General features: G+C 43.7%; 7 protein-coding genes, 1 long non-coding RNA gene and 3 other non-coding genes across 19 annotated transcripts in view; 3 read left to right on the top strand and 8 right to left on the bottom strand.

Annotated features, from left to right (window-relative positions):
- Window positions 1–8,094: 8,094 nt before the first annotated feature.
- Window positions 8,095–48,254, bottom strand: myo1g (myosin IG). The gene is made up of 22 exons (XM_031874822.1): window positions 47,814–48,254; window positions 43,678–43,886; window positions 42,484–42,577; window positions 42,080–42,245; window positions 40,989–41,042; window positions 40,731–40,826; window positions 40,414–40,530; window positions 40,054–40,260; window positions 39,734–39,879; window positions 39,528–39,642; window positions 38,319–38,489; window positions 37,802–37,872; window positions 32,397–32,471; window positions 32,125–32,257; window positions 29,924–30,090; window positions 28,998–29,205; window positions 28,236–28,459; window positions 26,596–26,740; window positions 23,825–23,929; window positions 22,998–23,111; window positions 19,768–19,925; window positions 8,095–8,758 (listed from the first exon to the last, which is right to left on the bottom strand). Exons 1-22 carry the CDS (start codon window positions 47,906–47,908, stop codon window positions 8,596–8,598), a joined length of 3,033 nt encoding a protein of 1,010 aa, XP_031730682.1. The 5' UTR covers window positions 47,909–48,254; the 3' UTR covers window positions 8,095–8,595.
- A 528-nt stretch (window positions 48,255–48,782) lies between these two features.
- Window positions 48,783–53,435, bottom strand: rbm43 (RNA binding motif protein 43). Its single transcript, XM_031874846.1, has 3 exons — window positions 53,359–53,435; window positions 52,877–52,951; window positions 48,783–52,398 (listed from the first exon to the last, which is right to left on the bottom strand). Exon 3 carries the CDS (start codon window positions 52,396–52,398, stop codon window positions 51,313–51,315), a length of 1,086 nt encoding a protein of 361 aa, XP_031730706.1. The 5' UTR covers window positions 52,877–52,951; window positions 53,359–53,435; the 3' UTR covers window positions 48,783–51,312.
- A 553-nt stretch (window positions 53,436–53,988) lies between these two features.
- Window positions 53,989–57,361, bottom strand: LOC116398509 (uncharacterized). 4 transcript variants are annotated; one of them, XR_004213760.1, is made up of 5 exons: window positions 56,564–57,361; window positions 55,954–56,029; window positions 55,536–55,632; window positions 55,078–55,396; window positions 53,989–54,995 (listed from the first exon to the last, which is right to left on the bottom strand). It is a non-coding gene; the product is annotated as an uncharacterized LOC116398509 (long non-coding RNA). The 4 variants fall into 4 exon arrangements; XR_004213758.1 differs by having other exon boundaries at window positions 53,990–54,995; window positions 55,078–55,221; window positions 55,333–55,632; XR_004213759.1 differs by having other exon boundaries at window positions 53,992–54,995; window positions 55,078–55,221.
- Window positions 55,316–55,451, bottom strand: LOC116398529 (small nucleolar RNA SNORA9). Its single transcript, XR_004213764.1, has one exon. It is a non-coding gene; the product is annotated as a small nucleolar RNA SNORA9 (small nucleolar RNA).
- LOC116398527 (small nucleolar RNA SNORA9) lies at window positions 55,713–55,848 on the bottom strand. The gene has a single exon (XR_004213762.1). It is a non-coding gene; the product is annotated as a small nucleolar RNA SNORA9 (small nucleolar RNA).
- LOC116398528 (small nucleolar RNA SNORA9) lies at window positions 56,745–56,880 on the bottom strand. The gene has a single exon (XR_004213763.1). It is a non-coding gene; the product is annotated as a small nucleolar RNA SNORA9 (small nucleolar RNA).
- A 32,076-nt stretch (window positions 57,362–89,437) lies between the features above and the next one.
- On the top strand, window positions 89,438–101,873 carry LOC116398495 (serine/threonine-protein kinase Sgk1). 2 transcript variants are annotated; one of them, XM_031874841.1, is made up of 13 exons: window positions 89,438–89,768; window positions 96,809–96,884; window positions 97,621–97,699; window positions 97,791–97,831; window positions 97,936–97,993; window positions 98,099–98,182; window positions 98,308–98,439; window positions 98,536–98,648; window positions 98,792–98,915; window positions 99,029–99,124; window positions 99,218–99,373; window positions 99,487–99,576; window positions 99,941–101,873. In XM_031874841.1, the coding sequence occupies exons 1-13, from the start codon at window positions 89,645–89,647 to the stop codon at window positions 100,103–100,105; spliced, it is 1,338 nt and encodes a 445-aa protein (XP_031730701.1). In that variant the 5' UTR covers window positions 89,438–89,644; the 3' UTR covers window positions 100,106–101,873. The 2 variants fall into 2 exon arrangements, with proteins under 2 accessions (XP_031730701.1, XP_031730702.1); XM_031874842.1 differs by lacking the exon at window positions 89,438–89,768 and adding an exon at window positions 96,070–96,316.
- Window positions 101,874–102,256: 383 nt separating this feature from the next.
- eya3 (EYA transcriptional coactivator and phosphatase 3) lies at window positions 102,257–115,515 on the top strand. 3 transcript variants are annotated; one of them, XM_031874834.1, is made up of 19 exons: window positions 102,257–102,393; window positions 104,087–104,191; window positions 104,664–104,713; window positions 104,881–104,975; window positions 106,394–106,474; window positions 106,594–106,648; window positions 107,066–107,175; window positions 107,469–107,600; window positions 107,807–107,892; window positions 108,040–108,211; window positions 108,385–108,554; window positions 108,771–108,854; window positions 108,949–109,038; window positions 109,796–109,854; window positions 109,987–110,147; window positions 110,659–110,773; window positions 111,159–111,280; window positions 111,381–111,481; window positions 112,205–115,515. In XM_031874834.1, the coding sequence occupies exons 2-19, from the start codon at window positions 104,135–104,137 to the stop codon at window positions 112,283–112,285; spliced, it is 1,821 nt and encodes a 606-aa protein (XP_031730694.1). In that variant the 5' UTR covers window positions 102,257–102,393; window positions 104,087–104,134; the 3' UTR covers window positions 112,286–115,515. The 3 variants fall into 3 exon arrangements, with proteins under 3 accessions (XP_031730694.1, XP_031730693.1, XP_031730695.1); XM_031874833.1 differs by having other exon boundaries at window positions 104,048–104,191; XM_031874835.1 differs by lacking the exon at window positions 107,469–107,600 and having other exon boundaries at window positions 102,257–104,191.
- A 50-nt stretch (window positions 115,516–115,565) lies between these two features.
- Window positions 115,566–119,682, bottom strand: LOC116398496 (XK-related protein 8-like). Its single transcript, XM_031874843.1, has 3 exons — window positions 119,303–119,682; window positions 118,826–119,016; window positions 115,566–117,883 (listed from the first exon to the last, which is right to left on the bottom strand). The coding sequence occupies exons 1-3, from the start codon at window positions 119,599–119,601 to the stop codon at window positions 117,075–117,077; spliced, it is 1,299 nt and encodes a 432-aa protein (XP_031730703.1). The 5' UTR covers window positions 119,602–119,682; the 3' UTR covers window positions 115,566–117,074.
- A 264-nt stretch (window positions 119,683–119,946) lies between these two features.
- Window positions 119,947–123,975, bottom strand: xkr8.3 (XK related 8, tandem duplicate 3). Of its 3 annotated transcripts, XM_031874838.1 has the most exons (3): window positions 123,370–123,975; window positions 122,274–122,461; window positions 119,947–122,066 (listed from the first exon to the last, which is right to left on the bottom strand). In XM_031874838.1, the coding sequence occupies exons 1-3, from the start codon at window positions 123,693–123,695 to the stop codon at window positions 121,315–121,317; spliced, it is 1,266 nt and encodes a 421-aa protein (XP_031730698.1). In that variant the 5' UTR covers window positions 123,696–123,975; the 3' UTR covers window positions 119,947–121,314. The 3 variants fall into 3 exon arrangements, with proteins under 3 accessions (XP_031730698.1, XP_031730697.1, XP_031730699.1); XM_031874837.1 differs by having other exon boundaries at window positions 119,947–122,461; XM_031874839.1 differs by having other exon boundaries at window positions 119,947–122,461; window positions 123,354–123,496.
- Window positions 123,976–124,998: 1,023 nt separating this feature from the next.
- LOC116398494 (serine/arginine-rich splicing factor 6-like) overlaps window positions 124,999–129,376 on the top strand; it is a 5,938-nt gene continuing 1,560 nt past the window's right edge. The window contains exons 1-5 of the mRNA XM_031874840.1: window positions 124,999–125,208; window positions 126,493–126,785; window positions 128,420–128,526; window positions 128,968–129,182; window positions 129,349–129,376. The exon at window positions 129,349–129,376 is cut by the window's right edge and continues 50 nt beyond it. Coding sequence (XP_031730700.1) covers window positions 125,102–125,208; window positions 126,493–126,785; window positions 128,420–128,526; window positions 128,968–129,182; window positions 129,349–129,376 — 750 coding nt within the window. The 5' untranslated portion in view covers window positions 124,999–125,101. The remainder of the gene's footprint in view (window positions 125,209–126,492; window positions 126,786–128,419; window positions 128,527–128,967; window positions 129,183–129,348) is intronic.

Raw genomic sequence — 129,376 nt, 5'->3', positions numbered from 1 at the left:
CCCCCCCCCCCCCCCCCCCCCCCGCCCACGTTTCCATAGTTACCTTTCTCAGCCATCATTGTAACTGTCACACCAAAATGAGGCGGCACATCACCTCGAGTGACTTTTGTAAAGCCACTAAAATGTGTGTGTGCGTGTGTGAGTAGCTAGTGAAATGGGGAAAACTTGAAGAAAAACAAATGTGACTGTTTCATTTATTTTGTTTTTGTTTGTTTTCCTTTTTCATCATGATGATGTTTACTATGTTGATTATTTAATAAAGTATTGAGTTGAAATTGAGTTGTTTCTCTCTTTTCCTGCACGCGCAGCTTTTACATCTGCGAGGCTCACACGCTTAACTAAAAACTGCCTTTGTTCTCCACACAGTGCACATGAAATACACTCCGCCTGCTATCCCGCTAACTTAAGACTGGCAGTAAATCCATGTGGGACATAAAATAGCTTAATGCACAGTCACACAATAGACCGGGCGCTGCAGATGGCCTTTTGGCTTTCTGTCAGAGGGGGGGGGGGGTTGCGCTCCATCTGAGCATGTCTCTGCAGTCAATCACCACCCTCTCTGCCCCGACCAGAGGTGTAAATATACTATGATGCTGCCTTCTGCTCAGCAACAGTCCCTTCTGAGGGGAAAGCAGGTTTTATGTGCACATTTAGTGCCGTCTGCCTCAGGCTGCCCACCACTGTCACTGAGTGTTATCGTATTTATATGCATAAACAGTTGTGTATCTCAACTGTGCTCTTGGTTTTTCTCACAGCTCTTTTCCTCACAACGGTTTGTTCACTGCCAGTGGTGGAATGCAACAAAATACATTTGCTCAAGTACTGTACTTGTACACTGTACAAATTCAAGGTAGGCCTACTTGTAGTTTTGCTACTTCATACTACGACTACATCACTACATTTTGGATGCCAATATTGTGCTTTTTATACACTCCATTGATTTGACAACATTAGTTACTTTGCAGATTCAGAATATTAATAGAAAATATGAATCAACTAATAAATCACAATGTAATATTATGTATTAAGCTACCCAGTTGTATATAAAGTAATTGCAACACATTGATGCATCACTAATTCTAATCCAGTAATGTTATATGTAGTCATTCTGAAAGGGGCCATTCCGCATAGTGAGTACTTTTACTTACTTAAGCAAATTTTACTTAAAGTACTTATGTACTTTCAGCAACAACTATGTCTTTAAACACAGATTGATGCATTTATTTAGTATTTTGCTGCTCTGAATGAAATGGTGTTTGGGAAAATGTGCTAAAGCAAATGAAAAAAGCTGTAGGCAACTATCTGGGTTCACACAAACAGCTGCACATCGTCTAATGCACATGTCACAAGCCTATAAAATACCACAAACGCCCCAGAATGAAATCACGGGGGTTTTCAGTTTCAACAGACTTTTATCATGTAACAGATGCCTGCCAGAAAACTAAGACTCAAAAAGGACTTTTCAGTCAAAGCAGCTTATTTGGCGAGTCTGTCTCTCTGACGGATGGCATTGGAAAATGATTATTTAAATGCCATTTATAATCTGTTCACAATGCCGGAATGAGAGGACAGCCGGGTAAAAACCATATGCTGCTGGTCGGAGCCGGGGTCAGTGGCGGAGGCTGGGGACTCCTCAGAGGGCCGAGAGGTGAGGGAGGTGAGGCCTCGGGACGCTTTGATTAAATGCGATGAAGAGGCATCGCTGCAGATGGCTGCCACAGCCTGACTGAGTCCTCTCCAGCTTTCTCCTGTCTTCTGAGGACACAAATCACCCAGCTCTCCGCCTCCCAGTGTCACACTTTTATACTGGTTCAGTGTGTTCCCAGTGGCTTTCTGAACGCCTCGGCTGCTGTTCGCTGCCTTTTATCAGCCCTCTGGGAGCATAAAAAAAAAAACTGTCAACGCTTCCTGGCATCCAGAGACATCAATTCAAGCTAGCACTTTTCTAGTTCAATCTCAAAGTGAAATTCTGGGTATATCTATTGCCTCCATAAGGCTCTCAACATGGCGGCGGCTCGCAGCTCACAGTGCTAACGGTGCAAAAAATGGCAACAGTGCTGTCAGAACTAACAGTGTATACCTGAGGAGGCACCAGACAAGCGAGCCGGCTATGTCAACAAGGCACAAAGAAGCTCGGATAACAACATACACACAGTGCGAGAATGACTTCCTTCTCTGCTCACGTAGATACTTTGCAAATAGTTGTTTGATGCTATATTAATGCTCGGAGAGTCGAGAACTTTTATATAAAAACGCAAATGTAAGAGTGCAAGTGTAAGAAAATGGCTTAAACACTGCGTTTATCTGCTCCAACTTATACAGGAATCGTTAGCATGTACAGCTAACTAGCCTACTACCCACATTCATCGGCGAGCAACCAAGGTCAACGAGCCATTCCTTGAATACCTACATTGGTTTACGGGGTTACAAGTGTATGTTTAGAAAGTTTTGTTTCTTTTAAACAAATAACATCATTTGATATCGGGGTCAGTCTGCACTGTGTTACATGGTACAGTTTTAGGACCTTGGAGAGCAGTAGCCTGCTGTCACATCCTGGTTGAGTGGACAGATGGTTCACTCAGCCATGCACCCATAAGTACTGGGCGAAGGACACCGCCAGAGGGGACTCCAGAAGACTCTACAGGGATGACGAATTCTGTGAAGAGCAATCAGAGGTCCCATTAAAGCATCATAAAGTGCTAAAACTAATAGTCAATCTTATTACCGCAGTACTTTAGTCCTTTACTCCTTTTCCACTCTAAAACTTCTTCTACTTTCCAGAGTAGACTAGAAGACAGCGACAGCATCAAAGTACGGATAACTAAAATTTAGTACATTTTGTTGCCAGTGCTTTTACAGAACAATGTTATATCAGCTTTAATATGTATTTTTACATTGCCATTACTGTAAGGCCTTTACTATAAAAAGCAGTAGACACCTACAACACTCACACAGAGAAACCTTTGCAGACTTTTTTGTTGCGACTGACTTTTAGTCTTAAATACAGACAAATGTCAGTGATCTATGTGATGCGGTTCCTTGGCTTAAAGGAATAGGTATACATTTTGGGTTATGTTTCATTTCTTTCTAGCGCAGAGTTAGATAAGAAGTTCGACACCTGAAAATAAAGCTACAGCTAGGAGACGTTAGCTTAGCACAAACACTGGAAACAGTGGGAAACCGCTAGCCATAAAACCACAACATTCTTACACTTCAGTTCTTGTAGAAATTAAAAACAAATATATGTTAATCAGTGAGGTGTTACAATTCTTATGCTAAGCTAAGCTAACCAGCTGCTAGCTGTGGCTTCATATGTAGCATACAGACAAGAGAGTGGTATCAATCTTCTCATCTAACTCAGTAAGAAAGTGAAGAAATGTACTTCCCAAAAATATTGAATTGTTGATGTTGTTACATTTTGAGTGCAGGACATTTACTTGTAATTTTACTTGGAGTACTTTTAGAGTGTGGTACTGCTACGTTTACTCAATTAAATGCCTGCTAACAACCCATCATTTAAAATGCCTAAAAGTGGTTTTACATGCTAAAAAAAAGTCAAGTGAGTGCGCTCTGGTTTCTCAGATATTTCCCGATTAGTAAGCATTCAGGGCTGAAGGCATGTTGATTCAGAGCGAGCCAAAGTAAAAACCAATCTCCCCCCTCATGTTACTGTAATCTCCAGCATGTGACCTCCCCACGGCCTGATGACGGAGGGATGCTGGGAAAACCTGCGGCGCTCACCAAACCAGTGGCCGGGTCTGCCCTGAGAGGATTTAGAGGGGGAAAAACAACACAGCAGCTCTGGGACAGATATTATATTCCCACTGGTAAATCCTCTCCAACTCATTACCAAATCCTCGCTGCAGGGCTGCTAATCTCTAAAGAGAGGCCGACCAGGTGCCAGTCCTTTTTGTAATGGAATTGCATGCCGCTTTAAGTGATTGCATCAACAATTGCCGGTCCTGACGAATTAGATTAGAAGTACAGGAACCCTGCTTGTACAGCGCTGCGAGAAGAAACTGAGAAAAACTTCATCGCAATCTAAAACAGACGTCAGATGAAAAGACTTGATTCACGTGCGTCTACGTTTTGACTACTCGACTGATTGCAATATTTACATCTGCAAGTCAGCCGTAAGTCTTTTTCACTCGCAGGCCTCTCGCAGCGAGGAGGGGATGTGATGGGAGCTGTCAGAGAAGAAAATGATTGGGAAACATTATGTGGGAGAAAAAGCCTGGCAGCGGGGAAGCGGATGTGGATGTGACGAGGAAACAATTGGGGGAATAATTGTTGCACAAGCTGCCATCAAACTAAACCCATCAAAGAATATTTTTAAAAAACACAGAATGATGAATACATCTTGCGGGTCTTTGAAAAAGTGTCTGCTTTGGTGAATCCAGATGTCCTCGTTTGATCCGATGATCAGCGTGTGTGTGTGTGTGTGTGTGTGTGTGTGTGTGTGTGTGTGTATCAAATGATCAGTGGTGGGAAGGATATGCTTGAATTTGCATCGATCTCGCACTTCATTTATAAATCACATCTTTTTACGTCAGTGATTAAAGGATTACAGACAAACTCTGCATTTCTGATTGATATGTGTTGGGCCAACACACCATAACTGGTGGAGCTGTAAGTGGGAGAAGAGCCGTGGCGTCCGGTTTATCATAGAGCAGCTGAAGGTGTCTGCAGAGCCTCCGCAGAGGAAGGACGAGAGGATGACACGCTGTCCGTGGTATTTAAATAAACATATCCCGGTCATTTGCTTGAGCACGAGTTCCCTCTGCAGCCGTGGTGAGCACTCAAGACTTCTGACTCGATCAGGGCCACAAAGCGATGCCAGCCCACCCCCTGACTTTAAATTAGATGCGCAATCCACTTTGTTTTGCCACTAAACACGACTTGTTGTCAAAATGGGGCACGAGAGCGAAAGGGGCTGAGGGCGGTTATTTCTGCTGGATGTTTACTCGCACTTCCCTCTCTGACTAATGAGAGCTCAGAATAAGTGAGAAAACCAAAAAGAAAAGTCGCTGCAGAATGAATGTGTTGCTGCACAGCTCCTGACTTCGGTCACCTAGTTACTAGGACATGAAGACAAAGGGCATTGTGGGTAATGCAGGGACATTTTCATAGATCAAAAACACACTAGTGTCCTGGTTATGATCAGGTTTTTGAAGTCTCCAGTGCTGAATGGAGTCCTCTGATATATAAGAGGATATTTTGGCATGGAAACACTGTATGTATTTGGATTTCCGATCCTTCTTTGCCATGTGCACAGGTGTGTCTTTAGCTCCAACCATGTAGTTAACCGAAATCAGACCTGGATTAAAACAACACCACGGGGCTGCAACGGTGTTCCAGTGAGACATAAAATACAATCCAGGACATCCGGCTCTGGGAATTCAAAGGCTTCTCGGGTGCACTTCAATTTCACACCAGAAACCAGCACTTCCTCTTCTCGACTACAGTATGTTATTTCTATGAACCTTTGTTTCTAGTTTCCCCCAGTATTGTCACTCATTGATGAAAATGCAATCGAGGTTTGAGGGGTTGGGATTACATTTTGCTTCCAAATGGGACAGCTGCCTCAAAGTATCGACAAGTACTATGTCTAACATCAACTGGATTAGAAGACAGGATCTGTTCTCTGTTCACACAACCTGGCCCTTTGACTTCCTCCAGGTTGTTCACACGTCCATGTCACCTGTTTTTCCGTTCACGGTCACATTGCAGCCATGTGAGAGTTGCTAAGAGTTAGAGGAATAAAAAGGTGTCAATTGGTGTCAAACCTCGTTCGGGGCCCCCAATCTGGGTGACGCTCGCACGCTAAATGGGGTGCATCATTGTGCTTAGACAGTCCCACTGCCACTTCAAAGGAGAAAAGGGAAGCTGTGTTTAAATTTGCATATGAATGGCTTTAGCTGGTTTTAAACTGTTCTTAATGTCGTATTCTTCAATTCTTTGCAAAATCAAATGTTTTAAGTTCCTACATTGAGCACAGATTTAAAACAGATACACCTGAGCCAGTGTCCATTGTCCCGAAACATGATTTTAACACATGGAAGCACATGACGAAGACATAATATTCGCATTTACTATACAGACAGAGAACCGGACTGCAGCAAATACAGAGACGAATTTCGACATTTTCACAGATCCATATTTGCTATCCATGAAAAACATGATGCACATTTATTTTTTTCTTTTGCAGTTAGTTATTTTGAGTTGCAGGGTGTTGATTGAAGAGGTGCAGGGCTGTTACGAAGTGTTAAATTGACGCTCATAGGTGTGAATGCACTGTGCTTAAACACAGCACAGTGTCTCAGTTACATTAACACCGTTATGGTCTCTTTCCCTGTTATGCAGGTAGCACACATCAAAAATAAATACACACATCTGCACACGCACACTCACACACACTCACAGAGGTTTGGTGAATCACAGTGTGTCAGAGAGCCAAGTCACAGTGAGGGCCGGCTGTCAATAAGTCGCACTAACAGGTCACTGCGGAGAGAGATGGGAGGAAAACTAATCCAGTGGCTGACGACAGAATTAAGCTCTCAGGCTGAACGATCGAAGATACCAAGAGTTTCAGTCCTAACTGGAATATCAAGCATTTGACAAAAACATGTTGCTGGCGTCCAGTAACTATACTTAAAGTTGAATCGATACATAATAGTGGATATCGTCTGTATTTAAAATCAAGCGTTTGCCGTGAAACAGGGGAACTCCACTGACTGTACACATCAAAGTGTGTTTGCTGGTGTTGGGGAGAACTAGTCCTACTGCATATGACGTGCAGAGGGATCTGTGTGAAGTCTGGTGAATTGCCTCAAGTGATGTCACTTGAGTCAGCATCAGTTAAAGACTACAAGTTTGAAAGTTAAATTACAAATCTGGGGTCGTGGAGTTGGAAAGAATCAATTTTACCAGACCTCTGTAGCCCGCTAGCGGCTCGAGGCTCCATTAGGTGCTACTAGCATAGCACACCTGTCTTGAAAGTGACCCTCAATTTGCACAATTTTTCGCAGTATGGCTGAGGTTAGGGATTGACCTCAATGGCATAAGGTTACGATAGGTCATTGGGCAGCGAGTCTCACAAATCAAAGAAAGGGAAAGTTTTCACAAATCTAGGGTTGCCATCTTGTTTTTTGTTATTATTCCCACTCAAAGTTTAAGCACTTTGTGCGAACCATGTGAACAGTGGACAAATATGGGATAGTGTAATTGCTAGGCTGTTTAGCATTTTTGCTAATGTAAAAAGAGCAACAAGTGGAAAAAAGTAATTAAGTCGGGGACTGACAAAACCATTACACGACAGTATTCACCTTTTAGTTTGCTAACATTAGCCTCCACACACTGTTGAAATAGCTCTCCAAGCTAACAGTCAGTGAGCATGCTAGCTAACGCTAGCTCAGTTTCTAACAAAACAAATTCACACATCTTATTCAGGGAAGCATTTCTATTTGTGTTTATGCCACACCAGACGTATGAAACTATATGTGAGTCAGGTCTTAACATCATGAATGCAACCGATATTGTATTCCACCTCCACTGTGTTGAGGCTAAAATCTCACCGGCAGATAGCAACACTTCAACATTTCTTTGACTTTCTGTTCGATCGAAACCACATTGGACATCACCCACTCCTAATCGCAGCGACTTAAGCCCCGTAAATCCTGTGAAATGATGTCTGTTGCGTGTGTGTGTGTTTATCAACCCAGCTGATCTGATCCAGAGGACACCAAAGGGACAAGAGAGGAAACAGCTTTTACGTCACAGAGTCCAGTTGCTGCTGCTCAGAGGCCGGTTAGGATTGGACGTCACCTCCTGCAGGCTGGAGAAGCGTAACATACAAAACACAACAGCTTTAGCTGATGGAAAACTGACCGTATTTGCAGGAAATCCTCTCGCTCACAGAACACCACAAGGCTCCTGACCTGTTCCATTTATATTTTCATGTCTTCCTTCAAAGGCCCAAAGCACATTTGAGAAATACATTTTAATCGCTGTATAATGTAGACTGGTCTACAGTGTTCTGTATTTTTGCGAGGCAAAGCATTAGGCAGAAATCAACACACAGAGAGCTCGCTTAAGTAAATCTTGAATAATTTATTTTCTTCTCGTTTCCCTTTTTACTACTTCTGACATAGAATAATTGTCACAGTCTGACTTTTGACAGCATGAGACAAGGCACACAAAAGACTTTTCTCATTTCATAAAAAATCAACTCAATGTACAAAAATATATCTGGAAGGTTTTCTCTTGATTTCTTTTATGCATTTCGACGTACAATTTGTCTGTTTTTGTTCCACCTTGTCTTGGAAAAATACCTTCAAATATCTTATGCAACATTAAAAGCAAAGACAGCTTTGTGTCTCTCTCTCTCTACAGCAACATAATTTCTCTCTTCAACACTTTTGTATTTGTCCGGTGAACATTGTCCTCCTGCAGCTCAGGATTAAGAAAACGGACTCTGCTCTCTGGGTCGACATTTCAAATATTCAAACAATCTTTGCTGCATAACAGTTGCTTTTCAAGGCCAGGTCCCCAAATGCAGAACTGCAGCGGTCTAGTCGTGGTCCTGAGTTCAAGCTGTTAGTTAGCAGGGACGAGCAGGACGAAACCGTCTCGGCTCTTCTTGAAGTCCGCGCTGGTCTGGCCCGGTTTGGTTTCTACGGTGACACTCTTTGGTTTGCCCCGCATGTGAAGCTGCAGGGCTGAGTGGCAAACCTTCACAGGAAATTGGACTTTTCTTACACTGAAAGAGAGAAAGACAAAACATACATTTTTGTATTACTATACTTGATTAAAAAAAAAAGAAGTTTATTCCCACAGCCTCTGAACTACATGTGCCTGCCTTTCCTATTAACTTAATCCTCACCTTGTTTCCTAATCCCGAACCATCACTAAAGGCCCCATTCACGGGAGAATTTACCACTAAAATATTTAATGTATGTCAATGAGGTCAGTGCGCTGATGCATGACGAGTGAAAATAGTGACCTTGTTTCAACTTTTGCTGCAATTTTAGATATTTAAGTAGGTTTAAGTAAGAGCATTTTATTGGGAAATTCACCAACTTAGAAATAAGAGATAAAACTGTGTCAAAAAAACATATACTCTGTGGGTCTAATAAAAATAAAATATGCGTTTTATTTCACCAATGCCGTTGTTCACAGAGAAGTTAAACAATGAACCAAAGCACTGCCAAACTGGAGCAGTTGTGTTGTCTTCAGGCAACCAAATTCCCCAACATTGATATCACAACATGAAACTGATTCACTGCGTCACGTATCCACAGCATCCAGGTTCAAAGCATATTATGCGTTAAACCTGACAGGTGTGTGTTTGAAAGCCTTATCCCATCGTTAACCCTGAAACTTCTCCACATGGAGCATGTTATTGATCACTTCACACTTCCCCCGTGCCTAGCGGTGATTTTGACTGATCACTGTCACGTCCAGAGTGCAGGTGCTTGTGGCGTCACACACACACACACACACACACACACACCTTCCACCACCAACCCAATCCCTCTGCTGACAGCTGGGATAAGGAAGCGTGGCTCTGCTTGCTCGACAGGCCGGTCGCTGCACAGTCAGCTGAAGATGATCCACAGTGAAGTCGCTGCTTCCTCTCGGCCCCTCTGGGATCCTGCAGCCTCAGCCTCAGCCTCGGCGACCCCGCAAACACAAGCCGGCTCTGCAGTGTGCATACAAAGAGCTTTACACCGGATCCACCTACGTCACGGCCCGAGGCCCAGGCGACCATGAGTGCATGGTTTGATATTCCCGGTTCTCTTGTGGGTGAATTCAGATTGCCATTTGTCTCTCCGTGGACGCACTTTGTATTAACTCAATTTGCCAGCGTTACAAAAGCAGACGCAGAACAATATTTGCCAAGCGGCTATTTGTGGAGGCCTCTGAATGTCGATAATGTGACTGATAAGCAGAGCTGGCTCATGCATACAGGGCCACCTTTGGCAATAGCCCCCCCCCCTCCTTTGGCAAGAACAGACCAAGTGCACTGCCTCAAACTGCTAGTGTCCTCTTCTCCCCAGACAGACTGGTACCCTTCGAAAAACAATGACTGGAAATGAGACGATGTCCCGTTTTTGAAAAGGTGAACTTCATTCAAGCAGATTACATATTGTTTTCGCCGTTATGCAATAGTGCTGGCAATATGATTATGAAGTAGAGAGCTACACCAGGTGAGAGCATCATACGGACAACACTTCAAATGTATTGAATATACTCTGAATGATGAAACTGTTGCTTAAGAAACTGTAAATACACTTTTATGTTCTAGCTAGCGAGGTAACGAAAACAAGCAAATCCAACAACACGGTGCAGGTGCACTTATCCCCCCCCGTCTGTCTTGTTTGCCATACCGGTAAATCTGAACGAATTATACTTTGCAGGAAAGTTTGTCAGGACCCGGCTTGTTTAGAACAAGATACAGTAGGTCTAAGAGACAAAACATCAGTGGGGATTAATAACAATTTTCTTGTCAAATTAAACATCAGTTTGTGTACAGGAAGCTGATGCCTTCCAGCTTGAACTTCAAAACAACAGGTGTCTCTTTAAGGTGTCACATTATTTGCTTTCCTGGTGTAAAAAGAACTTGAACTCAAGTCACGGCCCGTTTCCAAATCTGTGTCGCTGTTCATCATCGCCATCCGACAGGTGTGGCCTCGCTCTCCATTTTCCGCTTGACCCCTCGTCAGCCTCAACCGTCGCCTCGCTGAACCCCCCTAAACCAGCTGTCCTGCCCTCCTGCAGCAGGGACAAGCCCCGACACAGAAACCCAGTGACCTCCGCTGCGTTTGGATCTTGTGTGCGATCCTGATATCATCACACTGGCTACCACAAGAGGAACCCGACACCGGCAGAGTGTGTCGAGGAAGGCCTCTCGCTGCACCCCGAGGAGAGTGGACGATCAGCTGTGAAGGCCTGTGGTTGAGCAATGTGCAGCGGAAGACTGTGGAGGCCGAGATCATCCAAGGCTACGATTTAATACAGCCGACCATCACTCTTTTTTCCGAGACTGTCTTCCCCCCAAAAGAAACAATAGCGTCTGTCATTTCTCCAAATCTTTCTGACATACTAATGGTACGAATCCCACAAAAAATACCTGGCTGGTTAGTAGCTTGATAGCAAGTAAGAAATCTGAGACGAACTCCGAAGCTAAATCCAATTGCCAGTGTATTGTCAGTTTTACACTTCAGCTTTTGTACAGATAAAACAAGAGAGATATAACATGTTAATTAGTGAGCTTTAAAGGTGCTGAAAGGTGGATTTTGTTACAGTTTGACAGAACCAGGCTAGCTAATTACCTGTATCCAGTCTTTATGCTAAGCTAAGCAAATCGGCTGCTGACTGCAGCTTTACATTGAAAAGATAGAAATGAAAAGGGTATCTTCTCATCCAATAAGCATATTTCATAAAATGTAAATAAATTAATACATTTAGCAAAAAGAAAAAAAAATCGTCGCCATCTCACACTCACCTGTGGCTTTCCATCCATCAGAGCCCCTCCCCTCCATCCCACAGTCCCCCTATTCTTCCATCCCACCCGACTCGACACCCACTCCTCAACACAAGCCTGCAATTTCCCCTTCTCAATCTTAATTAGCACTTCCCCCGGCTGCCTGGCAACCATCTCTGGGGCAATGGCAGCATCTGCAGCGCGCCGGCAGTGGAGGGGGGGGGGGGGGGGGCAGGGGCATAACGTGGGCCGAGGCCGCTCAAGTTTTCTGGGCGCGGGGTGACAGCAGGCGGACCATCACAGGGTCTGCTTTTGCGTCACAGCGTTCATCATCCATTAAAATTACCATCACCGTCATCAGAGACCGTGCGCCTATCTCAACCAGCTGCCCCCTGCGTCTTGAGTCTCCTCACGGGGGGCATTCTGGGAAAGAAAATAGTAGTCAACAGCAGAGCTAACGCATGAAGAGTGGCTTCTGTAAAAGGTGCAAATATGCTTTAAGATGCAACACTGTGGTCCTGTGCACGCACATGACTTGAATCAGAGATGTGTGTCATCAAGTGTGATGTACTTTAATAGCACTAACTTCAATCATTTCCTCGGCGCTGATTAATTCTGAGGACCGCCGAGCTCCTCTGTGAGCTCCTTCCTTTACCAGTGAAGGAGCTCACAGAGGGAGAGTCGAGCGTCTCAACAAATTGATTATCAATGAGGGGGGAGACGATCGATCGCTGTCAGGGGGGGGGTTGTGCAGCAGGCTTTTGAACTCATCACCTCGCTCCAAACGTTAGCTGAATGACAACTCAAGAAAGATAAAAGATACAATCCCTTTTACCGACAAATTGCTGTGTGTTGCTCGACACTGCGGTGAGACTGTTGTGACGAATGGAAATGTTGCTGAAGAATCCATTTGTTGCACTCTTGAGGTGGATTTTAAAAAAAAGGCAGTGTCAGCGTGTGTGTGTGTGTGTGTGTGTGTGTGTGTGTGTGTTTGAATCCACAAAGAGGCCTTTTTGATGCCGGTGCAGTTTCGAGGTCAGTCGCCGACTCCGTGAGTGCGCCCAGGAGGCTTTGAGGCGCTCGAACAAGAAAGTCCCCGAGATTTAACAAGCGAGGCACCAGTCAGGACGTCTTTATGAAATCTGTCTTTGATGTAAACGTGTGGGAATGAGCTCATCGGGAAAATAGGATGAGAAGCGTTCACTGTCTGTGCGCTTCATGCCACCCATCCCATCATGTTTTTTTTTTTTTTGCTCGACTACAAAGGGTTGGTTAAACAGGGAAAAGCAGAAAATCATGTTCTGGCATATTTAATGCTTTTTTAATGGATTAACATCATCCGTCCTGTTAGAATTGCATTTTGTGTGTAGATTTAGGTAGTGTGCCGATTGATTTGCTCAAATACGGGTTCAAATCGCAGCAGAGCATTTTGAAGCTTTACATTAATCCCTCAACAGGATCGTGGGAGCAGGCTCTTATTGATATATCTTTAAAACTAACTCACTTGTCCTCCTGTAACTTAAATCCAGTCCACAGAGACACTTTGTATTGAAACATGTTATCATTACATCACTAAACAAAGAGCTGCATTCACCGTTTCTGAGTTTCATCAACTTAAAAAACCCCGACAGATCTCTTGTTAAAGCTGGTGTAGGCAATTTATTGTTGGTGTCATTGGGCAGAAATGTTTGAATGTACGACTAGTATTCATTGATCGTATGAACATTTAATCCACACTCAGAAAGAGTCGTTTTTAGATTTAGTTTGTGTTGCGGATGAAATTACAGCTAAATAGATTACCTAACTATAGTACTAATTATTGAAAACAATGCTAGGTATTGTACTATTACGAAGGTCACATGGTTTTCCCGCACAGCTCCGGTAATTTGCCAGCGGATAAAATGACGTCTTGAAGGACGTCTTATTATTTTACGACCCACTTCCCTCTCTGATATTAATCCTGTATGAATGAGGCTTTTGTAAGTCATAAGGGATAAACGTTTATTTGTGTGTACTAGATATGGTGACATATTTGACTTGACATTATATCGGTCATATGACTATAAAACATCTTTTGTGTCCACTTGAACTACTGCGTTTGAGACGAGAAAAACTTCAGAAACGGGCTGCGGTGGGTCACAAAATCTGCATTTCAGTAATTATCACGGCATTATGTTGATCTTATATATGACAATATTTACTTAATTATTATTTTAAAAAAATACAAAGCTTCTTAAGATATGTCAGAACTTACTATGTGACTGAAACATTATTCACGTAGACATGAAAGACTAATAAGAGCATTTGGTCACGACATGAAAGACGAACACATTAAACCACTGAAACTAAATGTGGTGCCAGCTCTGTTTATAGATACTGAACTCTAATGTACTCATATGTCACAGAAATTCCTGCTAAAGACCGGCTGTAATCAACTGATTCCGGCTACTCTGAGGCTAAAAGCACTGAGCCACATGATCTGCCAGCTGTACAAGACCTGAGAAGGAAATGGGTCGGTGTTAATACACCATTTACGTTCCACCTGGGTTAAAAGCTGTTGCCATAGTTACTCTCAGTGGTGGAGGAAGTATTCAGATCAAAGTACTAATACTGTACAAACACTATGAGAAGCAAAAGTCCTGCCTTTAAAGCGTTACTTCAGGAAAAGTATGAAGAACGATCATGAAAAAGTACTCAAAGCTGACAAATGTCCCCTGTGACTGTTATACTATTATTACTCCTGCATTCATGTAAACGCAGGATTTTCTGTTGTAGTTGGTTGAGATGGAGCTAATTTTGAACTATGTTGTACAGGACTACTACTGATTATTTTCTCCATTCATTGATCCATCGTTTGGGCTCTGGGTAATTGTGACTATTTTCTGATTTCTTTACAAATCAAAGTGACACCTTCACAATGTTTGCATTGACAGTACAAACAGTACAAACCTCAAAACTATTAAAATCATCAGAAGGAAAAGCTGCTTGACATTAGTGATGATGGAGCCGTGAAATGTTTCTACGTGAGAAACAACCAGTCAGTCGTCATTGTTTCAGAAGTGGATTTTCCTGTTTTATGTGAAAAACACTCAATTTTGTAAAGTAACTCGTAACTAAAGCTGTCAGATTACTGCAGTGAAGTAAAAACAAAGTACAGTGTGTCCTTCTTAATTGTAGTGGGGTTGAAGTATAAAGTGGCATCCTGAGAAGCAAATACTCAAGCAACATACCCCAAAGTTGTACTGATGTAGCCTACAGTACCTGAACGTTACATTCCACCACTTGTTAGTCTCCATAAGATCAACACTGCACGAGCGCCGACCCTGAGCCGTGTATGACACCAATGCTAGAACCAATAACAAGCTGTGGAGAGGGGGGGGAAAACTTAAGAAGAAGACAAAACAGGGGACAGGAAGTGAGCGGGCGAGAGGACGAGCTGACCGAGGAGAGCTCGGATCACAAGCTGCCTCTCCTGTTGCTTCGGCCGAGAGACGAACACATTGAGGACAGCCGCTGAGGGAGGGAAAGGAAGAGGGGAGGCAGAGGAACAGAGGAGGCTATTTCGGGCTTCGGATGATGCCTTTCACGACCTACAAAGTGAATTTAGAACAGAGACGGCCTTCCCTAACCGGCAAACTGTTGACGTCCGACGAGGTCAAACGAGAAAGTCAACAAGTCCATCATCAGTAACAGGCCATTAAAGCCACATCACAAGACCACTCGCGTGCGCTTTGAGGTTAATGAAATCATCTTGTTTTCTCGCTACTTCCCTGGGAAAGGGAGGGGGTGACCCAGAAGATCGCTATTAATGCAACACCGTCCCAGGTCTTTCCATATTCATAACAGGAAAGTGCTGATTTAGACGATGCTGGAGATGGAGAGAGAGAGAGAGGAGCTGGGAGAGGACGAGATGAGAGAAAAACAAACAAGAGGCAAGGAGGAGGGGATCATTTGCCCACGAGCTAATCAAGTGTCCTTTCATAAAATGTGAGGCGTTAGCCGGTCACCCCGAATCACATTTGTTTGGATGAGTTCATGTGTGCGCCCTCGAGGGCCGGATGATTCAACCAAAACACTTCAATGTTTTACAGAAAGAGAAAAGAGAAGTTTAGATATATATAATTGGGGCGTCACTTTTAATCTGTTATATGTGCGAACATGGAGAAAACACGGGCGTTTGTGAAATACACCATCTGACCCGCTGCATGCCGCGCAGCCCTGTTAGTAAACTAGGCTGTTGTTGCTGCCTTCAACCACGCCGAACAAACAATCATAAAACACAAACTATCTGAAAAGTGACGTCAGAAAGCTTTTAAAAACCTTATTCAAGCACAACGTTGTTAAATTTGACATCTTTTTTTGGGGTTCAATGTCTCAATCGACGACGCTACGACATGCAGACAGTCACAGCCGGGTAGCGAACCGCCAACCTTGTGATTAAAGATGGATTCGACAGATGGCAGAATTGTAAATAAAGATGAGGCTGTTTGTTGACTTTGTTTGCTTCTCTGATGCAGCGGAGGCAACACAAACAAAACACAACAACTTACTGTACATCCTACAGTAGAAGTCAGGATCGGCTGTGTGCTGCATTCAGGGGAATTACTATGAAACTAAGAAATACTCAAATATGCCTTTTTTTCTTTTTACATATATCTGACTTGGCAAAGAACTTTTCAAACACTGAATGTAGTGACAGCAGAAAAGAGATGTGTTTGTATTGTCAATATAAACTTTGACATGCATTATTCATTTTAGTGCGTCTTTAAAAATGGCACAAACTAGCTGCTACTGGTTTTGGTTCTGCATCACAGCTGATACAGAAACTTCGATCCAGAAAACAGTCTCTGGCCGCGGTCAATAAAAATAATAAAATCCCCAAATTGCCTTTTAAGTAAAGAATCCTCCTCAATCTTTTAAGGCCGGGGCGGATCATACCCTAAATCCTGCCTTTAGCCCACTCATACTCCCCCCCCCAGCTGTCCCAGCAGATGGTCTACGAGTCCAACCCCCTCCAAAACACACACACACAGTACACACAGTAAACAGACACATACCAACACACGCCGCGTTCATGCCGTCATCTCAGACCCAGGTGACAGGAAGGGAAAGCGGGAGAGAGACGGGGAGGAACGGGCCGTGCCGCAGGATGGAGAGACGGATGTGACATGACAGAAAACCAGACAGCTTGTCTCGGCTCGTCCTCGCCGACGACGCAGCGCGGCTTTGAAGTCTGATTTCTACCTTGTGCCTCCAACGCTGCCTTCGCTGACCCACTTTTGTACAACTCACTGTGCCACCAAATACTCACAGGCTCACTCTCTCCTGTTTGATTTCCAGAGATGAGACCAAAAAAATAAATAAACCACACAATCGCTCCATTGACTGTTTGCTCCCCTGACCAATCTCCAAACCTCACAAACTAAAGAATGACATGCGCATGACTCCCAGAAGTCTGGGATCTCATTTCCTGACAGAAGGAAGCACAAGAGGAGTGTGTTTGTGTGTTGTCATGCCCCCCCCCCAACACATGCTCACACACTTACACAGCTCACCCCTGACTTTGTCTCATGAGTAGAGGTCGCGACCCCCTCCATTCACCGCAGATGGTGGCACAAAGGCAGGCGGAGAGCTGAAACTGACTCCCGATGGTCGGCTTTCCTCCGCGACGTCCGGCGTACCCCGAACAGCGACACCCAGCTGCTGTAACCCCCCCACCAATCCCAGACCAAATATCTAAGGCTGCACCAACAAGGGTTAATCTATCAACCAGATGGAATCACGGTTTAACTTGAGATCATGTTGCAAACTCCAAAACTAGCTTAAAATTAAGAAAGAGAACATTTTCTCTTTGTCTTTCACTCTAAACCTAGATTCAATTTAATTGTTGTGTCAAAACTTTGAACTCCAATTTAAGCTGTGACCCAGTATTAAACTTACACTTGAGGAGATAGAACTGTAAACAAAAATGGCTGCCTTTTTAAGATGGATCGAGTGAAATAATCAAGTTCCTCGAAGGAAGTTAAGGGACAGACTCCACCCAGTTGAGTTTATTGATTTATTTGACTTTGGGTAAGCAGGGCTCTCCATACTGATTCAACTCCATTTCATTTTGGTGTAAACTTGGATTTACTAAAGTGAGATTTGTTTTTAATTGTGCAACAGAGCTCTGCTTCATTTGAAACCCGGGTTTTACTCTTGATAAAGCTAGTTTTGCTAAACTCTGATTAGAACTGATCGTAGGTTAGAGGAAATCCTTGTTGGTGCAGCACACAGGAAGACTCATAAAAGTGGAAACACACCAGGTGCATCTGCCGTCTGGCCGGCCTCTGAGCTGGAAGAACATAAGAAACGCCACGCTGGTACGAGTGAGATGACAGCTCATTTGACATTTGATCTCTTATCACTTAGGCTAACCTGGCTGATATAAGTGGGGCGGACAAAATATTACCACAAAAATACAAATGATCGTGTATCAACACGTCACTTCAACAATTTCAACAAAAACTGACCATCATAACTATTATAAAGGTAGGTTTCATTGCAGGACTGTTGTGTATCACACTGCAGTTATTCTACCTACTGTAGTTGTACCTAATAAACCGGCACCTAAGTGTATGTCACCAACACTATATGCTGTTTATTTTCATTATCTGCCAATCATTTTCTTAATCGACTTTTCTGGCATTTTATAGTGAAAACAATAAATCCCTAGATCGAAGGATAATGAAAGTAACTCTTAAACTCTTAAACGATTTCTTAATATGGACTCTTGGGAGACAGGCCTTGAGCTAAAAGAGATCCGAATAAACAAATGAAGATATTTGTTATCATGTGACATTACTATGTCATTCTATGTAACAATAGTACTGATAATACAAGCAATGGCAGCAGAATTCATAGTAAACACCAAGTGCTTGGACCTTGTTTTCTAGGATGAACCTTCAAACTACTTTTTGACCACTACTATCAGTCTGAACTATAAAGAGGTCAAAGTCTTTGGTGGATTTTGGCATCATCTTCATCCCCACAAGAGCTCCACTGTGTGTTTGTTAGTATATGTACGTCACTCACTGCGGTCCTGGCAGGATTAATACTTTGGGAGACCAATCACCGCAGACTGGGTGCTGTCTCAGCAGGCCACACTAATAACAACACACACACACACACACACACACTACAACAAAAACAGTCTGCTCTGTGTGAAAACTTGTGCCATTCAAATGAAGTCTGGCAGAGGTGAATGTGGGTGGATGTGAATCAGGTTTAGAAACAGCGATGACAAATCAGGGTCCGAGTGATCAACGTGATAAATGTCAGCGTGACTGATTCATTTCGCGGCAGTGATTCAGAGCAGGGTGCCGGCGCCGACAACTATGACAGTGATAAATGCCAATAGTATGATTTGCGTAATTGTTGTGCTGCATTAATAGACTTCGTTTCAGCCGGGGGTCTTTGACCAGCAACTCCGTTGGTCTGATGCTGTGCTGTTCGCCTTTTCGTGCGACACCGAGACCCGAAAAGGCTCCATGTTTTCTCCAATTCATTCATCCTCTCTGTTTAAGGCATTTGTTTGGTTCTTTATATTAAAAGTGGGAATGAAAAAGAAAAAGATATTAGAGGGATTCATTTAGTAGTGGTCTTGTAGGTTTTTCATGGGGGGGGGGGGGGGGGGGTTTAGCCCACAAGCTCAAACATTTTTACTCCCGACACAATGCCTCATAAAAACAGGTGGCATTACAGTAAATACACAACTATAAAACGTGAATACACAACTATAAAACGTCCGAACTTAAGAACTTACTCGAACGTAAGATAACTACAGTTATCTTACAGTTTAAACTTGTGTCAATATAGATTTGTGACGAATCAAATATCTCTTGCTAGGATTTGGAAGAATTGTTGTTCGTGGTTGAGCTTGAGTGGGAAATAGAATGAATGAAACTGGATTATTAATATATATATACTTTTCTACCTATTTTTCCATGCTTGTGTCTAAGGGACTAATGAGGACATGAAATTGATGCAGCACTGAGGGAGAACACTGCAGACTGCAGCCGCTAAACAAGCTATAAGTCACCTCACCGTCAATGTACGTCCACTAAAAGTGCTTGTTTTTCAAGCGGACATGCTCAGACTGTTATCATAAATGCGACAACATTATGGAAAGGACCCAACAGAGAAAGAATGCTTCATCTGCACTTTGTTTGTAATTGTGTGTCTCACTCGAGGAGAACTCTTGGGACAGCGTCAGCGAAACGGTTCCGGCCGTGTGAACTGACCGTGTGAAGTGGTCCACCAACGTGCCCACCAGCTCGCCCACTCGATCCTGGTTGGCGCACAGCTCCCCGCGCTGCAGACACAGCAGGACGTCGTCCTGGGAGGACGTGTGGAACACCACCATCTGGTCGACCCCGTCGGTCACGCTCAGCCCCGTCAACTGTAGAGGGACACAAACGCCACAAAGTCAGACTCAGACACGACACCAACCCGCACTAAGTCTAGGGCCACAGCGAAGCATGTGCTCAGGGAGTCACTGTTTACCATCCTCCAGTACAGTTGCAGGTAATACTACATTAAGATTATCTTATATCTCTACCACCTTTATTCATCTACAGCAGTAAAATGCTGCTTACACATTAGAGCATCAGTAACAATATAACATAGATAAAAAATATATCTACTTTTGATACATTATGTACATTCTACTAATGATACCTCTATATTTTTACTTAATGCAGTGAAGAAGAAAGTGTTGTTTAAATGTTGCATTGCTAATTTAAGTTTAGTAGGAACCTGGATGCTTGTTCTACTACTGCTGAGGTGACTGACCATGACGTTCAAGATGACACACTCGAGCACTGGGAATTAATTTGTATAAGATGTCAGGATTATACCGTCATTGTACAATACCTGTAAATTGAATACAGTGCGGCACAGTACATCCAGGATCAGAAATTACGCCATGAACGAAGCCAGCAGATTATTTCTGCTCAGTATGTAGGGTGAGAGAAAATCTGCCCGTGGTGCACGCGTGGTTGAGGTGCAGTGAAGGGAAAGTCATGAGGTGTGACCCAGATGGAATATCGTACAGACTTACTGCGCAAGTATTCAGATACTGGAGGAAAAGTAGCAGTACTACTGAAAAATAAAAGTCCTACATTCAACATGTAACTTGTAATAGTACTCATTATTCAGAATCACATATATTAGATTACTCGATTATAATAATCGATACATTAATTAAGTGTTCATCACATTAATGCTGCAGCTGGTAAAGGTGGAGCGAGTTTACTTTATATACTGCTGGGTAGCATTATCTATAATAACACATCATTTATTCGTTAATTCATATTTTTTGTTTTAATATTCTGAATCTGCAAAGTAACTAAAGCAATCAAATAAATGCAGTGGAGTAAAAACTACAATATTTGCCTTCAAAATGTTGTGGAATAGACATACGTATAAAGTAGCATAACATGGAGATCAGTCAGGTAAAGCATCTCAAAATGTTATCCAAGTACAGTAGTTCAGTAAATGTAACAGAAACAGAAGAACAGTACGTATGAGATATATAAAGACAGAGAGAGATAGAGAAAGTGAGGAGTGTCACAGATTTTAGAGACGGAGTGGATTAAGCCTTTTTACGGCCTCCGGCATACACAGGTTAATCTAGCGGGGACCCGACACCGTCAAGGCCTGGTTCTGGTACAACCTGTCCCCTCAGCATTCAGCCATTTATTGTGATGAAAAAAAACAACAAACAAGAATAGAACAAGTGCAGATTTTGGTCCATTTAGGGAAATATAGACCATAAAGGGGTGTATGCTTTAGGGCGGGGCTACTTTGTGATTGACAGGTCGCTGCCGCTACCAGAGCCGTATACGCCGTCTCTACGTCACTCCTCTGCATTCCAAATGGTAACTTCTGTTCATTGGTTGCGAAAAAAACAACAACACGGCGGCGGCCATAATCCAAGATGGCAATGGTGAAATAGCCGGACTCAAGGCTTAAAACGTCAGTCCACAAAAACTAATAGGTGACGCTGTCTAATCCTACTTCTTATATACAGTATATGGATTTAATTCAATAAACAAACGCATATGGACCCTGGACCTCCAGTGTGATCGACAAGCCCTCGGGACAGCTCTACTTCTTTCTCCTCTCATGTTGGACTGAGGACAGACTGGACGCTACAGCGATTCACTATCACCTCTCAAAGTACATGTGGTATTGCAAGACGTTCCAGATCTTAACACGCTTAAATCAAATCCCAGCTGTCCATAAGGTCCCTGCTCAACATCTCAATTCATTCAGAAATACATCAAACCACAGAAAAAAAATCCTGCTCTCAAAGCTATTTCAAGAACCCCAAGCATCAGATTAAATAAAGCTGTCATCTCCTCTCTCTTCACTTTTAGAGCTAACGGCCCCTGAGAGATCCCTGATCCACTTTCTCAGATTGGGCGGTGAAATGAGCCAGGTTCGCCCCAGACGGGAGGAATCTCTAAAGCTAAGAATATATGTCAAAGCACCACCACGGCCTCACATATCAAACACAACCCCTAACTGACACACCAATGGCAACACATTCTTCTTCTTCTTCTTCTCTTCAATCTTGACAAAACAGGTCAAAAGCTAATTTGAGTCAAAACACACTTTCTTAAAATGAAATGAAGAAATGTACGACCTTCGTCTTTATATCAGTCCAAGAGTCTTTCTATGTTTTGTGAATAAAGTGGTACACAAGTTGCTGTTGCCGAAGGTCAGAATTTGCCCAAACAGCGACTTTCAACAATGCAAACTCTGCCCTTGAAGGTCCTGAACATTTCCCGGAGCAGCCTACATGACGGAAATTCTGTCGCCGGTTCCTCCAATCGAAACGCAGATTTAGTTCTGGAGTTCCTCAAAAGGTTCTTGGTCCCCTGGGAAAGTTCATGAGGTGGAACGTGAGAAGAGTTTGAAAGATGTGGTTGTTTATCAGGCAGGACCACAAACATAAACACAATGAGATGCTAAGAGGGAAATGTAAGAACCAGTGCTTTAGGGCCTGACCTGCATTAGGGATAAAAAGTAAGGATATACCTCTGGTGTTTAGATTATGACCGTTTCTTCTGTTTTTTTTTATCTGCCACTTGCAGTATATGAAATAGCCCTTTGATATTAGTGTAAGGAGTAAGGATTATGCTGGCATTATTTTATCTATATTGAACTTTTTCCCTTTTAAAGCATTTACACACCAGGGCCCTTTTGTCCGTGTGATGAACTCGCACATCAATACGTTTTTTCCGACTGTTGTTTTTGTCTCGAATACTTTCGCGCAGAACGCAAACCTTTCGTGGCGATACATTTTTCTGAGCTTCAACCAGTCACGTTGTGCCTAATACAACAGCATGGGTTGGATACTGTATGTGTTTTCATACCCGGGATGACTGAGGAGCGCTTCGGCTTCAGATGAACGTTGTGTCAATGTGTGTCAAAGCGTGCGTATATCTCCCGTGTGAGTACTTACGGCATCCAAGGGAAACCTCTTCAGAACCTTGTACTGCTTCTTAGGCTCCAATTTGTAGACGCACTTGTCTGTGATGAGCAGGCCTCGGTCGGTGCTTTTGTTGAATCTATTCACCTGAGAGAGCAGAGGAGGGAAAAGAGACAAGGATTAAGCTCCACTTTTGCATTTTTTTTTTTTGCAACTCGAAGGATCTTTTGGGTTATATACTCTCAATTCAAACAGAAGTTTCCCCTGTGGAGCTGCAAGCGAGCAACACTCACGAAACAAAACACAACAAAAGGATAAATAGAAGGATCAGATACAAAGACAAAGGCTCTGGTGGGTTTGTCAGTGTCGGAGGTTGTTTTATTTCTCTTCATCAAAGCCTGCATATCTTCAAATGTACTTTGGCTAAAGCTGCAGAATTTAGCAGAAGCCCTCTCTCTGCAATCCCTGATAAGGAAGACATGGCCATTATTATCCACAGGGAGATGATAAGAGTTAATCACAAGGTGAAATAATAAGCAGGGCCCCGGCAGCATTTGGTGGAGATCCCAACAGACTTTAAAAATGAAAAGGATATCTGAAAGGTTGAGGAAATCTTTCGTGATTAATCCTCTGATTATTTTTTATCTAACTTCTTTATATTACTTTCTGAAATCTTGAAAGACGAGCCGACACAAAAGCCGACAGCGACGGGGTGGAATGGAGAACACAGCAGGTGAGAAAAAGAAAAATCAATCCCAAGGCTAAAAGGAAGCAGCAAAAGACAGAAACTCCTTGTACAAAACAGACATTTACATGTCAGCATGATGTTTCTTTTTCTTCCCCCACTTCACATACTGTACCTTCCTACAGAAGCCAGAGAAGAGGACCTGAGTGTACTCGTCTTTGTTCCTCAGCTCCTTGGAAACTCGGACGAAGCCGGAGCTGGTCTGAGGACAGTCTCTCACCTGCAGAAATGAAAAGACCCCGTGTTATTACACAGAAGCCGGCAGCTACAGTACGGTGGTGTGGGAGTGTATCTCGTCGTTAGTCGTAATGCTCTGGGCGACCTCTTCTCAGCCTCTTTTTTTAAATCACCTTAATTCCATAAGCAGCAGATCAAAGCTCGCGGCATCGGGCTGCCGTTACCAGCCACGATGTTTGACGTGCCGTTGGAGGCGGAGCAGGGCGGCTGATACTGGAGCTAAACTGCCTGATGAGAAATGCAGTCGGGGGGGCCGCTAATCTCAAGCCGTGTCGCCATGTCGCAGTCTCCCTCCTATAGACTGGAGCCGTCACTATAATGTCTTCCCTTTACAGAGCCGTTTCTAATATATTCCAGTCCCTAAATGTTGTTTTCCTGCAAGATTCCATTGAAAATGTTCCCTTGAAATATTTTCTAAAGATGTATTCATACTGAAACAACCAAAGCATGTGACCAGATGTATGGGAACATCCCTTTGTTGTGTTGACATGTTCCTCAGTGCCAGTGAGGCGAAATCCAAATGCTAGAGCATTCGATGATATTTTTGGTATGCCTCCAAAAGAAGAGGAAACAAAAGCCAGCTTCATAAAGAACAATTTGTTTTTCCCGGTTTGAAGTGGAAGAACTCGCTGAGCCCCATCCCACACCAACGGGATGAACCTGAACAGGCCAGGCCTCATCGCCCAACACCAGTGGCCGACCTGAGTTATTATCAATGAATGCTCTTTTGGCTTAACGGGATCAAATCTCTGCAGCCAGTTCTCCAAAATCTTGTGGGGAGTCTTCAGAGGAGAGTGGAAGTTGTTAAAGACAAATGTTAATGTTTTCGGAACTAGATGTTTAACAAATAAACCCAATATCATGGATGTATTTAAGGGCCAGTGTTGCATTTCTGGGAATCTATGAGCAGAAATGAAATAGAATATTCAGAACTACGTTTTCATTAGTTGACAATAACGTGAAACTAAGAATAGTTGTGTTTTCGCTGGCTCTAGCGAGCGCCTTTGGTGCCGTTACGTTGCCTAAAGTTCACCGACACGGTTGTAAAACTGCTGTAACGCGAGACGCCGTCTGACTACCATTGCTGCTAAGGTAGTGTTGTTATGTAACAGATGGCTTCTGAGCGAGGCGAACAACCACACCACGTTTTTTTCCACTCACGGTTCACTTTACAGCATTCTTGAGAAAAGGTAGGAGTGAGCGGAGGGGGTCTCGCATCACCTCCATACTCCGATCTCTTCACTGGCTCCCTGTAGCATTTAGGATCCACTTTAAAATACTCCCTCTCACTTACAGAGCACTACACGGTCAGGCTCCTACATATGTGGCTGAAGTACTTACTTCACCCTTATAAGACCCGTGGTGACCGAGCTTTTGAGGCAGTAGCACCAAGGCTGTGGAATGCTCTGCCTGCACCCCCATTCACAATAATGGGGCAAACTTGCCGATCCTTGTGATCTCGTTGAAGGTTTCTGAGAACACACAACACAAACTAACTGGTCTAACTTTCCCCTTTCATGATCCCAGACAGTCGTTCCAAAGCGACTTCAGCTGCACACAAGCCACGTTTCAGGCCCCCCTGCATACCCCATTACATGCACTCCTCTGTAGGTCTTTGTGGAATTAACAACAAGCTTGTGGAGCCGGAGCCCTGAAGGAGGATGGCGAGTCACGGGCCGCCTGACAAACTAACGAGGGGAGTGACTCAGTCATGCTCTCGGCTCCCTGAAGGCGTCTCTCAAGCCTCCGGCCACCAAACGAGCTCAGATTAGCCGTCAAATGAGCCGACTGTGGGATTCATTAAAGGAGGGCTGTGTTCACAAGCACCATCCTCCTTCGGTCACTCCGCGAGGCTTGTCGTCACATGCGCCATATGCATTGACAACCACGGATGATGTCTGTCCTCCAACACACTGCTGGTTATTCAAGTCTTGTTTTCTGTGATGAATTCAAGTGAAAAAAAGAATCCAATGGATTTTCCCAGTTATTTTTCATGCATTTTGTTGTGTGGAGAGTCACACTGAACTGGTAAGGTCCTCTCGTGGCGAGGAGTGCTTGGCAAATGTTTTCGGCAACAGTGAGTGAAGTGAAAATGAGGAGAAAACGCTACACTTAAGTAAAAGCTATTGAAACTAGAAGTGTCCGCACGGCACAGAGGATTTATTATTTTTCTTGCATGCTCACAATCTGGCAACTGGTCGGCACGGTTTTGTGGGGGTTGACGCCCAGATACGTCCCGGACACAAAAAATACAGGCAGGGGACGGGGTCTCTGCAGATACAGACACCGCCTCACATTATTTGGGGTCAGAGGTGACGATTGAGGGATTACTTTTGTACGAGTCTATACATTATTTTATTTTATTATATTTTATTTTAGGATCATTCTACCTTGAAGGGTATGTTTGTGTTTGGCTCTGTAAGGAGGTACAAGACTCCTTCTGTTGTTCTGTTTATGTATTATCTTTTGTCTTGCAAATAAAAAAAGTCATATTGTGATGGCGATAAAAATACTATTTATGGGTCAGCACTTAATCATAGTTGCTGCCCTAGAATAAATAAATCAATCAAAAAAGCTAGCTTTGTTTTCCCAAGGTCAAGAATGAATCTCCAAGCTTAACTGGAATTAGTTTTATGTAAATCTTCTTACATTGGCGAGGTAGTCCCTCTCCCAGGCTCTGCTGACCCCCCAGTCCTTCCTCTCTCCGCTCAGAGCAGTCAGAGCCACCACTTTGGCCCGAACCTCCGGCATGTCAGACGGGGGGATGTTCTTTACGATCTGCCTCGCCCACCACCTAACAACAAGGGATGGGAACAAGGTAGCATGTCACTTGGGCGGAATAATACATCAAAGGTGCAACCAAAAAAAAAAAAAAAAACAATACAGTAGGAGGAACGGCTTCAAGATTAGGTCTGTGAGGGATAAAAATAAACTTTATCCGCAGTGACAAAACATATCTATGCTGATCCAAAACTCACACACCCAGAGAATCATTCGTTATTCTGCGGTTGCTGAGAATGAATTTAAACTGGAGAGAATCCGCCAAGGAGAAAAAAGAATTAGTTTTCAATGCAAATGAAATGTTTTAGAGCTAAATGAGAGTATCGATGCCACCTTAACGTCTGTGTGTTCAATAAGAAGCTACAGCCAGGAGAGGAAGGAACACTGGTAACCAAATGTTTGTATTGTATTCTATTGTTTGTTTGGCTTGTGCACCATTTTACATTGAAACATATACAGTTATACTGAAGGAAATTAAAGTAAGGACGCAATGAAACGCAATGAAAGTACTGCCATTGCGGGACACAGTGCAAACGTACTTCCAATACTTGGACTGATTCAGTGTTTGTATGATTGAGGCGATATTTTCACATAAAAGTCTTGCTTAATCACCTGCACAAAATTGTGTTTGTCTCAAAATTTTGCCTAAAATTCTGTTTTCATCACTGCTGTGTTCAACACTGTGTGAGTAAATAAACTACACTAGACTAGCTCTGTCCAAATGTAACAAAGTCTGCCTAGCAGCACCTCTCGAGTTCACCAATTGACGTGTTGTATCTTGTTTATTTAATCTGTACTTAAACCAAATGGTACAAACAGCTTGTTGTAATTTTTGAGGGCCATTATGTGCTGGACTATTTCCTGGCCGACCGCAGTAACTGCCCGGAGTCTCAGGTATGAGCTTTGAACACAGCCAGGCTAGCTGTTTCCAACTATTTGCAGTCTTTATGCTAAGCTAAACTAACTGGCTGCTGTCTGTAGTTTCATCAGTCACCATCTTGGTTTTTTGCAACCACTGAATGGAAATTACCATATTTGGACTGCGCAGGAGTGATGTAGTAGTGATCTGTACGACCTGTCAATCACAAGGTAGCCCCGCCCTAAAGCATACTCTGCTTTATGGTCTGTTTGACTCTAAATGGATCATAATTTACTAAATGAACATCATGCTGTATTGAAGAAGACTTGAAACTAGAGATTGAGACCATAAACCCATGTTTACAATGTTTACTGAGGGAATAAATCAAGAGAGAAGTAGAGTCATTTTCTCATAGACTTCTATACAACCAGACTTCTCTATGTAACCAGAGGAGCCAGTAGAGAGAATGCAAGTTTATGGCACTTCTGCGTTGACTTGACTTTTCAGAACCGGAGGTTGTCGCCTGGATTTATCTCACTTTGCTGAGAGTTTGTTAAAAGTAAAATATGGTTCAAGACTCAATATTGAACAAAAATATTTCACATTGTTGTTTTTTATGGTGCATGAGTTTAATTCTTTGGGATCTGACCTGCGATGCAGATTGACTGTGTTGTTGTGAAACTGGGACAGAGCTGCAGGCGGGGTCGGCCACTCCACGCTCTTCCCGTAGTCGGCCATGGTTCTCACATTAGCGAACCTCCTCTCCACCTCCCAGAAGTGGGCCTTCACCTTGTAGCGCTTATAGCAGCCCATGATGGCGTAGATGGCCCTCATTCGCCGGCACCTCTTACGAGCCAAAGCCCCACGCCACACCTTTGGGGGGAAAAGAGGGGACGTTTTGAAGACAGAAAGCGAGAGAAGAGCGAAGAGAGAGTCCCACTGAGCTGCGGACGAAGTCGTGCTCCAGTTAAAGAATCAGACTTCTCTGCAGTCATCAAAGCAGGTCAGGGGAGAGAGAAAGGGGAAGGGTGTTTTTCGTTGAGCGAGTGAAGTAATCGACTGGAATGTAACTGTAGCTTTGGATCTCATTAATTATCCCCATTATTGTTTCAGGAAATTAGGATTCGAGCTGGCAGATGAATTTCAGTCAAACATAACCAGGAGCGATCTCCGCTCTGAAGCCCAGAGGTCCGCGTTGGGAACTGGAGAAGATAACGTGGCAGAGGAATTAACTGAGATCACGTGATCGGAGCTGCTCGTGACATTAAATTAGGTCTCTGTGTCAATTAGTTGTCGGATCAATACATCCTCATCAAAGTGCATGCACGGTCTTTGAAGACATCCGTGGGGATCCGACATTTCAGACGATGAAGACAAATAAAACAGTGATGCTGATACTAATATGGCCGACCTTCTGCAGGAAGAGCACCAGGATGGGGATGAGGGCGGCTCTCTCCTGCTCCAGAGTGAAGAGAGACCGCGGCGTTCGGACAAACAGCTTGGTGTGTCCGTACGCCACATCGTCCTGGAAACCGTGCTGGGTGACGATGGCCTCCACGGCCTCTCTGTCCGAGCCCATCAGGTGGTTCGGCCAGGTGTACTCGCACGTCATTTTGTACCTGCGGACATTCATGTGCAACAAGAGTGCTGTTCGGCATCTACAACATCACTACACTTCACCAATTTCACATCTTAAGGTACATTTACTAGCCATGGGAAGGACTACTCAGCTTGTATTATTATACCATTGCATAATATCTTCTGTGGGTTTGGAGATTTGTCAGGTCTAAGAAGATTAGATGATTATTAAATATGAACAAAAGGAGAAAGAAGCTATCAAGTTGCATTATGGGAAGTGTAGGATCTAGTGGATCGTGATCAACGTAAGGGTAACTTGGCCTCTGCTGCATCACATCATCTAAAATCCCTGGAGTACTTTGAAAATTAAGTATTTTTCCTCAGCAATCTACAAAGAGAGCTTTAGTCTCAATTGGACACAATAAAAAAATAATCTGGTTTTACTTGATTTTGTAAATGTTCTCGTCCTCTGCATTTTAGAGTTAAATGAAAAAGATTGCATGCGTCATGCTTCTTTACTGTTACATGTAATTTGGAGACTTCCATTCATATTAAGTAAGATAACTCTTATGGTATTAGTTTTAATTATCATTGTATCATAGGAGTAAGGGGTACTGCATAGTTTGGTAGATCTTACACAACCCTGGTGGTAAAACGAGCTGCTGTCAGACAAAAAAAGCCAACTTCCTCACGGAGGAGTTGACCGTAGGAGGACGCTGCAGAACTCTTGCTTCACAGAGCGCCACGACGTTATCTTACCGCTGCAGGACACGAGCGTAATGCTGCCTGTAGGCAAAGCCCGCTCGGCGCACCATCACGTTCTCCATCAGGCCGAGGTAGGCCACCTGATGCTCGCAGCGAGCGTCGTCGAACAGCACCGGGGACTTCATCTCGTTGGGCTTTACGCACCGCACGTAGTAAGGCTCCTGAAAGACAAAGACAAAAGGGATGCGGGCAATCCTCTAAAGAAACGAGCAGAGAGAGGTCCTCTTTCAATAGGAAGACACCAAATGCCTTTTTTTCTTTGTTATTTCCCAGCTGGGATCGATGAAATATCCCATAACCACATCGCTGCAACTAACTTCTGTATTCATTTACAGAAACATGTACTACAATACTGAAGGAAATTAAAGTAAGGACGCAATGAACCACAATAAAAGTCCTGCCATAGCAGGACACAGTGTACACAGACTTCCAACGCTTTTCAGTGTTTGTATGATTGAGGCAATATTTTTTCATAACACTCTTGTTTTATCACCTGCACAAACTTGTGCTCGTCTTTGATTTTGATTTTTTTTTGCATGTTTTTCCATCACTGCTGTGTTCATCACTGTGCGTGTCAATAAACTACACTTTCTGAACTGTGACAGCCAAGCCGCAACACCGGCAAACCGAGTCCACTGACCTTATCCACACTTTCAACGGCTGCTACAGTGAGCAGCTGAGCCTCGCGACACACGTACTTATTAACAGTGCGTTTAACTGCGCATCACATCTGCGAAGGTGATAAAGCCTCCAGTGCAGAGCTGACGGCTGGGCGCCTGCACCTTGACAGGGACCTCTGAGGGGACACGCTGTCCTGTCACAGAACAGAGATGTCTCTCACTCGCCGTCCGTGAAAGACGGCAGAACAAAGTTCACTTTCTGCTCCCCAACACTGTCATCCATCATATCGATGATCCATGTGGACTGTGTGCCCCCAGTTCAGTTAATTGGGGGGGGGGACTAGATGGGCAGAATGGGCACAGGTGCTTCTGTTCAGCGGTAGAAGAAAACATTCGCTCATTTGACGTGACCTGAAGGTTGCCAGGGGAGCCGCCTTTCATTTTACCTCAGCCGCACCGAGACGAGATGCTGCGAGCAGCCTGACAGCAGGCCGTCCCAAAATAACAGCAGGAAACGTCAGACTTCAGTCGGTGAGATGAGGCCAGGAGAGGTGAGCTTCACATCTTGTGGTCCAGCACCACCTCCCCCCATCAACGCCACACGCAGCCAGACGGGACGAGGACGAGCGACCTACAAAAACTGTTACTATCTGACACCGAAAACAGCACATTGCCATATATATGTACGTTCCCTGCTGGGCGGCTGTGCGTTGCATCTCATTCCACATTTTTGTCATGCATGTTGACGAGCCGTCCTCCCAAAAGAGACATTGCACACAGACGCACTGGCAGCCTCAGAATAGCCTGTGACTCATTGGGGCTTTACAGGGACCAGAACAGGCACACTGGTGCAGAGCATCTTCCTGATGATGGCAGCAACGTAAACTGGGGGAGAAGATCTCTGTCTGGGCTAAATACTCCAACTCCAACGTGAACATATGATCACAAAATCAAACCTGGCTTTGATTTGATGCAAATTCTGCCCTTCAGACCCAAACACAACTACATATTTGGTCAAAATCGACTGACATTTTGGCATCTGTATTGCCATATGAAAATGATGAAGCCATAGAAAGGCATAAAGTCAAACCACGGTAACTGGCTGAGTAGCTAACTCAAAGCAAGACAGCTGTAGCCGCGGCTAGCCTAAAGCTAAACAACATTTAGATTTTTCTGTAATTGAAAACATGGCCATTTTGATGAATCTTCACTTTCATATTCCACATAACAAAATAAGGCAGACAACTCCATTATTGATAGAGACAAAACAACTGTAATTTGAGAAATTAAAGCAATTAATTTACGGTAGTTATTTCACATAACTAGCTTAGCAGAACTCTTAGGAGCGCTGTCATCTCAGCTAGCCATCTGTCGCGCAGTTTTCCGACCAGCCTGAAAATGTAAGAACCTCAGAGTGTCCATAGTTACTGCACTCTGCCTTTGTTCCTTGTCTTTATTTTATATTTGTCAGAATCACGTATCTTTAATCAGTCTAAAAACTAATGCCAACCTCAGCTTCCCCAAATGGTTAAAGGGAAGGGAACAGGAAGTCCATCGTAAGCCGAAACCACTGACCTTGCAGCCCAGTTTATCCACCAAGGCCACAATGGAGTTTTTGAAGAGGGTGGCCGCAGTCAGAGGTCGCTTGGTGACCTCCGTGATGCTCAGATGACCATCTGGCCACATCTCCTTCAGGACTGGGTTGGCACTACGAGAGAGAGGGAGAGAGAGGGGGGGGGGCAATAAAGGGCGTCATTAACTGGGTTAGCAGAGGAGTGATGGGCACAGACCTCATTATACACTTAACCCAGATTCTGAACTGTCAAGAGCATCATGATATTTGGCACCTGTTGTACATGAGACGCTTGAAATCTTGGAAAAGCAGGTCCTTGTTTTTGTCCAAAAAGCCCTCGACGGAGTATCTGTGATGGATGTAGAGGGAGAAAGGGAGAGTAATTGAAGTGGCTCCAAAGAAGGAGGGATGTCCCACTTAAGAGCACTTGGAGTGAAGAGGTGTGTCAAAAACAAAGTTACAAGGTAGTCACAGTTCTAACAGTCGGCGTCTGTCACTAAAAGGGTCACTATCACTATGTTAAGGGACTCCACTCTATTTCAAATGTTTCACAGTCGTCAGGCTAGACGATTTATAAATTAGGAACGTGCTCAAATTCCCCCTGCGGCTAACGTTTTTGGAGAAGAAGAAAAAAAACTGTCTACAAACTAATCCGTCTGCCTTTTCTTTAAAACGGCTCAGTTGGTTTTGGTGAAGCGTCAGCGGGAGGTCGCGGTCTTACATAAGCCGTACAGCCCGGGGCTAAGAGAGTAGTGTAAGCGTTGCCTCAAATAAACCTCTCCCTCTCCTCTCTTGTTCACAATGTGACAATAAATTACACGGTGTGGATGCTTTCTGAAGAAAATGCATCCTGCATTCAAAATCTTACTTTGTAGTGAAGTATTATAAGCTAAATATGCTTTAAAAAAGTACTTCTTCCACAGAAAAATAGCCAGTTTGAGTGATACTTTTAACTACTGTATACAGTTAGGTGGTTGCATCCAGTGGTTCCCAAACATGGGATCCAGCCCCCACCAGAGTGAAGACACATTTGGGTGAGGTGATGAATGTGAGGGGAAAGAAGAAAAAACTAAGTTCTGCAACGCAGTTTTGTGTACTCTTTTCTAGTCTTTTACATTTTTTGTGAAATCTAAGCTCTTTAGGGCTCAAACTGTTATTTAATGAAATCAGGTCACAAGTTAAAAAGCTTGGAAGACACTGGCTAACAACAAATCAGTGGTGGATGAAGTATTCAGATCCTTTGCTCATGTAAAAGTCTTGCACGACGAATTCTACTGAGGTAAAAGTACAGATGTATAGCAGCGAAATGTACTTCAAGTATTACAGTAGAACTAGTATGTCCTGTGTGTAGCGTAGTTACTGTTGTAGCTGGTCAAGGTGAGGCTAGTTTAAATTGTTTTTTATATATATTTTAGGGGTCGAGACCCCTACAGAGGGTCATGAGATACATTTGGTGAGTCATAAGAGAAGAAAGATGAAAAACAAAGCTTTCTAAACTCATTTGTATTCACTTTTGTACGGATTTTGTGCTTTGTTTTGGGAAACAACAATTTTACCTCTTTAGGCGTTGGTTATTGAAATAAGACCACGTGAGAAGGTTAGAGTGTAAATGGCTTACAATACAGTGTATTTCATATTTTAGCATAGATTTTAATGTAAAAATCAATCTGTAAACTACAAAGCGACTACAGATAAATGTATAAAGTAACACAAAATGGAAATACTCGAGTAAAGTAAAGTACCTCAACACCGGACTTAAGTACAGCACTTGAGTAAAAGTACTTCCACCACTGCAGTAATGTAGTTCACACTCTCTTCCACACACACACATTTCTTCTACACATTCTCTCTGCACCCTTCCCTCTCTAACAAACAAACAAACAAACACACACACACACGAACAAAACCACACACACACACGAACAAAACCACAGACACACTCAGCATGTCACATGTCGCCTGCGTGGCCCTGTCTGCGGCTGTGTCCTACAATGTCACATCTGGAGGCAAAGAAGCAGAGGCTGGCTATGACAGATGTGTCCCCTTGACTCACGGGCGGCGAAACCACCTGACCAAATCCCGGGAAAGCTCACCGGAGAGAGACGAGAGAGTGCGAGAGGAAAAGAGAGAGAAAGAGCAGTCAGCACAACAAAATTACAAGGACAGGACAGGACAGTGCTGGGAGAGGACAGGACAGGAGAAAAAGGCAGCGGTTCCTCCAGAGACGTGAGGATGATTTAGAGGGAAGTATATCAAAGTGTGAATGTCAAGGCTGGTGCGAGGAGAGGTGCCGTGTTGCAGAAGGTTAAAGGGAGCTCACGCCGAGAGTGCCATGGTGACAAAGACGTGAGATTTCTGGCACTGTAAAGTTGTGCAGTGGGGGAATATGATATATCTTACGGCTGCTCAAAGTGCTGCATGTGCAGGCGGAAATACTGCAGGGAATTAAGATGTGGATGGCAAAGAGAGTCAGGTGAGTGTTGCAGTACAGAGGGAGGACAAGATGAAAAGAGGAAACAGGAAAGAGGAGGAGGAGGAAGCAAAGTAGGTCAAAGCTTGTGATAGTGGTGGTGCGCTGAGAGTGGTGGTGCCGGTGGGGGGGGGCAAGGATCAGGGTATATTTAGCCATCGTAGACTCAGATGTGGTGGGGTGGGACAGGGGATGGTGGGGGACCAGTGCCACCAGGGAGCGATATACCAGGGGTGACAGCTCAGAGAGAGCGGCCCTCCGACATGAGGCGGGGTGACGGGGACACGCAGTGACAGGGACGGCCATCTGTCATCAGCGCTGCAGGTCGGTCACGCATGCTATTTAGTCCCCCGCCTTGTTAACGCCAGCAGGAAAGTACATTTACTCCGGTACTGTACTTAAATATATGTGTTTTGTATAACATAAAATGGTCATCACTAAATCAAATGTTTTTACACACGTAAAATGTATTTGCAACTTTACTTAAAGTTACTGTGAGGAACTTTTAACTGGTTATGAAACAGCTTCAGTTTCATCCCGATGCCTCTTTATGATCTACATAAGTAAACGAGACCATCAGAGAAAAGATATTTCTATATAGCGATTGTTAATGCGTGTCATCGGTGTCGGATTCCACAGAAAATCTGATGAAATCATGCAGGTTCACCAGAAACTCCTTCAGCTCAGACTCCAGCGGGGCCTCCAGCAGAGACCGGCCCACGGCGGACAGACCCTGACCCGGCTTTGCTGCCGCCTTTGACCTGTAGTTGGAGCTCCGGCGGGAGGAGGAGAGCTCAGCCGCCGACAGCAGCGTCTCCGCCTCCGGCCAGGAGCAGAGCCTCGCTGCTACACTGGGAGCAAAGGCCGTACTGCTGGGCCCGCTGGGAGACACGGGAGAACCAGAACCGGGTAGACTGTCAGCCCCTGATGCAGTAATATGAGAGGTTTTCCAAAGGGACTCTGGTGCTCTGAAACACTACCGCTTTTGTCCTCAGGGACCGCCAAAATCATCACAGAATAAAAGTTCCTTCTAGTAGCTTTAACTTGACTCATAACTGATTAATCCTTTTATTTATTTTTCATGGAAAAATACATTTCATGGTTTCAAATGTTGTGATTTGCTGATTGTGTCTGTCTTGAATTACAGTGATGTGGATCGTTTGGGGTTTGGGTAATTGTGATGGGCACTCACTAATTTCAGGTTTACAAACCGAACAATGAATGGACAAGAAAACATTTGCGTGAAGTGAACTCAGAAGAGTGCAAGATGGTCAGTAATGTATTCCATTATCGCATCCCTTTGTAGTTGTTCTTTATGGTACTATAATATAGTGTTTTATTTTATTTTTATTGTCCTTACATATTTAAATTGTGCTTTTTTTACCATTTTTATTTGCTCTGATTTTTGAATCTTATTTGTTTATATACGTATTATTTCTCCTTCTTAATCTTCACCTGTTTTATATGATCTTTTTTTCCCCTATCCACATCTTACTCACATGAACGAGTGCACCTCCATCTGGTTAGCTTTGGGCTCAGTGCTGCTTGATGTGCTCTCTTTTTAGTATGACTTGACTAAAAGGGCTTTTTAATTTTCATTCTTTAAATCTTTTAATCTGGAAAGCACTTTGTGCTTAAGCTTGAAAAGTGCTATATAAATAAAAGTAGTATTATTATGATGCCCTGGCGGTAATAATGAACTCTACAACAGTGAAATGCTGCTTACACATCAATGCATCGGTAATAATAATAATAGTATAACGCTCACGCTGGTCGTCCTTATGGTGGTACCTTCACTGAAGTGAAGGATCTGAATGCTGCTGAACGCTGACAGTGCAGTAATTGTCTGTGAGAGCTGTCTTGAGCTCCAGAGACGGATGAAATTGCTCTGTGTTCCGGTGTGTGTTCGACATCGTGTTAGCCCGGATTTCCCCGTGTCAAAGACCTTCAATAAACCCGACTCCACTTCTCCTTGATTACTGCTGCTGCTCCCCCCCCCCCCCCCTCCTTTCGTGCTCCCTTGACATATTAATGTCCTCCCCCTCTCTAGATTGAGGGCAGTACATGTGAGTGGCGGGGATCTTTCTGAAACCAAAGCCCCGTCGGGTGACCACTGTGACGTTTGAATCCAGTGGGCACATTAATAAGTGGAGCAGTGATGGAGAAGGAAACCCAACAAACCCTCTCTAGTCTGTGAATGATAAACTAAATGACCACTAACTTAAACAAAAATGTATTGCGCTTTCGGAATAGGATCAAAACTAAAAAAGGCCTTAATATGCATCTGTGTTAAAGGGTCACATGTGATTCATGATAGAATTAATCATATAGATTCTGTTTTGTGTTTAAATGTGGTGCAGGGCTGTTTTGCAAGTCACCGAATTTTTCCAAAGGCAAAATTATTTACGAAAAGGATCTTTATAAATTAGGACTAAAGGGGGAGGGATGGTTTAAATTACAAAATGAAAGCCCTAACAAGTGACCAAAACACATTGTGGAGAACATCAGATACTCATCTTTCATTTGCATCCTCGATCAGATCTCTCCTATAACAGCGACATGCCGATTCTAATTTGATCCCGTATGGTGCAAAATGTGCTCGTGCAACCCTGGAAAATACTTCAAGGTGTCACCAGCCTTTACAAGTCAAAGCTGCACGTTTTGAACATTGGCGACCACTGATTCTGTGCAGTCAACAGTCACCTCCTCTCCTGTACATGGTTGAATGTGCAGCTTAGTGAATGCACTTTACTGTGCGTGTGTGTGTGTGTGTGCGCGGCTGAGGAGTGTTCTTCATGTGTTTCCACGCGAACAGATTTGTACAGTAGGTCACAACTCACATGTACGCATCAACGTTCGGTGACTACATTTCCCGTTTGTATACTTCAATATGTGGACACACTCGGTCAATATTGCAGTTTAAATTTACTGTATGGTCCGATATTTTTTCAAAATGGTGCGGCCCTAATCAGAAGGGTCGTAGTTGTGGTTTTAAGTCCAGACACAAATCAATTGTTTTCCATAATTGCTGATATGGGAATTTACAATAGCTTCTTCACTTTGAGCGCATCACCACTCACTGGAATGCCTCTATGAATTCACCCACTGCTGACCTCACACTCCTGAACTCTGCACAGTCACTTATTCATGCACGGGCTGGAACGCCTGGGGTGGCGGGGGGGAGGGGGTGTAATGTGTGAGCAACTCACGTGACGTCTCCGGCGTAGTGGCGGATACGGAAGTCTTTCTGAAAGTCCATGGTTTTGTCGGTGGGAATGAGCTGGAAATGAAGAGGAGACGCTGTGAGTGCAAATATTACATACAACATATTATATAAACGTTTGCTGTGTGCAGATGAATGACGGCTGCATTCTCATGATGTCTCTTAAGGCAAAATCCCCTACTGACTGTAATGCAGAACCGCACCTGCGTTATCGTCAATATTACAGTCGCACTGCAGTGTGGACCCCCTTTGTTCTTGCTTGTTAATTTCAAGTCAAAAGTCGAAACAAAAAACACACAAGAAATACTAAAATACTTTATTTCTATCCTGCAACTCAACAGAAATTAAGATCTCGTCATTTTTATTTTTCAGAGTAAAGTCTGAGGAGAACATGCCGACAACACTTCCTACTAACTAAGTGAAGTTACCGCCACGCTTTCAGAGATCCCTTTTCAAACAGCGTCTCGGTTTCATGTTGTTTCACATTTCTGATCTGTTCTCACCTTGCGGGAGGTGTAGTGGGGGTGCTGGGCCAGTTTGGTGTCCATGCTCTCCAGGCAGACCGTGTCGGTGACTTTGCCCACAGTGAGGCACGCTTCGTCCAGGATGGAGATGATGCCCTTGTGGGGCTGCTCCACCAGGTCCACGATGATCTGGTTGTTGAAGTAGTCGATCTGCGTGTAAACGAGGTGGTTGTTAAGTGAGAGGGGGAAAATACGGTGATGTTTATGAGTCATGTTAGTGCGTGTGTGTAGGGGGGGGGGTATTTCTCAACCTGGACCCTATATTCCCATGTTTTTTGTGTCTAAGCGACAAATGAGGACATGAAATGTATCCAGTATTGAGGGAGAACTGCTAAAAGGGCTGAAATGTTATCACCTTTGTGGCAACTCCTCACCGTCAACGTCCACTAGAAATGCTTGTTTCTGCCGCTGACAGGCTCAGATAGTTATTATAATATAATATATTATGGAGAGAACCCTACAGAGAAACAGCGCTTGTTCTGCTCTGTTCGTTATTGTGTGATGTGACTTGTTGCTGGAAGACAGGGAACACCCCTGTGAGCCTAACAGGGTCAGGAAGTATCCATGGATGCTTTCATGAAAGTGGTGCCTTCGGACTGATGTTTATGTGGCAAAGGCTTCTATTCTCCTTCTGTTTAGTTAAACAGCGGTTTGCATCCATAAATACTGCATTAGCGTCACCTACTGGAGAGCGCTGGGTCTTCCCTTTAACTTGTGAACGGTATGACAGACACAACAGCTCGGTGAGCGGCCTCAAAAGGATCCACGCCAATCGGCTGAGATCAGTGAACAACACATTTCCATTTTAAAATATGTTAAGTTGACAATTTGCAAATAGATATAAGGATGCAAATGTTATTCAGTCATGCAAATGTAGACGTTTAAGTACAAATATGACAACGTGTTTATGCATATAACATATAACTGTTTGTGTTTATTCACAAATTATGATACACGAGTTGTAAATTAGAGGCACGGATACAGATTTACAGATGCAAATCCGTTTCACGAGTTACGTAACTTGGCATTTGTTTGTGAATACTTATAAGACTGTTTTGAGCACCGTGGCTGTCTGTTCTACTTCAATACTGGACCAGTTTCAAAAATAGTTGTTCCTATTAGTCACTTAGACACAAACACATGGGAGAAAAGTGTGCGAGTGTTGCCGCTCGTGCGCGTGCTTCTCACGTGTTGCCAGGTGATGCCCTCTCTCTGGTATTCTCCTTGCTCCTGTCTGAGGATCAGCTCGATGAAGAGCTGCTGCAGCTTCTCGTTGCAGTAGTTGATGCAGAACTGTTCGAAACTGGCCGACAAGCAGAGGAACAAACACCTGAGCAACGGCATCAGCAGTGTCTTTGCACAAAGTGACACAGAGATAGGGCAGCAGCACCAACCTGTTGTTGTCAAAGATCTCGAAGCCGTAGATATCCAATACGCCAATGACTGTGTTCTTCCCATGAAGCACCGGGTCGTAGTTTTTGACTTCAATGACGCTGTTGATGCGGCTCACAATCCAGCCGAAAAGTCTCTCGTATAGTGCCTAGAGCGGGGAAATAAGAGTGTGTTTGACAGCGTTAGAAATAATGTGACAACTGTGAAAATGAGCTATAAGCAGAGTGTGTCACCGTGATGATGTCGACATCGTCGACAATTTCATTCTGACGAGCTGCTTTTGTTAAAGTAAAATTGAGCTGCATGATTTGCATTACAGCACCTTGGCGAAAGCGTCCCGTCCGAAGCAGGCGTCCTTCTCCGTGTGTCCCTTCTCGATGACCTCGCCGCCCCCGGTGGCCACGGTGCGGAACAGCAGGCTCTTACAGACGTCGTCCGCCTCCGTGGTCGTCAGCTCGGAGATGTGGCCGACGGCTTCGAGCCCCAGGATCTGAACACTCTCGCCGTCGCTCTCGAACTGCAAGTTGCCCTGAAAGAAAGACCGACCGCGGTTCATTACAGAGCCGTGACCTTGATCACTACTGGAAGCTTTAAATGTTGGTGATCTCAAGAATCTATCATTTTAATCCTAGATTATAGGCATGAATTTTTCCTATTTTGAGCAATCCATGCTATAATTTACCAACAGAAGAATGGAGGCCAGGATCTGATAAATTGAGGTAATCTCCTCTGCTGAGAAGCCGATCACTTCCAGGGCGCTCATCACCGCTTTGTGGCTCGAGCGATCGTTGTTGGAGGTCTTAGGAAAGAAAAAAAGGATTTGGGATTATCACCGTCAGTCAAAAGAATATGAGGTCCAGTTCAGAGGGGGCAATCTGGATGGGTTTTTGCAATTTTTGCCAATGACTTATTTCAAATGTGTTTATTGAGAAGTTGGTTGGCCGTTTCTCAAATAACTCATTCTGTTTGCAGCTAAAAGTGTAAAGGTGACAAACTCACAGAAGTTGCAGCTCCCTCTTTGGTATGAATATAAGCAGCGGGATCATTCTGTAGATGCAACGACTCCAGCGTCTCAGCTGAGCCTCCACGCAGTAACTGTGATAAAGACCCACCAAACAGGCAACTTCAGATCCAATTTACCAAATTCATTAGAGTTCATATCGTGCAGGAACTGCCGGAGCGGCAATCCACAATATCTTTGATTACATTTGTTTTTTATCGCTCGGTGTATGCTTTGCAGCGCGGATTAGAGTTTACCTGGTAGAACGAGTGGAAGTTCCTCTCCCCGTCTTGCTGGTGGACCACCCTGGACTTAAACAGGAGAACAGATTATTGCAGTAAAACCAGCGTCCATCCTCCTAACACACTCTTACGCTGTCATGAGTGTTGTTTTGTTGGACCAGGTCCTGCGTTGGCTGTTCTTACTTTAGTTTTCTCTCTAAATTGCTTTCAACTACCCCAAGAGGAACTCTCGGGGTTACAACTACAACTGAATTTATATTAAGCTAAACAATATCAGATAGCAGCACAGGTAACAAACGACAAATAACGAGAGCTCTTAAAGGGGTCAACGCAAGTTTTCTAGTCTAAAAGAAAAAGAAACACTCTGAACTCAAAGTGCAACATGTCATGTGGCCAAATGTCAAAAGTTTGCTGTACTTTGGTAGCAAATGGCACATCTTCAAAGAATTTCTTTGCTCTGTTTAGACAGCTGGAAATGCATCCAATCTTCACAACAGCAGCACTCAAAATGTCTGCAATCACGCAGTCAAGGATGGATCACCCAGATTCAAGACAAATCCACGACCAAGCGACTAAATCCCCACCACTCGGTTTTCCATTAGTGTGTCAAGGATCATAGTTTTGTGTTGAGACAGACACTCAAAACCAAACTGATAACCAGTTGTGTGACCCCAGCAGACCCCACTCTGACTACCTGAAACAGTGTGGTTATTCCTGCCCTCTGTAAATGAAGCATGGCACCACCATTCACACCATCATTCACACCAGCTCTGAGTGCCAGACGGTTCTTTAACACAGTGGATAAATACAGCAGCATCACATAACCCCAGGCGAGCCGTTTATTAACGCGCAACAGCAGCGGCATATTGGCTTCACAGACACATCTATTCGTGGATGTTCTCTCTCACCTCTTTGTCATCACCTCATGAAACATTCATGTTCGGGAGAGAAGACGTAATTTGGAAACTAAATGAGCAGAACTTTCCTGTACTTTACTTCAGAAGTGGGATCATTAAGTCCCCGACGACATACAACTAGTTTGTTTTTCTGTTTCTTGGACCCGTGAAGAGTCCCCCGTCTGCCCCTCCATCACCCTGCCCACCCACCTTCTCCAGCAGGTAGTTGTTGATGTGCCCTCCGGTGGGTTCCCCGTTGAAGTTGAAGTTGATGTCCATGTACTTGCCGAAGCGGCTAGAATTGTCGTTGCGATTCGTCTTGGCGTTCCCGAAGGCCTCCAACACACAGTTGGATTTGAGCAGCACGTTCTTCACACTGATTTGTCACATCGTGGTAACCATTGATGGGGAGCGTGTGAGACAGCCATCAGGGAGGCGAAAATGGAGTCAGAGGAAAAGAAAAAAGGGAGATGATTAATGTTAACATCACGTTCTCATGATCCAATTATTTACTTGAGTTTGATTTAAGGATGAAACCCTTCTGAATCTACGTTTGAGATTACAGCACTGACTTAATGAGTTTTTAGTTATTTTAACCTGTAAACAACACTCACCTCTCAACCTCTTCCCTCTGGCTCGGGTTTGTGATGGCTGCAATGTACTGCATGATGTATTTACTAGCTTCTGTTTTTCCTGCCCCACTTTCACCTAAAATACAAAACACACACACAGGTTTCACAGCAATGATGAACAGATCAGTACAGCTGCAAAATGTAATGATACTTTGCAGTCTTTACTCAGAAAAGGCTATATTTCTTAATTAAACGTAAAAAAGCAAACCTCCCCTGCCAAGTTCTTGTTAACTTTTACAGAGGAGCAATAGAAAGCATCCTGACTAGAAACATTACAAACTGGTATGGCTTGTGCACGGCCCAGGGCAGGAGGGCTCTACAGCGGGTGATTACAACCGCCCAGAACATCATTGGTACCCATCTACTGAGAATCACATGATATTGGTGACAAGAGGTGCCTGCGAAGAGCTCAAAGGATACTAAACGCTCACCTCAGCCACGGCCTGTTCACCCTGCTGCTGTCTGGCAGGAGATACAGAAGTATCTGCTGCTGTACCACCAGACTACAGAACAGCTTGACCCTCCACACTCAACCATACCACTATCTCTTAAACAACCCTCATTACTACTAAACCAAAGTCTCTCTAGGTATCCTGCTTATGTAAATAAATAACTGTATATATTGTTGTTGTTTTTTTCATTGTACTCTATTCTCATTTAAATATTTGTATATATGCTCTTTGTGTGCATCGCGGGAAGGGACTACAACTTAAATTTCATGGTGTAAACCTGTGTTGTAAAATGACAAAGAAATGCACCTTGTACTGGTTTTATTTCTTGTGCCAAGAATGTGAACGGGGTATCTGAACTGACTCCAATAGGCCTTTTTACCAGCAGCCATTTTGACATGTCATAGCAAGGTAAACACAGGCGTAATTGATTAAATACATTACGGTTCCATTCTATTTATTGTGCCGCAGAAGATGACTGGGAATATGTCAATTTGATGATTTGAATGTAAAACAATGTTGTGTTTGTCCCTACATTATATTCCTGGCAGGGTGAAAGAGTATTTGGACTATCATGGAACCAAAAAACTAGCCAGATTAATATTACCCCTACAACATTATTTATTTACAAAAAGCACAGCATACAGTGTGATAATAATGAACGTAATGTCAGGTGAAGACACTGTGGCTCTTGAGGTGGAAGCATAGGAGTGTGAAAGAGACGGACCTGATATGACGATGCAGGTATCTTTGGCCCGTCGCTTCATGGCCTTGTAGGCAGCATCAGACACTGCGTACAGGTGAGGAGGGTTTTCATACAGCTCCCGGCCCCGGTACGCATCAATGGTGTCTTTGCCATAAATGTCCATCTGTCTGTACGGGTTAACGGAGACGACTACTTCTCCGATGTAGGTGTAGATACGGCCCTTCTCAAACCTGTCCGAATAAAAGAAAATACAGACTGATGGCATACTTCACATGTACATGTGTCATGTAGATGTACTGGATGCCTGAACAATAAAGATACTGTGTGTGCATCTCTATATATATGTAGTGTGTATTTAACTATTTCATTTATTCAATCTTTAATTGAAGTGGGAAACAAGGTGTAAAGCCTCATGACATTTTCACACCACCCATGAACAAAAAAAAACCTTGAGCTGTAAGCTCCATAAAAGATCATGCACCTTTATGTGACACGTAACTTCCTGACAGGAAGTGGCACAAGTGTGTGTACACACCGAGAGCAGGAAATGAAACTTGCGGTTCAAAGGGTGTCAAAGCGTTGTGCCACCTTGTGTAGCTCTGTTGAGCTGGGAGAGGTAAAACTGACGTGTCACGAGGGTTAGTGGAGCGAAATGGAATACTGTTTTTATGACACATGAGCTCTGTCCCAGCACAGGGCCGATCCTCTGAAGGTTCACATTTGAATACCAAATTCTTCATAACGGGGCTGAACAAGGCCGAAAGCTTCAGAGGACACAACCAGTACAGTATACTGGTCAGCTGTTTACTGGATCACTTATGTGGTTCTTGTTAGCCAGCAGAGTTTGAAAATCTCATGCGATCACAGAGTTGTAATCCAGAGAGGATTTCAGTCGCAGTTTGAAACAGTTTGAAACACAGTAACTTTGTAAAACACTACAAAACTACTTGGTTAGGTTAAGTACAAAAAACAGCATGGTTTGGCTTAAAATGACTGAGAAATTGTAACTAAACAAAACTACTTGGCTATGTTTCGACCACCAAAGTACATACTATACACGGGACATGGACAGCAGTCTCCTGGGTGAAAGTCGTTTTTGACCCACCCACCACCCAGACCTCCTTTGATGGACTCATTTGAAGGAACGTAATTTCTAGGAGACAGGGCTGAAAATGGGATGCATGGTGTTGCTCAAACTACACATACAGTATGTAAAGTAGTTGGTGTTGTCATGTTACTTAAACGTCACTTTTTTATCACCTCTATACTTTTACTTTTGAATTTTTTAATGTAGGGATTTAAACTTTTTACTTTATTAAAGGAATTTTGAATACTTCGGAAACCAGTGGAGATGTCACAACTCTAATTGTAAACTAATCCCAATTTCCCACCGGTATTTACCATAGACTGTAAATGGTATATACCAGTGGTGGGCCGTCAGGGCCAGCAAGGCCTTCTCTGCTGGCCTAAACAGAATCACAAACTTATAGCTATTTTATAGTTTAATAATTTTTCTTAAATACACTACATGTATTGTAATTTATAAAAAATATTTTCCCGTTATCTTATTTTCTCATGGCACAGCTACTGTCTTCCTCAGTTGCTCTGCTTCCAGTGCAGCTTGTTTTAAGTAGAGCTTTTATCCAATCAGAGTTCACCTCTGTGTCTCTAGGTAAGAAGAGAGGCAGAGGCCTGCAGACTCTCAAGTGCAGCCATGTGCAGTTTAAGTGAATGGGGACGATATTGTTGATTGTCATAGTGTTCAACCAATCAGATCTTTAGTTTGACATGTTGGGCGTATTCTTTGACGTAGCAGAGCCTGCTAGCTGGCATACAAGTACGTCAGTATTAACATGCAGCTCAGTTTTCAGGTGCAGCTCTGCAGTAAGGTGCAGCGTGCGCTGTGATTGGTCAGTGGGCGAGCACGTGACTATTGGAAAATGAAACTTAATAGCCAGCAGAGCTTAGTCGGAGTAGTAAGAGTTCAAATTGAAAGATATGGAAGAAATGATGACATTTTTTGCATTTTGCTTTGTGTAGATCATTATTTTTTTACCTAGCTTTGTTTTTTTAACACTCAATGGCTGAAGGAGGAGAAACGGATTTGTGAGTTAGGATTTAACCGTGGGATGAAACTCTTTGTCAACAAAGAAAGAAGCATGGAGTTTGGTAAGTCAACTGCGTTTGTTTTTTTACATCTAATATCTGAATGGCCCTTGAGTGTTCAGCAGAATGCGTGTTGCTGCTGTTGTTTTCCCGTTAAGCTAGTTAGCGTAGCCTCCCAGAACACTTGTGGAGCCCCCAGCTGTTTTTTGTTGTGTTTTTTTTTGTTCTGGTTCAGAGGTCACACAGATCATTGTCTCCTACATGAGCGCAGAAAACATTATATTTCCCACAATTTAAGCTTCTGTATTTTCCAAATGCACTAGTATTATTCAAACGTATTGTTCGGTTTGTAAGCCTCGTACCGAACGGTTTAATACGAATACGTATATAGTTACAGCCCTAGAAACGAATAATAACCGTAGCTGTGGCGCCATCATGAGGTTATAAGGTGGTATTTCAGCTTCAGGACAGCAGTGAAGGCCCAGGTATAAAATGCACGGCCCGCCACTGGCATATACACGTAGTTGACCCCTGTCCCCGTTTATGAACTTGAATTTTTTTTTTTCTTGTTTGAGCTGACAAGAAGAATCAGACAGTACTGTTACTTTTGGTCCGTAGGAATCTAGACTTTGTCATTAGGAAAGCAAAAGTTGCTTCAGTCTAGAGTTCAGCTTCACCGCCTGTGTGGGCAGAGTCCTTGAGGGTCCCGCCCCTCAACTGAGACACAGCTACAGATTATTATAGCTGCACTGAGTCACAGAGAAGGTTGTTCATATGTTGTACATATCTTTTCTGAAAGCAGAAATTGCTCTACCACTGCCACAGCTAATATTGTTTTCCTCTTTGTAACTGTTTGGTGCCAGACAAATAAAGAGAAGTCCCTCCAGTCTTCTTCCTGGTAATCTATTGACCAATCAAGTAACAAGTGGCTGAGTCCATGTGAGAATACATCTGATACGAGTCAGAGGGAAATCTAAGAGCACAAATCCTCTGTTGCCTTTTTTTTCTTCAATTTACTGTTACATTGAAGATGTCAGTTTTACCACTTCACATTTTAAACTTTCCAATCAAGTCTTAATCTCTGGTAGTTAAGGCAACAAATCACCACCGTGGCTTCATGTTTTGGGGATATCATGCTGACAGAGAGCCCGACATGGGACAAAAACTGTAGTGGTGTAAAATAAGCAAATGAAAACACTGCTAAAATGCAAAAAACAAAATGCAAACACCTGAACTTACAGGTAGAAAAGGAAAAGTCAGCGCAAATCATTAAAGTCGACACACAACAGCACAAACTTAAGTGCCGGCTGACAAGTCTGATCAAGCTGCGTGATGAAACTAAGCTTCATACATTATTGGCCAAGTAACAGACTTCAAGTCAGGGCAACTGTTGTCTCTAAATCTACAGTTTATTTTGATATTGTTTGACATATTCGTCCTCAGGTGACTGTGTGATTTCTGATAGTCTGAACTGAGGACACGATGTCCCATGCTGAAAGACACACAGGAAGCGAGACTGGACATGGACTCTGAGACAGTCAAGTGTAAAGTCCCCAAAGCATTACACCGAAAGAGAGAGAGAGAGAGTGGAAAGGTCACAAAACAAGACCGAAGAAAAGTGACATACGCTCATTAACTGAACCTGGGGTTCGGTGAGAGCAGCTGTGTGAGGTTTGCCATGTACTCCATTGGCTTCACATAACAGCCGGCGTGTAGTGCGCTGATGATCGCATCAATCACAAGTTTACAGCCGAACTTCCAAAAGGGGTGAGCGGGAAAACTAGAAGTGGCTGTTGCTCGTCTCTTTTTCCCCTTCATGTCTCATCTTCATGTCCTCTCTTACTTCAGCCAAGTCGCCAAGATAATGTCAACTTGGTAGTTTAGTGCTATTATAGAATAGACATATTTATCTTACTTATGTTTGATCTCATTTTAAGATACGTTAAGGACTGTTATTCCTTCATATATGAGGTATGTATGAAGCGTTACCCTGTGACACCCGGCTGCTTCCCCTCCCTTCCTTCGCTCTAACAGTATCTCAGGCCTCTTACCTCAGCTTCAGATTCTCCATGAACTGCTCCATCGTCACCTCATCCAGCAGCACAAAGTCTGACTTCCCAAACTCCAGGCCCTCCAGCTCCGCCATCCCTGTCTGTCTTCAACAAACACCAAAAACAGAAAATAGAAGACGGACAAGACGCAGAGGAACAGAAAGCCGCTAAAGGAGGAAGAAAGAGAAGTACGGTCGACTTCTGGGGCCCCGGTAGTGTAGACAGTATGTGTGTGTGTGTGTGTGTGTGTGTGTGTGTGTGTGTACTGTGGGCGTGGTGAACTCTATGGTGGATTTGAGGGTGTGCTTGAGAGCTGCGGTCTACAAGCTACAGCACGTCACCCTGTCAGTCAGCCCGTGCCCCCATGCAGATCTATATAAACAGCAGGAGGCTATCTTTAAGAGCTCGTACCACTTCTGCATCCTCCTCCGTCTCGCTCTTCCTGCCGCAAAAGGCCTTCTAAACAGAGCGTCGACTCTCACTGCGATTGCAAAAGTTGGGGGTAGAAAATGGCCTTTATCTCCTGGGAGGGATCGTGGCATTTCTTTTCTTGCCTTCACATTGGCAGTACAACGTGTCCCTTAGGGTTCCTGACTCCCAGAGTCAAGCTGCAGCGTGAGAAACCTTTTTTGGTGTGTGGAGCCAAATGGTTTAGCTGTATTGTTTGTCATGTAAGACGAATGTGTGTCGGTGTGTGTGTGTGTGTGTGTGTGTGTGTGTGTGTGTGTGTGTGTGTGAGTGTACGGGAATGCTGACTAATGCGTGACCTTTTTCTTGACCTTTTAAAGAAAAGTCAACAGGATTTTTACTTTGGATTATTGCAGAAAATAAGCTCTGTGGCAAACAGAATTGTATGATGTTTACACGTTTTGTTCAGCAACATAATCTTCACAAATGAACAGCACTTTTCTGGTTTTTGAAGTGTGAATGCAATCGGCAGAAGTAAAAAGCTAACTCTAGGCTACAAACAAACTACACCGCGGTCACATGACTTCACCTCACCACCACTAAGCAAAGGCGGACTAGTGTTTGGCGTGATGACTAGATTAGTCGTCTCAATAAGCCACTATTTTAAGACACGTAAAAACTTCAGCTTCATATTTTATATCGCGGAACAAAAGGTTAAAATATCTTGAACTTGTGTGAATCACAGACCTTGTTTCAGGCATCTAACCAAAACCCATTCAGTTTGGGGAACCAGAAGTCAGCAGTTTAACATTGTTACATCCACCAGTTTGTTAATGTTGACAGTCATCCTTAATCCTCTCAAAGGCCATTGTTCCTCTTAACTCGTAGTTTTGTGATTGTTGATTTGTTTACTGGTAACCAAGCGTAGCTGTCTGAGGCTAATGTTTTGCTAATGCAACATAGCGACTGTTAATTCTGTTGGGCTTCTGTGTTTCCTCTTTTTACTCTTTACTCTTGGGAACTATGTGTACGTTAAAGCGATTATTTATTGGAAAAGAAGAAAAAATGAGAAGTACAAACTGAACTTGCGTGTGATTCATCTCCGTGACAACTAAACAAACTCAATCCGGTGATGGAGACCATGTGATGAGGGGGGGGGGGGGGTGTGTAATGCTTTGCTTTAAGTCATTTGGGTTAGCAGACCTTTAATTGGTCGCTAAATCCTCCAAATAAACAGTCATCTTTATGTTTCCTGGCTTTGACTCAAAGACAATGTTGCAAAGATGAAAATCTCAGGTCCACATAATTTATTGTTGGACAGGTTAAGTTTTTGAGATACCATGGTGACAGGCAAACACTAAGAGGGGAACCCCACAGCACTGAGTTCTGTGGGGGTGGAGAGATTTCAGATCAGACTCAGTGTTTTAGTTATTACGGTTAAAAGAAAGGCCTCTGAGTCATAGTTACAGTCACCAGTGCAGCCCTGGTAGAATGCTCTCTTTAATGCGTGCTTGATGCACGCAATGGTTGGAAACTCATGAGTAATGGGACTTTACTATCTAGCTGAAAACATTTACCAGAAATACACAACACCTACCTACTGTAGAGCATCTGTGTCTTGACAGTCCGTTGTTATTCTGATGTTTAATCTAAAGTTCAGTTTATATTGTATTAAAGCAACAATATCCAGTCCAACATGCAGCTACTCTTCCTGTAATTACACTTGCCTGTTAGATCCTCCTCTGCCGTAAGCACTTCCCCTCCCTGGATGAGTTCCGTCGACTGGTCCCGCTTCCCTCTCACGTCTGATTCTGTCTCCATCTAGATGATGCGTTCAAGTGTTACAGCGACAAACTCAAAGTTTAACTTAGTAGAGGGCAGTTCTCTGCCAGGTGTGTCTGCAACGACCTGTCTGCCCACGTAGCAGCCGCTGAGTTGCGGCGAGGTACAGCAGCCATAACTGGCCAGCCAACATATTGTAGAGTTCGCTGAAGAAGTATGCAAGATTAGCCGTGGACAGACACAGAGGTGCACACTTACTCATTCACAGACTCACTCACGCACCCACTCACAGAGGGTTGCACACACGCGACCGATGTCATGCACACTGTGACAACAGCCCCAGATGCTCGATGTCACTACAGTAGAGCCGAACACATAAATCTCATTATCACATTAACACCCAAAGATCCTTAAAATCACCCACGCTACTTTATTGTTAACGTTAGTGTTTTTTTAATGCCCATTTGTTTGATTAATTACCATATTTATTCTTCAGTTTTTCCAATTTACATAAATATTTTAGCCATTTCAGTTCATCAGTAACATTTACAGTCAGAGCAACCGTCAATAACAAAACACAATTGTGCGAGAGATGTCAGTGAATGACTTTAAATAACTGACTGTTATTAGGACAAAATAAGTTGAATAAAGTTGTGCACGGGTTATTGTTGCTTGATTAGAACAAGTTTGACATCAGAAGAATACAATGTGTCAGAGTCTATATATCAACATATTGCATCGCATAACGACAACAATCTGAGTGAGTCAACACTAAACAACACGGCCCAATCGATATATGTGCATGGCTGAGATTATTTGCGTATTTTGGTTTATTACAGATACAGTATATTGGCGCTTTAACTGTGTACCAATATACAGACACAGTGGGCTACCACTGGAAACTGCTAACCTCGCTCTCAAGATACGACATGTTGAAGCTTTAGATGGTGCTGGTGGGCGGGGTTTGGACCGAGCCAGACCAGCTGTTACCCCCTGATCCAGGCTTTGTGCTAAGCTAAGCTAACCAGCTGCTGACGATAGCTTACATATTTACTGTAGTAGTGTCAGTTTTCTCTGAAAGCAATAAACCGCAATTCCCCAAAAAGTCAAACTTTTCCTTTAACGCTCAAATATCAGTATTGTTATTGTCCTCAAGAGTCCAGTGTCAATCAGGCTCTACTGTACAACCCATGTGACTGCAACAGACTAATAACAGGTCTTAAGGTACATTACATGGTCAAACAATAGTACTAACAATGAAAACTGAGACCAAAGTTCTGTCTCTACCTTCATGAACAGAACTCCATGTTCATTTTCTCAAAGATTTAAATTTTTTCCCTATATCCGCTGGAACCTTCATTAACTGCTTGAGGAGTTTCTTGCCTGGTTTAGGAGACGGACGTTTGTTTTCCGTCTCTTGCACATAAATGCTTTCTGCCCGGGTGTTTTCACGGTACCCGGAGTGGCTCCTTCCCCTCAAGGAGCCGACAGGAGCCGGCGTAGCGATGGCGCCGCTATCCCTCTCGGTGTTCTTGCGACTGATTGGCGGCAGAGAGCTGCTCCTCCTCCTGGAGCTTTTCTCCGACGTCCTCCCCGTACGGTCGACGGGCCTACCCAGCAGCCTCTGCTTTAACTCGTAGCTTGCGGCGGACGGGCCTATCAGGTGAAGCGTGTCGTTCATCGGCCACACGACCACTGAAAGGTGAATGTTTCTCTCTTTCTGAATCCTCTTCAAAAGAGCCTTGCCGTCCCGATCCATGTCCTTCAGAGGAACCTCCTGTGTGCGCAGTGATTTGCTGAGATCATCCAGGAGGCTCTGCAGTTTACCGGCAGCTGTTCTCGCGCTCTTCCCCAGTAAAGTGACGTCGCAGCTTTCGCCGACTTCAAGCACTTTCATTTCCACATGATGGCTGACCCGAATGTCTTCAATGTCCTTCTTCCGGAGCTGCTCTGCGTACCTCCACACATCTACATCAACGATAAAGGACTCTCTTCCAGGCCTGAAGGAGCCCCGCTGGTCTGGTGGTGGAGAAAACAAAGCTCGGGACTCTGGAGAGGATGGATGTGTGTAAGGTGAGGAGGCGTTGGCTGAAGACTGAGAAGCCCACGGAGACTTGCTTCGGCCTCTGTTACCACCTGACACCGAGCTGTTGCCGGCGGGGCGTTTGGAACTGGCTCCAGAGGAAGCCTTTGGGACCGCCGGGATGGTTTTTGAGCTAAGAAGCGGCTCCAAAGAGGCCTTCGCGGCCTTGAGATCCAAAAAGGACCCCTTCACACGCACCTGATCGCCGCTCAGATCCATCAGCGCGAAGCCATGCGACCTGAGGATGTCTCGCACCTTCACTTTATCGGGGAAAACGTCCAAGTGCACCGTTGCCTCCACCGGTAAATCCATCTGAGAATGACAGGTGGAAAAACACGCCAACAGGGTGGTGCATGAAGAGCCTGCAGACAAACAATTCTGAATGGGCAAAGGATCAATCTGACCTAACACGATGTGTGAGCTCAGCTACCTCAACACTCTCAGGTGCTTCCAATGTTAAATGCTGTTGTTGATGATTCACCTCCAACACATGGGAGCTCTTTGGTGAGACTGTAACCAAATATTAACTCGATTTTTTTGTATTCTATTAAATTCTCATTTTGATTCTAGAATGATTAAAGACTGCACTGCTACTGAAACCTAAGAGCCTCTATAATATATACAGTCTACGGTACCACTAGTAACATTATTTGCAACTCCTACTGACGCCCAGTAGATGGCGTTAAAGAGCACAGATGTGGAATTTATTTTGTGTGTAGACTGGAACTTTGAGGAACACGCTTGTTGTTTAAATGGCTGTTGGGCTTTTAATGACTTTAATGTTCCTCACTGTGACTTCCTGTCGGGCTCCTCAAATGTGACGCTTCCCCCTCAGCACCTCCTCCTCCTCCTCCTCCGTGTTTGGCTGTGAGGAAACAATGAGACACTGTGACAGCAGAGATAAAACACTTTGTATTCTTCACATTGTCCGGTTTGTTCATGCGAGGTAAAGGCATTTCAAGGCTGCATGAAACTTTAATGTTGGGGCGTTTCATCGAAACAGAAAGTGATTATTTTCTCAGCTGCGGCTTCTAATTAAACTTCTGTACATTTAAAACAAGTTCCTTGCCTGTAAAAACAGTGACTTCGCTTTGAAAAGTGATGAGAAGTTACACTCTTTGCAAAGGAAAAGTACTAGGTAGCTTAACTAGGTAGCGCGTGAACTTAACTAGCTAGTGTTCACCTTAAAGCGAACATCCCGCAGTAAATACTACATGAGTAAATACTACATGACTCGACACGCGGAAGGTCTCAGTTACATTCATAACTTACTTTACACCTCATTCCTGTCAACTTCCATGACTTCACTATATTTTGTATCAGTGCGGATGAAACCGAAAGTAATTTCGTCATTTCCGCTACATATTTAGTTTCCTGCATTTCAAAATAAAACAAAATAAAAGCCTTGACATTTTTTTTTTTTTAAAGTAAAATAAATCGACATACATTCTCCCATGATCCATCAATGAGTAACCACCAATAAGCCCAAAGAATGAAAACAAACCAAGTAAAAAATACCAAGGAGGATTCTTCTGTTTACCTCAAGTGATCCTGTTCTACAGTACACACATGGTGCAATATCACCCTCACGTGGGTCTGTAAGTGAATTACAACTTTCAGAATTATCTAAACTCAGTATTTCAAACCAAGATGTCCTCAAATGTTTTGCTTTTTTTAAGTGAGTAATTTACAGGATATTATCTTCAAGGCTTGTTGCATTCAGATTTGACGCGATTACATTTGGATTTCTGCAAATTAAAATATGAATGCAACTGTTCCCCAGACGTTTATTTTATATATATATATATATATATATATATATATAAATAAATAAATAAATGACAGGTCTGTTGAAACCACTTCAGTCTTGTCAGTCAGCAGGAAGATCAGTAATAAATACTAAAAAGCTGCATTTGTCATCTAATTGAAAGATGACGTTAATGCATCGTGTTCGCATTAAACCTTTCCAGTTTCAGGATTATACTTTTAAACTAAATCCTTACTACAAATATAGCCAAAATGATGGTGCATGGTTGCATTTGTTTAATTTTACACACTATCCAAGAATTATTGAAACAAAGTTTGACCCATAAAGAACACAGACAACACATGCTAAGCACCAAGTCATTTGACCCTAATGTTCTTTAATAACTTGTGTGCCCAGCCCCCCTCCATCGCGCTGTACGGTGTTCTACGATGGTAATAGGGCCTGTGACCCACTCGTCTTTCTCCCGTACCATCATCACGGTTAGTCTGTTAATCTGGTTGGATAAGTGAACCCCGGTGGAACTCAACTCAGCCTCGACCTTGCTGCGTTGCTCTGGTCCAAAATGCCGTCCGACACCACCAGCGACCAGTCAGGAGACAACCAGCAATCACAATCAATACAGACGTAATCATCCTGGCCAGAGACTGGATACTCTAACGAAAGAGACACCAATTCCATTCTTCAGACCACTCAAACATGAACTGTTCAGTAGCTAAACTAACCCACTCATTACACAAAACGGTGCACAAGATCTAACTTTTATAGAAGACCAGGTGAGACATTCTGAGAATATGTTCCTTTATTGATTTTGGACTAATACATTTTAGTTATAGAGCACTTTTCAGGATACTCAGACACTTTATAAACATTTAAAAAAAAAAAAAATCATAAAAAGATATACACTAAAAACATAGAACACATTAAAAGCAGTTGTGAAAAGGTGAGTTTTGATTTGAACATGGAAAGATCGGTGCTGTCTGGGATGCGTTTGGTGAGAGAGTTCCAGAGGGAGAGGGCAGCTATGGAGAAGGCTGTCGCCCCATGTCCGGTGCACAAGTAGAACAGAAATTAACTTTACTGCAAATGTACAAGTACAAGTGTGACCTCAGCAGATGAACTGGTTCTCCAACTCAGATGAAATCTGCAAATAAAGAAAACATTATATCAAATTCTTCGTTGTAAAAGAAATATTCAGCCTGTTGGGAGGAATACTGTATCCTCACCTGCTTCAAAGTCCCGTCATGTTTGTGACCGCTCTTTAGTTTGCAGGTTCAATGAGGAGCCACAACATGGATCCACATGGTCACTGGTAAACTCTGCTCAGTGAGGCCGGCTGGAAGCTGTGAAACTCTCTGAATCTCCCGCTCCTGTAAAAGCAAAGAAATGGATTTAAGTCGAGTCAATAGACGACACTGAAGCAGCACGCCAAACACGTCGTCCAGCTCGAAAACCCAAGACGATAAATGTTGGAAGTTTACCTATAACCCCGCCGTGAAGAATCACAGCCAGGCCTCAAACAACCTCACGTCTCTCTAGCAGACACTAAAGGAAAGAACAGAGCCACTGCAGGCTGAGCCTCGCTGGATAAGGTCTGCACGCGTCCAAAGCAATGTCGCAGTAACATGACTAACGGCTCATTTCAGGCCAGGTGTTGTCTGTACATTATATAAACTAAACTTACTTTTTCAGCTCAAAGTCATCCTTGAGCAGCAGATGTCCAGTCAGGAGGTCTGAGCTTCATCTCTGCAGTGGGAATTCTCCCATCAAGGTGTTCACAACTAAGAAAACAGCAAACAGAATCAAACGTGTGATAGCTCACTTTACACAATAACCGGATGCTTCCAGTGAACAGGTTGCAGGTTGTCTGAGGTTTACCTATAACCCTGCCGTGAGGAGCCACAGCAGGGCCTCAAACGGCCTCAGGTCTCTCTAGCAGACACTACAGGAAAGGACATAGCCACTGCAGGCTGGGCCTCGCTGGATAAGGTCTGCATGCGTCCAAGGCAATGTAGCAGTATTGCAAGTACGCAACATGACTAACAGCTATTTCAGGCCAGGTGTCATCTTTACATTTAAAAATAAACAAATAATAAACTTACTTTTTTCAGCTCAAAGTCATCCTTGAGCAGCAGATGTCAAGTCAGGAGGTCTGAGCAGGTCTTCATCTCTGCAGTCCTGTTTAAAAAAAAAAAAAAAAGTCTTACTCCAAGTACTGGGCATTGTTACACAATGTACAATAAAAAGGTCACATCAACTATTATGTGGCATGAAGTGATGAAACTTTAACAGCCTACATAAGGCAATTATGAGCGGAACGTGATGCACAAATTTGTAGTTTGTCTTGACATTATGAAGTAATCTATGTTGCTAACAGAATTGTGTTAAACTGTTGGGGAAAAGATGCTCATTTTGCAAACAAACATTTGTAATGTCTTCCCACTAAAATGATGTATTGAAAATATACCCATGCCAAAGTAGTACATTCACATTCTGATCTTAACATCATCAGTATTCTATAGATCAGTGCTGACCAGCTGAAAACAGCTGTCGTGTGACTTCTTAACCCGAGATAGATTTCCACACAAACGGTCACAAATGTCAACATGCCTTCTAAATAGTGTGCCATTTATTTTTGCCTCACCAAAGTTGCAAATGTAAACAGATAAAGTAGTGAAATCTGCTGATACAAACTTAAGCAAATCTGGATACCTGCAGACTCGTCTCCTCGTGGCACATGGTCTCCTCGTGGCACATGGTCTCCTCACATGGTCTCCTCGCTGCTTCATGGAATTCTCCCATCAAGGTGTTCACAACTAAGAAAACGGAATGAAAACAGAATCAAACGTGCGATAGCTCACTTTACACAATAACCGGATGCTTCCAGTGAACAGGTTGTCTGAGGTTTACCTATAACCCTGCCTTGAGGAGCCACAGCAGGGCCTCAAACGGCCTCAGGTCTCTCTAGCAGACACTACAGGAAAGGACATAGCCACTGCAGGCTGGGCCTCGCTGGATAAGGTCTGCACAGTTCACATTACACAGAAAACTGTCGAAAGTTTAGAACTAAGCGTTTGCATGTTTCCTGTGACAGCACACGTACCGTGCTCATCACGATGCAATGCATTCCTACGGGCTGGGAGATGCATTAGTACCAAGTGGTCAAAATATCTCTACATTTTAAAATGTATATATATTTGTCTACCTCGACATCTTGATGTTTGACGTTAAAAACACGTCTTCGTTCCATTAAACAGAAAATAAGTAACGGCTGTTTAAAAACTGGCGTTTGTGATAAAACTAGCAGAAGTAGCACCGCCCGCATTTCCCCGACTTTAGACGATTAGAAATACAATTTCAACAACAATACCGCCATTTCATCACAACTATACGCTTCAAATAACATTTCAAGAGGTCAGAAACTTTATACATTTTAAAATTTAGTTTGGATGGAGACGGATCATTTTCATGTATGTTACCTGTCTATACGTCCGCTGTTTTCTCAACTGAACGAACTACCCGGATGTGACGTGTTTTAAATCAACGCATGAGGTTGCCTTCTTCTTCTTCTTCTTCTTCTTTTGCTTTTAATGGCGGTTGGCAAACAGCTTTCGGGTGCATTACCGCCACCCTCTGGAGCGTGGAATAAGGACCCTAAAATAATGAACCAAACGAAAGGAAACTAATTATATTAATTAGTTTTGTTGACCCTAAATACTCTAAAAGAAGTTTCCCACATGTCTCACTTTTCTTTAGTACGTTACTGATATTTTCCTCTTTCCACTAACATAGAGGGAAGTGTTTAGACCAGTATGACCATTCCTTAGTCTAGAATCCTCTCCTCTTTCCTATTTCGTCCACTAGATCCTGCACACCCCAACGCAAACCAATTTTATTTTTGGATTTGTCCCTTAATCAATACTTTAGCTTCTGACTTACTTATATTTACATTAATGTTATTCCTCCCACTCTTCAGAGCCCTTTTCGCTGCTTTATCCGCCTTCTCATTCCCATCAACTCGAACATGGGCAGGGACCCTCACTAAATTAACAAACAGCCGCATTTGATGGAAGGAGGAATAGCTGGCAGAACCACAGTGGGAGAATAACTTCTATCCAGTAAACCCAATTCACTATAGCCTTCTTCTTTACAACACAACCAAAGCTCTTAGTTGGCCTTTGTTTCATGTTCCAGCACGGCTCAATAGAACTTATCGTCTGATGGTTGTTATCTGCTTGTAAATTGACCCCATATGTCATGCATGATCTTCAGTCTTCTCAACTAGTTGCATTTTCCCTCATTTCTACCTACAATTCAGGCACAGATGTTGTTTTAAAAGCCCCACTACATATCGTAATGCTTGTGCTTATATTACATCAAGTTTTCCCAACAAGGTTTTATATGTGTAGCTTTCAAAGCAGACCTGTCAGCTCCGCACTCTGTTCCAAGCATCTCATGAGATTTAAAACCTTCCTAAGAGGTTTTCCTTCTTCGTTTCCTCCTTCTTCTATACGGTCTATGGTTTTCTCTGAGGTTTTACGGCAGTTCACATGGTCTGCCAGCAGGGGGCAATACAATTCCAAAGATGTTTGAATCTGAGTTTTACATCTTTGATGTTGTGGTGATGATCCGTCTATAAACTGACCTTTTCAATACAGGGGGGGGGGGGGGGATTTGTTACAGAATCTGGTAAGAAAAGTTGAACTAAAAAAACAAATTGATAATTCTAAAACAGTCTCACTCACTTCCTCATACTAGACATTTCACAATGAGAACAAATGGGAAAAAATAAATCTTCACTTTTAACTTGAAGTACAAAACAAAGGGCGGAATAGATATTTCATAAATTATGATCACATGGTTTAAAAAGTACTTCTCATTTCCCCATGTGGACTGATAACATGAAGGTTTGGCACACTGCAGCTTATTTATAGGACAATTTATGATAAAATATAGATTTTTGTATTGGGGGGGGCAAAGTTGTTGGGTTTTTCAAATATTATTGACAGGTGTAATTGAGCAACAATTTCCCAAATTGGTTATACAGGATACATAGTGTGTATATAAAGTGTTTAGAAGCACCCACAGAGCATCTCTACTGCACGTGGGAGGGCTGTCATAACCCAGCGGACAGCCGATGCTGGTGGGAGTCGGGAGCGTCCACGAGGAGGGCGCTCGTGGTGGATGACTCAGACCGCAGTTGCCGTACAACAATACGAGCCATAGAGGAGCAGACTCCTGCCTGGGCCGCACCATCGGCAGACGTCCGCCATGAATTTCAGCTTTGTTTGCCCGCAGCTGACGTGTGTGTCGCATGCAGATGAAGAAAACGCACAATCCCAATCTGTGTTTGGACCCAAACATGAGCCGGTTCAGCTGCTCCTCGGACGCTTACAGGGAAAAGTCTGTGTCTCTTATCAAAGCAAAAGTGGCGCCATCGCAGATCTGGGCTCTGTTGGAGCATTCAAATAAGAAAAGGCCAGGGTGTGCCGTCCAGATTTGATCTCTTCCAATAACTCTATTTCCACCATGTGCCTGGATTCATCCTATCAGAAAAACAGAAACAGAGGCCTACAAAACAAGCATGAACAAATGAGATCATCCGCACATCTCAGCCTCCGGGCAGATTGTTAAAATAGCTCAAAGACCAAAAAGCTTCTCCAAAAATGAGATTAATTTCATATCAGTGGTTATGTCACAGCAAGACAGGGGCTGCTGAGAACACCGAGGACAGGCCCTCTGTAGTTTGTGGGTGGAACCCTGATCTAATTCAGCATTTTAATTCATCCTAAATCTCGAGGCCAACTAAGTTAAAGCTGCACCATATCAATGTGTTTACATGAATAATCTGTGAATAACAGCTACATAATGTGAGACTGAGTCCGATTTGTATCAGAGTGTGTGATCAGCTGACTGACATCGCCACACTCTAGGTCCTATGCCACCTCGTCTGAGAGATGCTGTAGTTAATAGTTACCTTTTTTAAAAACAATTTAGTCTAAATAAGTGACACAAGTTGCCAGACCCCTGGAGGAAGTCTTCAATTAGCTGTTTTTTTTGTCCAATTTACAGTTCAAAACACAAAAATATTGAATGTACAACAAAAAAAACAGACAAAAGCAAGAAATCCTCACATTTGAGAAGCGGGAACTTGCAAATATTTGATACTTCTGCATGATAAATGAATTCAACTATTAAGCAATCATCAAACACGCACACAATTTGTGTTAATATTTCATTAATATGTGTATTTTGATCCATTCAGGAGGCAGAGATGTTTCAGATTCTGGAAAGTTGAACTATTAAAAAAACAAATGATGCCACATCTTCTAATCTAACAACCTGTCTCTGTTCTGACTTTAATGTTTTCTGACGAGGACCCTTCAGTCCAGTCCGGTCCCGACTCGGATGGCAGGAACACAAGCTGAGGCTCCAGCTGCTTCGGGAGCAGGACGGCCTCTCTTACGAAACCCTGCGGCGGCCCGAGAGGCTTTGTTTGAGGATAATTGAGGGTTTGATTCGGACTTCGGGGGTTTTAATGAGCCTGTAATCCTTTTCACCTGATCCCTGAAACAAGGTGAAATACCTCACGTGGTGGAGAAAAGGAGGATCATAATGCCAGTGACCAAAATGAGCTCCACCTCTACTAGCTATCACTAATTATAATCCAGTAATATAATATACTGTTGTATTGATTCTGAATAATGATTCTGAGTCGGCAGAATAAGTACTTCTACTTTCAGTATATTTTAATGCTGATTCTTTTTAGCAACATCTTGACTACAGGAGTTTTACTTGAGTATTTCTACAATGTAGTGCGTATTGCTACTTTATATATAATATTACTTCTTCCAGCCCTGCAGTGTCAGTCAGAGTTGTAGTTATATCTTTGAACTTATATGCATTAATAATAAATAAGTGCTGGCTACTTTAATGTCCTCTCTAAAATTCTTCAGGCTAGCAGAGGTTTTCGGGAAAACAAGATGTGGAACAAGGATTTAGCAGTATTTGCTAAAAGGCAAAGTGAATATAAGAGTATATTCATCAGGTGAATAACACTGCTCATCTGGAACAGCTGGATGTGTAAATAAGCAGCTGTTTGCTAACACGCTCCTCAAGCTATAGGATCTCTGCTACGCCCTATGATGAAGATCTTCTGAACTGTGCGTTCCAATACTCATACTAGCATACTATTTAGTATGCAGGAACAATATTTAGTGTGTCCCATTACATAGTATGTCAAATGCAGTAGGCCAAAAACACCAGAATGTCCTACTGCGTCTGGTGGCATTTTGCAGTACGCAAGCCAGCACGCTTTCCTGGCTACTCGCAGCAGATATATGAGCACGAGGGTCAAAGTTCAAGGAAGTAGTTTGTCCCATTTAAATGCATACCACATGCAACAGTACATACTTTTGTAGTATGTACTAAAAGTAAAAGTACTAGATTTGGAACACAGCTAGAGTTCAGGAGGTTAAAATCTGTAAATAAGTACATTTACTAAAGCACTGCACTTAACTACACATTTGAGGTACTTGTACTATACTTGTTTACTTACATAAAAACAAACATGTGGTATATGATAAGAAGCAGTACTATACCACTAATCTACCCAATAGTATACACAAATATCTTAAAGTGGTTCCACATTGAGAAGCTACAATATCATTGTTCATACTTTTGTTTGCTCATGATGAGAGCAGAATAATTTAACATTATATCTAACACAACACCACGAGAAGAGCCATTCTGCATAATGAGGACTTTTTACTTTTGATACTTTAAGATAAAACTTTATTTATCCGGAGGGAAAGTGCTGTGCAGCAGTTGGGTACAACGTGGGCAGAGAGTGGAGGATAACGGTAGTACATTCTGCTGACAACACTTCTCGATTCTAAATGAAGGACTTTTACTGGTAGCAGAGTATTTTCAGAGCGGTTTTGCATCTTTTACTTAAGTAAAAATATATCTGAGTACTTCCTCCGCCACTGGAAACAACAACATGGAATGAAAAATGGACACGAAGAACAACGGCACGTATGGACACGAAGAACAGAGCGTCCTCGTGTGTGTGTGTGTGTGTGTAGTCATACTCCAGCGGATGAATTATACTGTTAAGAAGTTTTCCAGTACACGATTTCCCCACCGGCCTGAGTCAGCCTCTTAACGCCTCACTGCGCTCGTCGCACGCAGGATGTTCTCCCCGTGACTCAGCCTCTCAGCTTTCTTTGTCACTGCCCCCCCCCCCTCCCCCTCATGTGTGCCGCCATATCACCTCATGCGACCCCCCTCCAGGGGCCTCTGTGTCTCTTTCACCCTCAATGGCACGGGGGATTACGTCCAGATTACTTAGGGACTTTAGGCTCTCTAACAGCCTTATCACATGACACAGTGTCCCGGCTTCATGACTCTGCAAACACTCTCCATCGCATCTCCACGTTAGCTCTTTTTTTTTTTTTAGGGGCCACGAGATAAATCCACTCTTATCTCAGAGTCTTGTTGTTCCCAGCAGCATTACTCATGAGCGTTTCTCAGCACAAGTGGATCAAAGTGTCTTGTTCTCGAGCTAACAAAGCGAGAAAAAGGTATTTCAGCAACAGCATTCGCGATAAGAGCATTTTTATGATCGGCAACAGGAGTTATATTGTGGTTTACTCAAACATGTTTGGCAACAGGCGTTGTTTGTTTTGTGGTTCCAACTCATAAAGATTCCAGGGACACATGAAGAGTTTACGATGAGAGTTAGTTATCACCTTTGGGTTTTTTCCAGTTTAAGGGCCAAACTGTTTATTCTGCAAGACAAATAAGAATACATGGGTTTTTTTCGTTCCTTGGCAGTAGTAATAAGGTTGCATCTCAACTGATGGAAAATTACTTAGATACACGCTGGAAAAAGAGCCTTTTTGTGGTTTGTATTACTGTGGACAGATTTTGTCACCACGACTGCGTCTTAATCGGTCAAGACGCAGTCGTGACACTTAACAGGTGTGTAGTTGAGATCCAAATGAAGGGTGGGTATGAGGACAGGTGTGGCTCCAACAAGGGCGCCAGAAGTACAGGGGTCTGAAGAAGGAAGGGGCCATTGGTCTTTGAACTACATTCATATGGCAACTGTTGTTTGAATACTTTTCAGGATTTTACAAATGTGATCAATTTATAAAAAAACATGATGCTGCGTTTTAGATTTTAACAATGCGGAAATTTATAAAGCATTTGGGATTAGCTCCGCCTCAAACCGCTGTGGCATTAAAAGTACTGCTGTACATATTAATGCATCAATAATGATGGTGGTGTGGTGATATAACGCTGATAAAACGTTTGTACTTGTAACATTTTGAATGCAGCACTTTTAAAGGTACTGGATCATTCCTGTTCTGTGGATCTGACCAGTGTGGACAGGCCTTCAACCTTTCCCAGTGGTGTGTATCTGCCGTATGGGTGACGGAGCAGCAGAGGGAGGAGGAGATAGATGAGGCCCTTGAAACAGACTTTAACGTCCCGTTCTGATCTGGTGCCCCTCATCAGAGCAGCAGCAGCAGCAGCCGGCCAGGTACTGAGCAGAGACACGGGAGCGGATCTGGAGCCTGATTTGATTGCTGCAGTGATTATCGCTCCACCAGACAGCCAGTAATTGTGAAGTAGATGCGAGGAGGCAGACGGGGGGGGCTGAGCACGAGCAGCTTGACAGCAGGCCAGGTTAGAGGGAGGAGGTCCGGGGACAGAACATGCTGATCTGCCGCTCATAACTGCCGGTTTGTTTCCCGGCCTACCTGTGGGTGGTGTCGTTCCTACTGAAGCCACGGAGTCCAGCTGCTAATGGCGCCCGTGCAGGGACATTTTTCTGATCTACACAGGGGCTCCACTCGGGGGGAAATCAATTAACAACGCCTAATGGCAACAGAGATTTTCTTTTTTTTTCTCTCTGACGGATTTAATCCTTTTACACGTTTTAGGGAGACTTGAGAGGGAGGAGGGATGTTTCCAGCAGCTCTCCACATGACTGAATGCACCAGTGACTTCATCAGATTATCTTAACACGTTTGTCCCCTCTCTGATTAAAAAGAAAGAAATGTCCTGACTGAGTGCTTCTTACTGTAAATGAGCTGCTGAAGATACTGCTGACTCATTCGCTTGTCATCAGGAAATAGGTTAGAAAGACAGAAACTACTTCAACGGAGCAGAATTACAAAACAAAGCTAATACGACAGTTACCTCAACATAGTGCTCTCTAAATGTGTATAAATACAAGACCTGACCTGACCGCATGTGTGTGTGTGTGTGTGTGCGTGTATCTGGTAAGACATAGAAGTTAAAAGCATTAAAAGCTGTCTTGTGCTGTAACATAAGTCAGTAAACGAGGGTGAGAAGAAATCAGAGATATTCACAGCGGACACTCTACACACTAATGTTCTTCCTACATTATTTTCTCTCTATTAAATAACTGGCAACAGTCCCGGATGTTTTTGAGCCCTGCCTTCCTCAGCATGTTCTGCATATATAGCCTACAGTGTTATATATTCCTATTAATGATGCTTTCACCTCATAAATCATGACACGTGGCCCCCCCCCCCCCCCCATGATGTCGGTACTGTTATTAGTGATTCTGGCCACGGAGAAACCAAATTTTGTGTGGCCCACTCCCAATAAAAGATGTCTAAGGACTTACCAGGTTCACGGTCAGACACTCTGTGAATGCACTGATTTAATATACTTTGCCTTAATATAGCAGGAGCCCTTTTTAAATATTCTACATGATCATCTTCTCCGTGGTTGGCGGGCTGAAATGTGGTTTGCCCACATTTGACCCTTGAGGGATTTCATTTCACTCCAACCTCAGAAGTGTTGTAATTGATCACCTCTAACTGACTCGCCTCCATCCCTCTGTTTTCTTCCCAGAGTCAGTCCTGTTATTCTTGACTTCTAACCAAACATCAGTGTGAGACCAAGGCCGGCTCGTAACCACGGTAACGTGTCATTTTGTGGCCTCCTCATCGTCCGTCACCACGAGCTAAATCAAATAAACTATTACATTACATAAGGTGGTTCACGTTGGACCCCATGCCGCTCATTGTACGGGTTGTATTTCGAGCCGCTATGTGGAAACGCCGGGTGGAAATTTTCCACCACGGACTAATCAGCTGACAGCAGTGGATCAATGAGGAGCATCACAGTCGGACGCTGCTCACTAACTCTGATCTCCTGGCAGGTTTCCACGTCAGCGGGCTCGGTGATTACAGCGCTCATTGAGAAAAGAGGGGCCAGGCTGCAGGGATCTGTCCTTAGGCTATTATCTGTGCCCGAATCCAACAGCATCCATCCACCGGTCCCAGCTGAACTGCGGCCCCCATTTCGTCTCCCAACACCACCCAGCTGCTCTGCTACAAGCTTCATGTGCACAGTTGTGGTGTTTTTGCAGACACACTCCACACTCTCTTTGCAAACTTTCATGACTTTTAAACTCCAAAACACCGGATCACCCATAATGCAGCTCAACAGCTGAGCTTCATTTGTAAAATCAGCGGAATGGTCCTTTCAACAACGGATCAATCTTCACAACAACGAAAGGCTGTTAAAGCACTAAAACACACAAACGACTCGTACAAATGTCCACAGCTCAGAGATACCATGGCTTTTTCATTACTCAGCATTAAATTGAGAGTAAGCTGCGTGACCTTCTGCCACATTCCATTGCAAAAACAGCGGAGGGCCCGGACTGAATAACAAAAAACAAGGTGTTGTCTCTTAGTGAACTTTGTTCAGCGGGATCCCGTCAGAAGCGGAGGAGTGACAAAAGCACACAGCACCAGATATTTGAAGCCGTCCTGGGCGGCCAGCGGCTATAATTAGCCAGACCCACTTGAGTCAGAGTCAGGGAAAGAGCCTATATCTGCAGGAGACATCCACGGTGCTGCCGGGAAGCGCTCGGCTCACTTTTGATGTTTATGTCGGAAACACTTGTGACATAAAAACACTCGCTGGTCCCCGAGGGGCCGTCACCCACTGTTAAACACACACCCAGGCCCTGAAGTCTGTCCCTAAGGCAGCCTCGTTTATAAAGACAACCTCCATTGTGGCTCTTTTTTTCTGCATTAGGCCTTTATGCGCTGCAAAGAGCTTACATTCTACACCATCAGTACAGACTGTGTCAGTACACTCAGTACAGTCGCTACAAATCAGTGTTTAATCTCTTTAAGGTTTATATCTCTGGGTTTTATTTTCCCTGGTTTCAGCTTGTTTGTGTAGCCGGGCATCCAGCTGTTGCTGAGATCTGGTGATGGTGTAGAGTTCACTCAGTTGTCCATAGAGACAAACAGCTGGTATGGATGTGTGGGAGTGATTGTCTTTTTAGAGAAAGTGATGCAAAAGTCCTTTATAGTATTAGAGGTTGAGGTCATGAGTGAGATAAAAGTAGATGATTATTTTTCCAGTAAGACGTCACATGTGAACAAGAATACAGATGTTTCATTAAATTAAGACTTTAAGAAATTAGAATTATTGGGGTAAAACTTTATAACTAGACGCAATAGGAGCAGAGGGGCAGTAAGTTAGCTTAACCCTCCTTCACGAAAATACCCTCATGCGCTTGTTAGATGAGAAGATCGATATCACTCACGTTTGTATGATGAAGACGAAGCTACAGAAATAGTGACGGGTAGATGTATTTGTATGTATGTCACTGATGCCCCTTAGTTTACTGAATAATGTTTCCCGTTATTCAGGTGTGCTAACCTAATAAACTATTTTCCTGTACCTGTCAGGAACGTTATTATAATGACACACTCTCACACACTGTTCCGTGCACTTTTCTCCCCAGTCCCCTTCACGTCCCCACTCCACATTTGCTTTCGATTGTAGTCTCGAGATTATCGTGCAGAATTATGCACAGAGGTTGGGTTAATCCCAATTATGCACACAGAGGATGTAAAATCCAACCCACAGCTGGGAGTGGGTGAGAGAGAAGCCGTTGCTGTCATGTTGAATTTTCCTCCCTGCCTACAAGTACATAATGTGCAGTGAAACGCATTTTTCCATTTGATTTATTAGTTTTAGTGTCCCGTGATCATCTAAATTTTGCTACAAGGGCTTTTTCACACGTACAAGGACACTGAAGATCTGTTATTTTTCAATACGCAAATAGTCTACTAAAAGATAATAAGACAAAATATAGGCTACCAGTGACCTTGGTCTGAAAATATCAGCCTTAAAAAAAACCTACGTAATATCACTTATACGCACTAATTAATTAATACTAATCAAAGTACAACTGAGGCTGATGTGAATATCACCAGTTTTGAAAGTATCTAGTCAATATTATAAGTTGATATTTTGATCTGATGATGGCGCTAGATAAAATGTTAGGGGAAGTTATTACAAGTCATCTTGACGGGGACAATGATGTCTGAAATTTTGTGTTAAATGCTTATAATAGTTGTCAAGACATTTAACTCAAAACCATGAATGTAAACGTCATTGTGGCACTAGAGACGATCAATAAAGTCATTAGGATTCATCCTCTGAGGATCATGAATATCTGGACAAAATGTTGTGCCGATTTATCACATAGATGTTCAGAAATTTCAAAGGATAAGTGAAAAGAATAAGATCTGCTGGTGGCACCTGAAGAAAAGTCAGAGGGTTCATCCTCTGAGGACCATGAATATCAGTAACAAATGGCAATTGATCCAGAAGTTGTAGAGATATTTCAGTCTGGTAGACCGACTGATATTGCCATCGTCAGACCAGCATTCCCTCCCTGTATCTTTGATGTCAGCATCGTGGCCCTCTCTGTAAATGTCACGTCATCTCTGAATTAAACCAAAACAAACATTTGTCTGACACCTCCATCACTACAGCCAGCAATGTTACAGATTCTCTAGTCTAGTCTAGTCTAAAAGGGACTTTACAGACTAACACCATCCTGTTTGTTTTCAGTCATTTAACCAGGAATTTGCATTTTGAATTTCTTACATAAAAGCTTTAAGTACTCCAACATCCTCTGGTGTCCAAAGGTCAACGACCAGAGCTTTGAATAACGTCACGTAATGTGGTGCTTTTTTTCTTTTTTTTTTTAGAAATGTCTGTGAAACTATGTGAAAACAACACACTTTGACATTTATAAACATAAGGAGATTAACTTTTGTCTTATCCAACATTGATCTAAGGACAACAGACAGCGTTCATTTCCGTCCTCTTCATGGTCCCATGTGTCTGCATGAGAGTAAATAAAGCAGATAAAGGTTACGGGCCGGGCGACTGCAGAAAACCATTATATAACTCTCTCATCGGTTATTACCCTAAATCCACTCATGTGGTTCTGTGCAGGAATGCACTCGCCTAACGGTTCTCATGAGAAGAAACACCAGTAGAAAAATGTGTGCGTGTGTGTGTAAACTAGGTCAGGAATGCTGTAAAAGTGTAAACCTCTCGTGTCTCTGCTTCTGTCATATGATTTTGTGATATAAGGAGCCGAGGCGGTTCACGAGTGATCAGCCTCTGGTTCCCATGATTCAGCTCAGCGACCCTCCGCTCTCATGATCAGACCGTTGACCGGCCTGCTTAAAGGCACGTGGGCCTCCGTGATCGTTCACTCCTGATTTACGCTAAATATTTAAGGAAAGACTTTGTTCTTAAGACATCGCAGGTTTTGATGTTTATCTAAGAATACACCCGCCTCACCAAAGCGAATCACTAAGCGAGAGTTCACAGATAAACCCGGGTTTGCCCACAAGAAAGGCTGGTGTGATGTTGCGTTCATGTTCACACCATAAGGACCGTAAATACGAGCAGCCAAGTGGTAAAAAAGAACGCATGTCATCCTTCTAGTTTAAATTGTTGGAAAGTTATGACCAACCGCGACAGTATCTCCCACTTGGCAATAAGAACTACAAACTGGAACCATAACGACTCAAAACAAGCAATTGCTGCTGGTTACATCAAAATAAAATCCTATATTTGAGCCGGCTCAACCGTCGCCATGTTGAGAGCTGTGTGGAGGCAATTGAATGCTGCGTTCGGCTCAAAAGGTCAAAGGTATGTTTTCTGAATGTGTTTTTGGTTAGATGCCTGAAATAGGTTCTTTGGTTAACACAAGCTTACAAGATTTTAACGTTTTGTTCTACGATAAAATACGTCGGTAAATACTCGTGAATTTTGGAGCTTTTAAGTGTCTTAAAAAAGCAGTTGCTAACAAGTGGCTTAATGAGACTACAAAACGGCATCACACCGCATGGTCCGCCTTCACAACCCCGATGTGCAAAACTGGCATTCATGAGACCTTTGTGTTGTTGTTTGTAGCATACTGTTAGCTATATTTTTACTTTTCACGCTTCAAAAATCATAAATAGTCATTTATTTGTGAAGATTATCAAAATATGCAAGTGTCATTAACTTGTGTTTGCCACAGAGCTTACGTTCTGCAGTAACCCAAAATCCAATGGAAAAATCCAATTGGCCTTTTCGCAGAGGGAACCCAATGTGATGCTAACTTCCAGGCTTGGCCCACAAAAACATTTAAACATTGCATCACTTTATAAAAAACGCTCCCAATCTCATAAAGCACCTTTAAAACGTATTTGTTCAGCTTGTCTAAATATTCATGACTGCGTGATTCACAGCAGACATGAATCTGCTCTAATTATTCCAGCTATTACAGTGTCCTGGTAAACATGTCCCATGCACTCAGAGACTCACACTTTGAAGTTCGGCGTGTGTGCACAGGTGCCTGCAGCGCTCTGGTATTTCACACTGTTCACATCGCTGGGTAATGTGCAGCCTGTAGAAGCTGAGCTATGTTTGGAGTCTCCTTGGGTATAGGACAGTTAACATGAGCGTCTCATCTTTCTCTTTTGCATACGACACACTCCCATCCTGTTGTATTGGGCCGACTTGTATAAGATGCAGGATGCTCTGTTATCCCGAACTGAGGCTGCACACAGCAAACTTCAAAGGCTATGGAGAAAGCGGAGGGCCGTGCTGCTCCCTTTGATCTCTGATCTGGTTAAGTGAACCAGCTGCTTTCCACCTACAAGGAGAAGTCACTTGCATCTAAATTTCTTTCCCAGGTTGCAGGAGAAAAGCTGCTGTTATCGTGGAGGCAGGATGCATGGCTCGCTTTGAAAAGTACATTTGAAAAAAGGAACGCGTGTGTTAATCGGCTGAGATGAGGTAGCTTGGACGTTTTGTCATTGCGCAGTGTTATATTAATGAGACATTTGCTCAGAACTTGGATATACTACTTTACATACTTTACTCCAAAAATCAAAAATAAAACCTATTTGAATTTTGCATGACTAAAAATAAGAAGAAAAACTAGCAGTCTGTTTAAAAATTCTCAACCATTTAAGATTGAGCAGCTACTTAGTCAAAAATACGACGCGAGAGCAACCGGTGTGTCTGTTTACAGCGCAGCCAAACAAACTTGCCCTGTTTTAATAAAGATGTCACTCATTAATAATTGCACCATAAAAATAAAGATAGAATGCTGCCGACTTGTTTGCGTAGAAGCATTTTTGATGAGCAATTACTGTCAGCAGCAAACCTCAGTGAACAATGCGTGGCATTTCCTGTGACCGCGCCACAATAAAAGCCACCCCTTGGTTTTGCCAGTTGCTTTTAATGGTTAGCAGAAGCAAGTGTTTAGTTTGCATTATCAGGAAATGAAAATATAGACAGACGGACGGACAGGCGGGTAGATGGGGGCATACTTAGGTTGCCAATTTGCATCCAGCACAAGAATGGCGGACTCCTACAGAGGGATAATTACAAAATGCAGGCCATGAACACGAGGTCCGAAAAACTTCTGCTCGTGCACAAAGACTTTGACTCACGTGTCTACAAACACGACATTTGTTATTACCACTGTGTTCTTTGTACGCGCGGGAGTTGAGTTCCAGCTGGAGACAGATTACCGTGGTGTCATTCGCTCAGCTCGGGTGCGGCCTGCAGATACACTTAGATGGGCTGATTATATTAAGGCCTGATTCAAAAAGCATGTAATACGTTATTTTGAATCCATGCAGAAAGCGTGACGTTTTACATAAGTGAGAACACGCTCCATACTTTCTCCCACGTGCTTTTCCTTTGTTCTTGCTCAGCAGCATCAAAGCCAGCTGGGTGAGGCGTGACGACCGACTTGTTGCGTCAAAACCGATGACACGGTGCTATTTTTAAAAAGAGCATTGACAGACCGTGATCGCTTGTCAGTGAGAGGGCGGGAGGAATGCATGGAAACTCTTGACAGCAGCGGTGTCTCCGTTTATGCGAATCTATGTCATGACCGGGAGGCAGCGACACAAAATAAGATGCACTCAGCTAAATCAGAGCACCATCTTGGCCCAAATAAATCCACTCGCTTTGAGGTGCCGCGTGCGGATTAACATCCCCACGCAGATGCATCAATATTGTCTCGATAATAAAAACACCATCACACTGCGGTGACCCACTTACACCTGTGTCTATAAAACAAGACCAGTAGAAAGCTGCTCCCTCTGGAGGGAACGCACGGAGTGGAAAAATTCCTCAATCGGTGGCCAAACGGACAGCGTGGGGCCCAGAGGACGCTCTGACAAACTTGGCATTGTTCGGGAAGAATAACGAACCGTTTTATCTGAGGAATCCCTGGGCTTTTGGGGAAAGCAGGAGGAGTTGCAGAAGCACATTCTCTGGATAGAAAACAAGGGCATTCCTCTGAGAGCGAGAATGAGGAGGTTTGAGGACACGCAGCAAGGTGTCTGAATAATCAATAACGAGGCGGCTTTAAACTTTCCCACGATTGTCTCTCCTGCAGGCTCCTATGACCCAGTGCCCTCTGTGTTTAATAAAAAATATGGAGGACAAAAACGTGACGCGGTTGCGTAATGCCGTTTGCATGACGGCACTGTGATTGACCCCTCGACCTCATCTTCACACAAAGCCGTTTTTTTATTTAATTCCCCTTCATCTTCGACCCGGTAAGTGAATCTCCAAACGATCCACAGGAAACATTTTATTTAGCGACTTTTTTGAAACCATCGTCTCCAGTAGCAACCACGAGAGAGACTGCATCCTCTTCATTGGCTTTGTTTAAACCAGCTCTCATGCTCTAAACCAATCACACTGAGTCTTTGGATTCACCTTTTTACTGCGACCTTGTACAGAAACATCCACCACTCACTGGTAGCAATTGTGTGTGTGTGTGTGTGTGTGTGTGTTACCATTTGTTCAAGCACCACACACAGAGTAATCAGTCGTACGTCAATAAGTGACGGAAGGACGACCCAACACTTAACACTGGAAATCCTGTCGGAGCTTTAGTACACGGATGATTCAATTACTCCGCTGGGACGGTTACATAAGAAAGAACATGCGGGGCAGAGCTGGGGGGAGATGCCACGCAGTCCTCCCCCCCTCCGGAGCGGCTCTCTGCAGCGTTCACTCAGGACGAAGTAATCCCAAATTGACCGAAGAGGATTTGATCAAGTCATTCCGCTTCACGCGTGGTCTGTGAGTCTCTGCATCTGGAGTGTGTCAAAGACGCTCCGGCTGGGCCCCAAACGGCAGAGATACATATTGTAAACTTGTGCTGTTTTAAAATGTGGGACAAGATGACACAGTCGACATGAATAATAACAACGGAGCGTCCAAGAGAGGATTCTTTAATCTGGCTTCAGAGGAGAAGTCGTGCATTGAGCAGATATGTTCAGTTCAGCAGTAGAGGAAAGTATCTAAGTACATTTACTTAAGTACCACTATGAGGTACTTGTACTTTACTTTGGTATCTTAATGTTCCCCACTACATTGCAGAGGCAGATACTGTACTTTTTACTATATTTGATAACTTTGGTCACTTTGTAGATTGTAACTAATAATACAAACCAACAGATAAAGATGTATTATTACAGGTTAAGATAAAACGTGTCCACCAATGAGCTCCACCTTTACCAGCTGCAACATTATAGTGATATTCACTTTAATGTTGCAATAACTATAATCCACGTATTTTTGTGCTTCTGCATAATTGGTACTTTTGATACTTTAAATAAGTTGTACTCTATTCTATATATTGACGCTAATACATATCACTACTTTGACTGAACGATCAGAGTACTTCCTCCACCACGGATCTTCTGACACCTTTTGCTCACAGTGTGGCTTCAGATATTCAGGCCGTTTTCTCGAGGTGGGCTCTCAGTAGCAGGACGGGGGCTCGCTTGTGTAACCGGGACGATGGATTGGGTCTGTGACACAGAATGGCATCGCTGTAGTTGCCTTAAGAATGACGGGTTCTTAATCCTGCATCAGACTAAAGCCCTCCCTGACCTTTTACACCTGTCCTGTCTGGCTCCAGTTGAGCCCCTCCCTCTGTATCTAGGTCTGACCAGGACACCGCCGGCTGAAACACAAAAGCCGGCGTGGTTAAATGTCTTCTCTTCTCTCTGCATCGTCTCCCTGCAGAATGAAACCGTTTGTTCTGCACACTCAAAAAACAACCGTATTCAGTTTGCATAGTGGTTTCCTGAAGGTTGTGTTACATCACACTGTATCTGAATGCCTCTGCGTCTACCTTGTGTCGACATAAACATTCCTACCAAACATCATAAAGCCTATTATTCGTATTAGGGTGAAAAAAGCAGCTTAGGTCTCGTAATTTCATCAGTTAACACCTGGCTCACATTTTTTCTCAGCTTTCGTCACCTGACCACTCATATAACATTCCAATCCCATCCTAACTCATAATCAAACACCTATAAGACATACTGTAAAAAGAAATATGTATACTAGACAGCAGGGCAACGATTTCAGAGATACTGAGGTGACCCGGGACTCTGAACACAGCTGTTAAGTTTGAGGGAAGTTTTATAGCCTTCAAAAAACTATAAATCTGAACCACAACATGCTGTGTATTAGTGTCAGTGTTTAAAGATGGGTTCAAAAGCTGAATAAAATGATTCTGGGGCGAGTTTATCTTTGACTTCATGGTTGGATCGGGGCCGTCACTGAAAACTGGGCCTTCGCCCGATACTCACTGGTCTCGTCTTAGAGCATCACCATCACAGAATATTTGGAAGTGTTAAGCTCTCCTCCGTCAGCTGTCCGGACGAAGTGAATCACGTTTCTCAGAGTTCAGACAGACCGAGGCCGACACCTCCTACTAGTGTGTGACTCAGACTCATTTGCACCGTTGATGCATTTCGGGTGCAAAATAAACTGAGCCTCTGACTGGAGCTTTGTTTTCAGAGCAGACATCAAAAGCTGTGATTTATACTCGCATACATAATGTCGTTAAAGGTCACCACCCCAAAATCTGCCACTACTAGTCGAAAGGTCAACCTCTCCAAACAGCATTCTCATAATCATTCACGAAACACATGTTTAAGCTCATGCATTCGTCAGTAAAAACCAATAAGACCAATTAAAGTGATACGATGGATAAAACCTGTAAAATAGCATTACTCTTAAATAAATACAGAATTGCAAGACATCAATCTTTGAATTAAAGGATAAAACTTACACAATTTGGGATACGAGCCAGGATTACACACTCTAAATAGCTGTAACTTTCATCGTCCAATCAGAGCGGACCTCAGACTATTAAAGTAGATCAGCGTGTAGACTCTTTCACATGGTCTAATCTTTGCTGCATGAAGTGAAGTCTGCAGGCGGAGAGTCTGAGAGACACATTATCTGTCCCTGACCTTGTCTGCTGTGGTATTCGGTTTTATTATTTTGGTTTTCCATCTGGTGTTTCATGACGTCTGTTAAAAAAAAAAAAAGAATACAGAAAAATTTAATAAATCAAAATCCAGCATCATGTCGCAGAGTCTTTGGCTGTAATCTGCTGTTAAAATCCTCCATTAGAAGACTCCCTGTGGGATTAAGACGGAGGGCTGGATTGTATGAATGAAATCACAGTATTTAAGACTTCATTTATAACCGTGTCACACTTTAAACAAGATGCCGAATACAGATCGCTGTTTATTCTCTGTACACTGATGCTTTATGTCTCTTCATCGCTCCACTTTCTGACTGACCTTCATATCGCACAGAGAAAGAACCCCACATTCTCCAGCCTCACTGTGGGCCAATTATATGCTGACAATATGTGCATCAGCCCACACCAGCGCTTTGAGCTAACGTCCAATTAGACTCAGACCTCCATGAGTATAGGAGCGTTTTCTGATGATTAGCTCCGTGGTGCACTTTAGGATAAAAATAATACGATAAAAGAAAGTACTTTAAAACAAATACTCAAACTTATTGACATCTTTTTTTGTTATCAATTCATCTGTCTGTAAAATACAGAAAAACTGTGAAAAACTGACAAATTGTAACCCAAAGATATTATAATTAAAATATAAAACATAGGAAGACATGCAGCAAATCCTTACGTTTGAGAAGCTGCAAATGGGAAATGAAAATTTCTCTGAATAAATGTCAACGATTAATTATCGAAGTTGACGGCCGTTAGCGGATTAATCGACTACTCTCAGAGAAAATGTGTGTTTTAACATTCTAAAAGCGGCGGCTTTAATGCCAGGTCACAGCTGTGGAGGACAACTCGCTGCTCTGAGATCAGGTCTCATCCCGCTGCATGACTTTGTTCAGTCCGGCTGCAGCAGCAGCAGTAACCCAGTTACAGACCGGCGGAGTTTGGTTGAGAGAAAATAAATAAATAAATAGAAACACCGGCTTCTTATGCAACCCCATCGTCAGAGCGCTGCATCACGATCCTTCTTGTGTGCGCGGAGTCTGAAAAGGAATGAAAAGACACAGAGCTGTAAAGAAAACACTGGAGGTTATGAGGCCGAGTGCTCCGGTAGCCGTGCATCAACTCAACCGGAAGAAGATGAAGAGCTTTCAGTCTTTCACAAGGATTTGTGTTTCTCTGCCGCCGCTGGCCTTGTGCTTTATGTAAGAGAAAGACGAGTGACGTCTGCGGCAGATGAAGAGTGACTCAAACAGAAGACAGAGGGGGAAATTATTAAAGAACAAAAAGTAATCAGGAGACTCAAACAAAGTCCGGATTAATGGCTCCAGATGATTGCACTGCGTCATCACTCTGTTTGGTCATGTAACTACTTACATTTGAAGTACTTTCTGATTATTTCCTAGTTGGAGAAGGAAGAGTAATTATTGCTCCTCTATTTTAGAGTTACCAAAATTCAATGACTCAAATCTTCTTTTTCACAAGCAGCTGTTGTAGTATTTACACACACACAAAGAAAATGATTTTAGTTATGTAAAGTTCTTATGTTTTATGTAAAGAAACCCAAACAGTTTCTCAGGGTTATGTAAGCTGCCCCCCGTGGCTGTAGCTGAAACTTTCCTGAGCTCAGCAGTAGCAGCATCATCTCTTCCACTGAGACGGCGGATTCTCGTTTCCGACTCCAATCAGCAGAGTTAATCGGAAACGCAGAGCGGAATGTGCAGCGGTCAAACTGAACTGAAGTTATTTATTAATGTGAGACCCGGAAACATAACTCAAAGGATGTTGGAAAAAGGAAAAAGTGCTAACATAGATTTTCCAGCTAAAGCCCCAGCTGGTATATCTGTATTATGTTACTTTATACTTCTGTATTTCATAAGGAGATAGTGCACTTTTTTAAATTTATTTGGCAGTTACAGTCACTTTTTAGATCAAGCTTTCACATAAAAAAGTTTATAAAACACATCACGTTGTTAAAGATTTCCCCAGTGGTTGCCGTTTTGTCTTGCGACCCATTTGAAGCAGCTGGGGTCAGATGTCTGTTTCAGATGTCTGTTTTCCCATGTGCACCTGCTTTACCCCATGAAAGCACAGCTGTAAATGTACCCAAAACGGACAGATTGTGAGGTGGTCAGAGACGCGTTGTGACCCCATTAAAGTGTAAATGAGTTTTCAATCCAAATACAACAGCATTGGTACGTTTACCTAAAGTTACTACGAGGGAGTTTCTTGTTGTGATGATGTTGGCGGTCCCTGTGGACGAAAGCGGCAGTGTTTCCTTTAGAAAACCTCATTTTACTGCAGCATTGGTCTGACAGTCTGCTACCTGCAGTCCTGGTTCTGGTTTCCCCCCCGTGCGTCTCTTCCCTCCAGCAGACCCAGCAACACGGCCTGGTGGGCCTCCAGCAGATTCTGATCCCAGGTCTGTCCTCATTTTCTCACAAAGCGTCTTTGTTCCGTTCTGTTAAAGTACCTGCTCGCTGTTTAAGATAAGTACACTAGAGCTACACACAACGTGATGGGAATACATTGTGTGAGAGGATGTAAAACCTCTGGTGGGTCAGAACAGGTTGAATGCTGATCAGACGGCCTTTTGTCAGCAACAAAGCAGGTCGGCCAGTCAGGACTTTGGTAATCAGGTTTTCAAAGAAACACGAGACAACTAAGCACAACAAAGAGCTCAAACCACCTGCCTGCAAACAAAACAGCAAGTACACCGGTGGAAAAAAGCACGATCATTAACCAAATATGATCGGTCTTTGTAGCAGGTAAAGCAACCCGTACTGTATGTCATCGACAAATAACACCGCTGGAACCTTCTGATTCAAACACACAATAATCAGATTCTATTAAACAGTCATTTATGTCTGACAACTGCGGCTTTAAAAGGCTTCATTATCTCACCAAGTATAATATTATTTCCTCTAAAACACTGTCGTAAAAAATGGATGATCCCTCTTGGTTTCATCCAAATCGGTTCAATGTTTGTGTCAGAATGTGTTTACTTGAGTTAAACATTTTTTATTTTTGTTACTGTATTTCAGCGTTTTGATAATGATATTTATTATTGAGTTACTTTCATGTTAAATATTTTGTTTAATTCAAAAGAATATATTTATATTTTATGTTTTCAAAATGTTATCCATCAAATTCAATGCATTTTGAACATCCATCACTAAATTAATAGAAACAAGTAAAAAGCTGAATCAGAAAGCCTGAAACGTTGACCTTTACTTATGGGAACACTGGCATTTGTGTCAGTCAGACTCATTTAAAGGAGTTATATAAGAGTTATGGCCTTCAAAAGATTCCCATTTACATAAAGCAAATAAGCCATTAGCTTGGTTATTTTCTCATCTTTATGCAAAGTGTTTTCTGTGAATTTCTGTTAAAGTTTGCTATATGTTATTTACACCTGTGTTTTATGTCTTTTATTATGATTTATGTGTTTTCTTGGTTTTCCCTCTCTGTGAGACACGTTTCCCTTCAGCAAAGGGGTTGAGAGTTTGAGACAAATGGCATTTGTCAGGTAGATGAAAGCAGCCGCTCAATTTAACATGTGCGAGGCAGAAATGTAAAGCAGGTCGAGCCTAACGCGGCCTGAGCGAGACCACGCTGCAGGTTTTTCATACATTCAAATGAATCATGTCAGTGAGAATCCAGAGTGAGTCATGCTCCTTATGTCCCTGTGGCTCTTTTGCATAGCGCGGCTGGTTTACCTGGTTTTGTTTGTTGATAGTACAGCGAGCGACTGCACACTTACATCACTGACTCCAACCTCATTTCCCCGAAAAGCAATAGGAATTCCCTGAATATTTTTTTTTTCTTCTGAACCTGTGATGGGCACACTCAAACAGAGTGTGTATTTTATTTGTCACGTATCCAGGATGACTTCACCCAGGAGGAATTAAATCCCATCATGGTATACACATGACGTTGGCAAAACAAGAGGCCCATTCTGCGGCGAGAATGTGCAACTCCTCCGTCATCTCGAGCCGCGGATCAGTAATGTGACTGCACATGCTCTCCTTTGGTAGCGTCACATGAGACGAACCGTGTGGTTTCAAATGAGCTCAGGAGACAGAGAGTTTGTGTTTGATCCGGGTCATTGATCCGGGTGGGTGTCGGATCCGGGCCGCTGAGCAGTTTTCCCCTCGTGGATTATGAACGAGCGCTTCAGCAGGTTTATCTGAAGGGATTGTTGTCACACGGTGTCACTTTTTATTTAAACACACACACACACACTTTCTGTAGCCCGAGACTTATTGATTACACGATGCTATTACAAGCGTTTAAGCAGCAGTATGCAACAAAGTATATGGATGATTGCTGTTTTGACATCACGGAGGATACTCTTTTTTGTTTTGCTTGCTCCATCTAGGGTTTAGTCTGTAACAGCGGTTTGAAGCTTGGAGTTTGTCATTTTGGTCTACGCCATCTTGGTTTGTTGCAAGATATTTTTAAGACCAAAATGTTACAATTCAACTCTCATGAACTCAAAACAAAGTGTGAAAGGGTTCAAGTTCAAAGAACACACGGACAACTCCCAGACAACGCTGTGGTAGGGACCTGTCAATCACAAGGTAGCCCCGCCCTACACCATACCCTGCTTTATGGTCTATTTGACTCTAAATGGACCATAATGTACTAAATGAACATCATGCTGTATAAGAAGAAGACTTGAAACTAGAGATTGAGACCATAAACTCTAAAACTAAACTAAAATCTTTACAATGTCTTCCAGCTGTTCAGAGCGGACCGCGACACGGAGCTCTCCGGCAAATCGAAGGGTGGAGGAATCTGTTTCTACTCCAACAGTGGCTGGTGTAACGATGTGACAGTGATTCTACAGCACTGTTCTCCTGATCTGGAATCCTTCATTATAAACCGTAAACCATTTTACTCCCCACATGAGTTCGCCTCATTCATTCTGATCGGTGTTTACATGCCGCCACAGAGCAACGTGCAGGATGCACAGCAGACACTCGCCGATCAGATACGGTGTGTGGAGCGGAGCAACCCGGACTCTCTAGTTATTGTCCTTGGTGACTTTAACAAAGGATACCTCAGCCATGAACTCCCCAAATACAGACAGTTTATTAAATGCCCTACCAGAGAGGAGAACATTCTAGATCACTGCTACACCACAATAAGCGGGGCCTATCACGCCGTCCCCCGTGCTGCACTGGGACACTCGGACCACGTTGAGGTCCATCTGATTCCTGCTTACAGGCAGAAATTAAAGCTCTGCAAACCTGTGGTGAGGAAATTCAAGAAGTGGACCAGTAAAGCTATGGAGGATCTTCGGGCGTGTTTGGACTGTACAGACTGGGATGTCTTCAGGACTGCTACCAACAGTCTGGATGAGTACACAGAGGCTGTGACTTCATATATCAGCTTCTGTGAGGACAGCTGTGTTCCAACAAGCACCAGGGTGAGTTACAACAATGACAAACCCTGGTTTACAGCAGAGCTCAGACAGCTAAGGCTGCAGAAAGATCAGGCTTTTATGAGTGGGGACAAGGACTTGTACAAAGAGGCAAAGTACTGGTTTAGTAAGGCGGTGAGAGACGCTAAACGACTGTACTCTGAGAAACTGCAACACCAGCTGTCAGCCAATGACTCTGCTTCTGTCTGGAGAGGTCTCAGACAGATCACCAATTACAAGCCTAAAACCCCCCACTCCATGAACGACCTCCGCCTGGCAGACGAGCTGAATGAGTTCTACTGCAGATTCGAAAGACAATGGGACAGTCCTGACTCCATCCCCCACAGCCCCATCAACTAGCCCCAGACCACCAGACCCCCCTCCCCCAGCTCAGCAGGGACCCATGCCTCTGTATTTTGAGTCTCAAGTCTTTTGAGCGCCTTGTCCTGTCCCACCTAAAAACCCTCACTGACCCACTCCTGGACCCCCTGCAGTTCGCTTACAGAGCCAACAGATCTGTAGATGATGCAGTCAACTTGGCCCTTCACTTCATCCTCCAGCATCTGGACTCCCCAGGAACCTACGCCAGGATCCTGTTTGTGGACTTCAGCTCTGCTTTCAACAATATCATCCCGTCTCTGCTGCATAGCAAGCTCTCCCAGCTGCACGTGCCCGACTCCACCTGCAAGTGGATCACAGACGTCCTGTCTGACAGGAAGCAGCACGTGAAGCTGGGAAAGCACGTCTCAGCCTCCAGGACCATCAGCACCGGTTCCCCCCAAGGCTGCGTTCTTTCCCCTCTTCTCTTTTCCCTGTACACCAACAGCTGCACCTCCAGTCACCAGTCCGTCAAGCTCCTGAAGTTCGCGGATGACACCACCCTCATTGGACTCATCTCTGGTGGGGATGAGTCCGCCTACAGGTGGGAGACTGACCATCTGGTGACCTGGTGCGGTCTGAACAACCTAGAGCTCAACGCTCTAAAGACAGTGGAGATGGTTGTGGATTTCAGGAAGAACGCAGCCCCACCTGCCCCTATCACCCTGTGTGACTCCCCCGTCGACGTGGTGGAGTCCTTCCATTTCCTGGGCTCCATCATATCCCAGGACCTCAAGTGGGAGCTGAACATCAGCTCCATCACCAAGAAGGCTCAGCAGAGGATGTACTTCCTGAGGCAGCTGAAGAAATTCAACCTGCCAAAGACAATGATAGTGCACTTCTACTGCCATCATTGAGTCCATCCTCTGCTCCTCCATCATGGTCTGGCACGCTGCAGCGCATCATTCGCTCTGCTGAGAGGGTGATTGGCTGCAATCTGCCCTCCAGGACTTGTTCGCTTCAAGGACCCTGAAGCGAGCACAAAAGATTGTAGCCGACCCCTCTCACCCTGGACATGATCTGTTCGTGCCCCTTCCATCTGGCAGGAGGCTGCGGTCCATCAGAACCAAGACCTCACGCCACACAAACAGTTTCTTCCCGTCCGCAGTCGGGCTCATCAACAAAGCCCGGGTCACCCCACTGACACTGTCATCCCCAGGACATTTCCTTCTGGTCTCTCCCCTGCACATCCCTGTTTCTTTATTTAAACACACTCATCACTTTTAACTTTTCACTTACACTTCACTTGTTTTACAGTCCTGTTATCTGTTTTGTTGTGCACTTTATTCTATATTTTATTGTAAATTTTAATATGTTTCTATTTCTTGCACTGTGCTGATTGTTGTTGATAGTTTAATGTTATTGTTTATTGTTAAATGTTACGCACCACCCGCCACGACAAATTCCTTGTCGGTGCAAACTTCCTTGGCAATAAACGGTTCTGATTCTGATTTACTGAGGTAATAAATTAAGAGAGAAGTAGAGTCATTTTCTCCTAGACTTCTATACAACCAGAGGAGTCGCACCCTGCTGGCCAGCAGAGAGAATGCAAGTTTAAGGCACGATCACGTGATTCTCCTGGCAGATATAACTATCAAAGCGCTGACAACCCATGGTTGTATTAATGACGAGCCCTCGGAGCAGCTCTACTTTTTCGTCCTCTCATGTTGGACGGAGGACGGACGCTGCAGTGACTCACTATCGCCTCTCCAGGTACAAGTGGTATTGCAAGACGGGACGGGGCTAACTGGTTAGCATGCTTATTTCAGTAGATATCTCTGCAACGCAATACAAAGCTGTCTTTGACATGGCATCAACATTGTAACCTCTTCAGATTGTGTTGATAAAGTTTGTTTTAAACAAAAATTCTGTCCAGATCTGACAAATTGCACCCGTGTTTAGCATCATATAAAGTTTTATATCACATTTTACTACCATATAAATTAAAGTATTATTTGTTGATGCATTCAGTTGGACAGTATTTTTGAGCTGTCTGATAACCCGGTTGTGGGGCTCCACATATTCATTCACATGTTTGACTAAAAAGACGGAGGCTCCACTTCTCCACCATGCACTCATGAGAAACATGAGTGAGGGGACTAATTCATAAGCCCATTGTTGCTGCTCTCAAGCATCCTTTCAAAAGCAAATTATGCCCTTGTTTATGTAAGCCTTTTAAAATGTCAGGTACTCTCAAATCTTTGATTAGTTCATGCAGGTTGGAGTGCTTTTTATCAGAGCACATTATTTTATAAACGTAGCGCTACTCTGAGGGCAGAAATGATCTCTTAGTTGAGCTAAAATTTAAAAGAATATTCTGCATTTTTGGTAAATCTTAATTTGCTTTCTTGCTGAGAGTTAGGGGAGAAAACCGATCGCTAAACATGAAGCTTCAGCCAGCAGCCGTTTAGCTTAGCTTAGCATAAAGACAGGTGGAAACAGCTAGCCTGGCTATGTGCACAGGTAACATAATCGGAAACAGCACCTCTATCTTATTTTGATGGTCTGATGAACTTGAAAAGATGGAATTTTGAGTTTATCGGCTTAATTAGTGGACTGATTTACATATCAAATCATTTATTTGAATATCTTCTACATTAAACATCTCTTTTCAAACTGGCCGGCACTGGTTGAAACTGTGCTTTCATTATGTCTGTATTTGTGATGACATCAGTGCTGAATGACTCCTGACCAAACAATGAGAGCGAGAAGAACTGTAGTCACGACAAGTCCTTCATGCATTCAGTCACTGTAATAACGTAGAGTACGTTATTACTCCATGACTCATGTGCAGTGTACTCGCAGCTTTTTTTTAATGAAAGTAATTAAAGTTATTGAGTGCTGAATTATTCACAAACAACCCAATAAGATCATTCCCACTACGTACTCAGAAATATTGGCTCCACCTTCACGGATTCAGCTCAAATCTTCTCAAACAGGAACCGATGCTCTCTGAGCGACGGGTGGTGCAGTTATTTTCACTCACTCCCGTTTTCTCCATGTGCCTCTGCATGAAATGCGTGGGTTCAACCTGTGTTTGGGTTTTGGTGCTAAACTTGTCTGAAGGCTCCGGCAGCCACAAAAACAGGCGGTCCTCCCACAGCGGCTGCGCCTGCAGGTCAGAGCCCCCCCCCCCCACGGTCTCCTCTCTGGATGTTACATAACCGGAGCCAAAATGCATGAGCTTCAAAACTTTTCTCGAAGGAGACGAGTTGATAATAAAAAGGTTGACTTGCATCCTCTTACAGGAAGAGCTGTTCGGATTTTTTATTAATTATTAGAGGGATAATTGATAAAGCCGTTTTCTGTGATTTTATAGTGACATTTAATGCAAAACAAGAAGTATGAATTATAAATAATTGATTGATTGTTGATTAATTTTCGGTTGGTCAAATAATTCTTTCAGCTCTAAAAAAAAAACTGCTGAATGTACAAAAAAAAGGTGTGTAAATTCCACACAAGTGAGGCGTAAAAATAAACGGTTTTGAACCCGCCGTATCCTGACACTGAATTTCTATTTTAGTCTGAACATAATTCTAAAGGAATTCCCCAACGTGAATATGAAGCAGATCTAAAAGTAAGGATGGATCACACGTTATCATTGGACGTCACTGTGTAATGAGTGGGTCTGTACTTACACACCCACACCCACACATTATGTAAATGTTCCAGTCATGTTCTCGGGGGAAATGTGCAGTGACTCGTCATCACCACTTGCTTCAGGCCTGCACCTGCTCCCTGCTTCTCATCTCCAGAGCCGTTGCCCACTAACTCGGTCATGGCAGACGGGCTCATTAATATTAAACTCTGGGATGAAAGGCTGATGTAATCGTCCTCCTCTGAACTCTCACCAGCTCTCTGAAGTCCATCCGCAGAGACGTCCTCTGATGCTCAGAGGACATGAAACTGTACATCCGGATTCAACCGCTGTGCGAGTTGACGCAGCACTTCGTTGTTTAACGTTCATCTCAAACTGTGATAAACACTCGAAGGGCAACATCGACTTCTTGGCAGCGTTTCTACTTCCTGTTGCACTCATTTAGCAAAGTTATGTACAACACACTTGATTTGGAAAAATGACAAAATAAGGAAAAGGTTCCATCTAAAAAACACTCACATGTTCACAGGGGATGAGCATCAGGACAAAAAGTTGAGGGATACTTTGGTTTAAATACGAAACCTCAGTTGCACTTTGTGTTTAGTGCTGATTGGCTAAAGGTGGCATGCTATCATTAAAGAGGCCACGCCCCTTTAAGAGACTAGCAGCGGGTCCTGAGTCTACTAATGCAATTTGGAGAAGTGAACTTGAATACAGATTATGAATGATTCCTTCGCTGCATAGTCACCAAATTTAAACATTAGACCTATTTTTTCACAAGCCACATATCTTCCGAACATTCCGACTAAAATTGCATTTTTCAGACATACAAATCCGGAGAAAATTCACTTTGTTCGGGACCTTTCTCTGTCTCAGCAGCACCCTCTCACAAGATCTGGTAACCAGCGTCCACAAACGCCCTCACTAACTAGTCTTTGTATTGCTAAATATGGCTGTTAGCTGTGTAAAAAGTGAATGCTAGCATAAGAAAATATAAATACACTACGCAAATATAACCAATTCTGCTATCATCCATCATAGGACGTTCATAACACTTCTAAAAGAGGTGTGGGCGGTGGGGGGTAGGTGGCTTAACTGATGTCCCCTATACATAAGAGGAAATTAAGTATCATTCCGTGAAAAGCCTTTATTTACTGATTAACAGCCTTGAGTGTTATATGCGACAGATACATTAGTCAGAGTTTGCCCTAAGCTCCCAGTAGCACATCGCGTCCCTGTAATCCTTCCCAATAGCACATTGCGTCCGTAAGACCACGAGAGGTGTTGTGTAACTTTCCCAGCACAAAGCGTTTGTGATAGACACTCAAACTCATCCTGCTCACTGGTCTGCAGCGCTGCACGCCTATACAGGGTTATTAAAGCACACATACACACGCATATACGGACCCCTGTTATGCACTCACACAATAAGCCATCATGGAGGAATTGGCAGATGAGGACATTTCTAGAGGAGAGATTACGATCTGATCTTTTAAGTGTGATGTAATGTGTGTCATTACCGTCTTTTCTGACCTGTAACAAAAAAAAGCATGGGGACTTCTGAGAATTCAATGCATGTGAGGGAACTCTATTTTTACATATTATATTTTCCATCCATGGGGGGGACACTGGCCAGATGCCCTGCTGTAATCCAAGCAAAGCGCGGTGTCCTCATGACCGACAGAAATGAAGCCGTCACATTTTTAACAGTGCGGCGGAGCGGTCGGCCTGAACCTCCCTTCCTCTCGGTGCATTGAGTGAGGCAGTAACTCTCACCTCGGTTGTTTAACCGATAGCACACACGTGATATTTGGCGTTTATTTTTTGTTTTTTTACAAACTCACGTCTCTGTACTCTAAAGATAAATGGTTGACCACAGAGAGCGACAGAGGGATTTGCGAATGCACTTTTCTCGCCCGACTCCTTTTAGCTGAGGAGGCTGAGAGGGTCAGTGTTGAAAGCTGAAATTGGCGTGAGGAGAAAACATAAAGCGTGTGCTGGTAAATATACTGGCACAGAGAACCACATAATAAAGTACCTACTGCTCATTATTTCAAGTTTTTAGTTTACAAAAAATCCCGTTTGCATTGAATTATTTGGCCTGTTTTACTTAAAGGCTCTAAACGGCATCGTATTTCCCATTTCTCCCCAACTGTTCCCTTCTCTTCATAATACTGGGATATTTAGGGGACGTGCACCGCTCCGTCCACGCCATGTGACTCAACATTTCACATTCAGTGTCACACGGTTCTTAAGACGACTACAGTGGCCCGGCTTGTTTCTATTTACGTCGCAGCGCGCGATAAGCTGCTCCAGGTCTAGAGAGCGTCCCTTTAAATCCACCCTCACCTAGCGGGTGACCCTCGAGACAGAGACTCTGTGTGTCTCTTTGACGCCCCTGAAATTGTGCAAATTCTCCCGAGAGACAAGACAAGACAGAGTTGTATTACAGTAGATTTTCATGGGAACCAGCAGCCTTGACTTTTACAGTAAAAGAGCTGAGGCGACACACACGACATGGCCTGCTGCTAATCGGGTTAAAGATAGCATCAGGTGAGCAGGGAATGCTCACGGACTGACCTACTGTGCAATAGCGCGCCGTCATCGCTCACCGGCCGTTCGTCCTTCACATCCAGAGAGTCGACTTCTGCAGCGCAGGTGCAGATCTGTAGGAGACGGCAGATAAGGGTTGAGCCCATGCAGCGGATTTTTAGACTCACGTCTGCTTAGAGAGGGAGAGACAAGTTTTAAGAGAATACAATGCGGGATCGGCTTTGGCTGCAAACGCAAACTGAAACTTAATACAATTGTACAAGACAAAGCCCCTTTGTATGTTTTTATTTGGTTTGCCCTCCATACCAGAATTGTATTATTCTATTATGTTTCCCTGTAATTTAATGTCAAAACATTTTTTGTTTTGTTATTGACAAATGTTTTAGTTTAAATGATTTAATGGTTTCATTTTACTATAATATCATCATTTTTTCACAGCCCAGGACAGCGTCTTCAGATTGTGTCTTGCTTGTTCAATTCAGTTTACATTGATATAAAATGAAAATAAAAAATACATTAATAAATATTAAGAAAAAATAAACTAAACTACAACATACAATCTTTTATTTTTCATTGACTAGTCCATTCAATTTTTAGTTTCATCATTTTGGGAACTGGTAGGCAAATTTTGTTGCCTTTGGACAGTGCCCGGCTAGCAGCCCCCCCCCCCCCCGTTTCCAGTCTTTATGCTAAGCTAAGCTGAGCTAAAAGTCTCCTGTCTTCAGCTTAATATCTAACAGACAAATATGAGAGAGATCCAACTCTCACAGCAAGGACGTGAAAAAGCGTATTTCCCAAAATGTCAAACTTTTCATTCAACCAACTAATCACGATGTCACAAATCCACATTAAACAGAAGCGTTCTCTCGTAGCTGTGTACATTTCTCATGCAACTTCAACCTCAACGATAATGACCAACTTTAACTCTTATAGCAGTTAACTGGTCCAAACAAGAAGAAAAACTTGATTAGAAAGCTTGTGTCCGACAGGAAAACAACTAAACTCCTCAACAATGAAGCCAAAGTTCGTCAGTGACAAACAATCACATGTCTGAATCAACGCATCGCTTCTGAGTCACTCCATTTCACATCCGTCTTACATCGATTACATGCAAATCTGTCCAGTCAAAGCGGTGTCACGTATTATTCCCGTGCTTCTGCCTCATCATAAAATGATGTATTCCTATCTAAAAAGTATTTTCTCGAGTTACACGATACCACTCTGTATTTATTTTCCCTTTGCCTGTGAACCGTGCCGTGCGGTGTTGTTCAAGGTGATGATCAGGCTGAAAAAATATGTTTGTTGGCGAAGCTGCTTCATTTCAACACAGGGCTGCAGATATACGATGACTCAGTGGAAGCTTTAAAGAGGAAGCCCAGTTCTGCTGTACAGTTCATTAGCATTAGCACATTTGTAAACTCTCTTTGCCCTCTTTGAGGTTTTCAAATTTAAATAATGTGGGAACAGTTTCTGGCTGCTGTGGAGTTGGGAGTTCAGCAGCGGGGCAGGGTGTGTCGGAAGCTTTGGATACAGTATCAATAAAGACAAAATGAACATGCAGTCGAATTAGTCACAACGTAAATATCCACGTGACGTAGAGACACTTTATAACAGCAAAGATACGTGTTCGCACAGTCAAGCGTCGTCATCTGTGAGATTGTATAGAAGTCTATGAGAAAATGACTCTACTTCTCTCTTGATTTATTACCTCAGTAAACATTATAAACATGAGTTTATGGTCTCAATCTCTAGTTTCAAGTCTTCTTCAATACAGCATGATGTTCATTTAGTACATTATGGTCCATTTAGAGTCAAATAGACCATAAAGCAGGGTATGGTGTAGGGCGGGGCTACCTTGTGATTGACAGGTTGCTACCACGGCGTTGTCCGGTCTGGGAGTTGTCTGTGTTTACTTCTTACAACTTTAACCCTTTCACAGTGTGTTTAGATCATTATCAAATGTTGGTTGTATTTATCTCCACCTTCTTGCGTCACGTCTGGTTGCAAAAAAACAAGATGGCGACGACCAAAATGCTGAACTCGAGGCTTCAAAAGTGCAGTCCACACACCAATGGAAATGCTGGGTGACGTCACAGCGACTATACGTCCCCTTGAGAGTCCATGCTTTAACACAGTGTTTGCTCAACATTTCGTTGCCTTTTTGTTTTTCGCCCATTGGCACACAGAGGGCAGACCAAACAACACCAGAAGATACAAAGCAACAGCGATGCAGCAAATACCAATATAGTTTGAAAAGTCTGATTCTGTCGCGTCTTTCAGCGTTGATTCGGCAACACTGAGGCTGTGCTTCTTTTCAGGTTGCGAGCTTAAGTAATAGATCACAAGTTATCATCCATGTTGAATCAAATGCAGTATGGTTGTGGCCCACTTTTCCAGCTCCCAAAGCTAAATCATGACTCAACGCAGCACCTCTCCGTGTGACGAACGGCCACGACTCATCAATGACACCGCTGTTGCTCCCGAGTGTCAACCCTTCACAGACCTCGCTCTTCATCACACTTCATACACATTCATCATTGTGTATGAAGGCCTACGAGCCCCGAGGCAGACAGCTAGCAAAGAAATCGGGGCCATCAGTGAGTGGGACTAAGTGGGGCATTTTGTACCCCCCCCCCCCACCTAAACTCCTCAGGGACTGTAAATGGAGGAGGTGTAGGATGAGCAGCGAACGCATCATTTGTGCACCGGCGACCAATTAAAAAGCAGATTTTAAAAACACCCTCACTGTCTGTTCACCAGTATTCCTCAGGTGGTTCCCGTGTCATGGAGACTGGTTCCCCCTCCGGCGGGACTCCCATGCTCCTCGTAACCAGACACCTGCTTTTTGTTTTGTTCGAGGCTCTCTAGGTAGATAAAAGAACAAATGGGGGGTGTGGGGGGGGTGTATTGAGGAGGAGAAGCAGGTGCGTCACAGACCTTTGGTTTCAGCTATTCGGTCGCAGCTCAGGCAGGGCGACGAGAGGAAAAGAAACAGCAGAGGGAAGTGCAGCGGGGAAACTTATTTGCCTGTGAATCAAAAGACTTTTGTTGACCAGAGCTGCAGTGAGCGACGTTTGAACAAAAAAGAAAAAGAAAGAAAAGAAGACAGAGGGAGAGGGAGAGGCGTATTTACAGGAGGACCACATCCCTCTCATGCACTCAATCACCTGGACGCTCTGCGGCAGACAGACGTTCGCTCATCAGACACTCTGCGCCCGGTCGCAAATACAATCAAACACTTGGGAGGACATGAAGACCGGCAAGAGATCCTTCATAGGTAGGCGCTTCCTTTAATTCACTGTCTGGATGAACGTGCAGCCTCTCAGCAACACAGCAGAGGAGGATGCACCACGAGACGTGCAACTTTTCCTTTTTAGTGGGTTAACATCCCAGTCTAGCTCAACCATCTCAATGTTCTTTTTGCCTTTTCGATCATGTGTATCTTGTATCTTTAAGACTGTTTATTAACTATTCAGCCCCCTCCACCTCTCTGTGCTGCTCCCTCTGCTTGCTTCGACGTCATTGCCACTGCTTGAGATTGCCTTTTGGCTGCACAAACAACTACATGCCAAATTCTAAAAAGGCATCGTTCAGCACTCCTCAGGTCTGTGCTTGCATTGTCTGGTTAATTTAGCAATGTCCAACGGCTCTCCCCTCCTCTCCTCATCTCATTTGTCACCTGAGAGGATAAAGGCTACTGCCGTGCCTCTGCACTTTAACAGGGAGGCTGAAAGATCGGATGATTTACGGTTACGTGAAACACGTTATGGTTTTGGTCCCACGGATAAAGATCAAGCTCCTAAATCTTAAAGCAACAGTTCTACATTCTTGGCAAATGTGTTTCATGCAGAGAGTTAGATGGAAAATCCAAACTCCTCTCGTGTCTGTACGGTAGATACCAAGCTAGAGCTAGCGGATAGTTAGCTTAGCATAGCATAAATTCTCAAAAACGAGGGGAAACAGCGAGTCTCGCTCTGTCTAAAGGTAATAAAATACCAGCACCTTTAAAGTCCACTAATTAACGCGCTATATGTCCTTTGTTGCATCTGTTCTGCTGGTTGCATATAGCAACCTCACTGTGACGACAACACTGAAGGAAGTTAACGTGCTCAGCCAAGATATCGTCCAGCGCATAACTAGCCCTTTGGCTTTTTTGTAGATATTCCACTGTACTGTAGGTTTCTAATTTTTGATGCTAAGCTAAGCCAACCAGCTGCTAGCAGCAGCTTCAAAGTTACTGTACAGAAGCATATTTCCCAAAATGTCAAACCTTTCCTTTGAAGCCGACACCAAACCAAACCTGGATGTGTTTCGGGGTGTTCAGAGGTACATACTTTGCTTCACTCATTGTGGTCTGGAAAAGCTCAGTAGGCATCAGTTTGGATTAGGGGCACCACGAGTGGGCGTGGACCTAAATCACTTTGTGGGTGATTGTGTCAGACTCTAACCAAGTAATACAGATCAATGAAAACTAATCTCGCCCCCACATTCTCCTGCACCTGACTGAATAATTGCTCTACTCACTGAGCTTCAACTGGAAAAGCACGCTAGCCGTTTGATAAATCCCTCTGAGAATGTCCCCGGATGAACTCTAAGGGGAGACAACCAGGGCTCTTTTTCATCTTGTTTTTACTAGTCGTAGACAAGATTCCAGACATGCAGGGCCGCAACTTGGCGACCGGTTCAAAATGGTAAAAACAATGACGCTCGTTGTCATCATCTACAGCAATTTGCACGCGTCATTAATTTGTTTGCTTTCCAGCTGCCACACTCGATCCATTCTCAACGGATGTTTTTCCGGATGAATATCTCGCAGCGGTAACTGACCTCATGAGCGTTGCGCTGGATCAAAACTGGATCAGATGAATAACTTGTGCGCTCGCTATATTTAGGCTAGTCTGTGTGCTGCTACAGAGGGAAACAGTGATGTTCAAATGTCATGTTTATACATCATCATTGTCATCACAATACAGGCCAGAAACAGGAACTGCATTCAATAACAGAAGTCACATCCACTGTTCACTGATTCATATTTAGCCAACACCGGAGGTGCAGTATAAGTGAACGACTGGTGCTCTGAATGAAATTGGCTTTGCTGTCTTTTTTTAAATATCTGCTTCCTTTTTACTGAACCGTTTCAGTAATGCACAGGGAACCTGCCTGCATGGAGTCGCTCGCATACAGCACCAGAGTAACATGATGTTAGATCAGGACAAAGCCTGTCTGTAATTAGAGCAGGAAACGCAGTCACATTAATATAATAAATAGCGGCTTTGCGGTTCCAAACAGGCAGGATCATCCCATTTGCTTGGCAGCAAATTAAAGCAATGCTTCATTTGTAATAATTTGGCAGCAGCAGTGTGTGTGTGTGTGTGTGTGTGTGTCTGAGTCATCACATCAGAGAGCAAACATTTCTTCCCTCTTTTTTTTTTTTTTTTATCTGATGAAGCAGCCATTTAATCCCCCGTGGAGAAGGGAGAAAAACAACATCTCATGTCCTGCCTGGGAATTCAGGAGGGAAGCGAAGATGAAAGTTTTGAGCCAAAATGTGCTCCCACTCACTGGGGCATGAGGCTGAACCGCGACGCCGTCGGACCGAACCGCCACTTTCGGTCTGGCTCTCAGCGGTTCTGTGTGTGTGTGTGAGCGACGCTCTGTTCTTTGGTGAGAGGGTGTTGGCATGACTGTGTGGGTGTGAAACACACGAGGCCGCGGTTCACTCCTCGGAGCCGGTCAACGAGACCCACGTTGTAATTAGAGATCCTCCGTCCTCATTAGCCGACAGCCTTCCTGCTGCTGGCCGGTGAGGACCTGTTTGTTATGACTCATCCATCCACCTTCTGCTGCCTCGGGTAGAAGTGCAGCTTCTCGTGTATTACGTTCGAGTCACAGAGTTAAGTGATTCTGACAAATAAATACTTTGAAGAACCCAGAAGGATCGTTTAACATCAGAAGACATTCCATCCAGCGCACAATAACAAAGGTTTTTCCTCATGATGCATCTCCTTTCCTTGCTCGATTTGCACAACATGAGCCAATGTAAAAATGTATCTTTTGTAACAGTATATATTAACGTATATTGTTGAGACGGCCATATTTTGCTTGTGTTATACAAAAAGAGTAAGCACATACAGTATATCCTCTTCAGCTACTTTGGATAAGGAAATACCTTCGCAACTTGACAAACTGGTTGAACACATTTTTAATATGCAACAGACAGAATATGTTTTCATCCAGATGGAAAGAGGAGTCTTTAAACTGGCTACACAATGTCAAAGGGGAAGCTGTAGTGGTAAACCCACAGAGAATTATGGGTTGAATCTGCAGCGATATAATGAGTCTCCGTCCGGTCTGTAACTTAACCGTCATGGCGTTGCTTTCAGCCGCAGCAGGCAGCTGTTTCCAGCAAAACAAAGCTCTAAAAAGCCAACGTTACACTACGTGTGCACAGCACTTAACAGCAGACAGACACAGTTAGACACGAGCTGGTGAACAGGCTGGACCATTTAGGAGCTAAAGAGACAGATATGTTCCTCAGGAAATGGTAGAGACCAAAAACAGAGCAAAAAGAGAGAGAATATTGGACAGAAACACGACTCCGGATGAACGATAATGTTGCTCCGTAACAGCTGGATGCACAAATAAAGCAGCTTTTTGCTAACACGTCAACTTAAAATCCCAGTGGGACGGAAGTTAGAGCGTCTATCAGTACATGAAAGTCCGGCAGATGACGAGAATGAATTAGACCTTTGCCCGTTTATATCCAGACACACACTTCTCTTCCTCTTTCTCCGTGTCGCTCTGTTAGCTACCACGATCAGCCAACGGTGAACTGCGATTTTACATGACTGCTGTCGCTAGCTAGTCGCCCAAAGTCTCATGTGATTGGATGCCTTCTTGTTAACGCCCCTGAGTGCAGGATGAGTCATCGAGCTTTTGAAAGCGTAGCAGAAGCTAAATACATTCTAATTCCCTTTAAGGTAATGATATGATCAATGTTGCAGGTTAGATCTCCAGGTATTTATTGTTTCAGAAAATCAGATGCTTAGCTCTGTGACATGAGAGGCGCAAGCTGGGGCCTTTATTTAAATCCATGCCACTCACACACCAACCTGCAGCGCCAGAAAGAAAGAGCCTCTAATCATTGTGGCACAAGTGAGGCTGGGGAGGTGTGACTGACGGCAGCCCCGGGGAGTGTTTGGAAAGGCTTTCACCTGGTCTGTTGGCAGGTGACTCACACGAGATGCGCTGCCCGTCTGCTCGGCTTTGATCACGCGGCTGGACGGGGCGACGGAAAGCGGGGGCCCCGTTTGTGAAGGTGCTAAATAAAAACCTGGCCCTGGAGAGACAGTCACAGAGGAACCGACATCTCTAATGCGTGTTCGGTTCAATTGTTCAACCTCCACGAGACAGATAATCTGTCTTTATCATAACAGGAAAGACTGTTAATCACACCGACGTGCATGTGAGATTCGTCCCACACTTCTCACTCATAAAGACATTGTGTAGAAAAAGGGGGGGTTTTGCTCCGCAGCACCTGACTTTCTTGTTCCATCACAACAGAAACAACGCAAATCAAACATAGCATGACGCTGTTCCTCCCACATGTTACCAGAGACGATGACGCAACGACGCACCTGAATAATTCAGAGTAAGCCCGGTGAGAGGTGTCGCTGCCATGCAATGGGATCCGGTGCGTTTCTGTGAGAAAACAGCTGAAGCCGAGTAGGACAGGACGCTCTGCTGGGTTCTGCCACAGATAAGGCACTTCCTCTTTCCCCGATAGAAGAACGACCGGTCCTGTGATGGCTCACTTCCTCTAAATCATGCAGGACTGTCACATGTCAAACTGGGTACAAGACCCAGGAGTTTCCCCTTGACAGATGAATGAATCTCTGAGGACTGCAGCAGGTGTTTTTTCACAGGGGTGGAACAAGTACTCAGATCCTTTACTTAAGAAAAAGTCAAAAGGCTTTCTATTTATTCACTATCGCAACTTTTGTTAATCGAATAATCCTTTGAATTATGACAAACATTTGCTGATTTGATAGTTTTCTTTGTTGAATTTTAGGATAAACTAAATATCGTTGGGTATGGGAACGTTGGCCGGACAAAAAACGTGACATCTGGTGACGTCCAATTAGGCTTTGAGAAATGATTTTGCATTTTTCACTATTTTCTGACATATATATTTTTTTGATGTATTATTATTTTAGACAATAGGATTAACCAATTCATCAAAAAGATATTCAGCAGATGAATTGCTCATGAAAATAATCAAAAATAACCAATTCATAACAATTAGGGCAGCGGTTCAAGATCTTTTTTTTTATTATTATCGATTTATCTGCAGTGAAACAGTGAAAAGGTCATCAAGATATTTTATTGTTGTTCGAGCAAAAAGCAAGTCCAAAAGTCCAAATCCCAAAGAAATTCAGCTAAAGCAGCAAATCCTGATTTTCGAGAGGCTAGCAACAGAGAATGTTTGGCCTTTTTTCAATTTTCTTGTAGAAAGATTAAAATGATTAACCGACGATCAAAATACTTTGAATCTAATCCATTAATCAACTTGTAATTTCCGCTCTGATAACGATGCATCATATTTTGCAGGTAAAACATGAATCTATTTAAAGCAGTTAATCATTGAAGAAAAAATAACAATATTTCTCTCTGATGTACAGTGAAGTAAAATAAGATAAAACACTAACATGCGGTCATTCAAAAGCAAGAATTGCTCTGCGACTGATCACACTTTCATCAGAACACACTAAAGACATCACTCACTCGCATCACTCACTGGAAACTTTTCTGTGTCTCTCTCTCCTCCTCAGGCAGTATATCTGCATTATGGCACAGTTATGTAACGTATAGGGTCAGTGGACCACATCTGTGACAGCTGGACGATCACTGCTTCGGCTTAGACCATGACGTCACAGGCAAATTCTCAGAATTTATGTAATTCCGGCCGTGCCACGTCACCTTTGTAACCTTGACCTCGCCAGCCGCTTAAATCCACTAATTTTTAAGAATACAAAGCATGTGGCGGTTTGTGGAAAATGCACGGATCTAAAATATGCGGGTTATGTCATGCGGCGTTGTCCGGGGTCAGAAACTGCAGCAGTTGCAAGCAGAAGTTTAAATGCAGCAATCCTGACATAGATTTTCTCCATGTCCTTTCAAAATAAAAGGACTGCAGGGAGCATCCAGACAGAAGCTGCACATTTTGTACCAGAGTGTGATTGCAGTTCGTGTGATTGCAGTTGCCCCCCAACCCCCGTTTTAATCACGTAACTTTAATCCCTTTTGTATGGGTGATCACAGTCAGTGGAGATTTCCATTGAGAGAAAACGACGAGGAGGACGAGGAGGAGGAGGAGGTGGAGGAGGAGGAGGAGTGGGAGTGCTTCCTCTCACCTCCTCTGCAGTGAGCTCTCCTCGTCAGGCAGAATATGGCTGCAGCGGAATCCCGTGATGTCACGCAGTTACCATAGTAACGCGGGTGACGTGAGAAGGAAAAGAAAGGGGGGCGTCGCCTTTTTTTTTTAAAGTACCACGTGTTCCGTATATATAAACTAGCTGGCTCGCGCAGTGTGGGCAGCAGCGGCATTTGAGAGCGGCGCGCGGCAGGTTGAGCTCTGCTGGTATTCACGGTCGTGACAACAACTAACGGTTGAAGGATCGCGCGGGGACTATTATTGTTTGTTCTTCCTGGTTGTTGATTTTTTTTTTATTGGATATTTTTGTCAACCGGTAACCATGGAGGTGACTGAAGCTGGATGTGATCTAACTTACTGCAAGATGAGGGGGATCGTCACGGTTCTCACCGGTGAGCGACTGAAACAATCATCACGACTGCGTGTGTGTCGATTAGTGGAGCAAAGTAAACGATTTTAGTTTGCACGTGAGTGATCAGTAAGACAAACAGCTGTCCGGAGGTGATTAGAACCTGCTTGTAAATTGCGTTGTTGTTTTTATTGTTCTACTTTGACAGAATTTTCTAGAAATATCACAATAAAATAAGAAATCAGGCTTAAATTGTCACGTTTGCGGTGCAATGACAATCTAGGATGGAAAATACCTCTGTCGGTATCGGAATGAGTGACCCAAGTGCTTGCGTAACCTATAAACCCGCAGCATTAGAGGTCCATCCGTGCGCAACACGCACGCATGTACCGTACAACAGGACATTTGGAACAGCGGATTACAGCTCCAACTCTGAAATGTCCTTCTCTAACGGGAGACCAAAACATATGTGCATCAATGTGTGGTGAATGACACTGATGCTGACATTCTTTATTTCCACACTCTGTCTTTGCAGCTTTCATCAAGGAGAGAAAAATGGGGTTGAATGACTTCATCCAGAAGCTGGTGTCTACCCCACATATCTGCCAACAGTGAGTGTTTCTATTCAAAGTATAATCCAATATGTTAGATTTGGGATGGAACATTGGCGTTTCATTGAGTCACAAGCCTACAGGGGCATCTCTGGGTCAGCCCTGGCTCTGGTGTTTAATTCTAATCGTCAGCCCATTCGTGGTCAGTGTGCCCCGGCCAATCCAATCAGCTACCTGAGTTTGGCAGGACATCCTGTGAAAAGCATAATCTGGGTCCAAGGAGCCAGGTGCAAGAATAGTCCTTTCATGACGAACAACCTCTCTACTGCCTAATCACCTTTCCGGGCCAAATCCCTTCTATCCCCTAGACGGGGATAAACCGGTAATTCAGTTATTACATGATGCGTGGCTCGTCCCATCGCACATCCTGGACTCTCAATTTGGAGTCGTGGTGCTGTGGAGAAATAAACAACCTGTCCCCATTCAGATGCTCCAGAGGGGAAAAGGGGGCGTCTGATCCGGACCGCAGAGCCCGCTGAAACCCTCCCGTCATGGGTCAGCGGCTTAAGCTTATCTTCACAGACGGGTTAGGCTGACTCATGTTCGATGGCCGCGTCCTGAACTTAACCCATCTGGATGTTTCAGACCGCCGTGCACTGCCCGGCAGGGAGCATCCGCTCAGCTTTTCAGCCACACAAACTCACTTTAGATCATGTGATCTGGCTCATATTGTAAAAGTGCCATAGCTGACATCAAAATTAATCCTCTAACCAGATCTGTGTGTTTGCTTTTCCAGCGTTGAAGTTGCCAACTTCCTGAAGATCGATGAGATTCAAAACGAGGAGGGCGAAGATGACCAACTTCCTGACAGTCTGGTAAGTGGACACTGTTTACTGACTATTTGACTCGCTTTCTTTCCAAAATATGTCAATGTACTTATACATTTCCTCATTTCATATCTTCCAGATGTGCCTAAATTCACGAAGTTCACTGGCTGAGGACACTCAGTAAGTAGCCTTATTAAAATCTGTCCATTTTAAATGTAGTACATTTTGTAAAACATGTACACTAAACAACCAGAGTCCTAATCCTCCGTTTGTCTCTTCATCAGGATCAAGCCCTGTGATTTTGACTACCTCAAAATCATCGGCAAAGGCAGCTTTGGAAAGGTGAGTCCGGCGAACTTCTCTTTTCGTATAACCAACTTCTCTCGTCTTCTCGCACTGTAACCGCTGCGACGCCGTCACCGATGCAAATGTTTGCTCTGTTAACAGGTTCTGCTGGCTCGGCACAAGGAGTCCGCCAAATATTACGCAGTCAAAGTGCTGCAGAAGAAAATCATCATGAAGAAGAAAGAGGTGTGTTTTCACATCGTGTAGTGGACTGCGAGTTAAACCCCAATCCACATTCCTTCCGTATTGCTAATGTTAGACATCATTGTGATGACTACGCCGTTGTATTAACTTCTACATATTCCCTCCAGCAAAAGCATATCATGGCTGAGCGCAGCGTGCTGATGAAGAACATCAAGCATCCCTTCCTGGTGGGGCTGCACTTCTCCTTCCAGACCACCGACAAGCTGTACTTCGTACTGGACTACGTCAACGGTGGGGAGGTGAGTTAAGATCTCACAACACTGAGAAATAAGGTGGGAATATGGGTGTATTTATTTCCAAGTCGATGCTGACAGATGTGTCTGTTTCCTCTCCAGCTGTTCTACCATCTCCAGAGAGAGAGGATCTTCCTGGAGCCCAGAGCCAGGTTCTACGCTGCTGAAATCGCAAGTGCACTTGGCTACCTCCACTCCCTGCACATTGTGTACAGGTAATGAGCGATCCTACGGCGCCCCCTGGTGGGCGTTTGTAAATCTGTGCTGAAGGAAGTTTTATAAGAATCATTTATGCAGTCACTTTTTTTTTTTTTTTTTTTTTTAAAAGCCTTCTTCTTCTTCTTCTTCTCCTTAACAGGGACCTGAAGCCTGAAAACATCCTGTTGGACTCACAGGGACATATTGTCCTCACAGACTTTGGCCTCTGCAAAGAAGGCCTCACAGACAACGGCACGACGACAACCTTCTGCGGGACGCCAGAGGTACAAAACGAATCTCTAGACTTTCATACATCATTACAATCAATACAGAGACTCCACCAACAAATTAGAACTGTCAGACATGGGTTGACACCTTCTTGTTGCTGTCCTCTCAGTACCTGGCCCCTGAGGTTCTCCAGAAGCAGGCGTACGACCGCACGGTGGACTGGTGGTGTCTGGGATCGGTGCTCTACGAGATGCTCTACGGACTTGTACGTGAAATCTGTGACTTTGCGGCTCTTAGTGCAACTCCACGGCTTGTTTATGTAAACCTATAATGTGTTGTCGCCGCTTTTGCTTTACAGCCCCCGTTCTACAGTCGCAACACAGCCGAGATGTACAACAACATCCTGCACAAGTCTCCCGTGCTCAAGCCCAACGTGTCGAACGCAGGCCGGGAGCTGCTGGAGGGGCTCCTGCAGAAGGACCGCACCAAGAGGCTGGGGGTCAAGGATGACTTTGTGAGTGAGCACAGCTGAGCCCAGAGATCATTTGACACCGAGACCCGGCAAGAGGTCCGTGACGCTTGTTTGCATGTCAATATGCTGATCTAGAATTTTCGTTTCCCCTCCAGCTTGAACTCAAGTTCCACTCCTTCTTCTCGCCGATCAACTGGGAGGACCTGATGGCCAAGAAGATCACGCCTCCATTCATCCCCTCAGTGGTGAGTTCAAGCTCGAGGCCGCAACGGATGGCTTGTCCTCATTTTATTGAAATGTCAGGAAATAGGCGGAAATGCCAACAGTTTCCCAGAGCCCTGCCGTCTTCAGCTCATCAGTTAAACCAAATGTCCCAAAACAAGTCGCAGTCATATACGGGCGGCAAGTTATCTCGCTGTTAGGTCTATAAAATGTCAGCTAAGAATGACAAATGCCCCACTCAGCTTCCCAGTCTATAGTGATGTCTTGACCAACAGTCCAAAACGACAATATGTTTATATTCATAGGAAACCGTAAAATAATGCACATTTGAGAAGGTAGAAACATCCAGAAGTGTCTTGACATTTTATTCCTCTCTCGGTTTCACAGAGCGGCCCCACAGACCTGCGACACTTCGACCCGGAGTTCACCCACCTGCCCGTCTCCTCCTCTCTGTGCAACGACTCGCTGACCGTGTCGAGCAGCGTCAAGGAGGCGGCTGGAGCGTTCCCGGGCTTCTCCTACGGCCCTCCGGCGGGCCACTCCTTCATGTGAGCGCCGGCAGCTCTGCCTGGGAACTCACAAGAGACGGGACACAAGTTGGATTGAGAGTCGTATTTGTTTTTGACAGAGGGACCACACAGGAGAAGCCAGTTATATATATATATTTTTTTTTTTTTTTGGGGAGGGGGGGTGGTTTAAGTTGCAGAGCCTGATAAGAGGATCTAATGGACATGAATACCAATGGGGGGGCAGATCTTGAGGGATCTGAGCATGAGAAGTGTGCAGAGGGAGACTCTCATGTCACGCCATCACCGGTCCTACTCTTCTGCCTCAGCCGCCCACGACTATAATACATGTGTGCCAAGTGTGGATGCACTCTGGGTTCATCAAACATCAATCTCACAGCTACTGGTGAGGTGAAGAGAAGTGCCTGAGGTTCCAAAAAGGCAGTTTGGGCGGCGGCGGCAGCAGCAGCGGCGGCGTTTTGGCGAGAGCCGGCTTTATCAACAACCACAATAACTTATTGGGACTTTTGACCGGGGTGCTAGCTGTTAAGGTTGATGCCTTCATTACATGTCTGCGTATGTTACAAAAGACTTTATTATTTCGTGTCCAATGCTCAATTGCACTGAAGGAAACAAGGGTCAAGAAAAGTGAGACATTCCGCTTTTAAAGCATCAGCACCTTTGGATTAGACTGCTTCATATCTTTCCGCTCCTTGGTACATATCTCCGCTTTGGACGAGGGAAGAGTGGCATTTCAATATTTGACGCCAATAAGTGAGACTTGGACCAAACGGTAGGCTGTGGCACGCTTTAACGCAAACTCTTTTTCTGACCGGTTTGTCCTCAGATAGTGAAGATCAAAGTTTTACTGTACTGTGTTGAAGAAAAGTTGCATATATTTTATTGCAAAAGCAAACTGTTCTCCTTGTTTTAATAACTTACAAACATTCACTCTTTACTTCTCAGAAAGTTCTGCAAATATTGGTCTCTCTCTCTCTCTCTCTCTCTCTCTCTCTCTCTCTCTCTCTCTCTTAATGAGTGCGAAACAGAGTTCAACCAGCGATAGCATTTACTGTATATCAAACTCCTTCTAAATTCAAGTGATTGCTGTTTTAAGGCAAACACAACAGAATCTGTGATTACAAATGTTTTCTTTTTTTTGTATTTATGCATCATGTAGTGAGGAACTGTGAATGTCTTGTGCCTGTCCAAGGCGGCCTGATCCATATTTACTGTATGTACATATCTCTTTTCCCCAAACACCTATGTCCCTTATCTAGAGAATAATGTGTAGAAAGAACGTGATTCATTAACTTGACAAAAAGAACCACTAGGTGGCACAGGCGCTGGCTTTTCCCCATCAGTGTTAAGCCACTGGCCTACTGCATTATGTTTCTGGAAAGTGCAATAAAACTCCAAAAGAATAATGATCATTTAATTAATCTCTTTTAGCAGATGTGTTAGTTGTAATTTATGATCTGATATCCATTAAGGTATTAAGAGAGTATCTTCACTCAGAGATTGTTTTCATGACTTTGTTTTGCTGCAATGAGTCTCTACATTTTAGGCGTTTGTATAGAGTGGATTTTCAAGCCTGCTGAAAGTTTAAAAAAAAGAAATACAAAAATAAGGCAACACACAGTTCTAGATCATTTCTTCCATATTTGGAAGCATAACTTTTCTGTTTTGTATTTTTATGTATATTTATTTTCATGCCACTGCTACTGTGTAAAAGAAGATAATTTACATGATCAACTGAAATATTGAATTGTGTAATCTGTGTCAGAAATGGCAAATAAATTCTCTAAAATCAAGGAAATGTTTAATTCTGATGCTACTTTTATGCTACTATATATATTTACATATACACAACAAATAAATATACACATAAAATATGTGTATACTTATAAATATACACATAAAATATGTATATACTTATAAATATATACATTCAGCTAGCTTAAAATTAGCCAAACTCATTGATTAACAACTATTTTTCTACACACGTTCTACGGTTTGTTTGACATTAACGTGGATTTATAATGATTTAAGCTGCCTGACAACATTCAACAAGAGGATTCATCTGTTCAAATAACAGATGTTTGCAGTCTTTTCTGCAAACATCACCTGTGTTGACTCACCGCCACACCTGTCGTCCCCCGTCGCGCCAAAGAAAGAAAGGACTCCTGTGAATGAACATTCCGCACATGCGCAGTAGGCCCAGCAACGACAACTTCCTGCAAAATAGTGCTCCCTAACAACAGACAAAGCTTGACACTGTGGATTCAATTGAAGGCGCTTAGATAAAAGCGTTTCTCGTTCACCCCTTCAATGGTAAGACTGGGTTTCATCATTTTGGTGTCTCGGAAGTGTTTGTGTTGCGATGAGCTTCTCATTTGGGTGCAGCGGGAGTGAGATGCTTTCACTCGATGCCATTTTAACACCCGCTCCAATGGCTGCTGATGCCGACTAATCTCTGGAGCGGAAAACTTTCATGCCTGGGCCAAACTAAGTAACGCTCAAAGCCAGCTTAGTTATTTAACCACCATTGGCCCCAGACACGTGAGCTAATAAGCATGTAATATCGACAGCGCGTGACACTTAGCATTTCTCTTAGAACCGATAGTAAAGCGCGTGAGCAGAGCGGCTCTGTCTGCTAACGTTGGTAAGCTAACGCTGCTGTTGGGAAGCTTGCGCGGTGCCGTCTAAATGCTGGGGTGCTACGCTTAATTAGTGTCCGTTGCCACAGTAGCTCACGGTATCGGTTAGTATTAGTGGCTAACTTCTAGCTTCATGTGTTGACAGATTATGCTCCAACCTTTCAAATTAAAGATAAACGAGCCGCTGTGTTCCAGGAGTAGGTGAGATGTCAGACTTCACCTTCACTCAGACCGTCCCCGGTTATTTGCTGGACTCAGCTAACGTAACGGTTGTCGGCTAACATTAGCAGATGTCATGAATAGGAACTTTACCTTGAGTGGATGCTTTGCTGTGCCTGTTTGTTTTACTCTAGTTTCCAGTGTGCGGGACAAACAATACCGAAAACATGGGTGTTGGATTAAACAGTGGTGTCAACAATATTTGTCTACATCTGAGATGTATGTTTGTAATGTGCAAACAATGAGGAACGATGTTAATATGTCTAAATTTCATCTTTCATTTCATCTTTAACAAATTGTTCTTCCCAGAACAGCTTTCAGTAAAATATCAAGAAATTAAATAAAGTCGTGAACATTAGATGTTTCATATTTTTTTCTGTCAAATACATGAGTATCTATTCCGAGTCAGGGGTGTCCCCTCCACGTGACCCGAGCGGCCCTGTTACAGGTGGCAGAAAGCTGTGATCATAACAAACGGACAAAGCAGCAGCAGTGTTTATAAACCGGTCGTCTCTGGTTTGAGAAATGAATGAGCAATGAATATTATTTAAAAAAACAGCACAATATGTTTTTGGGGTCAGTGCAGCTGAGGAAATGTAGACTATCTTTATTTATTTTTTACTTTTCGGAACCTTGAAATATCTCAATCGAGTTGATCTGCTATCGGTACATCATCACGTGGCCTTATTTCCCTTTAAACGTCAGTCCTTTTATTTTTTAGTTCACTTACACAAGCTTGACATTTTGTCAGTTAGGTAAAAGGCCGATTGGGCGAGCGGCGGACAAAACGAGGATAGATGTTATCCCGACTCGGGCCGATCTCACCGATACGACAGCTTGCACCTGAGCAGTTAATGCGTCTAGAGAACATGTTTTCGTTGAGCGAAGGTTAGGTCACATGTAAAGTGGCACGCTTCCTTAATCCCCGCAGTGAACACGCTCGTGCTGGGGGGGCTTAGACCAGGGAGCCCCGGTCCCCCACCCCCCCGTGCCGCTGATCAGACACGCGATAAGCGGTGGCTGCATTGTTGTGCATTCATGAAACACGAGGAGGGGGGAGTGTCACGCGCCCGCAGCACTACATAAGGCTTGTCCCTCCATTTATTCAGTGTGTTCCTGTTGTTACTGTTGCTGCTCGGGTGAAACAGGGTCCGGACCACCTCTCCCGGTGCAGAGAGTAGGCTGAGCGCGCAGACATGTCGGGTCGCTCCGCCGCAGAGATGGTCGACTCGCAGGAGCTGCCCGAGCTGCCGGTGAGTCCGCACACGATGACGCCAGACGTCACCGACGTTTGTTGTTTTCTTTTACTTCTGTACGTCCAACGAGAAGAACTTAAGATGCAAAAACTAGTTTCACTGTGATTCTGTAATCACAGCTGCAGCATCCTTTTTTTCACAGTGTATCATATTTTGTTATTGTGGTTCAGTGTTTAACCACAATATTTTGTTAATGTACTGATGTCAAGTATTTTTTGATTCTATAGAGGAACTATACTTTATGTGTCGCAAAATAAAACACGAACCACCCCACGAAAGAATGCATACAACTCTAGGACTGTAATATTGTAATACTGTGTTTTTTTATTGAGCTTCGGTGGCTTGGTTTTATGTTTATTTACATTTATCTGACTTGATGGTTAATCATATAGAGGGAATAAAAAGATGCACATCACAGGAAGTAGAATTCCAAGTGCAAACCTTTCTCTGTGAACTCGTGTGTTTGCAGACAAAGAAGCCGAGGCTTGAGATCGACGGTGGACTGGAGAAAGAGCCCAGGTTGGTCTTCGCTGACATCTGTGTCGCATCTTTTATGTTTTTGGAAGTGCTGCCTCATCATACTGATGGAAAAAAGTTTTGAATTAACTTTAAAGAAAGGATTTTACACAGTAGATTGTTGCCAGCAGAAAATCTATAATTTTAACAGATTCTTTTTGCTCGTTCAGTAATTTAGGTGACGATAGGAGTCCAGCTGCAGTGTTGGGCTCATCGGAGCAGGAGAGCTCCTACTCTGCCCTGTCCACAGCCCACCTTGATCCAGGTAAGTAGAACATGTGACAGCACTGTTCCTAAAGCAAGGCTTTAGGACATTTGGTAATTTAATGACAAAGTCGTAATATTTCAAGAAAAATCTACCTGCCCTCTAGTCTGCTGTGCATTACTTTATTGCTCTGCTGATACGGTAGTATTCCCCACACAAGCCCGTTTGGGACTCTGGTCTCTGGATGAGACACAGTTTTAGGGAGGCATCTTTTCACCAACAAAATTAAACTAACTGAAAACACGTCTGATCAGGCATAAATCTCACCATTGTGTGGTTTATTTTCTACAAACATGTCAACTTCACCACCTCTGATAAAGTGCAGCTCAAAGTTGCTTCCCCTAGGCCAGGGGTCCCCAACTGGCGGACCGCGGTCCGGATCCGGACCCAGACGCAGTTGCATCTGGACCCAGGATCTCAAACCGATAGAAAATTTTGAAATTTACATATTACAGATCCGGTTTATACTTTAACCGGCATAACTTATTCAGCCTTTACGGCACTTGTTCAGCGGTGCAGGAAACACGCCGACCAATGCGTTGTAAATCACATCACGTGATGCAGCTCAGCCAATCAAATATGGGTATTCTGACATGTTTCCTGATTCGAGTGAGATGAGATATATACACACCGTGACACACGGGGCTGAGACGAGGAAATAGATAGAAGAGCAGGAATATTGAGCTGATCAGAGAAGTTATCTCACAAGACGTTCTCCAAAAAGAGAAACGTGTTCAGAGAGAACAGAATTTATTAGCAAGAATGAACAGACTCTTATATGTTAATTCTTCCCACAGAAAGTTAGAGCCAGCTTGTCTCATATGTCCAGAAACTGTAACTATTGATAAAAGCGGTAAATGAAGCGCACTACGAGGCAAAGCACAACTCTTTTGAACAAACGTACCATCTCGCATCTGAAATGAAGACACAGAAAATAAACAATCTAAGAGCCCACAATGATCAGAATCCTAACACATGAATTCACTGACCAACAATGATGTTAACAGTGAGAATAGAGCTGAAACAAGTGGTTTAATAACCACAGATAAAGATCATGCTCACTCATTTCTCTTTTTAGATGACAAAAATGTAATATTGTGTCTTTTTTGATTGACATCACTTCACACCCGAATGAACTGAATTTAAAGCTGCAGGACAATTCAGCGATTAAGATGCACATTTTTGAAAAGCTTTCTGTTATGTCAGTTATTTTTTAATCCAGCCCTTATTGTACTTGAAATGAGAAGAACATTTATTTATGTATTTCTATGTATTATTTATAATCCATCCAGTTAAATTTGAAAACTGAGAATAATAATTGTTAAAATATAATTGATGTGTACTTTCAGCATCTTTTACACTCAGCATCGAGAACCCCCCCCTTATACCTGGAAGATATTGACTATGTCTGATTGCAGGTGATCAGGAGCAGTCTGACGCGGACAGAGGGCCGGCAACTCAAGCATGCGGCAACCCCATGAACTCGTATGCACATTCGGGTATGAACAGAAGCACATTAGAGGTCTTTTTAAAAAGAAGAAAGCTGAATGCGACGTGTCTATTGAACTGAGGCCGTGTTGTCTTCTTTTTTTTTTTTTCTTTTTTTTTTTTTTAACAGGCGCAGACTCGACAGGGTCATCCGAATACGGCCAACAGGTCTATCAGGGAAGCAAGTGAGTACGCTGCATGTGAACATCTTATCATGTATCCCGCTGTAATGTTACGCAGATTTAAGGAGGTGACGTTTAGACTACAACTCATTGGAAGAAACACGGCAAGTATAATGCGTCATTGAAACAAAGTGCATCAGCAGCCAGGTGCATGCAGAGACTAGTATGACTCCTCCCTTGGGGGATCAGCCTTTTTTCACCACATTGTCCCAGAGAGCCCCTTTGTATACATTTCAACTTTGCCGTTCTTCTACCAGATTTAGTCTGGCTTTCCTATACTCTATATTATTCCAGTGTTCCTCAGTTACCTCCGGTTTTGTGTTGCTTCTGTGCCAACCAAATTTTGTGCGCCAGTACATGTAAAAACACAGTTTTGAGCCCTAACAGATTGTTCTTTAACACCGATTGTCTTTCTTTCAGCCCGGCAGTGACGTCATACACCAGCCAGGTGGCCTATCCTCCGCTGGCCCAGTCCACCGTGTACTCAGCCTTCCCCCAGACCGGCCAGACCTACGGCCTCCCGCCCTTTGGTTGGTCCCCGCTCCTACCCTAACAGCCTATTTTAACACTGTCTGCTCACTAAAAAAATAAAAGCTAGGATCACACCTTTTTTGTGTCACTCTGCTTCAGAGCCCTTACTGTGCTTTGGCGCTGTCGGAATCAGATTTTGCTTCCTTTTTTTTTTTTTGTAAATCTCTGCTTAAACGGCCACACCTCAACCTGAAGGACCCGGTTTCTTAACTTTTGCCCCGTCATCCACCTGTCCCCCCCCCCCTGCTGCCTCTTTCATTCTCTGCTTCCATTGCTCTCCTGTCATCTTCAGGTGCTATGTGGCCAGGCATTAAAACAGAGACAGGGCTGCCTGAGGCGCCCTCTGGTGGCCAGCCTGGGTTTCTCAGCTTCAGCACCGCATATACCTCAACCCAGCCAGCCCAGCTGCACTACTCATACCAAGGCAAGCTGCAACCTCACTCTGACTCACACGACAGCGCTGTCACACCCTCTGCAAACACCAGGAGCACTGAAACACAAAGATCTTGCGGTGGCACAGCTCTGTCTTCCTCTCTTGATGCTCATCACCTCAAATGCTGTTTTCAAATACTTTATTTTATTTTATTTATTCCTCTGGCACTGTTTTAGCTGACCTCTTTCTGTCTCCAGGCTCAAGCTTCACAACATCCAGTGTGTACTCCAGCATCCCGTCGGCTACGGCTGCCACCACAACCTCCACCACAGCGGCACACCAGGTAAGGAGGACGTCAAGTGTTCCTCAAAGTGTCGCCGTGATTGTTCTCATGCGTTCTCCTGTCCATCAGTGCGGCATATAAGAAGATAACCATTTCTATCTCATGTGACTCACCTTTGATCACAATCATTTTTTTAATCTCCTCCAGGAATTCAGCGGCTACAACTCTCTGGGCCAGAACCAGTTCTCTCAGTACTACGCTCTGCCTCCCAGCTACATGCCTGCCGGGCTGCCCAACAGCGACGACCCCGGCGCCAGAGTGGCCGGGTATTCAGCCGTGAAGTCGGAGGAGGCCGCCTCAGCCGGGCTGCCTCCCAGAGGTGACCTCAGCAGTTTGATTGACATTTAGTTCTATTTAAACATCAGAGGTAGATTACATTGTGGTGGCTGTTTGTAACAGTTTGTTATCCCGTTCAGCATCCTTGTGCTAGTCTGAGACAAAACAGAAGAATTGTGTCCTTCTAGTGCTGATTTCCGACTTGCTTGTATTAAGATGCGTCCCCACCAGAGAACCTCCCGGCAGGTGCGGCCCTTCCGACCAGCGTGGGCGTCCCCGCCGGAGCCACAGATCAGGACGAGGTCGGACGCAGGAACTCTGTCGGCAAAGCCAAAGGGAAGGGCAAGAGGTCCGATAGCTCCCCGCCTGCCGACAGCGACCTGGAGGTGAGCAAGTCAGCAGTTTAGCTCCTCTTTGTACACTTAAACATGTTTGTCATTTAGCTTAGCAGGACTTCAGTGTTTAAGACAAAGCAAAACCCTACAAATCACCACGTTAAAAAGATCAAATATTATTTTGTGGTAAATGTTGTTTCCTGTCGGTTGTAAAAAAATGATGATTTTTAAAAGACAAAGTGTGATATTGTTTTTCCCTCCTCGTAGCGTATCTTTCTCTGGGATCTGGATGAGACCATTATCATATTCCACTCACTGCTCACCGGCTCCTACGCACAGAAGTTTGGCAAGGTTTGTTTCTGTAAATAGCCAAAAAGTTCCAGCACGCGGCATGAAATAGAAAGCAGTCTGAGTCTTATTGTGGGTCTGCGTTGTGTCCGTTCAGGACCCGGCGACGGTGCTGAACTTGGGCTTGCAGATGGAGGAGCTGATCTTTGAGCTGGCAGACACTCACCTCTTCTTCAACGACCTGGAGGTACAGTGAGAGGCATTCAGCTACCTTTGTCTGTCTGTTGGTCAAAATGACAATGAGACACCTCCCCCTTTTTTGACAGTCGACTGCTCGTAGTATACTCTCTGAGTTCTGGAGGGAAAAAAACTAGCTAGAGGTTCTCCTTCTGGTCATGTGGATGCTTTTAAACTCACAACCAATCAAATATCTTATCAAATAGCTTAATGCTGTGTTCTCTCCAAACGCTGGTCTCTCTGGGTTCATAACGTCGTCTGGAGGGACCCGGTGAATTTCACCGAGCTGTATTCACTGTTAGCCACACATCGGCTGGTTTACTACAGCGGTATGAACCCCAAATAAACAGATTCTGCTCTGATTTATATGCATTAAACGGATGAAAAGGATGCCGAAATGACTGCATAACGATGCCGATTCATAGAAAGTCTGAAGTCATGCTTTTGTCAGGTCCGTCCGAAGCGACTAGCAAACAACTTTTAAAATGCTTGTTTTCAGAATGGAGTTTGGATAGATCGGTGCTAGGTTTTGCTAACATTGCAGCTGCTCCATCAACGCTCAAAATAACAGTTTATTTTGGTCTATACGCATACATTTAAACAACGCAATTTAAGAGGCTGCTGCAAAGATGCATAATCTGAAGCTTATGTCTTTTCCCAACGGTACATGGATGTTGTTGTCTTTGTACAAGTGAATACAAGTTTTCTTTTTTTAACCAATACATTATTATATAATCCTTTAGAAAGAATAACTTGTTTTGTTTCAGGAATGTGATCAAGTCCATGTTGAGGACGTTGCCTCTGACGACAATGGGCAGGACCTGAGGTGTGTTATAAACTGCAATGACCTCATCACACACACGTACTAGCCTTAAAGCACACTTTAACATCATCACTCTGAAGCAGGCTTTATTCCCCTCACCCAATCAATTCACAGGTGTGTTTCTCTCCACTTTAGTACCTACAACTTCTTGGCGGATGGCTTTAATGGTTCCAGTGGCGGAGGGGCATCAGGAACCACCACGGGGGTCCAGGGAGGCGTGGAGTGGATGAGGAAACTGGCCTTCCGCTACCGCCGGCTAAAAGAGATCTACAGTAACTTTAAAGGGAACGTTGGAGGTGAGTTTGTTTTGCCTACGTGAAGTTGGAAATGACCGACACACAAGAAAACAACCGTGGCTCATGAACACTTTCTTCAGTTCCAGTAAAACAGTGTTCAGACGTTCTTCTTTCGTCTCGCCTATCATGCTTTTAATGACCCGTTTTCGGGTGCGTTTGTTTTCCTGAGAAAAAACAACCTTGGAGCACTTTACAGCCGAGTGAATTACGACAGCGTGTTACAACATCAAAATGAGCTCCACAGTCCAATATCCAAGAGGAACCAAAACACTCAACAGATCTGAGTTCCCCCCCCAATTTATTCTGGCAGTGTCAAAGAAACGTGTGTGTGTGTGTGTGTGTGTGTGTGTGTGTGTGTGTGTGTGTGTGATATCAGACTGAACTAATGAAGAATCAACCCACGAAACATTTAGAGAAGTGCGTCCCTTTATGATGTTAGATCTGCACATTGTTCATCGTGACGGTGGGGTCTCCACCTCGTGGTCTTCTTACTGCGTGTCGTGTCTTTCAGGCCTGTTGAGTCCCATGAAGAGGGAGCTGCTTCTACGGCTTCAGTCTGAGATCGAGAACGTTACGGACGCGTGGCTCTGCACGGCGCTCAAGTCTCTGCTGCTCATCCAGTCCAGGTCTGAGCGGAGCTTATTACTTTGGAGAATATCTTTCAGGTCGCACTCTGCGGCAACATGCGCAGTCATGTGAATTATTCGATTCAAGTGACGGCTTTATTACACGTTACGTCACATTTAGTAACCGCTTAGGCTCAGTGACCCTAGTGAATGAGCTTTAAAAGGCGATGTTTATTGAGAGGATGATGCAACCCTCGCTGCTGCTTTAAAGGACAGAAGCTGGGCTGTGATTTTCTTGTGCTGAATTTGCTTTGAAAAATCTAAAACTGTCCCGACATCAATGCAAGTGTAAACAGGTCTGTCCCCTGATTCAGCTTTTTGTTTTCATCTCATAGCCCACATATGTTAATGTGTGTTCTACGTGTGTGTGATGTTCCGCCAACAGGGGGAAGTGTATGAATGTGTTGGTCACCACCACCCAGCTGGTTCCAGCTCTGGCGAAGGTGCTGCTCTACGGCCTGGGGGACGTCTTCCCCATCGAGAACATCTACAGCGCCACCAAGATAGGTACGCATCGGAAAAAACGATTTTTGGTTCTCCTCTACTGCTGCAGAGGAATCGTGTTAAAATGCTGCTTTTTGTGATCGCTTGTTTTCCTGTCGCGCAGGGAAAGAGAGCTGCTTTGAGAGGATCGTCTCTCGCTTTGGGAAGAAGGTGACTTATGTGGTGATCGGCGACGGTCGAGACGAGGAGTTTGCAGCGAAACAGGTGAACGTTTTCACGTCTGATAAAAAACGCCTGCCTGCTTTTGTGCGTTAGGGCCACGTAGCGCTTCACTTATATTTAAGTGCTTTCTTTAATGTTTCTATATCTTGACAACCACTCTAGCCTCCGTCGTATGGTAGCTGCTGCTTTTATCTATTTGTTCTGCAGAGCCGATCTGCTCCCACAAACAGGCTTTGTTGTGATAGTGTCTGTCCGACATAGAAAGCTCAGGACAGACGGACAAAACAAGCGTCCCCTTTATTTTCCACAGTGACGTCTCCAGCGCTTTTTATTTTTTAATTCAGCATTTTTCAACTCGTTGCGCTCTCCTCATTGGGAATAATTGACAAAAGACCCTGAGGCTCAGGAAAGAAAAAAAAAAAACCTGCTACGTGGACACAGATCCTTGGTCGGTAGGCAGTTTGCATTTCCTCAGAACAGCACAAACACAACGCTGTGGCTCTCACTTTGTTTGTTTGAAAGGCATCCACATCTCACGAAGGTGCTTACAAATCCAGCTGTGAGCGTAACCGAATTTAATAAATCATAATCGATCCAAGTTTGTCTTTGGCTGCTAAACTACTATGGTGCCTGTGTGTTAGCTGCCTGGTTCCAGACTGTAATGAATTGCCACACATTTGTTCATTGAAATGATTGAAATGGAAAGATTCCAGTCTGAGAGTCTGAAACACTCTCTTGACGGTCTGTTCGTCTCTCTGTCCGCAGCACAATATGCCTTTCTGGCGGATCTCCACTCATGGCGACCTCGTGTCCCTGCACCAAGCGCTGGAGCTGGACTTCTTGTAAAGGAGGCGGCGTCCAACACCGCACACCAAAGGGAGAACCAACCCTGGAGGTCGTCCCGTCGGCCTGTGGAGTGACATTGTGCGAGAAAAACCCTCCGCCTCCTACACCCCCTCCCCCAGAGACGATGCTCGTATATTATAAAAATCTGCCCTCACATGACAACTTATGACTCTCTGCGTATTTGTGTGTGACGGCAACGCACTGAGGCGGACTTTGGGTCGGAGCTGACCGCCAGAGACGGACTGGATGGGCGAGTGAAGGCTCCTCACGCCCCGGCGCTCCCTCCTCTACGGCAGCTAAGCTCAGCACGGATGAAACTGGCACTGATTTGGACACGGAAGGGAAGACATCCATTTTTTTCTGTTTCTCCTCTTTTGGTTACATTGTTGTTGTTTTTTAAGTAGCAAAATCTCCCGCGGTGAAAACAATCCCTCTTCATTTTTATTTCTCTCTCTGGATTTTAAACAACCAAAGGCTCATTGTTGTTGTGTTGGCGTTCGCTTTCGTTGTAGCTTTTTATTAAGTTTCAAAAATAATCTCTCTGGGTTGTTCAAAGACTTACTGAAGGTCATCAAGTATCAAATAATCCCACTATTACTCTCCCACGTAGCCTTTGACATCTCAACACGAGGAACTACGGGGTTAAAAACCAGTCAGCTGATCTGTGGTCGGTGAGCACTGCTGAGAATCTTCTGACCAACCTGAAGCGGCCTCTCTTGTGACACTCGGCAACGTGAAACCAGAGCCGGAGGCATGACTCAGCAGTTTTCCAGGAGTCGTAGTATTAGTAAGGCAGAGCACGGGTCCAATGAAGACCACAGCTGTGTCCCAAATCCATTCTACATATTCCTTCTAATGCAGTATGTGCTGCACACTAATCGTCTTTTAGCAGTAAGTGCAAAAAACAAAAAGGTACATACGTAACCTTTTTACGCTGAGCAGGGAAGGACATAATAAATGCAACAATGTGTGAATGTTGAACTTCACAAAAAACTCATTCTTAGATGACTTACTCTCTGGAGCTGTTTGGCCACCCAACATTTCAACTTTTTCTCTCTCTTTGGTTTCCTCTGTGCAGTGCGGGGGGATCGAGGGATCTATTTTGAGTTCGTAGTGAATGGAAATGCAGATTATTAGCATTTCCTTCAAATTTGCACGACATTCAGATGAAACCCGGACTATACTTTGATGCCCGTTGTCTCGTACTCCGTCCACGCATTGTTCGGAGGATCACGGTCACTTAAGAGCTTTTCATAGTGAAGACGGTTGTATTTTGTATATTTTAATACTCATGCACGTCATGTTATTGCTACAAAATCCGAATAGCTTTGTTAAAGCGACTGAATGTCAAAATGGTCGTTTACCAAAAAGAAATAAATGCATAGTTTTGTTTCCAAAGACATTACTGAACATGTTTTTCCTGTCGAATTAGATTTAGCTGACATTCATTAAATCAGTTAAAACTGGAGCTGCAACAAACTATTGATTAATACGCGGACTATTTTCTTGATTATTAGATTAATCAACAAACACAAAAATGATCTTCAACCGTTTAAAAATGATTTTATCCTTTTTTACAAGTCAAAGGATCATCGTTGCATCGCTGGTTTGATATTCATCTCAGAACAATGCAGAGGTCAATTTAGGTGATTTGCTGCCTTTAAGTAAACTGAATATCTTTTGGGTTTTTCAAGTGTTAGTTGGTTACAACCTGGGAATGTTTCTCTTTTTATGTACGTTTTTTTGACATAATCTAAAATTCTCATCAAATTTCCCCCAGAACCCAAATTCACATCTTCAAATGACTTCTGACCAGCAGTCCAAACGCCAAAATGCATTCACTTTAACGAGGGAAAAGAAATGACTCTTAATTGGTCAATGTCAAAATGGTTTGCCAAATAATCATCAATTAAGTCATTGATTCAGCGCTTCTAAAAACATGGGTGTTATTATTTGTGTCGGACAGCTGCGACCACATGATTACTTCCACAGCTTTGAATTTTCAGCCACACGACAAAAAGCGATGACTGTGCAATACGTTGCTACTTTGCCCCATTAACTGTGTTTTGAAGGGATTTTATTTTTTCTCGAGTAGACGGAGGGGTCGACCGATCAGATTACGACTGAACAATACTGAGCCTGAAGATTTCGTATTCACACACATGCAGCTTGACCGTGAAGAATGTGTATCTATCTAATGCGTGCGTTTGTTTGTCTTGCGTGACTGTGCATATTTATAGCGTGCCTTTAGCCATCATCTGTATGCATAATCTCAAAGGGAAATGTGTAAGGCTTTTTTCTGTGTTTGTTTGGTACATTTATTGCTGCGTTTTATTATCCAAATGCTATCTTACTCTTTTCTTTGTTCCTAGACATTGTTTGATGTGATTGTCCTGTCTGCACTGTATTTGAAAGGCCTCCATCTAGAAAACGATGCCTCCTCTGTGGGGTGCTGTGTTTGATGGAAACAATGGAAAAGATGGCTTCCCGTCACTTTGCCGTCAGACGCGTACTCAAAATGTTTTATTTGTTTTTTTTCCAAGAATAGATGTCTGAACATGGAGTGACAATACTTCGGCGGTTTTCACATAATTGTACTCTGTCTGCTTTGTATTAGACTTCTGCTTCCTTTTGAAAAGGAGATTTATTTTGTCGCTGTGAAAAGCCCGGCGTCGCTGAGAGACAATCACCGTCTATGAACACAGATTACCAAAGTGAACACGTTTTAAATTGTTCAGTCTTGCTAATAACTCAGTGAGTAAAAGGTGAACGGGCTCATCTGTCAGTCCCGACACACACACACACACTTGAGAAAACTTAGGAGACCATATGCAATCTTTGCATTTTTTAATTTTCTGCTTATTGAATGTGTTGTGTATTTCTTTATTGTCTGCATGTAATGTCGGTTTTGAAGTATACCACGGCTGTTAAATATGTTACGGGACTATATTTTTTTGTGTCCTTATTTTCTTTCCAATGCCAAATACCGTTTTGTTTTTTTAAATTGTACGTAAACAACGTATTTCATCTCTTCAAATGAGCTGTGAGGATACATTGGCTTATGTAGAGAGCCTGAATGTGATCCTGTGAACTGAACACCTATACTAATAACCAATGCTAATTTAATAATCACTATTTCCCCTCAGTAGGCGTTTAGGACCTGGACACAGTCCTGGAAGGTTTTCCTGTGTACCTTTTAGACAATACAGTGTAAATAAACTTTAAAAAGTTTCAGACTCAAGTATTTATTACTGTGAAAAAATGCAATTACATAAACATATCTAGCATAAATATATTTGCAACATTTTCATTAGAACCTTGTGGTTTGAAAGAAATGTTGCTAAACTGGAAGAACCACAAAGGCCTTCCCTGGTAATCCTTTTAAATGCAGTCATGCCAAGATGAATTCTGAAGATGAAAATCAAGTCTTCCGAGATTGATCATTTTATTGCAAAACTCTACGTTTCCCTGTTCCGTGTTTCTTTGCTGAGCCACAAAAAAGACTGAATGACAGGCAATATACATCTAGTGTTTACATTGAGAGGTAAATACTGAATGTACACTAAAGTTTTGAGTGACATTTTCACAAAGTCTGCTGCCTCAGTTTCTATGATGGCAATTTGCATATACTCCAGAATGTTACGGATATTGCTGCTGGTAAGATTCCACCTAAATCAGCCATTTATCGGATCATCAAGAACTTCAAACACAGGACTTCAATTGTTGTGAAGAAGACTTCAGGGCGCCCAACAAGTCCAGCAAAGGGCCAGGACCGTCTCCTAAAGCTGATTCAGCTGCGGGATCGGGGCACCACCAGTGCAAAGCTTGCTCAGGAATGGCAGCAGGCAGGTGTGAGTGCATCTGCACGCTCATTGAGGCGAAGACTTTTGGAGGATGGCCTGGTGTCAAGAAGGGCAGCAAAGAAGCCACTTCTCTCCAGGAACATCATCGGGGACAGACTGATGTTCTGCAAACGGTACAGGGATCGGACTGCTGAGGACCGGGGGAAACTCATTTTCTCTGATGATCTCCTTTCCGATTGTTTGGGGTGTCCGGAGAAGAAAAGGTGAGCGCTACCATCAGTCCTGTGTCGCCCACAGTAAAGCATCCTGAGAGCATTCATGTGTGGGGTTGCTTCTCAGCCAAGGGAGTGGGCTCACTCACAAGTATGCCTCAGAACACAGCCATGAATAAGGAATGCTACCAAAACATCCTTGGAGAGCAACATCCTTGTAGAAAACATGTCGACCATAAATAGTCTCAGAAATGAGGTTGGATTTCAGTAACATTTTGAGGACTCAATATGATTAACCATTTCAAGTTTTTGAAATGAGTTGTACCATTTCATTGGAATAGGAATGTTAAGAAAAATATTCAAATATTCAAAAATTTGGAATGCATTTGTCACAGAAAGAACTGGGTTTTGTCCCAGATTACTAACATTCGAATAGTAATAAATAATCTCGTCACACAGGCATTATGAGCAGGAGGAAGAGTGACACCAGCAACAAACTATTTACATGTACATCTTCACAGACTTTAAAACTGTGAACCTATCCTTTAAAATGGAAAATAAAATAAAGATTGGCAGCACCGGCTAATAAAGTGAAGACGCTGCTTACAGCAGAATACGGCAGTCTTGACTCGCCTCTCGTGAGGTTGGATCTGTTACTCAGGGAGCAGGTCACAGTCCTATCCCACGAAACCCCATGATCTTCATTTATCAGGCTGCTCAAGTCTGCGTGACTCAGTCCAACCTCCGAGTCTGCTGGACATCAAGTGATGCAGCTCAGGAGTAGAAGTTCTCGGCCAACTTCCTCATTCTTTTATTGCAACGTTTGATGTCGGGTGCCGGAGCTCCTGGCCCGCTGCGATCAGTGACGTCTGTGTCTAGGTCCTCCTCCAGGGATATGCACTGAAGGTGTATTTCTTCCGGGACCTCGTTCGCGGCTGAGGAAATAGAAAAATCTGGCTCATCACCAGAAAATGTTTTCAACTTAGTCTCAACTGTGGCGTCCCCTTTCAGCTCCTCCTTGGCCAGGTTTGGATGGTAGCACGTATAATATAGCATTTTAAGCAATAGGCCGAGGATGTAAACTGCAACAACACTGACAGCGGTGATTACAGCATACAAGGGTGGAATTTCTAAATCAGGCAGATCGGGGCTCATCTTCCAGCACCACAGAGAGCAGAGGAGGGAAATATCCACCAGCATGTAGCCGTGGTACAGCAGGGTCCTGTACCTCGTCCTGCCGTCGGCCACGTTGAACCAGTCGAAATACCAAATGAGGCCCATGGTGGCTCGGTAAAGCCACTCTCCGCAAGGGCTGTCCATGAAGTCTGTCTCGGACCACCACACGAAGAAGAACAAAACAATCCAAGAGCAAAAGAAGTGGGCGACGACGAAGCAGGGCAGCACGGAGGCGAAGAGGGCGAGGGCGGTGATGCGAGATGAGATGAGCAGCAGATTCCAGAGGAAGTAGGCCGCCGACGACATCATCCGCTGCTTCTCCTTGTTGGGCAGGAAGGAGCGCAGGGAGCGGTGGTACATGGTCACGCTGAAGGCGATGGCCGAGGCCGACCCGCAGGCCTTCAACACTGAGGGAGGAGGAGTCATTAGAGAACTGTTAATCGCCCCGTGAAAGTACTCAGTGATGGAGTTTTTATGCAAGTTTTGAGTGCATTAAACCTCAGACTATATACTTCCACTCAATGGCTTTGAGAAGATCACAGAGTAACCTAGAGTTGTGTTGTAGAAGCACAATAAAGAGGACATTGCTCTGAAATTTGGGAAATCTTCGAGATGTCTTTTTGTTATTTAAAAAGGGTCAGTCCACCAAAATTACAAAATGCACATTAGCTCTCCGCTAGTATCTGGCCATACAGAGTGTTGGGTTTCATTCGTCCAGGTTTTGAGAGATCCATCGTTATATTTCTGGCGGCATCGCAATAGAATAAGGTGATTATCCACAGAACACAGTGTCGGCAGTTTTGATTGCAACTCCTTTTTTTTTTAAATAGTGCCCAAGAAGACTCAACAGTGTGATCTGTGGATTATTCAGAGAGTTTAAAAGGAATGTATTATCCAAGTATGATCAGTAAAAAAAAAGTAAAAGTACTAAAGTATGTAAAGAACTAAAGTTTAACGTTGGAGTTCATTTGACCTACTATGCATCATATTTTGTAGGCAGCTCACGTGTTCTGTGTGTAACTGTAGAGTCGCCATGTTGACATTTCTCTCTGAAATGTAGTCGAGTAAAGTGGAAATACTGACAGAAAAGTGATCATTTAAGCACATCTAGAAGGTACTTGAGTACAGCACTTGAGAAAATGTACTTAGTTACGTTCCACCACTGGCTTTGGTTGAACTGGCCCTTTAAGGACAGGACTGTGTGGAAAGACCTAGAAGAGACACATTCAGGACCTCACATTGGCCCTTTTAACGGATACTCGGGAGTCTTCAGAAGACACACTTCTACTTTGCTACTTGAGTAACATCAATCCTGCTTGAAAAATTTTTAAAAAAAAATCTACATCCACCTTTCACGGGGCCGAGCTTGCCGCTCTGCAGCATGATGGTGAGCATGAGGGCGAGCTGGGGCGCGCTCTCCGAAAACGTCTCTATGAGCCGCAGCATGCTCAGGTCGTGGTTCAGGTACACGGCGACGCTCTCGGGGTCACGGATGTCTGAGAGGGACCTGCACAAAGAGAGCTCCACCACACCCGCGTGCCTGGGGAGGCAAAAGGTGGTGGTGGTGGGGGGGGGGTCGAGAAAACACACAGTTATCATGTAAAACTGTTTAACAATCAAATCATCTGTAAACAAGGAAGCTGTGGTATAACTGGTGTTGCCACTATTCCTGAGTCACTGTGGTCCCATAAAGGAATCTACAGAAACAAAATGACACACACACAATGTAACAACAAAATAACCTCAATCATGTACCCCATTCAGAGAAAATGAAACTGAAACAGTCACACACACACACGCGCACGCACGCACACGCACACACACACCTGAAGTACATTCCCAGCTGCAGGACGTGTAGGAACTTGAGCATGAACGGGGTCAGGCATTTCTCCACCTTCGTCTGCCTCTGGTCATCGTCCTCGTAGCTGTACCACAGCCAGCTGAAGGCCTGGACGAGGACGGACGAGCCCACGAGAAGCAGCAGCAGGATGCAGAGGCTCACGTAGTCTTCCTCCCGGTAGAAATCCCAGACGGCGACTATGTCCAGCACTATGTCCAGCAACAGGAGCCCCAGGCCCAGACAAGTGAAGAGGATGTCCACGGGGGATAACTTGAACACCCCCATGGTGTCCCGTCAGACCGAAGTTAACAACCCCCCCTCACACTAACTGGCTGTTTGCTGCCCCGCTTCGTTCTCTGGGACAGAGCCGCTACCGCGTCACTCATTAGCGAAGAAGACAAATGAAAGAGAGCAAAGGTTCAGTGTTCAAATACTGTGCAACTCCTCTTTCAGGGTAACGTCACATCTTAAAGACACAGTCATATTATCACGACCAGTTTACGTGCAACTCACACCGAGAGCTGTCACTTCAACAGTTAAGCTCTGCACTAGTCCCAAGGTTAAGGTAAGTTACTTTACTGTAAAAAAACAAACAACAAAAATAATTAGAATACAACATCGGTACCACTTTATTGATTGCACATGGCGAATGAGGTAACATATTCACAACCAGCGGTGACCTTGACTTTTGGTTTCAGCAGTCTGTTGACAAAGACGTGGATCAACAACACTTTTTGAACCGTAAACCAGAAACAAAGAATGAACCGACAGAGGTGGAAAAAACAAACAAAAAAAACATCTTGAATTCACTTTTAGGACAGCTGGAAAACAAAGTGCCGAGAATAATGTGTAGCACGGCTTGTACACAGATACTGAAGTAAAGACGTGTGACATTTAAACAACCTAAACAAACACTGGATGAGCAACAGTCACACTAGTGGTTCTGTACCTGAAGCCAGACTGATGTCTGCTGTCGTTAAAATAGATAGATAGGTAGATAGGTAGATACTTCATTAAGCCCGCAAGGGGACATTTTTTTTATATATTGTACCCACAATTCTTGGTTGACATTTCAAGAATTTATTTCACACCATCTTGATAAAAAAAACTGTCCAGAGTCGTAAAACAGCTGTTTCACACAGTAACAGAACATAGAAATGATAAAAACAGACCTTATGGTCGAGTCTACATTCAAAGTCCTTCAAATAGGTCCCAGTGGCAGCAGCTGCAACAACACAACACACAAAGAAACACAACACACACGTTTTGACACCCCTCGTTATGTAAAAACCTCAGAAATCCAATCTTGGTCCTTCAAATTTAAAGATGAACTACATACATTAAGATAATTACAAATAAAGTGTTATTTACTCATGTATATATTATAATATTGTTTTATATTTATTTGTTTGTATTTTGGAAATACAAGGCGTTTACACAACAGCAACAACAAACCCTTATAACTATATGGTATGTATGGAAAAAGTTATCCCCATGATTTGTACAATTTCACTTCATGTGTAAAGATAACAAAATACTTTTGGCTTTGTAGAAAATGTATCAAATAGCTTTCAAATTCACTTTCAAGTTATCAAATTAGTGCATCAAATTACCCCCAGTTTCAAGTAGAGCTGATACATACGATAATGCACACAGTGAGATCATAACAGTCAGTTCAAACCGTGGCAGCTGTCCTCTTTAATATCTATGGTGGTATTAGGACATTGTGACGTAATTCAACAAGCAGGTTTATGGAATATTTGTAAGTGTCTGGATTAGTAAACATATTTTAGTCAAAGGTTTTTTCCAGGAATTCACTCTATTGCAATATGTGTACTGATGCATGGTGTACTGTATGTACTGATATGAACACGATTTGATCCACGTTGCCCACTTCTTTGTTGAAATGCTGTATTTGAGCCAGTAATTTGGTTCATGAGATACTGAGCACATCATCAGGAAGTACACTTTTGGCTGTGACGCACAACAAGCCGGACATCACAGACGTGATGACTCCGCTCCATTTGTGGTGTCAGAGTTTCTAATGAATCCTTTCTTTGAGTAAAAACGAGCGGCGTGGCCAGCCATCCGTCTGTTGAGGAGCTGGGAGGACAGGTCGCCGTCCTGGATGGAAAAGACTCTGAAGGACACGTCTGCATCGGGCTGATCGACGGGAAGTCCTGGGTCCCTCACCGGCGGCCTCCACAGCTTGGGGTGGAAGCAGCAGTAGTAGAGGGCCTTGAAGAGCAGACCCAGGAGGTAGATGAGCGGTAGAGCGATGAGCAGAGCAAGGGCGTACGACTCTGTCTGGACGGGGTCCCTGTAGCACCACCAGGTCGTCAGCAGGATCACTCCGTCGGTGGTGATGAAAGAATGGTAGATGACGCTCCTGCTTCGGGTCTGACCCTCGGCCACGTTGAACCAGCTGAAGTACCAGATGAGCCCCACGGTGGCCCGGTAGAGCCACTCCCCGCCGACGCTGTCCATGAAGTTGGTCCCCTGCTGCCAGGCCCACAGCGCGAAGACGGACCACAGCATCAGGAAGTGGGCAGCCATGTACCCGGACAGGGCCGAGGCGAAGAGGGCGAGGGCGGCCACGCGCGGGGCGATCAGCAGCAGGTTCCACAGGAAGTAGATTAAAGAGGAGCACCAGCCCTGCTTGGCCTTGTCCGGGAGGAAGGAGCGCAGGGAGCGGTGGTAATCCACCACCATCCAGGCTATGGAAGTGGTCGATGCAGCGATGCTCACAACTGCCAAAAAAAGAAAAGAAGTTACACAATCAACGTAGCAACCCGGGAGGAAGTGAACACACATTCGTGATGTTTCTCGACTTGCCACAACACAAATAAAAGTGCTTTTACAAGCTAAATGTGGGTCGCTATCTTTGATTCGCTGATAACAAACACTGTCCCGGGCTGAGGAAGTTTGCTTTTCTCGTGGGGTGGAAGTAAACTCACACTGAACGGTCCTGGCCTTGTTCATGTGCAGCATGACGTAGATCATCAGGGTGAGCTGGGGGGCGCTCTCGCAGAACGTCTCGATGAGCCGCAGCATGCTGAGGTCGTGTGTCAGGTACACGGCGTACTCCGATCCTTCCTCTTTCCGCCACCAAACCCTGAAGCCCTGTCGTATGGCGGAGATGTGCCTGTGTGGAGAGAGAGAGGGCCGTTAACCGTGCGTGACATATAGACTGTGAGAAAACTGCCACCACATACCAAACCCCACGCAGCTAAACGGCCTCTTATGAGCATGGGAATGGAAGCAACCTGGCATGACGCATTAGCCTCGTTTGTGCTTCTCATGCCTCATTAACTCATTATTTGTGCATTTTAAGAATAGAGTTCTCTTCTGAGACACTGGTTTGACGTATTGCCACACCCGACATGTTCATTTATGGTCACGGCACCTGTCAAATGTTATTAGCTACTTGCTCTGTGAGAATATCTATTGATACAGAGAGAAGCACTCCTGCAGCTGAGCCAATGGTGCATTATTTCAGTTTTGGCAAGATTAAAGTGTGTTTGCATAGTGCATCAATTCCTGTAACATGTTTTATTATGATCTTAAGAAACCAGATAAGCATTTGTAGTCTAACTTAAATAGGTGTAACGTTTTAGGCTGTTTGATTCCATACATTCAATACAATTTATTTTGTACAGCCCAAAATCACAAATTTGCCTGAGAGGGCTTTACAATCTGTTTACATCCTCTGTCCCGGGACCCTCATATCGGAACAGGAAAACCCCTTTAACAGGGAGAAAAACCTCAAGGAGAGCAACAGAGGAGGGATCCCTCTGTCAGGATGGACAGAAGATGGCATGTGTACAGATGGACATCATAACAGAGTTACAACACATTAAATGCACATGACAGAAATGATTAATGAGAGTAGTAAGCAGAATAATGATATAACAATGATGAGCACTAATAATAACAGTGGATAGATATGAACTTCAATAGTTACTGTGGGTTTTGCTCAAACAACCAGGTGATCAGCTGCGTCGTTGTGGTGATACAGCGGGTTTACTAACACTCACACAGTGGTCGGTCTACCTGCAAAGGAAACCCAGCTGCAGCACATGCAACACGCAGAAGAGCGTCATTCGGTCCCCGAAGAACACGGACGCTCCCACGGTCTGGTTGCGGAACCCCTGCAGCTCTCGGTCATACTTGAACCAGAACCAGCTGAACGTCTGGACCACGACCGACGACAGGACCATGAGGCCGACCAGCACCCCGAACCAGACGACGTCCCCGCGGCTGTAAAGCTCGGTGGCCACCCACACGTCCGAGCCCCAGTCCACCAAGAAGGTACACACTCCGACCACAGAGAAGGCGAAGTCGATCCAGGAGTATTTCGAAAAAGTCGCGCGCTCCATGACAGTTTTTTTTTATTGTTTGCTAGTTGACCAACCAAGCGACCTGTTGCTGGTTAGCTCACATTAGGCTAGCGTCCTGTACCGTTACCTCAGCTCCCACAGAGACTTCTCTTCACGCCATTGAAGAGAGAAGTTACCAACACTTTTATATTTGAGCTACAGTTTGAACTCACTCCAATAGCTGATACAACAACGTCGCAGGCATGGCTACATGGAGAAAAGTGTGTGAAACAACCTGCACATAAGAGGGCAGCTGGTGTGTTTGTAATGTCCCCCCCTGTCTTTGTAGTTGTTAGCCCCGCCCACAGCGGCTCGTGCATGAAGCGACAGGATGTAAAGGTTTCTGTAACTTGTAAAGACCACAGCGCGCGTTCGACAGAAAACCTGAAACGGTTAGTCGATCATTTGAGATCATTTTCAATGTGAAAAATGCTGAAAATGTGTTGTTTCAAATATAGTGGTGGAAAAACAACTAAGTACATTTAATGTATCGGTACTATACTGCTACCTCGTAGTTCTACTCTAATTCAGAGGTAATGTTGTACTTGTTACTCCACAACATTAATTTGAATGACCTTTAGAGCCATTAGACATGACCTTTAGTTATTTCAACTTTCAGATTCAGATTGATAAAACAAATTATAATCATTAACTTAAATATGATGCAATATTATAGATGAGGATTTAACTTTATTGATTTCTCTGGGGAAATTCACAAGCTACCCATAAAGTACATCAGTTAGTTAAAATGAGTCACACTTTTACCAGCTTCAACATCAGAATCAGAATCAGAACCGTTTATTTGCCAGAGTATGTTGCACATACAAGGATTTTGACATGGTGGGTAGTGCATAACATTAACCAATCAACACAGTGCAAAAAATAGAAACATATTAAAATGTACAATACAATATAAAATATAGTGCACAGACAAACAGATAACAGTACTTTAAACAAGTGTAATGTAGGTGTAATGTAAAAATGTCAAGTGTATTTAAATATAGAAACATAGAAGGGATGTGCAGGGGGTGGACCAGTAGGAAATTGTCCTGTTTACATTAAAGTAAACAAAATATATAAGTATCAAAAGTAAAAGTAGTCTTTATCCAGAATAGCCCACTTCATAATCAGATATAAATTAATAATAATAAATAATTAGCGATCCATTTAAATGTAAGGCGGGGCTACTTCAAACTGCTTTACTTTGCACATATTGGTAAATACCTGAGAGACTGTACTCAGGCAAATTCAACCCACAGCAGAAAAAAACACGCCCCCTCTAGACGCGACCTATTGTATCAAAGGAGCGCGCGTGTGTGTGTGTGCCTTTGCAGCCTCATCTCTGTGTTCGGTCGGTTTAAGCCGGATCCCACATTTCGCAAGGTTAGCGCACGCAAGCTAGCACGATGTCGAGGGTGTACATCGGACGACTGAGCTACAGGGCCCGAGAGAAGGACGTGGAGAGATTCTTCAAAGGCTACGGGAAGATACTCGAAGTCGACCTGAAAAACGGGTAACGTTGAGGCTCTTTATCGATGTCCGTTGTCGGTGAAGCTGCACAGGCCGCACCGTGACTATAACGTGTAGTCTGGGCCTTATTGTTCGCTGCAACCTGCTACTGCTATCTAGCTAGTTAGTAGCGTTTGATCTTTACCAATGAAAACAGCCGAGGGTGTAGTACACTGCGAGGTCTTGGCTTTGTTTACTGCTTGTATTTCTTGATACGCTACCGACGTAGAAGTTTGGGTTTGTGAGCGTGTGCGCTGTCGCGACCACTTCTAACTAGCTAACGTTAGCTAAGGTTAGACGTGGCAATGTCACAGGCCGTCTTGTGTATTGCAAGCGAACCGCAAACTAAGCAAGCGCGAGTTTAGTCACAATCGCGTGTAACTATAGATTGGATCCGCTTTCTACTTTCTACTGCAGTCCGGCAACAAATGGTTTGTAGGAATCTCCGAGATACTTGGTCACGATCACGCCCCAATATGTCATGTTCAAACTTCTTTGTTCAGCCGTGCATTATTAGCAGTGAATAAGAGACGACATTGATACTGCTGGCTTATTTTTAGGTTTTGAACAGACTTCACCCGTTATGTACCATTGCTGTAACATTTCTGTTAATTTTTCATTACTATACAAATATTTGGGCTTTTGCTCTGCATTTCAGAACATAAAAAGTATTATTTTATATAAATAATATAATCTTAGCAAAATTTCGCATTCACAAAAATACTATTTTATTTAAAGTTTTTATAACTGACATGCAACGATTATTCAGCACTCAACAAAGCCCAGAGTATAAAGTATTAGTGCAGCTTGTTTTTGTCTGTCCACCTGTCCAGAATATAAAGTTTACAATAGAAGACAAAGAAGAATTGCATTTCTTTTTTGAGAATATACAGGTTAGTTTTCTGATGCCCATCCAATCGATTAATCAACTTCATATTTTCACGACCTCGCATCAACATCACACAAGCAATATTATACACAAGACAGTTGAGCTTTACATCGTCTTAGTTTGTAGCACTTATTTGTCTTTCAAATTAACCAGCTTGGAAGATGTGATCGTCTTTCCTAAAATCATCTGTGAATGAGATCTGTAACCAGGTCCCACCTTTTTTAAAGGAGAATGTGACACAACTGTGACCAAGATTACATTTCTTTGTTCTGCTATTGCGTTAAGTGATTTGTGGAGGTGTGTATGGGGTGTCTTTGGCCAATCCTCTGTGTTTTCGATTATGTTCATCCAAATCCTTCGTTGTCGCCAGGTCTTAACATGTTCTCTTCTTTCATAAAGGTATGGGTTTGTTGAATTTGATGACCCACGTGATGCAGATGATGCTGTGTATGACTTGAACGGCAAGGAGTTGTGTGGGGAGAGGGTCATTGTGGAGCACACCAAGGGACCCCGTCGGGATGGAGGTTATGGTGGTAGTGGCGGAGGCGGTGGTGGCGGAGGCGGCGACAGAGGCGGCGGCGACAGAGGAGGCGGCGATAGAGGAGGCGGCGACAGAGGTGGCGGCGACAGAGGTGGCGGCGACAGAGGCGGCGGCGACAGAGGTGGTGGTGGAGGAGGTGGTGGAGGAAGAAGTAAGTGTTCAATGGAGAATTGTTTCTTTCACATGGATAATGTCATTTGATGAGGGATTTCATTCATTACAGGAAACCATTGAGCTAAATTTCAAAGGGCCAAAAATTTAAGTCCTTGGTGGCTGATGTGCATTCAATTCATGTCCTAGTGTAGGTTTGACTCTCTGATCAAGGTGGATTGAGTGCAGATGCACTCCAGCTTTTTCAATCCCAATGCCAATACCTGGGTATCGGCCGAGTACCGATTCATTACCTGTTTGTTTAATAAGCCGTATGCATCTGTGTGGAAGTCACCATTCTTTTTTTATCAGGCTGGACTGCAGCATTGTTGTTTTTAATATATATATATATATGTTTTTAATATATATATATATATATTAGTTAAAAAGAATTGCAATTCAAGTGTAAACTCTTTTTTTAATGCAGCAACAAATAGGTCGCACGGCTCTACTGATACCTCATCTCCATTCATTCTGACTGAACAGAGTCTACTTGTGCAGATTTAAATGTAAACCCCCCTCCCCCCCCGTCTTACTCTCACCAGTATCTACTGTTGTCGTGGCCTCAATGAATCCTCCAGGGTTCTGATGGCCTGCTTAACATAAAGGCATGTCTCTGTTTCTGGATAGGGCACTCCACTTAACTTAGATGAGCACTCCAGCTCATTACAACACTCAACAATTGTTTTTTGTTTTTTTTTTAGTTCAGCAGGGGTGGGAAGATATTTCCACATCAGTACATGACACGATCAAATTTGTGTGCACCAGAGCCACCAATGACTTGAAAGATCTTTTTGGTTAGAATTTGATGGATTTGAAAATGAAGTTACATGTGATGGGGAAATGGCTTACTGATGGAAAGGATATAAATGTCTTAATTTGAATACTGTAAACTTACTATTTGATTGTTAAATATCCTGTAATCTATTGATGTCTTATTCCGTTTTTTATTTTATTTTAAATGATTGTCAATTTAAAGGTAAAGATTTAACAAAGAACCTCAATGTTTTAATTGAAAGAGTCCTTTGCTGACTGCCTGCCCCTATTGCTGGCCATGGTGTCCCCCCTTTCCAAGAGTGTGGTTTGACCATTCTGGGCCCCTGGGCAGACCAAAAAAGGGAGCCATTGTGAATGAAGACCGCTTTTCCAATTAGGCCCAGGCCGGGTGGTGAGGATGCCATGGGGTTAGGATCAGATGTGGGTTCGGCTCTTATAGGTGCCTGAAAAAAAAGAACATGTTTTGTAACAGTGAAATGTTGTTAGATAAGATAGCTTAGAAACTTGCTTTAGTTCACCGTAAGTACTTCTTGATCAGTTATGTTTTAGATTTTCTTATTTAGAAAATAGGCATATTGACTTCTTTTTTTTTTTTTACCAAAATTGAATAAGCTACAGCTGTGTTAGGTTTAGGTTTTTGGAAGTCATTCCTATTTTGTAGACATATTTTTATTTTTTTAGGATATAACCAATTATATATTTTTTCACCTTTCTGATTTTCCCCTTTTTTCTTTCCTTTTTCCCAAGTGAACATTGATATATTTTGTAGTATGTAGCTTGGAGTTCAGTATTAATGCACTACCACAGTTTCTTTTTGGTCCTCATTTTTTTCCTGTCCTTTCCTTGTTGCCTTAAAAGGTGGATATGGCCGCTGGGGAAGAGACAGATATGGTCCACCGATAAGGACAGATTATCGGCTCATTGTTGAGAATCTTTCCAGCCGCTGCAGCTGGCAGGACTTGAAGGTATGAAGCTTTTTTTTTTTTAAGTGTTAAGGAAGTGTTGTCCAAAAGCCAATAAGTAATGCATCTGAAGTGTTAAGAACTCCTTATTTAGAAATATAAATGCACAAACTGTCAACCAGTTTAACGTGATGTACTCAGTTTGTCTGAAAGGCTTTACTTGATGATGCATTTCCTCAACAGTCACACAGAATATTGAAATGGATAATTGCTGTGCAGGCTATTAAAAATTAACTGAAAAATAAAAACACAGAAGAAACAAATTGAGGCTTCACTCCCACCTTTCCTCAGAAAAAAATACACGGTGACAATCTTTAAGATGGCCGTGCTCACGCAGTTTCTCCATTTTGAGTTTGTCAGCGTGTCTTGCATTTCTCTCCTGAGCTGAGTGTGTCGATAAAGTCGTCCCTTTCCCCTGATCACTGCGTTTCCGTTTCTCTAAAGGACTACATGAGGCAGGCCGGGGAGGTGACTTACGCTGACACCCACAAGGGCCGGAGGAATGAGGGGGTGATCGAGTTCAGGCTCTACTCCGACATGAAGAGGGCTCTGGAGAAGCTCGATGGCACAGAAGTGAACGGCAGAAAGATCCGGCTGATCGAGGACCGCCCCGGAGCCAGACGCAAACGCTCTTATTCTCGCAGCCGCAGCCATTCCAGGTATTTCCACAAGGCTTCCTGGTGCATGTCGTTTCTGACTGTAGCAGTACTATGAGTAATTGTACTGCGATGCAGTAGGATTTAAACTGTGCTTGAAACTGGTGACAGATGCAGCTTCATACAATCCCTTCTGCTTGTTGCTAATTGTTACTACCCGTGTTCTCAGGTCCCGCTCCAGGAGCCGCAGGTCTCGC

This window comes from Anarrhichthys ocellatus, unplaced genomic scaffold (assembly GCF_004355925.1).
Source record: "Anarrhichthys ocellatus isolate YVR2014 unplaced genomic scaffold, GSC_Weel_1.0 scaffold84, whole genome shotgun sequence".
NCBI classification, from domain to species: Eukaryota; Metazoa; Chordata; class Actinopteri; order Perciformes; family Anarhichadidae; genus Anarrhichthys; species Anarrhichthys ocellatus.
This window is presented reverse-complemented; position numbering and strand designations above follow the sequence as displayed.

What these genes read in the sequence shown, in the direction of transcription:
- myo1g (XM_031874822.1), bottom strand. Translation starts at nt 47,908, where the DNA reads ATGGCGGAGCTGGAGGGCCTGGAGTTTGGGAAGTCAGACTTTGTGCTG. An exon ending in TGGCCTCCATTCTTCTGTTG is followed by an intron (nt 40,261 to 40,413) that starts GTAAATTATAGC and finishes TCTTTCTTTCAG; the next exon opens with GGCAACTTGCAGTTCGAGAG. An exon ending in AGAGGGACTACCTCGCCAAT is followed by an intron (nt 23,930 to 26,595) that starts GTAAGAAGATTT and finishes TCATTTCTGCAG; the next exon opens with GTGAGAGACTGTCCTCAGAC.
- rbm43 (XM_031874846.1), bottom strand. Translation starts at nt 52,398, where the DNA reads ATGGATTTACCGGTGGAGGCAACGGTGCACTTGGACGTTTTCCCCGAT.
- LOC116398495 (XM_031874841.1), top strand. Translation starts at nt 89,645, where the DNA reads ATGCACTCAATCACCTGGACGCTCTGCGGCAGACAGACGTTCGCTCAT. An exon ending in CGGCAAGAGATCCTTCATAG is followed by an intron (nt 89,769 to 96,808) that starts GTAGGCGCTTCC and finishes CTGTCTTTGCAG; the next exon opens with CTTTCATCAAGGAGAGAAAA. An exon ending in GCAAAGGCAGCTTTGGAAAG is followed by an intron (nt 97,994 to 98,098) that starts GTGAGTCCGGCG and finishes CTCTGTTAACAG; the next exon opens with GTTCTGCTGGCTCGGCACAA.
- eya3 (XM_031874834.1), top strand. Translation starts at nt 104,135, where the DNA reads ATGTCGGGTCGCTCCGCCGCAGAGATGGTCGACTCGCAGGAGCTGCCC. An exon ending in GCTGCACTACTCATACCAAG is followed by an intron (nt 107,601 to 107,806) that starts GCAAGCTGCAAC and finishes TTCTGTCTCCAG; the next exon opens with GCTCAAGCTTCACAACATCC. An exon ending in CCACCACAGCGGCACACCAG is followed by an intron (nt 107,893 to 108,039) that starts GTAAGGAGGACG and finishes AATCTCCTCCAG; the next exon opens with GAATTCAGCGGCTACAACTC.
- LOC116398496 (XM_031874843.1), bottom strand. Translation starts at nt 119,601, where the DNA reads ATGGGGGTGTTCAAGTTATCCCCCGTGGACATCCTCTTCACTTGTCTG. An exon ending in CAGCTGGGAATGTACTTCAG is followed by an intron (nt 119,017 to 119,302) that starts GTGTGTGTGTGC and finishes TTGCCTCCCCAG; the next exon opens with GCACGCGGGTGTGGTGGAGC. An exon ending in CAAGCTCGGCCCCGTGAAAG is followed by an intron (nt 117,884 to 118,825) that starts GTGGATGTAGAT and finishes CTCCTCCCTCAG; the next exon opens with TGTTGAAGGCCTGCGGGTCG.
- xkr8.3 (XM_031874837.1), bottom strand. Translation starts at nt 123,695, where the DNA reads ATGGAGCGCGCGACTTTTTCGAAATACTCCTGGATCGACTTCGCCTTC. An exon ending in CAGCTGGGTTTCCTTTGCAG is followed by an intron (nt 122,462 to 123,369) that starts GTAGACCGACCA and finishes CTCTCCACACAG; the next exon opens with GCACATCTCCGCCATACGAC.